This window comes from Tachypleus tridentatus, chromosome 10 (genome assembly GCF_004210375.1).
Source record: "Tachypleus tridentatus isolate NWPU-2018 chromosome 10, ASM421037v1, whole genome shotgun sequence".
In the NCBI taxonomy this organism is placed as follows: Eukaryota; Metazoa; Arthropoda; class Merostomata; order Xiphosura; family Limulidae; genus Tachypleus; species Tachypleus tridentatus.
In genome coordinates, this window is record NC_134834.1 from 75,513,878 (window position 1) to 75,658,056 (window position 144,179).

Below are 144,179 nucleotides of genomic sequence, written 5' to 3' on the forward strand. Positions count from 1 at the left end.
ACACTCATAAAATTGTTGCTATTAATGTGAAAGATGTCATGTCAGTCGATAGAAATTCTCATGACTTAACTTCTTTTCAAAAAGTGAGTTGAACTATAGAATTAATTATTTGTAAATGTGTATAACTTTATACAGATTTTATGTTTATTTGTCCACACATTTACCGCTGACCTATGACCTAGCGTGAAGAGATAACCATAATAAGCTCCAGACACTCAGTTATTTTTAGTGTACGATAAAACTGGACACATGGAAAAAATAAAAGAAAATAAACGTAATAAACTCTCGTCCCCCACTAGTACACCGGTAAGTGTTGGGATTTACAACCCTAAAATCAAGGGTTCGATGCCCCTCGGTGGACACGGCAGGTGGCTTTGCTATGAGAAAAACGCACACACAGTAATAAACTGTTATAAAATTAGGGATTTTTTTTTATTGGACGACTTTTCTGCAGATAGAAAAGATAAATGTTTTGAAACGTCATCATATCATAACAGCCAAGGAGGATGTTATAACCCAATCAATGCCTTTCATATCGCAGAAGATGTTTTCAGCTAAAACGTAAAACACAGAAAAACTTATAGAAAAGAAATTTCATAAATTAATCCTTGGTATTTTTATGTTCTGCAAAATCTACGAATAAATATTTATAAATACAATAATAAAGTAAGGGGCAACACCATGAAACAAAACTGGGGATCGTAAAGTGACATTACAAAGCACAATATCGTTACTGGTATAATGTCTTGAAACTCAGTGAAAGACTTTAAAGTTGAATATATTTTTGTGTGGCCCAGCATGGCCAGGTGGTTAAGGCACTCGATTCGTAACCCCAGGGTTGCGGGTTCGAATTCCCGTCACACTAAATATGCTCGCCCTTTCAGCGGTGGGGACGTTATAATCTTACGGTTAATACCCCTATTCGTGGGTAAAAGAGTAGCCCAAGAGTTGGCGGCGGGTGGTGATGACTAGTTGCCTTACCCCTAGTCTTATACTGAAAAACTCGCAAATAGCCCTCGTGTAGCTTTGCGCAAAATTCAAAACAATATATATATATTTATAAATTGGTTGATTACTTACCACATGTGTAAACATTTTTACTTGACTTATTCGGCCACAGGTAGTTATCATAATAATTTCAAATCAAAGTAAGCTAACTACACAGATCAGAACTAAAACGTTATCAACAGATAATCTCATACATCAATACAAAGAAAAACTAAAACCTATAAAAGTAATGATCACAAAATATTTAATCATCAGTTAGGTATCATTGCTATTTATTATAATTTCAATTTTTTGCAACTTATAAAGCGTGTAAAAAACATTATTACATTTAGTGATCAGAGGCATCAGAACCTGAAGTGCTATAGCACCTTCACTATTATGCACTTATATAGCAACCGTAAATTATATTTCTTATGTTAATAATTTTCTGAGGAGAATCCCCTCTCCCTCAGACTTATCTGCTCCTTATACTTTCATTGTAAAATCTGCACGTCTGTCCCATTTTGGAACTCCTTCCTACACAACTGGTAAATACATTTTTTTCCAAAGACAAGGCACAGATTACAGTATGTAACAAAATGTTTACTTGTTCTTGTTCCTGAGCAGAAAATGTTATTTCCTAATCGCTTATGCGTAAAGTAAATGGAAAAGACCTATTTTTTTCTTCAAACTTTTCTTTTGTGACCTAAAAACATGATAGAAGACTATATTTGGGGGCTGATACGTGGAAGTGATTTACAGTACAGTCGCAAATCTCGAAAAACTACTCACTTCTAAACATCTTTGAATAACTTTAGTATAAATACATGTAAATCTTGATTCATATGTTGTTCTATATAGATCTTATGTAAATGAAAATTTGCAAATTTGCCCGTTTTTACACAGAAAATAGGTTAATTTTTAAATTTCATTTTCCAGGCCACAAAAGCAAAGTTTGAATGGAATAATGGCCATTTTCTGTACTTTTACAACATAAGCAATTAAGAAATAACACATACTATCCATGAACAAAATTTGTGTTACATAGTGTTATGTGTATACAAACACCGTTAATCGGAAAAAATTCAACAACAAAACTTGAAATTATTGTAAGACATATCAAAAGTTTGATAGCATTATCGCTTGTTATTTTGTTTTAAATTTGAGCATTTGTTGTTCAGTTTCCAGGTAAATCTCTACTTTAGATTATTTCACTCATGGTATTTAATTTAACTGAATCGATAATATTTAGTAGAAAGTTATAACCAGGCCAGTAAGTTGGTGGGTGAGTGGCAGGGTTGGGTAACATTTCCCTGAAATAACTTTAGTCACTTCCCCAACCTTGGCTTTTACAACAATATTTATTTATTTATGACGAAAGTAATTGGGATGAGAAATGGATGAACAAAAAAAAAAACAACAAAAACAAATAAATTCGCTCCCCCTGTGAATTTGCATTTTGACTTGGTAGGGCTCTTATCATGGAGTCTGAACGTTTGATTATAACATTTGCATGGTCATTGATACTCGCGTTTCTTTACTCACGCTTGCATTCATTATCTAATATTTACTAAGTCATTTCACCCTCTCCTCATAATTAGCCAAAGTTAATTCGATACATCTCTTTCAAATTTAAACCATTTTTTTTAATCAGTTCTCATTGTAGTGAATTAGAAGGCGAAATTAAAATTCGGACCCCTCTCCTCAGTTTTTACAGACCGCTCCTATTTTCACTATTTCTGTACCAGACTTGTTCATACATAACCCAACACAGAAACCTCAGTTCGACAACACATGTAGTAAATCAGCGCCCCCGCTGCCGAGAGGCAGATCTGAGGTTTTTAACCCTAAAAATCGAATTTTGACACTCGTAGTGTATACAGCACAGGTTAACAATTATGTGTTGCTCTGCGCTTAATAATCATTTAATAAACCAACTGGCGGCACCAGGCAAAAAATTCATATATATCTTGCAATGTAAATTTTTACTAGTCAAGAGTGCCTCTATATGTCTATTACCGTAGGCTCACTAGATTAATGTGCCGCTTTAAAAGTAGGATTTAAAGTAACTAATTCCTATCAAAACTTTAACCCACGACTCTCAACTTAATAATTTGAAGCTTTGTGAACTGATATACAAGAGTGTGTCCGAATTTTTTTAGACTTATCCTGAAATATTATACGATGTAATTTTTGGAAGTGTTTGGCTGATATACTCATTTCAGCTGTAATGCTTATAAACTTTCACTTCATTCAGAGCTTTCTTTACTGAGACAATTTATATAAGATCCTGTATTGAGAACAAAAAAAAAAAAAAAAACGAACTTATGAAAAACGAGTATCTGCAGGCCTACACTCATCTGATCGAAAAGAAAGATTTGACCATCATTTATAAAATGCACTCACGCCCCGAAAATGTGGAGGGCGATGTTATGGCAACGGTACATGAATTCTCCCTCTCCCTCTCTGGTATTTGGGTATATTTATGTGTATACCAAGGAGGATCAGGTACATTTGACCTCTTCTTCCTTCCATGACTTTGTCGGAATGGCCAGATTAATATATTTCGATTTAAATACAGAATGGCTGGAGTGATATCATAAATTTAGTCTGGTCCTTTTCAAAGCAATGTCCATTTCTATTGTTCTTTGATTTATTATTATTATTTTTATTAATAAGTCTAGAATGTAGGTGGCCTGTTTTATTTTATCTCTATTCTAATATTACTGTTATTATTATTATTTTAAATTATTTTAATCTTAATGATCTAATGTATAGATTTAACTGGGAGAGGTGTTTAGGTCTCTCTTCATCACATATACAATACCTGTCTAGTTCGCATAACAACTCATTTTTTTTCGCCAATTTTTATTAAAATATTTTATTGTACTCTGTAGAAGTCTATCTGGTATTGTTTGTGTGTTTGAGTAATTATGCATGAACTTCGATGAATTGGTTTTAGGTACTCTGTATGCTAATATAATTAGTGTATTCTGTAATGTTTGGAGTTTGGTTCGAATTTGTTTTACACTTACATTGATCCATGCAGGAGCTGCATGAATTTAAAATCTTCGTTTCAAAGTTTGAGCTGAGCATGCTAACCACTAGACCACGCCTAGCCTGTTGGTTTTCGATGATAAATGTTCTACGTCACCGTTCCTAGCAATTTGCTGTCACTGCCTGCCCTACCCTCAAAAACGAGCCAATGATAGAGCTAGCTAGTTTGACGTCAGGCTGTAAGAGAGTTTCGAGGAAAAGCCACTAAGCCTAGCTTTATGAAGTGGACTGTATAGAGTTTGCTGTCTGAAAGTGTTTACGTTTATTGAATATTGCGAAAAAAACTGTCGTTGTTTCGGATTGTTAGCGCTTTTGTGTTTGTAATTGTGTTAATTCATTTTATCGATAGTTCTGCTTATTTTTCTGAATTCTTAGTTCTAAAATCAGGTCAGGGACTTATTCGAAATCGAAAAATGGCTTTAATGCCTGGAGTGCATAAAGAGAAACGCAGGTAAGCTATTACCATCACTGGTAGTATTACCACTGTTCTTATTACTATTAGTGTTATTAATTGCATTGGTATTGATAGGACATCAACATAGCGTTTACTTGGCTACGCTGGGATTTAAGTTGTATAGATCTAACTTACAAAAGAATACACATTTGGAGAAAACTTTGAGCGTTTGAAAATTATTAAGAAAAGCATAACGTGTGTAGGGTGATAAATATGTAGCAATAGTATATTATTTGTAACAGACGTATTACGCAATCATGTATTGTTTTGGCCACCGTAGTCTGTGCAAGTTAATATTGTGGTTGATGTATAGGCGAAGTTAGGTTAAAAAAAAATGTAAAGAGTACGCTTATAAAAATTGAAGTTAACACCAATTTAATTTGTAAAGTACTGCCTATATGAAATATTCCTATAATTTTATTTGTGAATAAGTACGTAAACTAGTAGTAATTTATTAAAGTATAGAAAAGGTTACTTTTTCGAGTTATTGGTATTTTTTTAAGTTTTGTCTTTGGTTCAGGTTACTGAAGATGAGTAACACTGACAGATTCATAGTGTTTACATGCTCTATTGAGGGTGATATTGTTTAGCAGTTACAGTAATTTCTCAGTATTTCTTCATAAACTTATTTTAGTGTTTGCATATAAAATTGATTCAATGAATTATTTAAATTTAGTTAAAAAGAAGAAATTGACTATGATATGGTTCAAAATATTTCCATTATGAACACACAAAATTAGAAATTGATAATTTTGATTGTAAGTTTAAGAATTACCAATTTGATGTAATGAATAAACTGGAATTTCATTTTTGTTTTAGCAAGTATGATAGTAATTGCTATGATCATTTAACTGATTATTCTTCATATAATACAGACAGTAAACTGAAATTAATGCATTTTCTTTTTCATGTTTGTAAATTAAAAGTATGTTGTAAGTTTTCTTGCATACAGTGGACCAATAATTAAAAGTGGTATTAAATATGTATGGTTCTATGTTATCTTCATAACAAAACTTGACCAAAAATAAAGTAATAATTTATTATGATGGTCCTTTAGGCTTTTCATTACATTTACTGTTACATAAATAATGTTTTGTTGATGGTATATAACCTGTATGAACTATTTTGTAATGCATCAATTTTTATTTTTTCAAACTATTTAATGAGTGTTTTTTCCTGCTGAAACCACAGAAAAATTAACATTGTATATTAGTGTGAGGAGGTACTTTTTTAATTTATATCATTGTATCATGATTTATAACTACACAGTTTCATAAATTAGTTTTGTTTTACTTTCCTTACCACAAATGTTGTATGTAATAAGTTGAGAAGCGTAATACTGTTTGTCATATCACAGATAACTGAGAAGATGCACATATTTACATGCATATGTATGTTTATAACAAACTTTTTTGCAAATGGTCATGCTGAATGCATCTATGTAGGAAATGTGAAACAAGTAATGTATTGTGATTTTTGATTTGGTTTTATTCTAAAACCACAACTTGAATAAAAGTACTTGATTAAATTCATTCAACCATTATAGTTTTGTGTATGTGAAGCATAATTTACATTGAGAAGTGAAACTTGTATGATTATTCTAACTTGAATCAATATGCATCACATGTATGAAAAGAGCTTCATAGTGTTTACTCTATTTAGGTTGTACAATATGGTTTTTAATCAATTAATTTTTTATTTGCTAAATAATTGCAAACTGTTGATCAGTTTGTGCTGTATTTATTTGATGTTTGCTTTAATATTAAACCATTTGTGAAGTATTAGTATAAAAGTAGAATTTCTGTGTCTTTGTGTTTATTAACAGTTGTAAAAAATGATATTAATTTATTTCCTTGTTTAAACAAGTTTTGTAAAGTGATGTATGAATAGAAAACAAATGATCTGCAATAAGGGACCATGCTTGATATCTTTATGGTTATTGTGAAGTACATAATTTTAGTGTTTATTTATGGTATAATTAAATTATAATATTTTTCAAACATGAGATTGAAAAATTTTGTTTAAAGAGAAAACTTTAAAGTAAACATATTTTGTTAGCAATTATATGGTAATTTTAATTAGTAGAATGTGCTGGTGAGAATTAAAATTTGGAAGCAAATAAACAAAACTGAAAGAAATTGACAGTTAACAAAAGTTTTTAGTCACTTTAAAAGTAATATGGAACATACTTGCTCATATTAATTGGATAATAAATTCCAGCTCACAACTTTAGTGCTTGTTAATGAAGAATTAGACTGATAATAGAATGTTCAAAAACAAAATTTTGTGCCTTTATGTTTGAAAGGTAATGACTGAGGCTATGTGAAATTAGCTTTTAGCAAAATTTGACACTTGAGTTTTCTTTTATTTATAATAGTATAAATTTTGAAATGGAATGTATTTAATAATATTGGATAACATATTTCTTACTATAACCATCTGTAGGACTTTCACACTGAGGGGTATGTTACCCAAAAAGTTTTTTACATTGTATAGGAGACATCTTGGTATGAATTTTACTTATACTTTAAATATGTCAGTTATCTTGCAAAAATATTTTTTTTCAAAATTTACTGCACCAATGCATAGCATGTCGGTCTTTGAGCTGCAAGTGGCTAGGCTGTTTTAGCTCAAAATTAAGATTACTGTGTGTTAATGTTATGGAATATTTAGTGCTATATTGTATAGATGTAGATCTTTGATGTATAGATTTCATATAAAGCTATGCAAGACACATAAGAGCCTTTATATTGATGTAATGTAAAAGGTGCTAGGTTAGAAATGTTGAACTTAGTTATAACTACATATTATTCATAATTCAGTGCCACTTACAGCTACAACTTGGTTAACAAAATACAGACTAATAATACAATCATTCTTTAACCCCAGTTTTCTCCTAAAATATGTGAAAGAACATGTTTTCTTTATGAACACATTTCATATTAAGTGATATTCACATGTAAATTCAAAGTGGAAATTAATGTAAAGATATACAAATTAATCTTGATAATTATCTGGTCATTAGACTAATTCTTTAGTGTAGCTAAATTTACAATTATTGTTATATTGTATGTTTATTATTTTAAGTATAATTAATGTACATGTATATACTCAGTTATCTTTGAGTCAGTTTTTTTTACTGACATTAGAGATACTCAAAGATAATTTTTTATACTGTACTTGTATCACTTTGAATTTCATGTCGTATTTTGATGCCTTTCACTATGCTATTTCATGTAAAATTACTGATAGACTGAATAGCTGCTGTACAGTGTATCACTAAAATTTGAAATTCATAATCATCATATTATAGTGCTCATAAATATCTTCTGTAGAAAGTGTTTAGTGTAATATGTTTTCTCGATTTTGTACCTTTTGTGAACCTTTTGGAACATGTTTGTGTGCATACTGTATACTTGCTGACTTTTAAAAGTATATGAAACAAATACAATAGAACTTGTAGTGGAAATGGGGTGAATACACAATATGTGAAGTACAGACTGTGTAATCTTATACATCTTCAACAGTTAAGGTATTTGAGATGCATTTTTAAGGGATAAATGTATACGAGTGTTACAACCATTTGAGGAGAAGGACAGTAGAAAAGACAATAAAAATTCTCAAAAGCATACATTTCTCAATCTCACTGACTGACTGACAGACATTGTTGAATGCTTCTTGCTGTGTAACAAACATACTTACCATAGTTATATGTGCATCAAATAGAACAATAGCACAGGAACTGTGTGCTAGTGCTAATATTTTTCTGTACTAAATATTAAACAAAAAGAAGAGCTATTTGACATACATTAGGTAAAACCTTGAGCAGGAACCCCGTTTTGAAATACATATATTTTTTTGGTCACTCCATATATTGAGTAGGTATGTTAAAGCAGTGGGGGGTTTCATTTTCTTGATCTACGGCACTCTGCGATAAGATCTGGAAACTGTGAGCAGTGTGAGGTATGCCTGCATCGGGTAAGGCTTGTGAGAAGCTTCACTATCTTGGCTGGAAAACAAGCCATGCTCTTTTGCAAAGAATTTATAATACTTACTGTAAATTAAGTCAAGTTGCATTTATGATGAATTTAATGTGTAATGTAATATTATGGTGCACGCCCACACTTATGATATATATACAGCATTTCAATGCAAATGAATGAATGAATTATGCATAAGATCATGTCATCTAATATGCAAGAAGTGCATAAACAAATGGGAAAAATATATTCGAACCAATGCTGCATTTAACATACTACATGACACACAAAAAAATTTGATACTTAAGTACGTTTTTTTAATACTTACCTTTTAAAATATAAAATTAAATAGTATATAATACTACAATTTGAATTATATTCTTCAATTTGATACCAAACTTATTAGCATAGGTTTATAAAATAGTGGTTGGATAATTTTTTTGAATATGAGTCAACAAACAAGATGACATGAACTATGTTGGTAGGCATAATAGCAATGATATTCACAACATTGCAAAATTATTATACATGTTGTTGTTTATAATTTGTACATTTTCATTTAGTATATTGAGATTATATGCATATATGTTATACAATATGAAAGTTTACAAAATTACCTTAAAAATAATACTTACAGGAAATAACTTGTTTGTAACCATTTGTTAACGAAGGTGGCTTTTACCATCTTTTATTCAGTGCTGTATATAAGCCTGATATGATGTCTAATTGAATGATGAAAAGCAAGCACATCTAGAGTAACATATTTATTGTTTTTATTGTAAAGAAGCATTTCATATGCTAAAAATATTATGTGGATTAAAGAGTGAATAATGTCAATTAGTATTTCTGTGTTGTTAGTTTGATTTGTAAAATTAAGTTTTTATGCAATAATATGCCATTATCATTCTATATATATATTTGTTATAAAGTTAGTTTGTAAAAAGAGATTCCAATATCCATACACATACATTCATATATATAATATGCTACATGTTTAATGAGTATGAATATTTTATTTTTCTAGATTTATTTGTTTTGATATTTTTATAATAATAGTACTAGGCTTAGAATAATATACAGATAATATTAAATCTAATTTTGAGAAGGATTTGTGAGACTGTAGTGGTATGAATGTTAATAGCTGTACAGAGTTTGTTCAAGTCAAATAATTATAAATAAATGACATGAAATAGTTACTACGTTAGTGTTCTAGCTAATAAACAAATACAACTTGAGCTTGGTGAGTTACACTACTGTAAGTTCAATTCACTGAATATGTTGTTAAGGGGTAATTTACTTCTATGTAAAGATACTGGTGTTTAATGTGTAATTTAAGTGGCATTTGTTATGGTATAATTCTTTATAATTTATTCTGTTGAATTATGGAACTTGCTGTGTTACAAGAGAGTTATTTTAATGTTATTATTTCTTTATCTTCAAGAACACCATCTCAGGTTTTTCTCTATTTGTAATTCTGTAAATGTTCTGATAATATTGTAGAAATCCAGAGCATAACACTTTGTGATTTCTAATTTAATTGAAAATGCACATATTGTGAGATATTGAAATTGGATATTACTAATATCATGTTTATAAAGAGAGGTATGTTTTTAAGATTTTGGAATTTCTATTATTTAAATCTTTTTATATTTTGTTATTTATTGATCTGGTATGTATGTTACAAGTGTATAACATAAAACATTGTACCATTATACAGTTTTTAGTATAAGTTAGTTTCTCCTTACAACTCCAACTTTAAGAACTTTGTAATATTCTTGACATTTGTTTTTTTTTCAGCATTTATAAACTTTTAATGTATTTGAATTAGAATATACTTTAACACATGCAACCTAAATGTAAAGTTAAAATTTGTTACCAAACTAGATACAGGAAATTTGATTGTAATATTTTAATGTTCATAGTTATATACTACACTGGAACTTCTCTGAAGCTGAATAAATATTGTTTGAAGAAGCCTTTCTGATTTGTCAGATAGTTTGTTTATTTTATTATTATTTTTAAAATTATTCAGGATGAATAAGTTGTCTATGTTAAGTAATATTATCTCTACTATCAACTTATTATACATGTAGAAAAAAAAATAAAATTTAAATCACACCCATCTTAGGGTTTTAAGTTCACATGTGTATATGTATGTTTATATAACAAAAAAATTATACCAACAAACCTTTAACTGCTTGATGTTAATTTAAATGTACATAAGAAAAGATACTTAGAATTTTTATATAGCCAACATTTTGGAAAGTTTACCAGTAGCAATTAAGAATATTAATTTACATTTATGTAATTATCTATTACAATGAAGTTCAAGACATTTAACTTATTAATAAGTCACATTAAAGCTGAATTAAATTATCAAATAGTTTTACCCTTAGCATTGTTATCTTTGTGTTTTAGATATGGATGAAACACCTGTCTCTAGACTCACCTTTTTTTAGTTTTCATTATAGGTTTTAGCTCTGGTCCCAATTTATCAGAAGCACATCCTGCATTGACATTATGTCTTAATAGGTTTTTCTTTAGATCATAGATAAGCCAATATTTGAAAATACAAAGTATTTGTATTTCTTTTCTCATGTCACTGCAGTGTTTGTGTATGCTATAATTTGTGAACTTCACCTAGCTTTTTTTCCATTCTATCCCAATATTTGTGATACTAATTGACATAGGAGACATCCAATAACAATCTTTTACTTAAAAGTGAGAGGAATATCAAGGGAAGTCATTTTTAAAATCTTTTGTCGTATCTGATAAATCTACTCATACAGTAGGTAATATAATGACAGTTATGTCTCTCTCTTTGTATACACAGTTTGTAATATGCAAATAAATATATTAGCATTATATTAAAATAGCACTATAATAAAATAAATTATATTAAATTTGAAATAGCACTGAGATAAGTAAAGTAGGTATGGAGTGTTTGTTAAATGAAAGTTTTTCATAGTCATAAGTTTAGATAAGAGCAACAATTAAACAGCAAGTTTTGGGAAAGTTAAGTTTCATGTAAAGTGTCTCTAAATGCTATTTTTAAATACCTCTTGCATTTTGATTTCTTGCTTTTAGTGCTCAGGTAACTATTTCTACACAACATAAGACTTTCCCATACATATATGTAAATATTAGTGAACTTATACAGAATATTAGTGCATTCTAACTTAATTTGTCTGAATGAATAAGATATGGAAATATATTTGTTTGTTGATGCATTATCTGATTTTAGCATTGTAGTAAATAAGTATTTGAAATATAGTATACCTATTAATATATTCAGCTAAGTTCAAAACCTTATTTTTCAGTGAATGGTGTTTCAATTATTTAGTTAATAGCCATAACAAAAAGCTCATTAGGATAAAATTTTATTTGGTACAATATGTAAATTTTTCTAATGAGAACATGCATTTTGTTAGTTATTTCATTGTTGATGCTTAAATGAATGTACATTATACAAATAAATGATGTATAATTTTAATTTAAAATATGATATGGGACCACTATTTAAAACCAGCATGAAACAAGAATAATTTTTGAAAATGTTTTATGTATCCTGGTTAGTATGCAGGTTTTGTTTCCTTAAATATACATCTCTGCTGGAGATCTGTGTGTCTTTTTATACAGTTTACAGTTTTAGTCTTGTTTTATTCAGATCTAAGAAATGCTCTTTAGAAATTTCATTATTGTCAATTTTGGAAATTCTATTAAATTATTTTTCATTGTTTCTAAACATTTTTGTGGTTTATCATCTTTTCTCAAATCTGAAAATTAAAATGCATTTCATTTAATCAGTATAGTTCATGCATTACACAAAATACTGTTAGACCCAGAGCAGTACAGTGAAAAAATAATCAATTCTATTGTCAAATTACGTGCTCTATAGTTCTGTTAGGAAAGTGGATATATATTATTAAACAACTTGAAATTAGTTAAGTGAAGGAGATATATCTTGTTATTTTTAGATATGTTTTAAGAAACATGCAACTTTATGTTTCACCCAGTGTTGACACTAGTAGTTTGCAGATTTTCCAATGGAAAGTTTATGTGTATGAACTGATCTGAACCTGTCTGGTTAAAAGTAAAGATTACATGAAGCATTAATTTGAAAGGCTAAAACATTAGAATTAATTCAGTGATCATATTACCAAATGTCTTGGAATTTTAGAACTATAAGAAAAATATTCATCAATCCCACTCACACAAACATGTTTGATATACAAAAAATTGGTTGTAGCATCTATATATGACTGTCAGAAACACTTGATGGCATGTGAAACTTAAGTCATGATTTGATGATGTAGATATGTGACACTGTTTTTCAAACTGTCTATACTGCTCACACATCAGTGCAAGTAAATCTTACCTCTAAAAACTGTACCTGAAGAGGTTTCTTTATAATACTTTTAATTTACCTGGAATATTAGAACAATAAAATTCATAATTAATTTCATGATCCATTGTCCTTTTGCCAAAGAAAGTGTATGAGGACATAATCATAGCATCCAGGGTGTTAGTGTATCGTATCTTGGTTAGTGTGAAAGGATCTTCAAAACCTTGTGCCTGTTAAATAAGGTAATGAGAAAACTTGTTGCAGTAGAGATGAGAATTGACATTTTTGCATAATAATACTAGTAACTTGAGTATTCATTAACCAAAATAATTAACATTTTAAATCTTTGTGAAAAGATAATATTTGGTAAAAAATAAATTTACTTTTGAAGTAATTTCTCTTATAATGTTAAGCAATTGATCTTGCATAGCTCTGTTTTTATAGTTGAAACAAGTATATATAATATGGATCCACAAATAAGTTACAAATAAAATATAATTTCGAGGAAAAGATTAATGTCATTTGCAAATACTAGTTAATATTACATGGACTTAAAGATTACACATCCAAAGTAAACTTATTTAAGCAAAAATATTGGACATAACTCAGAGTTGGATTTATTGTATGTGATGCTGTTTATACATTTAGTGTGTTAAATACACTTGGTAGGTATAATATGTAGAAATAGTAGAAAAAAAGCAACTGTCATGAAGGTTTTACATTTGCAAGTCTGTGTACACATTATTGAAAATGAAAAGGTAAATGTATTTATGTCAGAGAATAACAATGAATGCTCTACATCAAAGCAGACTTCAGACCTTCATTTTTTTACTTTGTTGACTTATGGAATGTTTTGATAAAAAATCAGAAAAACTAGTATAATATAAATGTAACCCCATTGTTGATATGTCATTGACCTTACCTGTTTGGCATCTGAAAGATGCTTGAATATAAGGATTCCTGAACATATAATCTTCTTGACCAAGGAATTGTAGTCCACAGATGACCATAATCTAAATTAGATTGACTATACTATGATCACCAGCATCTGAGATTTGGCAGAATATGTAAGAATTTTTACATAACAGCCTGTTTTCTTGCATCATATTCTATGTAGCATTTTAGTGCACAATCTCATGTTGTATGCTCATTGAAATTAAATTCACTCTTAGAGGTTTTGTGAGAATACTAATTTTTGAACATTTTTTAAACAAATATACTTAGAAATTAGGTTAAAATATTTGAATCTCTTGTGACTGCAGCAATAAAAAATTTTGTTACACTTTCATTTTGTCTTCAGATTTTTCACACCATTGGATCTGTAAACCAACAAATGGTCTTCTTTTAAAAAACAAAGAACCTTTTTGTGTGATACTTTGATTTTCAACAGAAAAAATATGGCTATCTGTAATAAACAACAAATTTAGAAAATGTTAGGCAGAGACTGCAATGAATGTGGCAGCAAAGTATAAAAAAGTAAACACAGGTGATTTAATAAAACAAAATCTTTATTTTGGGAAAAACATGTTTTATTTCAGTTGATTATAATATAGTAAGACATCTTTATACACAATTCATTGAGATGTAATTTATTCCATGTCATTCCTCAAGAAACTATGTTTATTTTTATGTTTTCAGTTTTTGGCCAATCTCGGAGATTTAATGCAACCTTAGAACCCCCTAGTTGCTCACTGTTTATGTCACCTCCACCTCCCATATGCTTTCTCCATATTATTCTGTTGGTCTCTACCAAGCTTAGACAATGGATAATGACATCATCTTTTGGTGGACATCTTATTTTTATATTAAATTATTCCTATCTTACAGTTATCTTCCATTTTTTAATTTTCTATGATAAAATCTGAAAAGTGATACCACTTAAAAGTTGAGTTCAGTTTTGGGCTTATAAAGTGGTTGAGCTGATGGACTAATAATAGTAAAAATAAAAATTGACTTTTTAAGATGTTGACTTTTATTTATGAGACAAGTTATGAGAGCACACTCCAGTGAATTAAGTATTTGGTAAAAGAAAAACAAAACAAAAAACAATCATTCTTTTGTGATGTGTGAATAAAATCAATGTTTTCCATATGTGTAGATATGTATCCTTCCTGTAAATAAGTTTTCTTAAGTGACTGTGCATTAAATTAGTATAAGTAATGGTACCGAGTCTCTCCATAATTCAAAGCAAACAGTGCAGTTATGTAATATTTCCTGTGAGCTGGTCACCATACTTAAAACTCTGCATAGTATTTAGACTATTATAATGATAGACTGTAGTATCACATTGCAGTTTTTTATAGCTCTATAAATTTTGTTTCAAAACATTAACAAGACCATTTTTATTTTTGCTGTTAGAACGTGGAATGTAAGAGTATGGGTCTTTTGGAGCAGTGTGTATAAGGAATTTATCAGTTTATAGTAGAATATAAATAATTTAGGTCACTTCAAAGCTAAATTTTGATTCTTTTAGGAAAAAGTTGGAAGAGTAGAGATATTCACATTAATCAACAACTATTAAAATGTGTGTGTATATTCACATTAATCAGTAACTATTAAAATGTGTGTATATTCACATTAATCAGTAACTATTAAAATGTGTGTGTATATTCACATTAATCAGTAACTATTAAAATGTGTGTGTATATTCACATTAATCAATAACTATTAAAATGTGTGTGTATATATTCACATTAATCAATAACTATTAAAATGTGTGTGTATCTTCACATTAATCAATAACTATTAAAATGTGTGTGTATATTCACATTAATCAATAACTATTAAAATGTGTGTGTGTGTATATTCACATCAATCAATAACTATTAAAATGTGTGTGTATATTCACATCAATCAATAACTATTAAAATGTGTGTGTATATTCACATCAATCAATAACTATTAAAATGTGTGTGTGTATATTCACATCAATCAATAACTATTAAAATGTGTGTGTATATTCACATCAATCAATAACTATTAAAATGTGTGTGTATATTCACATCAATCAATAACTATTAAAATGTGTGTGTGTATATTCACATCAATCAATAACTATTAAAATGTGTGTGTGTATATTCACATCAATCAATAACTATTAAAATGTGTGTGTATATTCACATCAATCAATAACTATTAAAATGTGTGTGTATATTCACATCAATCAATAACTATTAAAATGTGTGTGTATATTCACATCAATCAATAACTATTAAAATGTGTGTGTATATTCACATCAATCAATAACTATTAAAATGTGTGTGTATATTCACATCAATCAATAACTATTAAAATGTGTGTGTATATTCACATCAATCAATAACTATTAAAATGTGTGTGTATATTCACATCAATCAATAACTATTAAAATGTGTGTGTATATTCACATCAATCAATAACTATTAAAATGTGTGTGTATATTCACATCAATCAATAACTTAAAATGTGTGTGTGTATATTCACATCAATCAATAACTTAAAATGTGTGTGTGTTTATTCACATCAATCAATAACTATTAAAATGTGTGTGTGTATATTTACATCAATCAATAACTATTAAAATGTGTGTGTGTATATTTACATCAATCAATAACTATTAAAATGTGTGTGTGTATATTTACATCAATCAATAACTATTAAAATGTATGTGTATATTTACATCAATCAATAACTATTAAAATGTGTGTGTGTATATTTACATCAGTCAATAACTATTAAAATGTGTGTGTGTATATTCACATTAATCAATAACACACATACATATATATATATATATAAGATATAGGTCACTATAGTTGGTGAATATGCTTTTTTCCTTTCTATCATAATTATTACTTTATAATTCATTTCTAATAATTGATATAAAGAAACTGTTTGGTTAGAAAATCAGTAATTTCTTTATAAGTGACAACCATTTTAATTATATAATGATTACATATCTATCTAGAAAGTGGAAGCATAAAAGGTAGAGTAAATATAAAAACAGTTGAAGTTCAAGTTGTGCAAATTAAGTCCATTTGCAGTTGCTAAATTATCACATAGCTTTTTTTTTATTCTTTATGTTGCAGCATTATCTTTAGTATTACAGAGATTGTTGGTTTGTAATTTTGAAATATGGTTCCATTCAAGAGAAAATTACCTGAGAATGATATGATTACTCCATTTAGTATCTAAGTATTCACAAATATACATGCATATTTCTTAATGATGATAAAGTCATAAGTCTTTATTTGTAAATGAAATAGTAAAACACTTACAAATCAAACTTGTTTGAAGCCATTGAGCAGTATGGATAAACTTGCAAGGAATGTGTGGTGAAGCTACACTATATATATGTTAAGAAATGTGTCCACTAATAATGGAAACTTTAGCTTATTAGTTGTCTCATGTCATATAGTAAGATGTCTTCCGATTGGTATTTAGATACAAATAAACTAGATAGAGCTTGGATAATAATTTTATTTCATAGTACTAGCAACGTTAATAGCCATTTCAGGTCACATCAAAGATTCAGGCTTGTAGTTGTGAAGTATGTTTGCTAAAAATTGGTGAATTCCTTTATAAGCAGTACATGTTTGTTCATACCATTAATGTATACTCTGGATCTGAAAATAATTCTTTGATACAATACAGAATAATATAGTTTTGACAGAAAAGTTCAGCGTACAATGCTGCACTGTTTGAATTCATTAGATATATATAGTTCATGACTGTTATAACATTTCAGGTATATCAAACACATAATGTGTACTTGTTAGAACAGTCAGCTTGAAATGTATATTTCACTCATGAGACTTAATGCTGTGTGTAATCCATTAGCTGTCCACTACAGCACATTTGCATCTGAATATAGCATTATGCTTGTGAAAATGTTATAACACCATTTGTTTTGTTGCTTGAATGTTATTGGTTCTCATTTAGTTACTGATTTCAAGCTGTAAAATGTACATTTAAAATGGCTTATCTTACACTGTTGACTGAAATGGAGAATTTTACCAGTATATGGTGTTATGATAGTATATCTTTGCTGATACAATTCTTCTATTTTTCTGTGGATTGGAAATTGTTAGAATTGTACAATTTCTTGTTTTGCCTAATTTCTTTTATCTTGCTCGTTTTTAATGTGTTCATTTCACCTTGGGAATATGTATTTCAGTGTTTTAAGATATTCATGGAATGGATATTTGTTTGGCAGAGTTTACTGATGAGATTGGCCAAACCATAAGTGTGCTCATCATGCCAAATTGTATGCTTCCAGTCATTGATGTTCACACTTTGCAGTGTTGAAGTACCAGTGAAGCCATACTTTCCTTATTGTATTTGAAATAACTAAATTTCAGACTGGTTTTCAAGCGTGATATGACAGTTTTGTAAGTGTTCTTTACATTACAAGATTGGAAGATGATATCCTGATTAGTGCTAGTGGAATTTACTTTGTACACAGTCTGAAAGCTGTTGCACTTAAGGAATCACAGCAGGACCACTTTCCAACAATACAGTAACTTGTCAAATTAAAGAATTAGCTGCAAACATGACGACTGAGTTAGTATCTTGTCTACAGAATTGTACTTTTGCCTTACAAATTAACGAATATAGTCATTGTTTTATCTTATGGCTATTTAGTTACATATTCGTTTTGAATTATCACTGTTTCAAACTTGTCATAACTATATCTGTACGAATAGTCAAATACCTTTACTTTGAAATTAATGGAAACTGCTACTGAGCGTTCAGTTCAGTTTATTAGCAAATGTTATTTCGATGTTTTATAAATAACAGTTATATCTCTGGTCACTAGATGGCAGCATATATACATATATATTATATAACGACCCTTTGTGATTTTTTAATGTAGAACTTGGCATCTGATCGGACAGTATATACAACATTTTTTTATGTACTCCATTAGTATTCATTACATTTTATTGTTTTGTATAATACTTATTTAAAGTATTTCGTAGCTTACAAAAATGGCATGTTTGTCTGGCCGAAAAATATATTTTCTTAACTAAGAAATTGGTAGGTTGAGTCAACATACTTTTTTGTTTTGTTTTCGGCAATAATATTTCGTACAAGTATGCAGCCTTTTCACTGGATACTTGGGACAAGAGAAACACATTATTCGTCTTCATAAACACAACTTTATAGTCTATCAAAATATTAAAGTTTGTGCATAAATTTTAATTGATTTCGATTCATTAACTGATAGCTGTGTTTGCGTCGATAGAAGGTAATTGACTGATCAGGTTTTCTTACCAATATTTAATATAGTGTAAGTAAGAACTAACTTTCGATTACAAGTACATTTTCATTTCTTAAGCTGCCCTCATGGTTGGTCTGCAGTAGTTTATGAACTTACCTTTCTTAAGTCAGGGGTTCTATTTCCCGCAGTGTGCAGATAACTTGTAAGTAGCTCTGTAGTGAAAAACCAATAAACATCTTAAGCTATTTATAGTTAATATAAGAAGTAAAAAATGTTGACTTTTTATCATTTATCTGCAGCAGTTTCTGCTGAAACTGTTGAAACAGTTTAATGTCCGTCTTCCAGTGGCAAGTCTGTAGGTTTGTGATTTTCAAAATCAAGTTTCGATACCCCTGGCGGACTGAGAACAAATAGCCCATTATGTAGCTTAGTGCTCAACAAAAACCGACTAACCAACGAACCAGATATATGTTTACAGTAATTTGAATCATAAACATAGTTAATGAATACGTATATGCAGTGACACATTCTTTATTTCAATCACTGTTTGTTTTATTTTACGTTTACAGACGTTCTTCAATATTCTACAGTATTTTAAGTAAATGGAACATTAAGAAATAAATTAGAATAAGTAGTAGTTTTATTCTTGCGTTAAATTATATACTAGGTATATTTGTTGTTTTTGTGTTGTTTAGGCTTAATAATGTACTTTTATATAACAGTTTAGAATCTTTGCAATCGTCAACACTAGAAGAATTGTAATCAACCTTTCTGTTCTTAAGCCGTTAAGGTTGCAGCTGTAGCGGCGTCAGTCATATTATGCATTGACCTAAAAATTACGTAATTCAAGAGATGTGTGAATATGAAGCAACTTGAAGCATCAAAAAGAAAATCGGCTACCGTCTCTTAGAAAAAAAACCCTCAGTAATGTGAGAATTTTCAGTCATGATTGGAATGCGCACTTGTTTGATCTGACAGTGATGAAACAGTGCATCTCGAAAATATACTTGCTTAAACAGCAGTCATGCTTAGATATTTAATTTATTTCAAGTTATATGTTTGTTTAAGTTCCATATGGCTTCGTATATTATTAATTTCAGATTAGAATAAGCTATCAGCATACCCCCGCAGTTGCGGGTTGGGGATTGGGGGCGAACCAAAAGGGACCCGAATCGCTATTACAGTTATAGAGAAATAAGACTAGGTTGAGTCATCTTTTGTAGTTACGTCACTGCAAAATACTGAAGTCAAAACTGAAAGGTAACTTGGTAACTATCATAGTTAGTAAAGTATACTGGTCTTTAGTTTGTACTTATGTATTGTTTTGTCTATTAGATACCTTCGCTTTTAACAATATTTGCCTTTGTTATGTCTCAAAGGATCTGGTGTTGGAAACCGCTGTTGTGATTCTACAGTTTTAAATTTTGTTCCTATAGTTCAGTACTTTTAAGGAAAATTATACATCTTTTTATGACCCAGTTTTTTTGTTAGAACTCGAAATCTTCTGAGTTATATAGTTTCATTTTTTATTTTCATGTGCAATAGATCCATTGCAAATGGCTAAATGGGCTAGCTCTAGTGAGATCCGCAAACTTATTAATTGGGATAGTCCTCTTGTAATTAGTGGATGAAAGTGAACAGTGATCAAGTCTAAGGTAGAAAGTAGCTGTTTACCACTTGACCTTTAAAAAGTTGGTTAGGCAAATGAATTTATTATATAGAGCTCTCTTTCATAATAGTGTCACATGACTTTTTTTCTCTTGTCACCGTGTTGGCTGATTCAGTAGGTTGGTAAGATTTGTGTAGTAGATTTTTGACCTTGGTTGTCTACAAGGTTTTTATGAGTATTGCACTTAATTGAAAGAATACAAGGTGACTCTGGTGACTAGTTATACATACAGTAAATATATTATGTGATATAGCAAATAAATATTTCATGAGATGTATACTAGTAGTAAACATGATCGTTTGTGTGTGTGTCCTTAGGCAGATTTTGTTTTTCTGTCTTCAAACCTATAAAATATCTTGGTGAGTTACATCATAATATTGATTTTCGCATGTCTATATTAAATGGTAAAGGAATTTTTTGTGTGTGGAAATCTGCTATGGAATTAACATTGATAACAAATTGAATTTTATATTTTGTTCTTTTGTTTAAATGATATATACAGTGTGTAATAGTATCATTGTGTGATTATATTACATGTCTGGTGTTTATTCACATGTGAGGGTATTGTGCAATAAATGTGCTGTTGAATAGCGTTCTCAGTAGTTACTTGAAACAGCAAGTTTTTGTCATTATTCTTATTGCACAAAACCAGTATATGTTTATAAATGCATAAGTTTTCATTTGAAAGGCTACATTACAGAGATTGTATTAAATAGGTTTTGGAGCACCACCACGTAGTTACAGTTCATGTCGCTACGCCTTGTGATTCTCTGTGTTATGGCCGTGCATTTTGACAATAGCCCTGCAACACAGTCACCATTGCAAAAAGCAGTTTCCGTCGTAAGGCTGTTACGTTCAAAGCACATAGCTTCTTGCATCCTATAGTAACCTACAAAGTGTACGAGGACTTCGGTTTGCTGTGCATTGCCCTTACAAAAATCCATAGAAGATTTAAAAGATATGTTTTCATGTTGGATAACATAAACACTCACGTAATTATCCAGTTTTGTCGCTTTTGCAGACAGCGACATTTGAATATGTCACTTGGAGCACGTGGACAGCTTTTGTCACTGATCTTTGTATTTATTGATTCTCATTTGTTATAAAGTGCCATATTTTACTTTCCACGGCTTAAGAACAAATTGATGTAGTCTTTATTTTTGGAAAGTCGTGGTTCCTCAGGTTGATGCATATTTCTATGTTTTTCAGTGCCATTAAATACAAGAGATATCTAAATCCCGATCTCAGTACTTGTTTTTTAATGTGAGTATATGAATATTTTGCATCGTATAGGGCTATAACATATCTTTTCCACAAGTGATCAATTATCGATAGAATCACCTTACATATAAAACTCCAAACAATGTAAAATAGAGTTATGCGTACTATTCCACAGTGACTATATACTGGCTGTGACTTACTGAATTGTGTATTAATACGTTTTAGTATAACGTAGTAAGCCCTGCGTCTTAATATGTTTATATCTAGTGTTGTGAAGCATGGAATTTTTACTGTGGTTTGCTACAAAGTGTGAAGACCGTTGTGTTTCACAAATCATTGCTGTCTGTAAATATATATGTGTGTGTGTGTGGTTGAGAATTATTTCATCAATACAGCAAATATCATTTTTATTTTGGAGCCTGTAGTTTTGTACTTTCTGAAATTATACACTTGAAAATTGTAAAGCCGTCACTTATTCCTGCGAGATAAAATTAACAGGAAATTCGGGTTAACTATTATTTAATATTCTTAACTTTTATTAATTAAAAGGTTTGCCAGAAAAGCTGTATCCATTAACAATACATCTAAACAATATTAAAAACGATATCACATTGGGAAATCATTGAATAAAAATTAATACAAAATATTACTCTGCGTACTTTTCGTGTGCTACTTTTACATTTTTCTGAGGTTGGAGGGTATAATAGAAAAATAAATAAATGAAAATGGCTTTAGCTGTTGGTATTACAGAAAGATGGTGGGGGGTAAAACTAACTATATAAATATTTTTTATATTGTTGTGAGAAATGAAAAACTATGATACTCCTTTGGGGATACTTTGAGGTGCATTTCTTATGTATGTGAATTTTATTATTTCAGTTTCATATACACATTCACCATAATGTGCAGACAACAACCAATGTTTAAAACTGAAAATAGATTGCTTGTGTATCTTAAATATTGTTTTACGTTTATATCCAGTTTGAACAATTATAGTCCTAACATTTTAAAAAAGCTTTTCTAGGTATTGTATATCTTCTAAATCAGTAACATTGGTTTAGTTAAAGAACGTGAAACTATACATTATCTGTATTTTATAATGTTTAGTAAGGCCATCATCGTATAGGACGACGTGCTATATTATGTTTTGTAATTTTGTCGTGTTAAAAGTTGCAGCTTTTACAGTAAGTAAAATTTGTGTTTCGGACAGGTGCGACGTTTCGGTCACTGGTGTAATAATTTTACTGTACTCATACATCCAAATGTATTTGAAAATAATCGCACCAGTCATCGAAACGTCGTAATTGTTCTAAACACAAATCTTATTCACTGTAAAAGCTGTAACTTCTAATAATATATACCTAAACAGAAGTCAACTCGAAACGAACTAACGTTTTGTAGTTTTTAACAGTTAACATAGTGTGTAATCTCGCAGGTTTCGATTGTACTGGATATTGCTTCAGAAGAATCGAAAAATTTCTCTCGCCCATTTAAACTCATTAATACAGGCAGGTAAGGCTCTGATTCTTCTATCTTGAAAGGAGAATAGGAGTTTTTAGTGATTTATCTGAGCGTTAAAAAATCATAAGGTTATATGAAATTTTAAACGCTAAGGAGAGTGACCTTGAGTGGGCTAGAGTGAAATTTGGGGGGTGCAGTGCCCATCCCAACACCCCTAGTACCGATCCTGAGTAGCTGCTACTAAAGGATGTTACAAAACAAAATATTTTTCTAGTTTCCAGCCACGTAAAATAACCGTCATGAATAATTGGTGTTAAATAGATAAATAGTACTTTATAATTAATCCATACAGTCATTTTGACTTCTAAATGACATGAGTAAAAATGATGGTAATCATATGTCACTTAATTTAGTTCACACCATTATAATTATTGTTGTGCATGCAAATAATGATATAAAGATCTCCTAGACCTTTACTGTATTTGTGGTATTCCAGTATGAATCTTGGTATTAGTGAAAAGTTGGCATTGGTTGTGGCAAACTTTCGCTCATAAGCCCTTAATGTTACTTTTAGACGAACATTTAAAATTATTTGGTAGCTTTAATGGCTACTAAATTCAAATTTAATGGCCCGGCATGGCCAGGTTGTTTAAGGCGTTTGACTCGTAATCTGAGGGTCGCGGGTTCCAATCCCGTTCGCACCAAACACGCTAGCACTTTCAGCCGTGGGGGCGTTATAATGTGACTATTCGTTGGTAAAAGAGTAGCCCAAGTGTTGGCGGTGGTTGGTAATGATTAACTGCCCTCTAGTCTTACACTGCTAAATTAGGGACGGCTAGCGCAGATAGCCCTCATGTAGCTTTGCGTGAAATTCAGAAACAGACAAACACAAGCAACCAAAGCGTTATTATTAAAAACATTTCATCGCGAAAAATGACAAACGTTTATAACTGTCTGTTAATCTGGCTTGCTTATAGTTAATGAATGATTGTACAATTTATATCACTTTACGAGTTTCACGTATTTGCATTAAACTGCTTTAAAACTTGACACTTCAATTTAAGCGACCGTTTTGTTACCAACAGTAACAGAGCTTGCACTAATAATGTAGTTTTGTGTTTCACGGAATCGTGATTAATTATCCTTCATAAAAAGAGGTTTGATAAAACGTTTACATTGTTAACAACTCATTGCTGTAAAGGAATGTGGTGTGTGTATATATATACATACATACGTATGATGTTTTTTATTATTTTATGCAGTTTAAAATGTTGTATTTCAATGCATCATTTGCGGTTTAAATACATTTTGGGTGTCATAACCGTTCACTTGGTCATCTTGCCTTTGTGTTTTGTTTTCACCAAAGCAGCAATCAAATGCGGTCTCGAAAGCAAACGTATTCTCCAGGAGTGCTTCTCAAATGGGTGAATGGTTCACTTAGGGGTTAATTAGATCAAATCAGGATGTGTGAATGAGTGTTATCAATTATACAACAAATTAAAGAGCAAAAAAAGTAATTAATTGTTCATATTTATTATAATTGTAGTTGATTAATACATTTATTTTATGTTGTATTAATTTTAGTTGTAGTTTGACCTATATTTAAACCATAATAAAGAATTTACGTTTTAATTTAGTACTTGTCTTTTTTTTTCAAACTGGGGTGAGTTAGCTGTTGTGAAAAACCGATAGGGGTGAATGATATTGGAAAAGGGTAAGGAGCACTCATATAAAGCCATCATTTAATGTCAAGGGTGTGTTTAGTTTTTAATTCTTTAAGTTTTTTAAACTTTCCACGAATCCATAAATCATTTCTCACACCAATTTATGGGCCCAGTTTTCACGTAATTTATAACGTGGTTTTTCAAACTAGTTGGCCCTGCATGGCTAGGTGGGTTAAGGCGTTTGACTCGTAATACGAAGGTCGCAGGTTCGAATTCCGGTATCATCAAACATGTTCGCTCTTTCAGCCGTGGGGGGCGTTATAATGTTACGATTAATTCCACTATTCGTTGATAAAAGAGTAGCCCAAGAGTTGGCGGTGGATGGTGATGACTAGCTGCCTTCCCTCTAGTCTTACACTGCTAAATTAGAGACTGCTAGCGTAGATAGCCCTTGAGTAGGTTTGCGCGAAATTAAAAAAAAAAATCAAACTAGTCATCTGGGACTCCGCGAGGAAATTTTAGAATGTTAATATTTTTTTCCTAAAATTATATAATTGAATTAGAATACACTGTACAACAAAGTAAAATATATTTTTAATATAACATGTTTATCGCTTATCGGGCCTTTTAATATTTTATTCTGCCTAACACCAAACGATTTTATTTAGCTCAGGGGAAGTTCTCGCGGTGAGAGTGGTAATACAATCTCAGATAACTTCGACAGTGGCGCCACTGGTTGGTAGTAGATATGACACCACCTCAAGATCGCATGCGTCATTGGAGATACAAGTTAGCCTAGTAATTTTCGTATGAAACATCCGTCAGCTTTGGGTAGTGATACTAACTGTCATTTGAAAGACAGATCTAAATTAGCAGCTAAATCTCGAACCAAATGAAACATGACGTCATAGTTGAAACTTGTCCAAATTTGAAACATTGTGATGCAATTAGATGCAGTATTAATTGTTTCAATTTCAAGGTATATTTATATGAAGTATACTTATATTTATGACAATTATAATTGGTAATTGATAGGTTAGGTTAGATTCGTTGTCGTTTAATTAGACAAACTTGGTACCAATGAGCTCTATGACGTCATACGCCTGCATGACGTCATGTTTCATTTTGTTTGACATTTAGACGCACGTCAGATCTGGCTTAATATTTTGCTATTTGGCTCAAAATTTTCTGTTAAAAACAAACAAAATGTAGAAACAATAGATTACCATTTTCCTTCATAAAAGTATATTATCCTAGCGTCCAGCCTTTTTTCCACAAATCTTTATTTCTGACTTTGTGATGGTAACACTGATCTTAGGTCAGCATGTCATTGTATGATGACAAAACTCAAGTTTTTGAACGAGTTTTCATTAAGAAGCTGTTTTGTGTCCGTGAAAATACTTTGAAGTGTCAAAGATATAAGAATACGTTTTTAGACAAATTGATAATTACTTGTCACCCTTAAAATGGTTTAGTGGCTGAATAAATCTAATACGAGTAAAAATCTTCCTAGGCCTAATAAGAATTCATCGGGGTTATCGTCATGTGCAAGCACTTTAACGCAAGATGATGCAAAGAGTGCCGAAACAAGAAATAAAAGAAAGCATGGTGGAAGTTTTGTTGAATATGGTTTTACATGGACACTTAATGAGAATGGACCTTGTGGGTTGTGTGTTGAATGTGGAACAGTGTTGAGTAACAGTAGTTTGTATTCAGCAAAGTTAAAACGGCATCTAGAAACCAAATATACCAAAGTAAAAAAATCAACTCCCGAGTATTTAAAAAGAAAGTGTTTGCAGTTAAATGCAAGAAAAGCTGCATTTTGTTTGTTTGACCATCAGGACAACAAAGGTGCTATTATTGTTTCATATCGTGTTAGTTACTGTATTGCAAAAGCAAGTGAAACTCATACAATTGCAGATTTGATAAAACCATGTGCAAAAGATTTGATAAAGAGTACGATTGATGAGAAATTTCTTAACATTAGCTCTGTGTCCCTTTCTGACAACTCGGTTTCTCGAAGAATCAAGGACATGTCAGCAAATTGCTTAACGGAGTTAATTAGACGGGTAAAAGCGAGTCCACCTTTTTCACTTCAGATGGATAAATCAACAGATATCGCAGGTTATGCGATGTTGTTTGTGTTTGTTCGCTGTATTCACAAAACTAGTCTTGAAGAAGACATGCTACTTTGCAAACCTTTGCCTACTTAAACAACAGGCGAAGAAATGTGTAAACTGATCTATTTATTTATGGAAGAATATGAGATCCAATGACAGCTTTGTTCAAGTATTTGCACTGATGGAGCTGCCGCTATGATTGGAAAATTTTCAGACGCAGTGGCACGCATGAAAAATAAAAACCCGGACATCGAGAGTATCCACTGCTGTCTTTATGCACTTGCATTGAAACGAATGCAGGAGAAGAGTTTTGGTGATGTCATAAACATAGTTAATTTTATAAAATCAAGACTATGCGAGGATCTTCAGTTTACTCTGTGAGTATATGGGAAGTTTGTATAAAGATGTGCTGCTTCATACTGAAGTCCGATGGCTTTCTTGGGGAAAAGTGCTTTCTCGGTTTTACGAATTGCGTGAGGAGATAGGTTTTTTTTTTATCTTAATGCTTTTTTGAACTTTTATACAAATTAAGGGTTAAATGCTGAATACAGAAAGCGGTTTACCTTTCGGACGTATTTGCCTATCTAAGTGAAGTGAATGCTACAGTGCAGTGCAGGGTACCAAGGTAATGTTCTTCAAAGCTCAGAGTAAAATGCACTTATGGAAGAACTTGATTGCTTCGAAAATCTCGGTGGTTTTTTTTTTTTTGTTTTACTTATGAATGAAATTTCCTTAAGTGAAGATGCAAAGTTTCAGTCTTGCAGCACATATCTGATTTTTGTACAACTATTGGAGAGTACTTCTTTCCTCATTTATAAAAAATTACTGTGGATTGAAAATCCCTTTATTGATTCTGCAAATACCAACGATTTGCCTTTGAAATAGAAAGAACACCTTATAGAAATTTCAACTGATTACACCCAAAAAAAAATTTCAGAAGGAAGAAATTACACAATTTTGGATTCAGATAGCCATGGAATATCCTGAAATAAGTAACATAGCTTTGAAAATTTTGATGGGTTTTCCAACAACATATCTTTGTGAGCAAACATTTTCACTGTATAAAGCTACAAAAACCAAATTTAGAAACAGGCTAAATATTGAAGATGATTTGCGCTTACAGGTAATAACCATAACTCCAAATATCGAACTATTTTGTGAACAAAAGCAAGTCCATCCGAGCCACTAATAAATAAACAAGTACACTGTACTTTTACTGATATAAATTTTGCAAGCAGAAATTTTTGAACAAATAAGTGGAAGTAAAATTTTTCTGTTGATATTGGTATTTTTAATAAATTATGTATTCTAAAAGCCTGAAGTAAATTTTATCCGGTGCTTGTGACCGATTGTTTCTATTTTTAGTGTTTTTTTTTGTTTTTTTATTAAGGTCCCGGAATGATTTTTTTTCTGATGTCAAGATCCGCTTGTCTAAAATGTTTGGGAACCTCTTGTTTATAATTTGCTCGACCAAATGGTAATTAAACATTTTATTAATATAATATTGGTTGAGACAACAATTTGTTATTGATACTGGAACAACTCCTACAGTTGGGTGTAGAAACCCATTAACAAAATGTTAACCATTTTATATGAGGGAAACCATGAATTCGGTTACTGTTATGTTAATAAAACGAAGCCGACATCAGAACTGTTCTTATCCGTTTAAGTAAATAAAAAAAAAAATATCCAAAAACAGCACAATGTTTACAACAGGATTACCTCAAAACATTAAAAGTAAATAAATTGAAAAATATGAGGCTACCCAGAATTACAGTATAGGATGTTTTCCTGAACTGGTTGAAGTGTAAAACGGCATATTTTCCTAAAAGCTACAGTAAACTACTAGTAAATATGCAACAGCGCTGTAAAACCAGTAACAACCTTGAAACTTCTTTCGTCAAAACAAACCCATTTACAATCATATCACTTTACCTGACCTATCGAAAAACGGGCAACATAAACAGGCACAAATAACCAACCACTTTTCTTCAAACTTCACCAACCCGTGTGTTGTATTTCCTTACTTTAAACAGCATAAACGTACCCGCTTCCTTGCACGTAGTGAGATAAAAAAAAAAAAGTGAAACAAAAGGCTGTACAAATAAAATAAATAAAAACAAGGAAAATCACGTGACAAACAAAATATGGATAATCGTATATTTTCAAGAAATGGTGAATTTTTAGAGAATATAAACCTATGCTTTGGGACAGGCAGAAGGGTTAAAAAAACCAAAAACGTGTTGTCTGCAGACTAGGTATCTAGGAGATCCACCGAAATGAAAGTTGGAACATTTGTTTCGCTTTTCTGTGCGAATTATATCGGGTAGACGTTTACAAGATGACAAAATATCACTTCTAATATATTTTGCGTTAAAATGATTGAAATTGGCTTTGAAGTATTATATTTTGCTTAGATTTAAAATTTTAATATGCAGGTTGCAGTCCACTTGAAAAGAGCTTGTCAGTCCAAAACGAGGCTTTATTTTGTAAAACGTTACATGTAAATAACATCGCATGGAGAATAAAAAAACATACAAAGAAAACAATTACTCGAATTTTCAAAAGTAAAATATAAAATGCATTGGTTAATACTTTGCAGAGAATTTGTGACACAAATTAATGAATTTTTAAAATAAATTTCAAATGTCATAGGCACGATCTATACTGAACACAAATATTGTTTAAAAGATCTCAAATAAAAACGATAAACAAAGCAGAAAATGTCCTGAACCACAAATATTACAATGTACATCAAGTACAGTAATACTGTAAATAGGGCCTAGAATACATGTTAAACCGGACTTCAAAATTCACGAATAACTTACAATCTAATATAAACGCTGATGTAATGTGTAACGTGAAACTAATGTGAGTGGCACAAAATTTGCTTTAAAAATTCTGCATTTTCAGTTTTACCGCCAACTATCGTAAATAGTAACTTACAATTTACTTCAAGATTGTTTTTACAAGCAGCAAAATTTCTGAACACTGTTTCATATTTTGATGACCTGGCATGGCCAGGTGGTTAAAGGCACTCGACTCGTAATCTGAGGGTCGCGGGTTTGAATCCCCGTCACATGAAACATGCTCGCCCTCTCAGCCGTGGGGGGGGGGGGCGTTATAATGTACGATCAATCCCACTATTCATTGGTAAAAGAGTAGCCCAACAGTTGGCAGTGGGTAGTGATGACTAGCTGTCTTCCCTCTGGTCTTATACTGCTAAATTAGGGACGGCTAACACAGATAGCCCTCGTGTAGCTTTGCGCTATATGTAAAACAAACCAAACCCTCTCCAGAAAGGATTAATTGTCATATTACGTTATAATGTACGATCAATCGCACTATTCATTGGTAAAAGAGTAGCCCAACAGTTGGCAGTGGGTAGTGATGACAAGCTGTCTTCCCTCTGGTCTTATACTGCTAAATTAGGGACGGCTAACACAGATAGCCCTCGTGTAGCTTTGCGCTATATGTAAAACAAACCAAACCCTCTCCAGAAAGGATTAATTGTCATATTACATTTTTAAGTAAAACCAGGCACTTCATCGTCTTTAACTTGTAAGTTATGGTTTTATAATTGGATCATAAAATGATCTAGTTATTCAGCAATGACTAAGTCTGATAATCCATAATCATATCCAGTTAAACCAAACAAAAGAAGGTGAACATTAGATATGAGAATATCGGTAATTTGATATATCAGTCTAACTAAGAGTGTGCAAAATAAAATAACGAAAAAAACAACAGTACTAAAATTACAATAAATGATAAGTGGAAGCAAAGAAGACTATAAACATACGTCAATCATTCTGTATTTATTGTCTGATGAAGTTTTTGTCCAATGCAAGGACTCGTATAAAGTTTTCTGGCACAGGACAGTCATGGTAAGGATTTAAATATTGTAATTTAAAGTGTTTATTCATTATTTGGGTAATTTCGATTTTAATGTTACTTCAATAAATGAAACTTTTGCATATTGTATAAAACAAAGCCAGTTGTAACTGGTAAAATAAAGTGCGTGTTCGGCTAACTGTCGCTTCGTTAAAATAATATTTTTCGTCCAACATACTTCTGTAGGTTTTACTTTTAGTAGCTTTTCTATGATGCACAATCACAGCCCAACAAGCTAACAGATGTGACCTTAGTATCACACACATGTACATTTATTTAATAAACAGTATTATTATTGAGATGGAGAATCTTTATTCATTGATGTAAAAACAAAAGTGGGGTGAGGTTGGGATCTAGGCTTATCGCTTTTATGTAGAAGTACCGGAAATTATGATAAGTATGGTTTGGTTTGTTTTGAATTTCGCGCAAAACTGCACGGGGACTATCTGCGCTAGCCGCCCCTAATTTAGCAGTGTAAGACTAGAGGGAAGGCAGCTAGTCTTCACTACCCACTGTCAACTGTTGGGCTACTCTTTTACCAATGAATAGTGGGATTGATTGTCACATTATAACACTTCCACTGCTGAAAGGGCGAGCATTTTTGGTGTAACAGGGATTCGAGTTCACAGTCCTTGGATTATGAGTCGAGTGCCTTAACCACCTGCCCATGCTGGGCTACCATGATAAGTAAAACACATAAAAATATATAATAAAGATCATTTTAATTTAATAGTGTTGGAAACAAAACAGGATTTATTTACTCAAATTTACTCAAGAATTTTTTTTTTAATGCTGGTTTTATCAATTGCATTTTGTACGAGATCAGGTAATTCTTGACAGAAAATAGTTATTCTGTTTATTTTAAATCTGTTCAGGATTTAGTGACTTGTTGTTGCTCTGGAAATTTAGAGATTGAGTTATTGAAGACCTTTTTCTTGCTGTTGTTGCTGCTGTTCTATTGTTAGTTACTATTTAAAAAGGAAAAATGCAGTAAAGCTGAGGAACAGGTGGCATTTTTTGTAAATACATAGTTTTGTGTATTCTTTAATGTAGTGTTAATTCATAATGGGGGTGATCCAGCAATCGACTTCACTAAAAGTTTTCAGATTTCTAGAAATTTCATTAATTTTGTTACACCATGTTGTGTATATATATTCAACTGAGAGTAAAATTACCTCTTAGGTTTTCATAAAATCATAATGCAGTGAATTGTGAAGTGAGGTTTTATTTTTATGATGGTAGGGGTGAACTGTAATTGTAATTAATTCAGGGGTGTACCCTGCTCTATTGAATATGTATATTGTATGTGTGGTAGGGTCTTTTACCAAAATACTATGGAAATATTTTTATACAGAAAGAATTTAAGTGATTTACATGAATTTCAAGTGTTTATTTAAAAAAAAAAGTAGAAATAGTGAGTATTTTAGACTTTTTAGAATATTGGGGTTGTTGTTTGACATCTTTCTATGCTATGCCTCTGAGTTATGTTTAACGTAACATAATATTTAGAAAAAACAAAGGATTTGTTGGTCCAACTCAACTGTCCCATCCTCTAAAACTAAAACTGTTAAATAATAAAAATAATAATAATTAAAGCTAGCTCTTATCATTCATTTATCTATTAAGCTTTCTTTTAAACTCACTCAAATTTGTCTTCACAACAACTGAAGGCAACATATTCCATAGGCCAACCATTCTTTTCAAAAAATAAAGTTGTCTCAGCTGAAGATGGTTTCTACCTTGCCTAAGTATGTATTTGTAATCTTTAGTTCTATAATTCTCACTGTTAAGTATGAAAAATGTGGATGCATCAACATTATCAATTCCTTTTATAATCTTAAACACTTCTATCAAATTCTATTCAACTCTTCTTTTATCAAGAGAAACCAATTTTTAGGATGTTAATCTCTTCTCATATTATAACTTCTCCATTCCAGGTACCATTTTAACAATTCTCTGAACCCTTTCCAACAATTCAGTGTATTTCTCGAGTTAATGAGCCCAAGACTGAATACAGACTCAAACTGTAGTCTAACCAGTGACCTATACAATGAAATTATAATCTTTTTATACTCGTATTCAATATTTTTATAGATACAATCTAAAATCTTATTTGACCTACCACTAGCAACAGCACACAACTTGGATGACTTAAGAGAGTGATCAACCATCGCACCAAAATTGTTTTCTTTAGTGACATTCTTAAGATTATTCTTGTCCAAACTATATACTTATAATTCAAATTATGATAACCCACATGTGATATCTTGCATTTGTCATAATCAAAACTCGTGTTCCATTTATTTGCCCAACTTACTAAATGATCTAAAACCTTTTATAAAGCAGTAGCATTCTTTTCACAGTTAGCAACACCTAAGACTTTGATATTATCAGCAAATATAAGTAATTTATTGACTGTTCCTTCATCTGTATCATTAATGCAAATCAAGAACAGTAATGGTTCTAAGATGTAGCCCTGAGGTACACAATGTGGAACATTAATCTAGTTTGACTGAACTCCATTTATTACTACCCTCTGCTTTCTCCTGTCAAGTCACTCTTCTATCCAATTAGTTAATTTATTTTTTACACCTGAAGAGAGAAATTTCTTTACAAGCTTTTATGTGCCACTTTGTCAAATGCTTTCTGGAAATTTGGATACATCAAGTCTACACTCGTACTTTCACCTACATTACAATAACACTTACAAAGCATTTCAAAAGATTTATAAGGCAAGATTTTTCCTTAGAGAAACTTTGCAAGGTATCTTTTATCAGACTTTTCTAAACTTTTTCCACAACTTTTTCGAGACTGATAGCCCTACAGTTAATTACTGGGATAATTTCTGTTACCTCCCATGAAGATAGGAGTGACATTAGTTAATTCCCAATCTGTTAATACTTGTCTACTATTCAATAACTTACAAAAATTGTGGCAAGTGGTTCACATGTCCAATTCTTAATTTCCTTTAAAACCCTCAGGGAAACACTATTTGGCCCAGGAGCCCTATTATTATTTAAACTTCCCAACTTTATTTTAACAAGATCAGAATTTATGCATTTATTTTGTTCAACTTTGTTTTCATTTGTCAGTTGCTTAAGTACTGCTAAAGTCTTCATCAATAAAAAAAATGAAGAAAGAGCAGAATTTAATAACCAAGCAATTTCATGATCATCAGATACAAGACTTCTGTTTTCATTTTTCAAGGGTCTTGTCCCCATCTTAACATTGTTTACTCCTGATTTACTTCAAACACTTCTTGGTGTTTAATTTTTAAGTTTTTAGCCAAATTGCTTTCATACATTCGTTTGGTGTCCTGATTTATTGTTTGACCAACTTTCTTGATATTCTGTAATACCAGTCAGTTTATATTTCTTAAAATTGTGATGCTTTTCCTTAATTTTATCTCTTATACCCTTTGTAAGCCAACCTGATTTTTTTATTTCTAGCTACCATTTTCTTTTTGTAAGAGATATATTTATTTTGAATATTAAAAAATTTGCTCATTGCCTCCAAATAACTCAGCTGTCTGATTCAAAATAGATAAATCTTGTTTTATGTCCCTTCAAAAAAAAATTTTTTTTTTGAAATTTGGAATCAAAATATCATTATTTCTGATTTCCATATGCAGCAAGAAATAAAACTTAATACAGCAAGGATCACTTGTACCTAGATGTTCCATAATTTCTACCATCTCAACCATTTTTATTTTAGAAGTTAACAATTAGTCTAAAATAACATTATTTCTAGTAGGTTCTTCGATCATCTTGAATAGTATTTGGAAACTGTTCTCCCTCATAGTTTGACTCTAGCATTTCCTAATCAGTATGTCTGAAATTAAAATAATCCATAATTATGACTTCATTAACAGCTGAAATCTTCACCTCACTGCAAAGTTTCTCACAAATTTCATGAATTTCATCTGGTGATCTATAACAAATTCCTACTAAGGGCCTTTTTCCTTGATATCCAAAATAGATTTACTCTCCTTGCTCTTATCTTTAATATTCTCAAGTTCAACAGATTGTAACTTGCACTTTACTTGTATAGGCACTTCTTCCCCTCGCTTTATTATTCTGTCTATTAGGTAACCTGTAATCATGTATTTCAAAGAAATTTGCCATCAAAATCATCTACATTTAATCGTGTCTTAGATATTCCCATTATATAAGATCTATTCGTATCATTGCCCAGAAATCATCTACTTTACTTGTTATACTTCTAGCATTACAATAGTAATGGTTAAGCCTATTCTTATAACTACTTTTATACTGATTTCCTGTGCTAAACTTTTCTCTTTATATTAATTTTGTTTCATTTAGCTTGTTTTTGCCCTTACCACTATCTTTTCCTAGTTCAAATCTTCTTATGCAGCTGAGTTAATAACCCTTGCGAACAGTACAGACTCTTCCCTACTTCAATGTAGACCATCCATTACAAAACAAGTTCTTTTCTCCCTCTGAACTGATCCTGCAAGTGCAATCATCTAACTTTTTCACTCTTACATATTAATTTCAGCGTAACAGTTTGACAGTATTCCTGACACAATTATTATTTTATGGCCTTTATCTTTAAATACTTTTTATCAACTCCTTGTACCTCTTAATTATTTTCTCTGATTGACTCTTCATTATATCATTTGTCCCTACATGCACAACAAAAACTGCATTCTTGCCAATCCCCTTCATTATATCTTTAGCTTTTTCAGTTATGTCTTCCATCTGTGCTCCAGGGTAGCATAATCAAATCCTTTTTCTCTGAATTTACCCCACAGACTATAGGAATCACTTATAACTATAACCTTTTTAGATTTGTAATCCATAACTTTCTCTATTCCTTCTCAGTCCAATAATTCCTCATCTGCATAAGTCAAGGGCTGAAATCTGTTGCTCAGTAGAATAGGATCTTAACAATTAAGTTCACTTAATAGAAAATCATTAGTATTCTTACCATAAGTTGAGATGTTAAAATCCATTATATTAGTACAAATGACAAATAGAGCATTTATGATGTAATGATTTAACCACATTATTAAAGTATGTTCCATCAGTGAGCTATAATTAACTGAATTTTAGCACTACACTTAGTTATTTAATGATTTGTTTTAAAATATATTTTGTTTTACACCCATATATATAATTCTTCATTAACCTTAATAAAATTTTGTTTTATTATATTTTAAAGATTGCTAATCTTTTTGACCTGTAGTGAATGTATTTATGTTGTATATAAATAATCAAAAGGAGTTAAATTGTATTCCATTATTTTAGTTTTCATGTCTTTCAAATTCATTTGTGGGCTGCTGTTTATGTATTATTCTTATAAATTATATTACACATCTTTTTACTTATAACTTACAGAGTAAAAGTGAAACTAAAAAAAAACCAAGACATAATCCTTTAGAATTAGAAAGAACATAATATATATATCAGTTTCATGTTAGTGTGCAGTAGATCGATGGTTAAAGAAAGGATAGGTGTATATTTTTCTGTTGATTGAATGTTTCTCTGAACTTGTGTATATTTCAGAGGATGATGACTTCTTCTCTTGTTTTCAAATTTTCTGTATATGTTCTCATGTTCAAAAACCAAGTAAAATATTTCCCTAGAGCTTTTCTACATGACTGTATGTTTATGTAGGTAAAAATTTTACATTCTTCAATGGATGGAAACATATTGCTGTAAGCTGTATTTTCAGTAGTATAATTCAGTTGTTTGATAGAGGGAGATGCTTACCAGGATAATGATAGATCTAGAAAGTTCATAAAAGTATTCGTAGACTACCTAGAAAGTTCATGATGATTTAGTAATCTAGAATTTTTGTGGAATTTGAAGAAATGAGAATACATTATAAATACAAGTAACACAAGCAGGAATAGTTTTATTGTCTTGAAATTTTTGCACATTGTACAGTATTTCCTGTACACTGAATTCGAAACTGATGTCCATTTTCTCTATCATGTACAGATTTTTCACAAGATGTAAAATATACTTTGACATAAGTGAATCATTTTCATTGAAATAGGATTACACTTTGTTGTGATTAAAATTTTGACAAACACTGGCAACAGATTATTCTGGACCTGTCACAAAAAGAGAGTTATTGATCTTTCTAGAACTCATGAGAAACACTCTGCTAGTATATAAACAGTTAACAGGCTGAATGTTGTATCATTTCTGGATAGTTTTTGTTTGTGTATGCACTTTGACATTATTTTTTTCTTTTCAGTATTACTTGTTTGTTTTTATGGCAACAAGTGGTTGTGTAGATTACCCGGACATATTGTGTTATATTTGTGATAAATTTGTTGTAAAGAAACGAAGACAAACATGAGAGAATTTGTCAAAAAATCATATCACACATACATTGAAATAAAATTTGGGGAACAAGACAAATCATGAGCTCCACACAAAGTTCACACTGTTTGTGTTTAAAAGTTGAGACAATAGATTAAAGGTATGAAAAAAAGACTAGAAACTATAAATGTGACTGTTTTTTTTGCTCATGTAATGTGTAAAGCTACAACACTCAAAAATAAAAGGGAAATTTCTCATATGAACCTTCAGTTGCTATAAGACCTGTTTCTCATGGACCTGATGTACCTGTACCTATTTCACTGGAGATTCTTGATACAGTTTTATCTGATTCTAAATCTTGTATTAATAGAAATGATGAAATGGATTGTTTTCAACCTGAAACATCTGGTGGACTAAAACTTTTCACACAGGGTAAACTTAATGATTTGGTGAGAAATTATATAAAGTAATGTTATTTTTGAAATCTGTGTGTCTGAATTATGGAAAATTCAGTATTAAAACTATAACAATTTTTATTAAGTTTAAATTTGCAGGTCGGTGTAATTAGTGTGTATGAAGATTTAGTTAGAATTCATTGAAATGTCCAATGAGTTTTTTTGAGACATAAATACCACTAACAAGGAATTTGTGTTGAAATGTTTGTAAATTCAGGCCAACAACCTGTGTCAAAGGGAACATAACCTATAGTAGTTAAGCATTATGGAATGAATGATATGTTGTTAACTAGACTGGTTGCTTTATTTTTATCAAATTTCCAGAAGACCCAAAAATGACCCTCTGTACGATGTATGGTAAAGTTACACTGACATCAAAACCAGTATGTTTGTTCTTTTTTCATACATCTAGGCAAATTTAATGTAATTTTTGGAATTTATTGTATGTATAAAAATGCACTACAGTGTTTTAAGTCTTAATTAATCATATTGACTAAAATAATTAGTTTCTGGCCTTCACATTTAATAAGCATCATCACGGTGATTCTACTGATGCTCATAAACTCCTTTAAAATGGGTTTTGTGAGGGTTTATATGAGCCGCCTTTAAGTCTGTCATGATGTTTGGTGTTCATGTAATCATAAGCTGTTTGTTTATAAGACACAAGCTCACAGATAACTTCTTGTGATCCTTTTGGCTGCTACAACTCTGTTACTTTAATTGGCCTAGACTAATGATGTTACGCAGAGTGGGTGACAGATTAATTTAAAACCCATTTCCTTTCTAGTAATTTTCCCCTTTTAAACAACACTTTTCATGCTGAATCTTAACTTGGAATGTTTTGGTACCCTGGTTAATAGCCTCAGATGCTCTCCTGTTAATCCTTTTTCTCTTCACAGTAATACAATATTTTTAAACTATACAGTAACTGAGTAATTAAGTTGAAGTTGAACTTTCCAGATTAATTATTAGTGAATTTAGAACAGCATGAAGAATGTTAAGAAATTTGATTGTGACTTAAACTGTAAGGTGAAGGTTTTATTTTCTGCATGACTCGTAGCCACAAGAGGTGTCATACTGATCGCAGATTGTTATAGTTCAGTTCAGATTTCACTTTCAATTATAAGCATGTCTCATTGTAGTCAGCTGTTTTGTTGCCAGTATTTGCCCTATGGTATCTTGGCAGGTAAAATATATTTTATTTTTCAAAGGACACCTTAGGAATAGATATTGATACAAAATGGTTATTGCCAAAACAGTTCTTAATGCTACAGATTCTGTGATTTAATAAGGTGTATTTTACATTAAAACTCAAATCAGCATTTTATGCATTCATAAATTACAAGTTTTTTGGCCAGTACTTGATGATATGTACTTTGACTGATTTTACATATGTTATTTCTTACATTTGTGTCAAAGTAAGTATATACTAAGGAAATTAGAGAACTGATTTTGTGGCCTGTATTATATAATCAGTTTAAACATAATTAAGTGTTTATTTTAAGTACAGTATTATTTATTGATAGTCTTGTTTTTGTTTTTTATAAACTTGTAGGTCCACAGATATGTTGTTTTTGATAAACTTTTGTGTTATCAGTCACTTGGATTATCTTTTGTATAGATTCTACTGTACATTTATTTTATTTATTCAAACTTTGCTGTTTTTATTAAATTCTTTTATTGCAAAGACTTCCTGGCATCAGTAGTACTGCTAGTTTTGATCCTTCTACTTACAGCATCCTTCTTCAATCTTGAATAAATGTAGCTTTGCATGCACAAACTAAGGAAACACACAGAAAACTTCTTAAAACAGCTTGCTGTAGATGGGCAGCCTTTTTTTAGCATTTGGAACTTTAGTTCAAGTGGAAAAACAAAATAGGTTACAACTGATTGAAAATTTTGATAATGCCAGTATAGTTAAAGAATTTATTATTTTATTGCAGGGGTAAAATTCTCAAAAAAAAAAAAAAAAAAAGAGAAAACTATAGAGGTATTCAGCTGGGTGAAGTGGACCTGTTTTTGAGAAATAAAATAAAAATCTGAATGTAAATATACAAGTTGACAAAGCAGCTCAGTAAGTCCTGGTACCAATACTGTTTTAAAAACATAAATTCCAGTACTCAGTACCTTTGAGAACTGGAAGAATTTCTCCCCTACCAGAAGCCATTCCTGAGAAAGTGGCAGTGGTTTTATGTTCAGCAGTAGTTTTTGTAGAGCTTAGTCTTGGAAGCCAGACAAAAAAAATGGCACTAAAAAGAACTGATTTTCATTAGAATAGTCAAGCAATATATATTAGTTTATTTTTAGTTCCATATTGCCTTACAGGACATTACTAACTTTGGTTATGCAAATATAAGTAATCTAAAGAGAGAGTGTTGATGACATATTCAGAAGTGATGGAAAGGTTTCGATTCTAGCAAAGAAATACACTTGCCTGCTTGTGTCATCCACAACTGATACTGATATTGGAGCTTACAATGAGTAGCTAACAAAATTGCAAAATGGCAGTCACCTTTGTCTTCTAGGTATTCAATGCATTTCTCATAGAGTTCAATTGGCATTGAGAGATAGTATATTTAAATCATTTGCAAAAGTCAAAGACCACATGACAACAACTATGTATTACTTATTCAACTAATCTGGAAAGTTCAAAATGCACTTTGAGACAATTTCCAGTGGATTTGTTATGCAACATTTTAATTTTCTCTAAGTGCATGATGCATGGTTTGCTGCATACATAAATTGTGGAGTAAATCATTTACTGCAAAGTGGGTAATTTTTGCTGAAGCAAAAGATAATTTCTTTTCTAGTTTCAAAGAGAGAGTAGTATCTGCTAAATTTCATGGGCTATAAAAAAAAAAAGAGAGATGAAAGATTACTTTTCTGACAAAATATTGCTTGTACAGCAAAATTGTGCTGGATGCATATTTTCTTCTGTAAATTCAGCTTTAAAAATAAAACGTTTTATGTGCAAGATACTGCTTATGGTATAAAAAGCAAATGATGTTCTATAGGAATTCAGGGAAGAAATTTCAAGTACATAGTAGGAAAATATTTTGAAAAAGTTCAAACTTGAACTGGAAATGAAATCGGATTTCTGGCATCTCATGCACACTTTGTTTAAAGTAGGATACCAGAAAAAGAAAACAGGGAAAACACTATTGTTAAAAGTGAACAACAGTCCAATAAACAGTGTAGACTGTGCTGAGAAAACTGTAGACAAACAATCATTCCAAGTGTACAAGGATTGTCTTAAATCAAAATTGCCCTTATTTGAGAGTAAACTTTATGAAAGTAGGTTTTGGATAGATCCAGCAAACTGAGATAACACCACCTGGGAAATTGAATGTTTAAATTTACTTGAATAGCATTTTTATGATACATTAAAATGGATTATATTGATAAAACTGAAATAAGTGAACAGCATAAAGAATTTAAGAAAAATGTTTAAGAACTATATAATTGGAGTTAAAACTAAGGATCTCTGCGAGTGTATGCTACCATACGGAAGAGAGGAATTTAAGAATGTTTGTATGCTGAAGGAAATGGTGTTCTGACCAAGGTCCAGTAATAACATCATTGAGCCAGGGTTTAGTCACCTTTTCCAGATGTTTACTGACCAAAGCCTTAGTTTAAAACATGCAGTATTGGAGAGCCTTCTATTGATTAAAACAATTTTCTATGGAGACATAAAAAAAAAGGAATAAGTCGTGAACTTGCTTTTAATATTTAATTTTTTGAATAAATAATGAAAGTGATGTTTTATTTCCTTGTATAGAAAAAACTATCATTTTTCTCTTGTTTGTAACTTACATAATAGTAATTACCATATGGTTATAGTCATGATGCTGTATGCCAGATGTTAAGGAGATTGTAACATTATAATGTTTCCAATTTTATTGGATATAAACATTTTATTGATTGTTGCTTTGTTTACTCATCAGATTAATATACTAGATAATATTTGTGCTTTTTGCCCTTTCTTTGCCCTTGAAACATGACTATAGGTTCAGTTAATAGAAAAACAGTACAATTAAGTCAATGTAAATTAACTTTTATTGTCTAGTAATGTTAACAAGGAAAAGAAATATTGCATCATCTCACTAATGGCCCCTTTGTCCCCTCAGTGTGGATTTCTGTGCATGATGAAGGGACCTTCCAGAGAAAGTTCTGTTCTTTCAGTTAACCTCGTCTGGGATCTAAACATCCATCCATGTGTTTGCCATGTGTGGTGACCTGTGGAGGGGAGGAGAGGATCCTGGTGGTTGAGGGGTCCAACCCAAACACACCACTTTGGCCTTGAATTCCTATAGACAGGCAGCCTCCCTAGGATCAATCTGCTGGTCCCCTTGGGCTAGGGTCAGTCAAGTACCAGTGTTGCATGTTCTTAACAAGTGTTGTAGACATTGTATCTGATCCTGGTGTTTGGGTATAGTGCTCACGAAATCCTGGTATTGCTGCAGTGTCCTTGTTTGGCATTGTAGTGCATCCCTTCATAGGGCTTCATGGTGGGTTGGGTCAGTGGACACTGAAAAATTCTTCTTTTTATTATGAATCCTCCAAATAAAAACTTAAATAAAATAGTGAAAAACTGTCCATAGGTGAACAATCACATCTTGAAGATTCTGAGCAGCAATCTTCAACATCTGTAACACCTGTTGTACCTCATTTTCTTATGCTACGTTCTCTTTCAGACAAACCTTTAGGGCAAATGTTTCCCTTTTTCATTTAAAAAGGACCAGAAGGACTTTCTGGCTCTCCAAAGTCAGAAAGCTTCGATCTGGTAACATTGGTGGAAACATCCACATTTCAACACAGTGAACTCCTCTTGCATTTAAAAGCAAGTGGAGATATACCTGTTGAGGTTACACCTCATGCTACTTTGAATTTGTCATGAGGAGCTTTTGTTGAGAGGGATTTGAAGAACATTCCCAAGTGAGAGATTCTTGCTGGTTTCTTCACCAATAGAGTTTCTGCAGTGAGGCATATCTCCATTCACAAAGTTGGAATTATGATGCTGACCAGTGTCTTCATTTTAACATTTACATCACTGTATCTATCTGCCACCATCAAGGCAGGTTATCTTAATTGCAAGGTACAGCCATACATTCCAAACCCTCTCGGATGCTTCCAATGTCAGTGGTTCAATCACTCAAAGACATGTTGTGGTTCCTTGACATGTACTCGTTACGGTAGCAAGGACCACAATGTCTGTGAATGTGAAACAGACCCTCATTGTGTCAACTGCAATGGCTCTCACCCATTCTAATTTCATTCTTGCTCTAAATGGTTGGAAGAAAAAGAGGTGCAGCATTTGAAGACAATTCTAAACATTACTGACCCTGAGGCTCAAAAGTTGCTGTTCACCGCTTCATTTTGGACGTATGCTGTTGCACTTTGTTCCAGTACTACAGTGGGAGTGCAGACAGATCTCTCTGTGCCTCCAAAAGAATCACTCTTAAACCATACAAAAAAGTCTTTTGACCTCCATGGTTAAAAAAGTTGATGAATCAATGTCAACACCCATCTCTGTCCCAAACATTCATTCCAGCAAACCCTAAGATTCACTTCCTTTGGTTCCAGGTATGGGCATTTCCTTGGGTACAACTTCTTCTCCCATGCCAAGATGTAAAACGATCATTCATTCATATTTTCAGTCACTGGAATCCTCTTCCAACAACAAATACCTGCCCAATCAATCCAAGATAGGATCCATGGAGACCGACAGACCAATCTCAAATAAAGATAATAAAGAAAAAAGGCATGGTCATAAACACAAGGTTTCTCCACCCAATTTGCCTACACATAAATAAAAATGGCCATCTTGATACAATGGAACTTTCAAGGTTTACGTTCTAATCTGGATGACATCAAAGCAGTGATTGCTTCGTACCATCCTGTATGTCTTTTCTTACAGGAAATATTTCTGAAACCTGCTGATACAGTTACCTTTTGGCAGTTTTCTTTGTATAGAAATGACAGGCTGTGTAATAGACAAGTGCATGGAGGGGTGGCACTGTTGGTTGATCAGCATGTGCCGACCCTGTCTTTGTCTCTCAACACACCCTTGGAGGCTGAAGCCATCCATGTTTCCTTGGGTCATACCATCACTGTTTGTTCTCTCTACCTGTCCCCTGGAAAGACATATGATCAATCAGACCTTGATGCTCTCGTTGAACAGCTGCTGTCTCCCTTTATAATCCTGGGGGATTTTAATGGACATCACCCCCTCTGGGGAAGTGCTGATATTGATGGGAGAGGTTGCTCCATAGAGCGTATGCTCTTTGATCACAACCTTTCTCTTTTCAATGCTGATTCATATACTTATTTTAATGTGCCTAGTCAGTCCTTTATTGCTATTGATCTCTCAATTTGCTCCCCTTAACTATTCTCCCACTTTTCATAAAGAGTTGACAATAACCCATGAGGCAGTGATCATTTTCCTATAATTTTGAGAGAGACTGGTCGTGGTCAATGCAACCTGACCGGCATGCCCTGATGGAAGCTGGATCAAGCAAACTGGCCCTCTTTTACTGCTCTTCCAGAACTTGATCCTGTCATTATCTGTAAGCCATCAGTAGATGACTGAGTGGCAGCAGTAACTGACTGTATTATACAGGCAGCTGCTTAGGTCTATTTCTAAAATCTCGACACATTTTCCATGATATCCTTGTCCGTGGTGGAATCTGGAATCCTGCCTGCCACATGGCATGAAAAGCTCAAAAATGGGCCTGGGATATTTTTTTATAGGTATCCTACATTCTTTAACTGCATCACTTTGGAGCAGGCCTGTATACATGCTTTGTGGGTAAGACATCAAAGCCAGAAGGACTCTTGGATTAAGTTCACAACCAGCATATCTTCTGTCACCAGTTCCAAAGTCATATGGGACAAGATTCAAAAGGTCAGTGGGCAATATAATTCTGTCCCCATCTTGATCTTGCTCTCTGTTAGCCAAGAAGTAGCTAATACCTGGAGCATTACTGATACTCTAGGTGAAAGCTTTTGCCAGGTATCTAGCAATTCTGCTTTCTCCTCCACCTTCTTAGCCATCTATACTTGGGCAGAGCAATCACCTCTTTCCTTTCAAGCTGATCGTCTCTGTGACTATAATTATCACTTTACACTGGTGGAGTTCAAACTGCCCCTTCATCAGTCCGGTAGTATATTGTTCGGATCTAATGATGTACACTATGAAATGCTGCACCATATATCTCCTGCTTCTCTTGCTATTTTTCTGATTGTTTTTTAACCAGATCTGGCAGGAGAATGCTTTTCCTGATGTCTGACACCAGGCTATTGTCCTACCTTTCTCTAAACCTGGGAAAGATCCTAAGATTCCTTCAAACTGCCGTACAGTTACGGTAAGACCTTAGGGAGGTTGGTTAATGCTTGTGTTGTTTGGTTTCTTAAATCAAACAACCTCCTCTTGCCACCCCAGCATGGGTTCTGACTATAGTGCTTCACCATGGACCACTTTATTTGACTTGAATCAGAGAAGCCTTTCTCAAATGACAACATCTTGTATCAATATTCTTTGACATTGTGAAAGCTTATGATACAACATGGAGGAATGGCATTTTGCAAGACCTCCACTTATATGGGCTAGGTTGCCATTTGCCCATTTTTATTAAAAATGTTTTAATGGACAGGCGATTCCAAGTTCATGTGATTTTGATATTTTCTTATTCTTTTCTACAGGAACTTGGAGTCCTTCAGGGCTGTGTTTTGAGTGTCACACATTTTAGTATAAAGATTAATGCTATCACTGAACAACTCTCTCTTACTGTTGCAAACAGGCTGTATGTCAACGACCTTCATCAGTCGTCGAATATGAGGTATAACTTCTCTCTCTCTAAAACCGTTTGCATACACTTTTGCTGCCAATGGAGTATTCACTCTGATCCTGAACCTCCGTATCAGTGAAGTTGTGCTACCTGTGGTCCCTGAGACAATGTTCTTGGGGCTTATCTTTGACCATAAGCTGACCTTTATACCACACATCTAGCAGCTATGGGTCAGATAGATACAAGAGCTCTGAACATCCTCCATGCCCTCTCTTCCACCACTTGGGGAGTGGATCAGTGTTCTGTGCTAAAGATGTATCATGCTCTTTGATTGAAACTAAACTATGGGTCACTGGTCTATGGCTCAGTCAGAACCTCAGCTTTGAAGATGCTGGACCCCTTCATCATCAGGGACTTCAGTCCTTCACTGGGGCTTTCTGCACTTCAAAGCTTACATACAGAGTCTCATGAACCTCCTCCACACCTCTACCATTTGCAACTGTCTTTACCATATGCTCAAAACTTCGATCCTTACCACAGCATCCCACCTGGGGTTGTGTTTTCCTTCCTCAGTGGGCCATACTATTTTGGAACAGATGATCTGCCTTTGCTCCTTTCTGGCCTTCGTATCCAGATGTCGGTTGGATGAATTGGGTCTGTCTTTTGATAACATTGCTGTATCCGCTGGTCAGCCCATCCTACCATGATTTATTACAGTCCCCAAATGTGACTTTTCTTTAAGTCATCTGAGAAAGGCAGATACTCTGGATTGGAAATACTGTCTGTTATTTGCTGAACATTTTTCAAACCATTCTTCTATCCCTGTTTATACAGATGGTTTGAAATCAGGTGAGTCTGTGGGGTCTGCCATGGCTTGTTGTGGTTTAGGGGTTGTGTGCAGAATTCCCTCTACAGTTTCTTTGTTCACTGTTGAACTGTACACCATTTCTATTGCCCTGGATCACTAAGCAGTACTCAAATTGCACTATTTATACTGACTTACTTAATTCTCAACCTGTTTGCTCTGGCACTATCACTGCTGTACCTATTCCATACATGGATTATGGTCCTGTATTCAAGGCTTGGCTCCATGCCAGTTGGCAGTCAATTTGGAATGAGCAGTGTGAAAACAAGCTTTTCCAAATAAAACCCTCTGGACTTTGGCAGTCTTGCTTCCATAAGGATCAGAAAGAGGAAGTTGTCCTAACTAGACTACACATTGGTCACAGTTTTTTAACTCATCGTTTTCTTTTATCTTGGACTTATGTACCTTTGTATTGTCTGTGTAAAACTCGGTCACAATAAGCCACATTTTACTGTCTTAGCATTGTTATGACTCTCAATGATGGCACCATTTTAAGTGTTTTGTCCCAAGGTTTATCTGAACATTAGACTGTTATTGGCGATGGTGACACTGTCCACCTTAGAAATATTTTTAGTTTTTTAAAAGCCTTTACTCTTTTCAATGCTATTTAAGTTTTTTAATTTATACATTAGACCTTTTTTAATGTGATTCTCTTTAAAGAATCAAAGTATATCTAGTTTGATTTGAAATTAGAAAATGGCCGAAATGTCAAATAACTCAAAACCAGCACTGGAAAGTCCAACTTCAGGTGTCTAACGCTGACGTTTGAACTACCCATTAGACATCCTGGCGAGTTATAATAATTAAAATTTTGCTACAAGTCTTTTAAAACTTGTATTACTTTTCTTTCTGAAAATAACCATTATGTCAAATAACTCAAAACCAGTACTAGAATGTCCAACTTCAAGTGACTAAAGCTGATTTTTCAACTCGCCCGCTAGTCTTCCTGGCGAGTTATGATAATTACAGGAAGTCCTTTACAATTTGTATTACTGTAGTTTTTCTCTTAATACTGTAAACTAGATATAAAAATTAGATTTAATGCTATTTATGTTTTTAATTCAAAAATTAAACTTTGTTTTGTTTTACCTTAATTTCCTTTTATGAATTATAATACTTTAATTTTAACTTTTTACCAGTTATTTGGCACAGATAGCCTAGTTGCCTTGCACCATTAAACACCAAACCCAACCAACCAGCCTCTGTGTACTGTTTTACAGAAGCTGTTAACAGCCCTTGTGCGCATCTTTCAAACATCAGGGTGTATTATTTTGGTGTTATAAAATTTGACCAAGTTACAGATGTTTGGCAATAGCTGTTCTGAAAGAACAAGATAACTTCAGATAATATTTGGGGAAAATTAATTTTTTGTTCATGTACAGTAGTTTTTATTGCTGACATGTATATGTTATCTGTTTTCAATTTTAAGAAACATAAAAATGAAATATTATGCCCATTGTAGCAAGCGAACTAAACTCAACATTTTAAACTCTTGATTATCTAATTGCTTTTCTGTTGTCTTGGTTATGAAACAATAAACTGTAATTTCTCTGAAGTATATAAACTTTATAAGATAAGGGATTGCTTGTCTTATTTGTCCAGTACAATTCTAATCTTACTGTTTTTTTTTCAATACCATTTGCTTACTTCAGTATATGAAAGATGGATGTTAAAATCATTTTAGTGATATGATGATATTTTATATATATTTTAACTGTAGTACCTTGGTGTTTGCTTTTCAACAGCGCTATTTAAATTATTTTTTCAGAAACTCTGAAAAACGAAAAGAAAAGTCACGTGATGCTGCCCGTAGTCGACGAAGTAAAGAAACTGAAATTTACTCTCTGCTTGCAAGTCAGTTACCTTTTGCTTGCTCACAGTTAGATAAAGCTTCACTCATGCGGTTAACCATCAGCTACTTAAGAATCAGACAACTCCTTAACCCTGTTGCAGGTATTAACTTTAAAAAAAGTATTCAGCTATGCATGAACTAAATTGTACCACTAAACATCCTCAATATAAATTATATGCTTAAAATTTTATTTAATTACATCTATGTTGTATCATTTAAATCAATTGTGATGTATGTTAACAAATGTTCAAATTAAGAGGCAGGTGGTGTTTTTGCATGAATGTAAAAAGATAGGTTATGTTTTAAGCTCTGAACTTAAGTGTTAAGGACTTTTTAACTCTAACTTGTGACATTATACTTATGGTGTTTTCTTAAAATGATTTTAAAAGATTTTATTACAGTATAAAGAAAGAAATTTTACATTGTTCAAGTTGTTTTTTTACAGTTTGAATTCTGTTGTCACTATTGAGTGATAGAGGTCAAATGGTAGCTACAGTATAATTATGCCTCTTTAGGTGTCATGATACATCTTGCTTAATAATATTAGTTTGGTCCTCATTAGGTGATATATATATATACTCTTCAAAAAAAGAAATGCAAAAGGGATATTTTTGTTATTTTAAAGAGAAATATATGTAATAACGTTACAAGCTCAGAGTATGTGATGTTACACGTGTTAAGGCACTGATTGTCAGACCAAAATGACAATAAAAGTTGTGCACTTTGAAAACGGAGGAAAACATTGGATTTTTTGCCAAAACGCATGCGTGTCCAATAATTTTGTTTGAGAGATCTGCATGTTCTGCAAGTGCAAAATCCCTATAAAAGTGACAGGTTCTCGGTTTTCATAGCTCAGTGTTAAGCCACCGACACACAATACAGTTACGCCAAGACTGACTGAAGCACAACGCAACAACGCCATTGGTCGCTTGGAAGCAGGCGAATCTCGATCAGATGTTGCCATAGTTGTGAATGTCCACCCAAGCACCATCACAAGGCTATGAAATCGTCACCAACAACATGGATCAACTTGTGACCGTCCACGATCTGGTTACGTCACCTTCGGGATAGGACCACCACTGCGACGTCTACTGCCTCAACCATACCAGGGCTGCGTAGGATTTCCAATCAGACCGTACGCAACCGTGGACGAGATTCTTAGGCCCCATGTGCAACCCATCATGGTGAACGTCAACGACATTTTTCAACATGACAACGCCCGTCCTCACACAGCCCAATTCACCACTGTCTTCTTGAGACACCACAGCATCAACGTTTTTCCCTGGCCCTCCAGATCACCAGATTTAAACCCCATCGAACATCTTTGGGACGAGTTGGACCGACGTCTGAGACGGCGACAACCTCAACCGCAGACTCTACCTCAGCTTGCAGCAGCTTTGCAGGCTGAGTGGACAGCCATTCCACAGGATGTGGTTCGTCATCTCATCGCTTCCATGGGCAGGAGATGCCAAGCAGTTATTGATGCTCACGGGGGGCATACTCGTTAAAGACGTTGAGTGACGTTAAACTTCACCTAGTGAGCGTGAACTTCGCCTTTGCAGACTTTGGATGTTCAGCAGTGAATGTGCAAAGTTTCACACATGTCATATAGAACTACCCGGAATAAACTTGTTAACAATTTGTCTCATATTTTGCCTTTTGCGTTTCTTTTTTTGATGAGTATATATATAAAAGTACTTTCACAAATAAAAGTACAGTAAACTCTCGTTGTAACGAAGTCGTAGGGACCAAAGAGAATTGTTCGTTACAAAAGAAGTTCGTTAAAAAGGATTTTTTTTTTCATTCACTAGCCAAGTCTGGTAATGGTAGGCCCTATAACTGACGGCTGTTGCAGTACCGGTAATTGGATTAAAGACTCAGAAGTCACACGTGTGTAAACACTTAAAACACATTTAATGAAATTCAAAAGGACAATTAACAGCACTTGTAAAAAAAAAAAGTAAAAAAAATAACATTCATAATATAGATATATGTAATTATAATGTACAGGATACAAACACCAGCAAGAACGTCTTACTGGAGTCACTTGAAATATTGCACAAAGCTTTTTTGCGAACTGCTGTCCCTCAGGCACTTGGTCACAAAACGCTCCATCATGTTTAATTGAGAGATAAACTGTCCTGCGTTAGCCTGGTGTTCAAGATATCTCTGAAGTTGCAGGCACATCTCACGAGCTGCAGAATGTGTTGGGATGGGGGGTTCCTCATTGTCGTCATCTTCACTTTCACTGCCATTTTCTGGTGTCTGTTTATTTTGCACCATGGCCACAATATCACTGTCTGTCAGGGGCGCGCTAGTGATCAGATCATTATCAGCAGTCTCGTAGTTCTCTGCTGTGCCATCCACCGTAAACCCAGTGTCATTCAGCCGTGTCAAGAGCTGGGCCAATGGTATGTCATCCTCGGGGTCCTCACTGTTTTCTGCTGGCTCTGGAGAGGAGAAGCCACAAGTTCTGAAGCAATTGGCTATGGTTGATTGCTTTACCAATGACCAGGCAGAGCGTAGCAGTCGCATGGCTTCAAGCACAGTCACAGTGAAAACACTTTTATTGTCTATTGAATCAATAAGACGCTGTAGCAGTAGGGTGCAATAATGATGTTTTAGATTGGCGATGATGCCTTGGTCCATGGGCTGTGTCTTGCTTGTGGTATTGGGAGGCAGGAACACCAGCTTGATGGCCTTAAGTCCAGTGGGGTTGGAGTGGGCGGGGCAGTTGTCAATTATAATAAGGACCTTTCTTTTCTGCAGCACAAACTTTCGGTCAAGTTCTCTCAGCCACTCGGTGAATAGATCTAATGTCATCCAAGCTCGCTTGTTGGCTTTGTATAGTGTTGGCAGCGTTTTGACATCTTTGAAGCAACGCGGTTTTGCTGCCTTTCCTAAAAAAAAAAAAGAGAAAGAAAATGTACATGGTTAATGTCTTGAAATTAAAAATGAAACATTTACATGTCAATAATCTGAAGAAAATCATAAAATAACAACTTCTATAGAAAACACAGGAAAATATTTTTACCTGCTTTTGACACTCACCTATGACAAGTAAAGGAAGCTTCTCGGTGCCGTCCATATTGGCGCATACCAAAACAGACAGCCACTCCTTCGCTCGCTTCCCGCCATGACAGGAGTCTCCCTTGATAACAAGAGACTTGTCTGGCAGAAGTTTAAACAATAAGCCAGACTCATCTGCGTTGAAGACATACTGTGGGCTGTAGTTTTCTAGCAGGCGTGGCAGTGTTGTTGATGTCCACTGGTTTGTTTGCTCTGGTTCTACACTACCAGACTCGCCACAGATCGTACGAAATTGAATGTCGTGTCTTTTTTGAATCGCGTTAACCACCCATCACTCATGCAAAAGTCAGTGATTCCCATTTGATCAGCAAGTTTTTTTGCCTTTGCTTGCATAAGAGGCCCAGAGATAGGAACATTCTCTGATCTAGCATTTTTGAACCACAGAAGCAATGCCGCTTCTAGGTCAGAATATTTTGCAGTTCGCATGCGTTTTCTCTTGGGACAAAAGTTGTCTCGAGAAGACAATATGGCCTCTTTATTTTTCAACCATGTTGACAAAGTGTTCAGAGGCACATCAAATGCTTTTGCTATTTCTGTTTTGTTTTAACTTTTTTCAACTTCTTCTATTGCTGCAATTTTAGTTTCTATCGATACAAGCTTGCGCTTCGCCATGATCAATGATTAATGATCTGTTTAATTTGACTGTGATTAGCCTTTTATAGGCCACAGCATGCAGGCTGCCCAGGCATAATCTACTCAAGCCATAATCTGAAAATTTTATATCTAAGCTAATTTTTGCTTGGAGGGCGGGTGAGTTGGGGCGGGGAGGGGTTTAAAGTGTTATTGACCATAATTGTTGTAAAAACATTGCTAGGCTAATCTACTACCCCATCTGCAGTCCGCTATTTCTCAAGTGTAAGATTTTGATGGTGGCACCACACATTGTTGCGCGGAGACTGACTAATTGCACTTGCTAGCGGCGTAGCGGGTGGTCGGCAGCCGGCAGCGGTGACAATCAATTTAGGGAAGAAGAGAAAAATAAATATCTTCGTACCTGGTTCGATACAAAGGATGTAATATTGATGCTTTTCACACCCTAGGGACTATAATTACACATCGTTACAAGCCGACACTTTGATACATGCAGTTCGGTTCAAGGGGCTTTTGTTACTATGTATTTATATGGACAGTTGGCCGGACCAGTCAACAACTTCGATACAAGTGATATATTCGGTTCTAGCGACTTCGAAGCAATGAGAGTTTACTGTACTCTTTTGGAAGCCTAATTCTGTAAACAGATTATGTAAACAATCTTTGTAGAAAAGAGGAAAATCATTTTTGTATTTCTTTTTCACTAGTGTTCTTATTGGAGAGTATAACCAATATTCAACAACAAATCGTATTTTAGATTAAAATGTCTGATTTTATTTTTATTCAGATTATCTTGAAAGCCAGGAAAAAAGTTTCTTGTGTGATAAAAGTTGTTTAATTTTAGTCATTGTTTTGTATTTATGCTTGCAGTAAGTTTTTTTTTCAGTGAAATATATTTAGCTTGTTGCTATCATAAAATAATTTGATACTACATATGCTATTGTAAGCTATATTTTTAATATTGTAATTTTTATGTTAGTTAAAGGGTACATGATAGTAAGATAGACCTAAAATGCCTGAAAAATGATAATTTAAAGATTTTCTTATAAAAACAAAGGTAAACAGTACAAGATAGTTGGGAAATGTTCAGCACTGTTTTATGATAGAGAATTGAATCGGTCATTGTGTTTTCCTGCAAGTATTTGGATCTGGGTGTTAACTTGTTGAGTACCTCTGAATATAAAATCTGATTTTTATTTTAGTGTTGTTAAAAATGTTTGAATATTATTTGTAACATAGGCCTACAACAATGTTGAAGTGTACAGGCTTATAGAAATGTTAAAGAAAGAAATAATTTATGATAGGTGAATTGAATGTGTTGTCATCTTCACCAGATGATTTAAAAGAACCTGCCAGTGAAAAAAGAACAATGCACATATTGCAGCATCAGTTTTTCAAACTTCAGAAGAATAAGGATCTTTCTTATAATAAAAGATATTGATATCTAGTAAAACTAAATATAAGAAAACTAAAGGAGGAAATTGTAAATTTTCATCATGGTTAAATATCCTATATTAAAGTGAAATAAAGATATCAGCATGGTTCCAGTTACCTGGCCAATCCTCAAAAATTCATGCCAACTCAAGACATTTTATTGTTCCTTTCAAAATAAAATATAATAAGCAGACCCATGGCTATAAGAGGACAGGATTTGAAACTAAACGCAAAGGAAATCAAATAGCAAAATGAAAATATGTACATTAAAATTATTTTTGGTACCCTTTTTTCTAGTGTGTAATACTCTAAAGTCATTATTGTGTACTACCATATATCTTTAAATGTGTTTCTTTTTCAACACTTCTTGCAAAACTGGGAAGAAGTGTGCATGATGTTTTTGAGTTTCACCCCCTTTGATATAAAGCATTGCAAAGGTGACAATGGTAATTGGAAAAACAATTAAAAATGATCTAATGTTTCAAAAGTATGTATACACATACACATGAAGATTTTTGACAGATAAAAATATTTTATGAAAAGTGTAAACATGTTCAATGAATATTATCTCTGAAAGTCAGGTTGTCTGTTCCTTTGTGTAGCTGTTACACGCTGTTTAATGCTGTGCTTCAGGTCCTGTATATATAGAAACCTGTAGTAAGTTAGGGGGGGGGCTACTGTTACTAAGATTTCCTTCCCTTTGTGGAACATGAGAAAATTGTGAGGTTAAAGCCTCAAATGGTAAAGTTTGTTTTTATTAATTCACTGTCTGTGTTACTTTGTGTATTATCACAAGTTCTGCAGTTTGAAGTTATCAGTGTCGTTTTGTTATATTAACATATAAAAGTAACATTATTTTATTTGTATACCACTTTATTATTTACTGGTAAAGAGAAACTTTAGAAAAGGAAATAAATATAGGTATAGCTATCATCAGTACTTCAAAAACAATGATGCAAATAAGATAGTAGGGATGGCATTTGCATCATCCCTACATAATGGCACAGGCATACAGTGTAGTAGAATGTTAATAGACAAAAGTAGAATAAATTAAACTCAGTTGTGGTTGAATAGTTATTTATATATATATAAATATTGCTGTATATTAATTCTTGCCTGTGTTATTATTTAGAGATAACGCAAATGTCATCCCTACTGTCTCGTTTGTATTGTTTTTGAATGATTGATGTTATCTATCCCTACATTAACATCTGTTTCTGAAAAGTTTTTTTCTTTACTTGTTTCTTTGGGTTTTTTTAATGCAGTGTTTCAATAGACATAGAAAGGCTGTATTTCTAACCAAGAACCAAACTGTAAATACAGTGAAGTTCCATTTGTAACATCTAATGTTTAACTAGTATTTGCTAGTAATTCTTGTTTCACCCTGTACTTGTGCTTTTTAAAGAATGCCACATTTCTCTGAAAGAAAAAAAAAAGTAACTTTAGGAGGTAATGATAACATTCTTTACACTATAATTGTGGTTTTTAAAATTACCACTAGTTATTAAAAATACTTATAAAAATAGATACTCTGTTTGAAACTGTCACCTCAGTGAAATTGGCTGACAACATTGTTTTATTTGTTAAGTTATTGTGTAATAAAAAAGAACTAGAAGAAAGAACAAACAACTTGAGGTTTTTGCTGTGATATTTATATTTACAGACATTCCCAGAACTTGTGACCCAGTCATAATGTATATATTATTATAAAAGGAAACACTGTATAGTGTTGTGAAGTTCTTATGGGTTTATTGCTTGAGTATATATTTTTCCTACCAACCTCCCATACTCTGATAATTGGCTTGATGGCCTGATATTTATTTAACTTACATATTTAGTACCTTCATTTTTGGCTTGGCATGGTCAGGTGGTTAAGGCACTCCATTCATTATCTGAGGGTCATGGGTTTGAATCCACATCACACCAATCATGCTCATCCTTTCAGCCATGGGGGTGTTATGTGATGGTCAATCCCACTAGTCATTGGTAAAAGAGTAGCTCAAGAGTTGGTGCTGCATAGTGATGACTAGCTGCCTTCCCTCTAGTCTTGCACTACTAAATTAAAGATGGCTAGTGCAGATAGCCTTTGTGTAGTTTTTTGCAAAATTAAAAACAAACTAAACAAAACCTTCTTTAGGTTTCTTATATTTGGTGCTTTATCAAAATATTGGAGTTCAGTTTTCTCTGGTAAACAGAGCATATGGCTTTACATGAATAAAACAAAGATGTTCTTATTCATCTGTTATATTTTTCTATTATAATCCTTGTTGTTCAAGGTGAACAAGGTCCTTCTTTTAAATGTAGGCCTGGCATGGCCAGGTGGTTAAGGCATTCAACTCATCATTTGAGGGTCACAGATTTGAATCTCCATCACACCAAACATGCTTGCCCTTTCAGTTATGGGGGAGTTATAATGTCACAGTCACTCCCACTATTCGTTGGTGAAAAAGTAGCTCAAGAGTTGGTGGTGGGTAGTGATGACTAACTGCCTTTCCTCTAGTTTTTCACTGCCAAATTAGCTTTGTACAAAATTCAAACCAAACCAAACTTATCAATGTATGTGTTTGATTAATAAAAGAAGAAAGTGCAGCAGTAAAAAATAAAAATGAGTAATTTAACACACAGTTATTATTACTCAACTGCTATAGTTTCATTTCTTTTCCCATCAAAGCATTGGATTGATTTTTTCTTGTTTCTCCAGTTTTTATTTCCTACTTAACTGTACTGGATGATATCTGTCTTGTGACATTCTCCACTTCTTGAAAAAGCCTTCACTAACAGGTTTTTCTGTACTCTAATTGTTGGAAATACTTTGAGCACTGTTCGAATTATCTTTTTGTTTTTCATTAAAAAAAACGTTTATATGTGGCATGAGTTTCCAGCTTACTTTTTCTAGTATGGATATATCTAGCATCGCTCAACAGTCAGGAGTTGGATGCGAGTCACTTTCAGTTGAGGCTGTTTGTTACATTGTTCATAGTGAGATGGAGACCTGTATTCTGTCTGGTGGTGTTTCTCCTGGGAACTCTGAGGCTACATTTGTGGGCAATCCTGGATATTCTGGAGACATGTTAGGTCTGCCTTTTCTCTGACTCTTGGTACTTGCAAGCATTCCAGAGTTTGAATTGATATCACCTGTATGCATTCATCTCCATTTTTAATAGTTTCTCAGTTTTCTTTATTTTTTTTGCAAAGGTATCATAATTTTGCCTTTATTTGAATGTCTCACTCCCTGATGTCACCCCTCAGTCCATTGGTACGAAGAATATATTTTGTTCATATCCATAAGGTTGCTATGCTTGGCTGTAATGCCACAAGAGGTGATGGTACTATCATATGCCTTTGGGATCTGTCTGGACTTGAGTCTGAGAATTTCTGTATGTATGGAAAACCTTTACCATAGATCCATGGGTACTACAGGCCCTTGCATCAGAATTAGTTATTTATTCAGTTATTAAGTTCACATCTTCAACAACATTATCCAGTAAACCTATAGTGTTTCCTCCTCTTGCAGATCCTCAGATTTTGGAACTTTGTTTCAGAGCTATTAAAGATTTGTTTATTAAGGGGCATTGGAGGGAGTTGTGCCAGTTCTTCTAGGATTTCATTCCTGTTGGTTTGTTGTGCCCAAGAAGATAGGAAATTGGCATCATGTCATCAAACTTTTTCATATACATCAAATTCTAGATCATTTAAGATTCATAATGAAGTCATTCCTGACTTTGCATTGGTAGTTTTTACCAGGACTCTAGACAATTAATTTTGATGTTTCTGATGCTTATCTGCATGTTCTTCTAGTGGAGTTGTTCCACTGATATCTTTGTTTTGTGCACAAATTTCAGGTGCTGCAGTTCACAACTTTGTTCTTCAGACTAGCATCAGCATAATAGGTGTCTTGCTGAATTGTACAAAACATTTCTTATCACTTCCATTCTCTATGCCTGCATACACACACCATTACATGGACAACTGGTTATTACTGGTACCTTTTCATCACCTGTGGAATGTCACACCCAGATTTTGCTTTTCTCAGGCTAATTAAGGATCATCTTTGATCTTGAGTGGTGGTAAGATCAGCACAATACTAAAATGGTTTTTCCTATGCCACCATCATATCCAGAGATCCATCTCTTCTGGGACATCTCACTTCCAGGATAGGATGCATAACTTACTGGTCAAGAATTCCAGGGCATATGGATAGATAACACAGCTTTCCTGTGTGATGTTTTAGAACTTCTTGCTATTCAAAGGGTGATCTCTCTAGATCTGGAATTATTAAGAGGCAAGAATATGGCAAGCTAGTAAGATGACATGATGGAAGAAAGTCCAATAAATAAGATCCAAGGTTTGAAAACAAAGAGGCCTGGACAGATTGCCCTGTGAAGGGAAATGTGATACACACCACCTTGGAAATGTTAAAGTGAAGCATCACATTTCCTTTCACAGGGCAATTTGTCCAGGCCTCTTTGTTTTCAAACCTTGGATATTATTTATTGGACTTTCTGCCATCATGTCATCCTACTAAATTGCCATATTCTGGGGGTGATGAATTTGGTAGCTAATTACTTGTCTCAACCCAGCTATATTCTCCCAACAGAATAGATGCTGCAGCACAAGGTTTTCCATTATACTTGATCTAGGCTTGGGACAATTATGATCATTGCATTGCCTCAAATTGGAACACTCAACTACTGGCATTTTAGTCCCCAGTATTTCATCTTCAGCCATTGGCAATAGATGCCTTCAGTTAGGACTGCATGGGATTACACTTCTATGCCTTCCCACTGATACATATGTTTCCCAGAGTATTAGCTCTAATTTGTTTAACTTTTTGTCTAGTTATGTTGATAGCATCAGATTGGCTGGCTGAACCTTGGTTTCCACTAGTGCAGTACCTTCAGGTGTGCCCACCTGTTTGGCCATCTCTGTTGCACCAGCCACAATCTGACATTAAACATCCAGTTGTTTTGAACCCCAAGCTTCATGCATGGAAATTGTACAGTTCTTTGCATGGCATCAGGGTTTAACTTCTGAGGTTACCATGTGTCTATGTCAGTCTTTGCATAGGCCAGCAGTAAGCATTTATCAACAGAAGCAGCACATACATATATTGACAATTGTGTATTGTGAGGAGGTTGAACCCACTTCATTTTTTTGGTCTGTCTCTTTGATAAAGTTTTACATCTTTCACAGTTCCCTGAAATAAGTTGGCCTTGTTGATTATTATTAGATAATCAAGACAAACAGTACTCTTCAACCTCCTTGGTTCATTTCAGGTCCTTTGTCCCAGTGACCGTTTCACTTCCCTAACTGAGATAGTAACATGATATTACATGGTTTTTCTCGACATCTGTTCAAGCCCTTAGCCATATGTACCATGTATCACCTTTCTCTTAAGGTTTATTTTTGTTGCTGTTGGCATGTGGATGTTGCCAATCAGAGATGCTTCTAGTGCATATGCACAGGATGCTTTATCATTCTACCTGTGTCCTTCTTACCTAAAATACCTAGATCTTTTTCATCAATTTATTTGACTACTGTTTCTTGCTTCTATGACCATTTGCATCCCAATTTCTTGTTATATCCGATGAAGACCTTGAAGTGTTACATTGGGATTAGTTTGCAAAATTTTAGAGGTTAAGGGAACTGGCATCACCTATCTGCACTCTTTCCATAACATTGTTCTTCAGAACTCTCCAGTGTGCATTATTCCATCCCCTTCCATATACCCCCATACACCTAATATTCTGCTAGTGGAGCAAGAGAGTCTTCTTGAAGAAGATAGCAAAGTAGGAGCACTCCTACTCAGGAACCTGGATAGTTTTTTCCTCATTTCTTGGTAGAAGATACACCATCATACATGGAATGCTACTCATAATACTGGTTCAGATTTAATGTTTGATTATGGGATTGGTTTGAGCATTGACCTTCTTTTTTGTCACTGTTGGTTCAGTAAATTGTTCAAAGAAGAGTATGTTGTCTCCTCCTAACTCCAAACTCAAATTGGTCCCATTTCAGGTTCCAGGTTCTTGGTTAAGCATGGTTTGTTCCACATTGTCCTTGTAATTCCTGGGAAAAGTGGAATTTACCTTACCTATACATTTGGGAGTGAAGATGAGTGTTCATAATTCTAGACTGGATGAATTCTGTTTCATCAAGTTGAATAAAACACACACAGCTCCATCATCAGGACAGTGCTTAGAAAGGCCAAGGAAGGAAACTATAGCAGTTGAGTAATAGTTGTAGTATAATAGGAGATAAGTATCATAGGACATATATTTTCAGTTTAAGAAAATGTTAACTTTTGTACATTATCTTTGAAACAATTGTGAAACATTTATCATTTCTCAAAATCTGCATTACTTAATATTCTGTGCATATTTGTATCAGATTTAGAAATAACCACGGATTCTTAAAATGCAAATATAATATTTCATACACATTCATGATGCTAATGTGCTATGAACAAATACAAAACAACTTTAGCATCATGAATGTGTATATTTGTGACAAAACAAGTAGATAGTACAATATATTATGTAATATATGACAGAAGTTTTATATACATGTTAGCAAAGTTAGAATATAATTCAACCAGGGCTGGTTGTGGCCCAGTTTTTGGTATGCCCAAACTGTGAACATTCCCAGAACATGAGTTGTTACTGCACAACTTTCTGCAATTTTGAGCTATAGATGTGCTATAAGAGTGATGTTCAAATCCTGTTATTTGATCATACAAGATTAATCTAAGGATATCTATATAGATAGCTCTTTGTAGCTTTACACAAAAATTAGAAACAAGCAAATATCTCAAACACCAACTTTGTATCATTAAGTCTGTATGCTATAAAGTACAAATGGGCACCAGTCAAATGGTTTTGAAATTGTTATTCAATATGCTTTTATAGTGTTAGGTTTACTTTAGCATTCTTGGAACTTGTTTGTTTACGGAGAAGTAGTTACGCATAATTAAATATGTTACATATGCATGAACTTTATAAATTAGGTTAGACTAAATGTGTAATGAAATATTTTTCTGTCAGAGTAAAAGAATTTTATTATTTTATCCTTTATAATTGCTTGTATACAAAGAAAATTTATTTCTTTTTTTTTTAAATGTGCTTATGTCCTTATATTTCAAATTCACAATATTTTATCTCCCAATCCTTTAGTAATATTTTGCACTTTACTAAGGCTTTTCAGTTTATGGACTGTTTCAGAAAGATTTGAAACTTCAAACTCTCACACATATTAATGAAATAAAAATGTGTAATCTACTACATTTATTAATTAACTTGACTACCACATAGCTTGTTAGATATACAAAATGTTCCAATTCAGTGATGAGAAAAAACGATACAGTGTGGCCTAGTGGCTGTTGTGCTTACATTTAAAACCTGAGAATTCATAGTTTGTGTCTTGTTATCACAAAAAATCTGTTCTGCACTTTGGGGCCATTTGTGTTCTGTAAGATTAGTGGCCAAATTTTATTACTTGATCAAATAAAATATAGTAGCTCCCAAGCTGACAGTGGGTACTGTGTACTAGCTGTCATCCCTGTTAGTTCAAAAGTAGGTATAAAGAAATATTCTAAATAAAAATAATTTTCTACATTTGCAGTTAAGAAATACTAGAAAACTGTTCTAAAACAGGGGTGGGCAGTAATATTTTGCAGGGGGAGCTATTCCAAGAATTTTGGTAAGTTACTGTGGCCTTTTTTTTCTATTTCTTCCATATTAACTAAATTACCTCAATGTCAATTTTAAAAATACCCAATTATGTTCTTTCCACAATTGCCAGTATGATGGCAGGTGGGAAAGAAATGCAGAGACCTTTTTCAAAGCAACAAATATTGAATGGCAACTACTTTCAAATCAGTGCCATGTCTTCTGTGATGAAATACTTTTATTGTATTTTAGGTCTTGCTTGTAATACACTTTTCACATGGTATAATAGTAACTGAGAATTTTACCTTGATAACTGTAATGAAAACTTGATCAGATGTTAAAAGTGATGTTAGAATTGTGGAGGTGATTTTGAATAATAAGATATCAGATTTATGTTTGCAGTAAAGTGTGTGTGTGCTGTGCATTTTATTTTACTTTGGACTTGAAGAATTATCAGTGTTTAAAAAGGTATCTGTGGTGTGGTGTTTGCTATAGTTTATGTTCCTGTTAGATTACTTAATTTAACTTGAAATATAAATCACAGTGTACTCATCTGAAACAAATTTTTTTGTAAATAATTTCTATAATTAGTAGCATTTTTCATGGTGATGCCTAAAGTGTGCATGCAAATAGATGTATATCAACAAGCATTGTTTCTTTTGACTTTGAGAAGCTCATGTATTTTGTCATTGTGAAATCTGTGAATAACCAAACTTTTCTCCTCTCAAAGAGTGAGTTTTTGGTGATCAGATATCAATAATTATCATGACCAGTGGTCGATATGATAACTTAAGTGTAATTATTAATTAGTTATAGTTTTTTATTGCTAGGTAGTAATTACTACAACTTTGTCATGTTTCAGTTGCTAATCTGCTTCTGTGTTCCATGGCATATTTCTCTGATTATAACTAAATTCACCAATCTCATAATGGGTATTTAGAATACTGACTACAAAAGTAATAAAGTATTAATTGTTGGTTTATCCAGAAGTTATGAAACACTTTCCATCCAATGCTGCTAGAAATTGGGACTTGACTGTTTTGAAGGCTCTTGAAGGATTTCTTTTAATACTGTCTGAAGAAGGAGATTTAGTATATTTGTCTGAAAATGTCCATCAGTTCCTTGGCCTGAATCAGGTATGTTTGTGTTCATTTTTTAAAAAAGGCTCTGAGAGAATTATGTTTTGTTATATCAAGTGTCAACCTTCTTGTTAAGTCGTAATATTTATTTTGAAATAATAAATATGTTGCATATTTAGTTCTGTGTTTGTATGATTATGGTATGCAGGTGTACTGTGTATTTTGTATTTTTTTGTTTCAGTTTAGAGTTTTTCAAAATTTGTCAGCTATTTTAATATGCTGTATTTAGAAACACTTGCTCAATAAAGTTGTTTTTGTTCTAACTACCTTTGTTCTTTGTAATTCTCTTGACATATAAGAGTCTGTTTGTGTGTGTATATGGCTGTAAAGCTGCATCTTCTGCATGAATGTTAAAACATAATTTTCTCCAGTTGTAAATCTGGTGATATCTTGAGATTACAAACTCCTTTATTTCCAAACGGGAAAGAACAGTTGTGTTGATAGCTTATGTCACTTTTGGTAAATCTGACCATATTACCTTAATTAAGTTACATAAGCTGTTACAAATCTCGAGAAAGAGAAAGTGGTTTTAAGATCTAGACGAGTCCAATCAACTGTATGCACACACTTTGTTTGTGAATAATAAAGATTGTTCATTGTATTTTTGTATAGTTGTCTAGTTTTTCTATTTCTTTGTTATAAATTTGGTTACTCAGGACTAATTTGTAATAAAATCATGACCAAATCTTCTGGTATTCAGTAGTTTTGTCTAGTTGCTGGAAAGAAAATTAGTTTAAATACCACAGAATGGAATGTGGGTGCTGTGTTGCTCATTGTATTTTCTGTACATTGTGTCCAATCTCTATTGATTTATTTCAAAACTCAGTTACTCAGAGAATTCAGAGCTACTTTGTTGTAAAAATCCTCATCAAATCTCCTGTTATTCAGTGGACCCATCTTATCATTTTGCAGCAAGTCAATTCAACATGAAAATATCATAATATTTTTTCTGTGGAGAGCTATTTCTAAATTTTAATACTAAGTTTAGAAATAGAAGTATATTTTGAAAATTAGTTTTAAATATGGTTATTTACTATTTAAAAACATAAAATCATTAATTATGTTAAAAAAAGAATGCCTAATTTCATAATTTTAACACTCCCATGTAGATTTTGAAGAGAATTTTGAATACAGTGAAAAAGTTAGCTTAGTGAAGAAAGAATAGAATTGAGTAGCTTATAAATTTTAAAAGTAGAGTATTTTGCTCACACACCTAGGGGAAACTGATTTAGTATTTTTGAAAAAATATTTAAATTAATTTGATTAATTGTTCTTTGGTTAGTACTTGGTAAATAATGCCAGTGGTAGTTGCAATATACATGTACTCTCATGTTCATATTACTACTCCACATTTCCCGCTAATAATTCAAATTCATTAGACTTTTACACATTAATATGTGTTTTATTAATATTCTTAAAAATTAAGGGTGTAAATTTTATGTAGTGCAAATTAGGAAAGTGCATAAGTCATTTTTAATATAAACACATGATGTAAAATTACATCTGTATGCTTGATTTCCACATATGTAAGTAATTTTCACTCATTTTATTTTAGTGATTCCTAGTTTTTATACAAAGACATTTCATGAACCCATTGTTTTTTGGTTTTTTTTCATTTGTTGTATTATGTTATTTACATTTTAGCATTGGAAACTATTCCACAATCTTTGTTTTGTTTTTTTTGTTCTGTTTTTCTCCACTCCTACTGGATACCTGAGACTTTTAAAAGTTATTTTTAACACCTGCACTATATTACTTTTTTATTTGTTTTTTCCTATTTTGTTGAATTACTCCATGGATTTTTTAAAAACTGAATATAAATAATTAAAGACATTAAAATAATATCCTTGCAGTTTCCAGTGCTACAACATTACAAGTTGAGTAAAAAATTATGATTTTTTTATGCTTTTGTGAAGTAGTTATGGAACATCAAAAATGTGTTTATAAAGGGTTCTTTGTCATATCAGTGGCTATTTGCTAGCTGACATGACGTGTCCTGATATAAAGGTCAAATCAAGGTCATACACATTCATAAATTTCCATAATTTTATAATTCACCATTTTTTTTAGGTTTATGTGATTGAAATTTATGCAAAATACATAAGGAAAACTGTTATTAGAGTAATATTATAGTGTGCTATATCTTCTGTATTGGTACATTTTACCTCGTGCTGGTATAGGATTTGATTGACCTTTGTATTAGACCTTCATGTCTTGGGGTAAGTAGTCCTTAGTATGCCTAAACACCCAACATAAGCAGAGTTTTATATCCCACACCCTGTTCACAACACATTATAATAGTACTTTGTCTTATTCAGTGTTTTCTAATTTATTCCCTTTGTTTTATTAACCAGTTTTGCATCGTAATGAGTTCATTAGAATTTTATCTGGTATTATCTAATAATTTTACAGTTTTATAAGGTGCTTATCTTATTTTGCTTTATTATAGCTCATTAGTTCCCTCTAGTGTGTTTATTAACTTTAGGTAACATGGAAGTTGCAAAATTCAGAATGGTTAGCCATTTTGAAAATTAGGGTTGGATATACAAAATCTGGTTTAAATATGCAGTCTGGGGTAGGGTGACACTAGAAAATGAGATTACTAGAAAAGCCAGATGTCCGTTTGTTATCTGATGGAAGTGAAACATAAGTTACTTATATTTTCTTGGAATATTGTATTTATTTTGTTTCATGTATGCTGTTGATCATTGCATGTAAAAATTTCCATTGAAAGCTATGAAGTTACTTACTTCCTATCACATGTCTTACACAAACTTTCCTATTGAAAGTATTATCCAGGCTATTTGTGTTTCAGTACAATTTATCAGCTGGAAATAATGTATTTAATTAGATTATCCTTTTCAACCATGCATTAGAGCATAGTCTATATCGTCTTGCTTCCGACAGCTTTTGACCTTGGCCTGTTATGTGTCTTACTTATAGCATGTGCCTTGTTTTTACAAGAGCTATTTGGATCTTCAAACTTAAACATTTTCATCACCAGGTTCAGAGCTGTATTTTTCTTATGTTTATGCATTAGTTTTATGTATATGGGTATAGGCTATTTTTTTTCCATATATGTGTTTGACAGAAGTTGTTAGTTCTGTATTTTCGTACCTTGTTTTATGACTTTCTTTACCAAGACCTTTTGTGGTGTATTTAGGATTAATATGTTGATATAGAAGTCACATCTTGATATCAATTTCTTTGAGTACATTTTTAAAAACTTTGAGACTTTTGATGTATAATAATTTAGGAAAAATTTGAGGAACCTCTGTTTATTGTATTTCAAATCCTATATGTAATATATATATCCATGCATCTTTTGATCTAATTATTTGCTTTTTTTTTTTAAATGGTTTATTTCTAATTATATTTACCTGTGTTCTTGAATGAAATTTTAGGTTTTTATAGATCTTGACAAAATTCTCCATAAAATACCTTTGAAACAAGTTTTGCATGTTTGTATAAATGTGTGTATGAAACCAGTTTCTTCAGAATGTATACCACTTAGAGTACTAACAAAGAATCTTTGTTCCTGCTGCTTTGATTGAAAGTTTGGTTTACCAAAAAATTTAAGATGCATCATGTTACGTGTTATAAACAATTTTGAGTCAGAGTTAGAAGAATAAAAGTGAAGTTGTCTTGATTTAATTAAAAACCTTCTTGAGACTGACTGTTGAGCTCGCAAGGGTTCTGATCCTTAGAGGAAGTTGCATGTCAAGGTCTCAGAAGTGGTCCACCCTTTAGAATGTGAAAAGAAACAGGAGTGCTTATAGTCAATATAGGTTTAATATTTTGTAAAGCAAATGTACCACAGCATCTACAAATTGCATGGAATTAATGCCACCTGAAATTTGCACAACTACAAATAGTTAATTGTTGAAAAAGTCTGGGTAGTGTTATATATAGTTTTAGTACAGATAACATTGATTAGTTTATAAATGAATAGTTAAAACTAGCTATAGTTAATATTTTTCATTTAATGATTTTTTAATTTGGTTTTAATCCAAAACTTTTATCTTTTAATTATATTTTAAGAGCACTTAGTTTAGTTTCTAGCATGTTTCATAGTGTGAGTCAGTATGAGTTTTTATACATCTTAAATGCTGATATTCTATAAAATCATATAAAGTTTTAGAAATAATGCTAAACCCCTATTTCAAGGCAGATTGTATGTTTTTTCACATTTACCATCATTTGTTTTTTTGTATTTTTGTACATATTTAAAAGAATATTTTATTTGTGAATGCACCAAGGTCATTAATCTATAAGCGAGCATGAGGTATTTTGCTGAATTACTGAGAACAGTGGTTTTGAATAAATATAATTTTATCAGTAATCAGAATGGTGAATCAAAAAACATTTTAAAAACTTGTATTGAATTGTAGTTAATTTTGAGGTAAAATGCATTTTTAGGTTACCAACTATATAATCAGTTGTTATACTGATAAATGTAAAACTTGCCATACAATCAACACAATTAAGTTTTAAGAACACAGCATTAGAAATACTTAGTTTTTGGTAAGCATTTGCATACATGAATATATTTCTGGTCTTTATATGTTATATTTTATTGTATGTGTGAAATTTATTATTATTATTATTATTCAGTAATAACTTGTAGGGTTTATGACTTTGGAAGATTTAAATGAATGTTTATTTATGATAAAGTGCATAAGAGGTGTTGGATTATTTAAATGCATTCAGCCCTGTTTTGTTTCTATTAAAAATATCCCAGTTTCTGTTAGAAAACAAAATAAATAAAAATATGTCTCATGTCAGTACACATGGACACATACACACGCACACACAATTACATGATCATGATGATTACAATTTGTTACATCATGATACTGGTGTAATTGTCATATTTTAAAGAATTATAATTTTTGAAGTACAATAGAACAACACAGAATAAAAGTTACCAAGGAGCTGTTAACTTTTTGTTTATTTATTTGTAGCTTGACCTCATGGGACACAGTATATATGACTTCAGCCATCCTTGTGATCATGAAGAAATCAAAGAAATATTGTCTTTGAAAAGTAATGAAAATTGTAAGCTGCTTCAGCCCCAGTCATTCTTTCTTCGAATGAAGTGTACATTGACTAACAAGGGACGAAACGTCAATATTAAATCTGCCTCTTATAAGGCAAGGTGTACTTTCTTAGTTTGCAAAAATTAATTAAATCTCAGTCCTGTATTCAGGACATCATTGTATACAAGCTGTATTGTAAATCTCTACATTATTTATTAATGAAGTAATGCTTTGTTAACAATTTGATGTGTTGGAAATGCTTATCAGTACATTATAATTATTATAGTCATTGGAACTTGGAAGCTTAATACTGTTGTTAAACAGTTTTATCATACAATATGTGTATTCATCTAATGAAAAGGGAGAAATGTGTTCAGTTTTTAATTGTTGTGTCTATCAGTAATTCCTAAGTAAGGTATACTTTGATTTCACTCTTAAAACAGATTGAATGTGTACACAGCAGTGTCTCAAAACTTCTACAGTAGTGATATTTATTGTACTAATTTTTCAATGAACAATATAAAATTATTTTTTGTTAAATGAAACATTAGTGTCTATGTGTTTAGATGAAAGGAGAAGACTTTCTTTTTATCAGGAAATAGAGTAACCTAAAGTCAGTGTCCATTGGAGAAAGGTTACTTTTACAGAGCTTGAAGACTTTTAGCTGTGATTTCTTTTTATGGAGATTAATTAGAATCCTTTCTCAATTGTGTTTTTTAAACATAATTGACTGCAGTTTTGCACAAATAAAAAAACTAAAGTTACCAAATTGAAACTTCTGAAACTAATTAATTTCTAGGTCAGCAAGCATGAAATATATGTATAGATTTTATACAAATATGCAGAGAACTAAACTTATTGTACAAAGTAAACTCTTTTATGGTTTAGGTAACCTGAATTAAAAGTACAATTTTAGATTCTGTTAAAATAATTTAAAATATATTTTTTCTATGTTTTTAGTGATTAACAAATATTCTGTTAACTGTGACTTTTAACATTTGTTAAATGTTTATTTAAATTGTTTAGTTATACGAACAGTTACTTTTTATGTTGCATTGAATCAGTATCATTGTCATTGGAAAAACTGTGAATGGATGTTTGAGAATAGTAAACAACTACTCTTTCTGATCATATGTGTTTATTATACTTTTCAAGAAGATTTGAAAAACAAAAACTATAAGCATTTAAACATGTGAACTGCACAGTATATAGTATGATTTATTGTAAGTTTATTTAAGCCCTTCCTGCATGTAAGCTATATCTATTTTATTTTGATATGCATCTTTGTTAGCTAGTGTACAGTGGAGCACTGTTAAGCCTCGGTATTTGGGGGGTCAACCTGCTTAACCACGGCTTAAACCTTTGTGACTGAAAAGCCGAGGTCGCCAACAGCTCTGCCGAGGAGCCTCATCCGGGCCATTGCATGATCATTATATCAGATTATCGAATTAAAAATAATACTTTAATTATTGATCACTTTTTTTCACGGATTTACCGCGGATTAACTTTAATATATGGAGAGGTGTGATTCGGTAACAATGGCGGTCTCCATAAAGTTGACATAGAGAGCGGATAAGGTAGATTAACGGTCGATTTTTATTGTAATATATTTTATTTATTTTCCAAATTAAAACAAATCCTTTTTAAATATCCCCTTGAAGTTATAAAGCCAGGATTAAATTCAAAAGCTGTATTTTTACACGTTCTTAGATTAGCGGTGAGGCGCGATAATCCTCGCTCACATCGCTCACAAGACTTGCTATAGCAGCTTAAGCAATTTCGCGGTTTACCGGTCCGCGGCTTAATGGCGTTCCACTGTATATGTTTTACATCTAAACATTTTTTTTAAAGACCTGTATTTAATATGCTCTGCTATAAACTCCATATTGTAATATATTTATGTAAAGAAATGTAATGTCTACACTTAGACATGAAAGTATTAGAACAAAGAGACATAAATCCAACTTCAATTTATATTTGGTATTAAAAGTTATTACATTTAAAGATTCTCTCTCAGGGTTTTGATGACCCATTTAGTATTATAAAATGTTTCTTATGTTCAAACTTATCAGTAGTTTAGCTCTTCAAATGCAAATTCTCTGTAAATATTTTTTTCTCTTTGAGGAAGTGTTAAGTAAATGCCAAGTAGTATCCTTCACAATAGTTGAACAGTTCTACGGATATTTGTTTTGTTAAGCCTATCTGTTGTATTTGTTAGTGTCATAGTGGTATTAGTGCCACATAATATATTAAAGTAAATATGTAAGTTATATAAATAAAAGATGCAGTTGCTGATGTTTTGTAGACAAGAAAAACATACATAACTTACTTGAACTACTTCAGATAAGTTTTTTGGGAAGGTCAAAAATTACTACTAAAGTAAAAGTTTATCATTATAAAGATAATCTTTCAAAGACTATATGTATGAAAATGTTCATATTTTTGATTGTGTCTTCTTATGTCAAGCAAGAAAATTATCTGAAGTATTTCATTCACTTTAAGTTTCAACCAGAAATAAGATGATACTATAATGAGGAGAGTTTTCAGATGAACACTTCTTATCAGAGGTATTGCTAGGCACTGGCATCTGGAGTTTGTGCTTCAATTATATTTGACAGTGCCTCAAATTTTCAGTTGGTATTTTGAAAAATTAGAATATAAAATCATAATCAACATCATACTGAAACACCAAAACTTTCAGCACCTACGAGTCTAATCCATGAATCTTTTAATATCTAGCAATGCCTCTGCCTCTTGTTTAGCACAGAAGTACCTTGTGGTCTATATCTAGTTGTTTGCCTGCTGTGGAAGATAATGTTTTTAATGACTTTACTCAAGAGAAAAAAGAATTGGGGTGCTTACATAAATCATATAAGATACTAATATGCAATAGTTATATTAAAAAACTTTTTATTTAACATTGGATGAGTCTGATAGCTGACAAAGAACATTAAAGTTGTGAGAGTCCTACGTTTTTTAGGTTTGAATAAAATTTGAGCAGGAACTGAATAGTTTTCTATTTGAAATAATAAAACACAAATGTCTGAACTGTGGGTTAGTAAAGATTGTGTAATGCAGTTTTTGTTCTTTTCTGTAGTGTATACATTTAGAAACTTTTCCTGATTTCAGAATCTTTACCTGCAGGTAATTCACTGTACTGGATACATCACGAATAATATACCAGTTGTCAAAATGGAGACACACGCTTGTAAGGCTAACTTCACAGCATTAAATTACTTTGTGTCCCTTGCTGAACCCATTCCGCATCCTTCCAATATTGAAGTTACTTTGGACAAACAAACATTTTTAAGCCAACATTCTCTGAATATGAAATTTACCTATGTTGATGAAAGGTTAGATTATTTCAGTGTTATAAAGAAATTACTCTGAAGTGTAGAGTTTATAAAAAAGTAATTTTTTCTCATTGATTGTGTAATATTCAAGATCCAACAAGTTCTTAATAACATCCAAGAAGTATTTTTTTCTTAAAACATAATGCTGAAAACTATGTTGTGTTTTTATGAATACATGAAGAGCTTTTGTTGAATAATCAGTTTTGTTTTATTGAGAAACTTGAACATAGTCACTTTATTTTAAAAACAAGCAAACAGTGAAATGTACCCTTCATGTAATATTTTTATCTGTTAGTAATCTGATAGTTTTCACTATTTAGAGTGGAAAATAATGTTATTAATATCCAGAAATATTGAGTATTTTTTTTATTTAGTCTTAATTAATAAGAGCAGACAAAACCAGGTTATGTAGGTTAGGGAAGTCTCTACAAAGTTGTGATAGTCTGCATATTATTAGTTGCAACGTCATTGAATCCTGTATATTTTTGTGGCATGCTGACAGGTAGATTACCATGCTTATTAAGTAATTAATTTATGAAGCATCTGGTATCTGATTTACTGTATGAATCATCTGAAGTTAACATCAATACATTTATTTTTGTGTACTAATGTACAATCAAGATTTACTCTTGACATGTCTTATAAATTATGTAATTTATAAAGCTGTTGGTGCTGAAGGCAGTTTTAAGAGTAGTGGAAGGTTTGAAAATGTGAATAATAAATATTATACTGTAATTCTGGTTTATTAGTGTCATACATATATATGTGTGTGTGTGTGTGTACATATACATACACACGAAGTTTATTTAGTTAGTGGTCAAATTATTGCCAGAGTCATGTTTTTTTAAGAATTCATGTAGATTATAAAGATGTAGAAAATATTTTTAGGGTTAAATATATTACTTTTAGTACTTTTACAGATTTTAATATATACATTAGGTATTTTCTGTTCTGTTCTTATTCAATACCATCTGTATCCTCAAAGCCTGATTTCCATTTTAGTATCTTCTACATATATGCAACTTTTATGTAACAGTTTAAAGTGAAGTTAAACTGTTAGTAATACAGAACATTTTAATGTTATCTGACACACCATTACCTATTATGGATACTACTGATGTCCAAGTGTGGTTATTCAGGTTAAGTTTGTGCATCACAGTTTTGTGCATCAATTTTCTGTAATGGTCATCTCATTTAATTCATGAGGAAGCTGTGCTGATTTAAACCTAATTAAAACATTGCCTGGAAGAAGAAAGACAAGTTTTGGTTTTCAAATGTTGCTTGAATATACAATGACATGTTGCCTACACTTGCTAATAAAGGTCATAAATCAGTACCTTTGTACCCTGCAGAAATTACTTTACTTGTAGCCCTTGTTGGCCTGGAATAAGTTTCAGTACTGTATCAGGTTGCAAAGTCAATTTATAATCAAATGAAACCAACCACTCGTAGTTCTCAGTAAACAAAAGAAAAAAACATGAAAGCTTTGTCTGTTTTAAGTTTCAATTAAAAATATATGTTAATGAATAGTAAATAGTTTTATTTATCTAAATAATTCATCCCAAATTTTAATCTTTTTTTTTAATTACTTGTTTATAATAAAAATAATTTTCATGGACATTTGCGTTAGCTTTTAAAATATTCATGTGTAAAAAAAATAATATATATATATATATATTTTTAAAAGTTTGTTATACGACAACAAAGCAATCAACTATATGAAAATGAACATTTTTGTTTTTTTTTACAGGTCATCTGCTATTTTTTGTAAACATCTTGACTTTTAAAAAAAACAACTTAAATGGGTGCAGGAAAGCATGGATGAAATAATTATAATAATTTTACAGAATATGCTTTTATAAAAGTATAGTCTACATACAGTTACTTTTTAAATTATCATAATTTCTTATGCAAAGTACAGGATTTATATCAAACATTTTGTAAAAGTTTTGCAAAGTTTTCACTATTTATTCTGTTTTAGAGTAACTGCTGTATGCATTGGTTATTGGATTTTAATGGCAACATCTATTTAGGTTAAAGACACTGTATAGTAAGTGATTTTCTGAAGATTATTTGTTTTTATAGTAAAACTTCAGGCACACATATTTTGAAAATTACTATTGCTTGTATTTTGGGGGAATTTAATATGACTGTCTTCTGTGTAGCGAAAAAAAGAGAGATTTGATCTGTGCCATATACATGCATCTCTTTGTCTAATATTTGTTGTAGAAAATACTTTAAACTGAATTATGAAATCTACAGAACTTGCTATGTAAACCTTTATTTTTTATCTTCTAAAATATGGTGTTGTTGATATTATAGTTTAGTGTTAGCTAAACTGTTGCATGTTAATGTTACGATCAATGTATTACAATAATAATATTTTGGAGTTTGAAACATTAATAGTGGAATACTAGTATACAATAGAAACAGTCTCTACTGCTAATGAAATGTAGTTGCTATTTATAAGTTTTTTGTACTTAACCACTGACATAAGTATTATTTTAATACCAGGAATATGCTGCTAATAATGAGCTTTACAAGCTCATGGGCTTGAAGGAAGCTTATGTTGGAAGAAGGACAGAACAGTATGATAGTATCATGAGATGAATATTTATTTATTAATTATTACTTTTAATGAAAGCTTCTTTTTGTATTTAACCTTCTGGCATAATTCTTCTAACCATTATACCATATTACTGTATGATTGAAAACTCATTAAATTGCAAGGAATTTGACATTTGTTCTAAATTTCTTTCTTTTTGTATCACTGAGTTCTTGGGGTTAACTAATTTAGTTTAGTAATAAAACACTAACTAATTCTTGGGATGACTAAGTAACTTGGCTCAGTAATGGCTTAAATTTATACAATTTCTGGTGGAGCAGTCTTTAATTATTGCCTGATTGCTTGATTCTAGCTTACTATACTATTTCAGACTTGTTCCATTTCTTGATGTATGTTAAAACTTTTATAAAACATTTGTTTTGCTTATTGGAAATGCTATAACAAAAATGATTAGATAAGATCCTAGCCTTGGAGATGATTATTCATCTTTGACATGATTAATTGTCTTACCAAACCATCTTAAAACTTTCATAGCACTTATCCCATAAATCTGTCCTTTCATTTGAATAATCAAAGGTCAGAGTGTGAATCATTTCTTAGACAGCTTACTCCTTTATGTCGCTAGTTATATCATTCTGCCCTTTCACAGAAGATCTTAATATTTTCAACTGTTTTATTTCAACCATGCTTTGTAAATTTCAGATGATGAACAAATATTCACTGTCCCTGCCCAAGTTATTTTGTAAGAGTGTGTGTGCAGTGTTTTTCTAATTTGAAATTATTTATAGTGGCCAACTTCCTTTATTTTAATTTCATAGCAATATTTTGAACAGGTATGTTTTATAAGTCAGTTTAAAGAGAAATATTTTGAAAGTAAGGAAAAAGAAGCACTTGGTAAGAACAAATTAATAGTGCATTTGATCATTAAGCTTTTCTAAAATGACACAGTAGTGTGTTTTAAGAAATAACCAGTTTCCTAACATTTAAAATGTTTATTGCAAATTTTGAAGGAATAAGTTTAAACTAATTAAATTTGTATCATTGTAGATTTTAAATTTTAATGTTACTGATTTGTTGACCACCTTGTGGTGAAGATAAACACTTTCCAGTGTCTTTGAAAATGCCTAGATATGTGCATTAGCAAGATAGAAAAACAGTTTAACAATTGCAAGCAAATTCTAATTTTATACTTGATTTTTAACTTCATTATTATTATTGTTTTTTTTGTAGAACCAAAATTACACTGAATAGAGAAATATGGAAAAATTAAAATATTTTATATCTCCTTCTGTTATGTTTTTGTGATTCTTTTGAATATTTTAGTTTTAAAACTTTTCTTATACTAGATCTAGCAGGCAGTTTATAGAGTAATCTTTTAGATTATAGAAAAGGAAATGAATTTGAGTTGTAAATATTTTTTTAAAACAATCACACTTTTTATATTTTATTTGCTGAAGTACTAGAGAGCCATTCAGCAATGACATTCAATAAAGTAATACTTTCTCATGGTCTTGTTGTGTAATTAAACTGTCATATGCTGGCTGTTATTTTTTATCACTAATGGGAGGAAAGAGAAAATTGTTTTACCAGTGGACATTTGTAGCACTTGTGTAGCTTTGCACAAAATTCCAAACAAACAGAACTATGTTTTCTCTGGTCACACAAAATCAAAAAAGCTACTTCAGCAGTTAATAAAAGGAGGACCTAGATGGAATTGTTACAGATTGGTTATTGTGGGTTAACTTGATAGGAAAAGGATTAAGTTAACTCTTAGTTGTTTTTATAGTAAGATACAAATGTGTATTTTAAAACAGTTCTGTTTTGATTAACATTCATGATTTTATTATTATTTTTAATAAGAATTGAAGATTTTCTTGAGTACAAGCAAGAAGAATTGTTGGGAAAATCTGTTTTTCAATACCATCATGTTCTAGACACTCGAATAGTGGAGAAAACCTACAAAATAAGTGAGTACATGATTTTATTTAATTAATGATAGATCTGTTCACTTTTATGTAGTAACAGTGTTTCTTTCAATGTACAGAATACTATCATTTTGAACTAAGAAAACTTAAAACATAAGCATTTTATGATGAAAATTGTTCACCAGTAATCATTGTTGTGTACTTTTTTGTAACTTAAGAATGTATTATAGTTACTTTTGAAATTAATGAAATAATTACATGTAAACTACTATATGTATAAAACACTATTGCATGGGTTAAAGAATAATGGAGATATGTTTTTAATATTTTTATCCAGAAATCAACTCCATTTACATTTGGAATATTTGATTATAAAGCATTTTACTTTAATTTGACATTGCTTGATCCCTGTGATCACTGTAGAAACCTTTTACGTTAAAGTAAATAAAATTCTCAGTACTATTGGCCGTCTGTCTGATACTATGTTAGGTTATGTTAGGAAGTTGTTTGATATTTTGCTATCTTAATTCAAATGAAAAACATGCACTGTCTGACTGATACATTTACATTCATGCTTAGGGGAAGTTGAGGAGGTTATCAGTTTGTTTTGTCATAGCAGTGAAATGCATATAGTCAAATTTGTTAAAAAACATTTTAATTCCAAGAAGCTGTTGTTGTACATGTACATTCATTGAAGAAGAGGAGAACAGAAAATGAAATCCATATTGGTAGTTACTAGGTATAATTTTACAGAATTGGTGTTTTGTGTCTCTCTTCAAATCTCAGAAATTGAATGTAAAGACAAATGGGCTTAAATTTTGAATGTAAAATGACTACTTTGTTATCATTGTTAAACCAGGACTTTGTTAGGTTAACCATATTGAAAATATTCATATTGATTAAGTGATATTGAAGATTAGTTTTTGTCATAGAATATTTGTTACTTCTTAATTACTAAGCTATAGTTGTTTACATTTTTTGGGAAAATTATATATGCCTATCTCAGTTCAGTATTGGAGTAGTGAAGTAGTAATTTTAGTTGTGCCTTATATGATTACTCTTTGTCTAACTTTTACTGTATAATTTACTTTACTATGAATTGTGAAATTCATAAAACTTCCAATGCAGGTATGTCTTTTTTATATCTAAGGTACACTATTATTGATTTTGGGGTTTGTTGTTAGCTAAACTATTGCATGTTAACATTATAATCAGTGTATTACAATAATACTAGTGTTTTATTATTTTAAAAACAAATGTTGGTTAACAATAGAGACAATCATAAGGGAGAAATATTTCTTTGCTACATATAAAAGCAACAGTATGTTATTACTGTTTTGTAGTTTAGTGAGGGCCTGTTGGTAATATCTTTCATATACAAGATTGAAACTTGTTGCATTCTTAAAGTGCAGAAATCTGATGTAAAATCATTAGCTAGTAGACCTTAATCTATTATATTGATAATCTAATGTGTTTTTAAACTACTTAGAATTTAATGTGAATGGCTATTTGATTACATATTAAGTGCTTAATATCTTGATCAGTTTCAAAACACATATAATTAAATGTAAATAAATGGCAAGCAGGAACAAGTTTACAAGTTTGAAACCTGTAAAATCAAAATCAACTACTAGGTTTTACTTTTCAAAATTTGTTATGGCAAATTCCAAGCTTTTAAATAAAATATTATTGCAGTGTATCATACCTGCCAATAGTTCTAAAGCCCTGTGAAAATGTATAACAAATGAAGTTTTCTTGTTCAGTAATCAGTAACTCTTAACAGAATTTAATTATAAATAAGTAAGAATATTTGATAAGGATACTGCCCATAAAATCTTGTATTTGAGCATTATATCCATGGAAAAAATGGTTAAGATTTGTTGATTTGAATAATTTATTTTTGTTTAATGTGGACTTCCATAATATGTGGAAAACATTTTTCCATAATAACTGAAAGCGGTGTAGCACGTTATATGTTATTAAGAATTATGCAATTAAACTACATTAAAAAAAAAAAAAATTAGATACATAGAATCTTACATATATCTACAAATGCAAACAAGTAATTTACTTTTTATTAGAAGCTTTGATATTAGAAAAATTAGTTGTGACACATTTTTGTATTCTCTTTTTTTCTTCCATGATGAATTTGTTAAAACTACTATCTCCAATATCCAGACTTTTGACAGTTTTTTCCATTTATTCTGATTTTGTTTTCTCTAACTACCACACACAATAATGTGCACATTCATTATTATTACTTATGGTAATTTTATTCCCAGTATTTTATGATGACAGTTATGTTGCTGGTAATTACAGATTGTTATTATCGTATGTGATATACTGATAATATGTCATGGATAGGTAAATACTAAAATTGTTAAGTTATCTCAAACATTGTTTTTAGGAATATTAAAAGTACAGATCTGACAACTACAATATAGGGTAAATTTTTATTGAAGATCAAGAGATGTGTTACTTAATAATCACAGTTAACTCCTGTTAAAGTTTTTATAAATTGTAATTTTTTTTAACTGATGTACTTCTTTTGCAAAAACTAACTGAAATGATTTTTGCAGAACTTCTTGTATGTAATAGCTATGTGTAAAATAAACCTTTTTCTTTGTGTTTTTGATTATTATATCTTAACTATTATGACTTTCAATTTTCTAGTTATGTTATTAGCAAACCTTGAAGTTGTGAATATAGACTGGATTTTTCATCCATAACTATAATTAAAAGCAAGACATTCTTTCAGTTTGTATTTTTATTGAAATTTACAGAAAAGTTCAAAGTTGCACTTAAGTTGGGTATATTTTCATGTTTCAAATGATTTGTATAGCTTAACTTTGTAAGCATAATGCAATAAGCTTTCCAGTTCTAACTTTTCAAAATATTTTGTGCAGTTCCTGAATTCTTAGTTTTCATGACATTTTTCTATAATTAGAATGTTTATCTCGTATAATAGTTCTTGAGCTTCTGCTTGCCTCTTAATAAAATGGTTTTACAGTTAAAGGAAACAAAGATTCCTGTGTGCTTGTACGTTTTTTTGTTTTATGTTATGATATAATTTCTTCCTGGTTTGTTTCAGGTATTAACTGCTGATGTGTATCATATTAGTTGTAGTAATTTGATTCAATTTTTTTATAACTTTTAAGCAAAAATTTTATTTAAATAGAAACGTAATACAGTTGAGACCCTTGGAATAGTATAAATTACTTCAGTATGTTTATATAATATGTTAAATGTGTTTAGCTGTTACAAAAGTTTGTGTAAATTTCAAGGTAACTTAAAATGCCAATGTATCTGAGTTTTAAACTGAAGTTATTATATATTTTTTTATTTCTGATTGTATAATGATTGTGGTTTTGATCAAAGTAATGTAGTATCAATTATTTAAAGACATATTTTGATAAAACCACTAGAAAAATACTTTTAGATAAACTGAAATTAAGAGCTCTTTTTTAAAAAAAAATGAATCCCTTATTCTTTTTATTTTTATAAACATAAAACTCATTAATGAGATTTTTAAAGTAGTGCTATTGAGTGTTTTAAGAATAGAAGTTTCCCTTTGAAAAGGCTTCTGTGTGGCTTGGTGGTGATGGTACTTGACTTCTAATGTGCAAGTCACAGGTTTGAATTCCATCACCATATATGCTCACTCTTTCAGATTTTAGAGCATTATAATGTGAGAATCAATCCCATTTCTTGTTTGTAAAGAGTAATTCAAAAGATGGTAATGGGTGGTGTTGACTAGCTGCCTTGCCTCTAGTCTGTCACTTCTAAATTTGGGATGGCTAATGCTGATAGCTCTCAAGTAGCTTTGTGTAAAGTTCAAGAAAGAAACAAACAAACACACAGAAAAAAGAAACTTTCATTGCACGTAAAAGGAGATAAAGGAATTTCTGTAGTTTTATAAGGATGTTACCATTACTCATTATAAAAAGTAAAAATTAGTATTTCCTGTAATGTAACTGTCATAGAAAAGCTTTTGAATAACTTAATATAGTGTTGGGAATAGCATAATTTAATTGCAAATTTAAATCTAGTCTTCTTTATCCAAGCTGAAAATGAATAATCATTCCATGAACTTAATTACCATAAGAATGTATGTGACATTAGAAGGCTTGATAAGTACACAAAATAGGATTTTAAAATGTACTGAGAAACAAAAAAAATTTTTTTTTGTTTGATATTGTGTCATTAGATCTATTAATGTTATTATTAGAAATTTACATTTATTATTGAGAGTATTCTCTGGATTTTGGACTTTCATTTTGCATATTTTCTGATTTTGAAATTTAGTAAAAAGCTTGTGAACATTTGAAATATAAATATTTTTAATAAAGTTGATTTGGAGATTTTTTCTTGGTTTTTTAACTTTAAAGATGCTTATTTTTTGACTAAATTTAAAAAGTATTTTTAAATAATGCTATAAAAGCATTAAGTCTATCCTTTTAATTTTTTTTATAACTTCCTAACTATTTTTTTTTCAAGTTTCACACTGTGTAATAATAACATAAACTACCCACAGGAAAAGGGAAGTTATATTTATTTAATGTAAAGTTTTTCTCATGTTAAATGTTGTTGATTTATATTTTCTACTTTTATTTCTTGCATATCTCTAGTCTTAACATTACACTGAGTCTTCTGTTAAGGAAGTCTAATTGAAAGTACAGCATTTTCACTGTAATAATAAATTCAAATTGTGAAATTAAAGTTTTGTGCTGATTAAAGTTTATTTAGAAACAGAACACTCTCTTCTGTAAATATTAGATTCTACATTTTTTGTTCATATTACCAAACATATCTAATCTTGCAAAATGTTCCTGATTACTAGAGGAAATGACTCAGCACATGCATACCATCTTTAATTGGAATTTACTTTAAAATATTATTTCTTTGAAATGCTCATGCAAGTTGTTTTTATAGCTCACTGTAACTCGTTCAAATTTTCGAGTTACTTGTATGATCTGGTGTCGCAGATCATCCATTTGTAAGTACATATTTTGGCTTTGTTAACTAGCTTGTATCTCAGAACGGCTGGTATGGGTATTAACACTTTTTCTAATAAAGCGGAAAACAACATTTCAACCTTCCTAGGTTATATTCAGGTTCATTAGCTTGTATCATCAGTTGTTTGAGAAAAATTCTCAATAAAAAAAGGAGTTATTACGAATTGTGAAATACACAGTGTAATTATTTGACGAGATATAATTTAATAGAATTAGAGCAACTTAGTATGAATTAATATATTTAGAAAAGCACTGTTTCTTCTACTGATTTTCTTATGCTGATATCAAGATTTTTCACCTGCAGAATGAATCAAATCAATACTTACTGAAAATATTTATTTTCATTTTATATTTGTAGATTTTCATATGCATGTATCAACTAATCTGTACTCCTAACATGTAGATACTATCATTTCAATATTTAACAAATCAACTGACTCCTATATCTGTAAAACTTAATGTTTGTGTCTTCTGAATATTTGTCAAAACATTTTAAAGTATTTTTCAAATATTTTAAAATCATTAAAACAGTAAATATCAGTGCAGTAAAAATTGCACTCCAAGTGTTTTTGAGGCCAGTAGTCACTCTTTGTTGGTTCAAATTAAATATCAAATATTGAATGGTTTATACATGTAAATAAACACAAAATGTTCTATACAGTCACAATAGCATAAATTATTGGATGGATGCTAAAGATAAACATACACACACACACATATACATATATATACCACATATACAGAATATTGAAGAAAAAAATATTTTGATTTTAACATGTCTGCACAACTATAAATTTAAAGTCTAAGCATTGTTTTATGTAAGTTAGTGCCATAATTTTTAAGTTACACTAGTAAATTAAACTTGGCTGTCTTTCAGCATTATATGTTTTGCTACTGCAGACTTTGAAATATCTATTTCTGATGTTAAGATTGTGTTCAGCCAGTTTGTCACATGATTTGAGACAAATTATGAATAGGTATGGTGAAAAAATGTTTCAATGGATAACCCATAAACCATTCACACTGCATTATATAGTTCTACGTTATCCTTGTGATAAATGTATGTAGTTTGAATGACATTCATGTTAATTTTGTTTAAAATTATTTTTAATGGCTCAGAAATACCTTTGATATATGAAATAGCTTTGTTTTTTTTTTAAATTCCAATTCAGTATTTTTTTCAAACATTTCTGAGTTCGATAGCAGTAACTTTGCTCTGTTTCATAATGTTTACGCATGCTTGCAATCTTTCTTCTTAGAAGGATAAATGGGGAATAAGCCTAAAAAAATTATCTGAGCCATTAGACTTAAGATATACCTGAGTGAATAATAACCAGTTTTGTTCCTTTGAGACTAAAACATTCATGAAATGTAATTATCTGATATTCTCCAATTCAGTGGTACATTGTGTTTATAGTACGATTTATGGTAAAAGTCAGTGACCTCTAAACAGAATTTAGAAAGTTTACTGATTCTTTTCAGACAGTGCTTAATTATGGTTAATATCTTTGTTAAACAGCATTTTGACCACTTGTATAGCAAAGATATAACTAATGCCACTAGATCAAATGGCATTAACATCACAGTATTTTTCAATTTCAGTATGCATAACTGTAATAAAATGTTGTATTACCTGGTTACAACAAAAACGTTAGATAGTGGAACTAAATCATACCAGAAGATTTGGTAAAATAATGGAATATCAGTTACATCATGTTAATAGCAGTCAATACCAGACTTGTGTAATTTTGGGAAGCCTAAGAACAGGGTGTGTAAGCCAAACTATCATGTTTTAATAATAACTTCAACCTAGTTGTTTTTTTTTTTAAACTCATAATGTTGGTAAATTAATGTGTAGAATATTACACAGACTTTCTGTATGTTAAAGTATTAAGTGACCATCATTCTGCTTTAATGTGTTTGTGTAAGTCTGAATGTTCTAAACAATGATATAACTGTTTAATGCATTGCTGTGCAATGAAGGCTCTGGTAAGAGGGTTAAAAGCTTGCAAATAAAACCATTCTAACATAAAGTAAATCCATATATAATTATACAGATTCACCTCAGCATTTAATTGTTTTTCATTATAACCTGTAGGTAAGGTTTAACATTTTCAGTAAGTACTAGTGTTTGATAATAGTGATTTAATTTTCTCATGCTATTTTTCACAATATATAACAACATTTCATGTATGAGATCATGGCTGTTAACTTTTGAAAATCACTAAGCACTAAGTTTCTTGTGTGTATTTTTTATTTATTGTTATAAAATAACTAAAATATAGAAATGAGATAAATTTTAAGTTATTTTTAGTAAATAATAATAATTTTTCATGAGGTGCACTTGCAAGTGGATCATGCATTATATAATTCAGTAAGCTAATGTGAGCTTTAAATTTGCCAAGTGATTTACAATTTATGTGGCAGGATATTAGACACAGTTTAAAGAGCAATAAAACAATAAACTTTAGGTGTAAATAGTTGTATATTATGAGTTTAAAGTTATTTAAGATAAACAAATTTAGATTAATGTTATAATTCAAAGGCATTCTAGAAAGAAAAATAAACGTTTAATTTAGTTTTATTTTAGATTTTTCTTTTGGTAATTCAAATTGACCAACCTTGTAGATAAGATATAAAGCTTTACTTAAAAACATTAGAAATCACACAAATGGAATTTGAAATTTTTGAGATGAAAAAATATATTTGTTAATCTTAATGTGAAAATCACCTTAAACTCACAACAGTTGACACTTCAACTTCATATATTCATGGGGAAATTTGTGGTGAAAATTTTTTGGATAGTTTTGTTTACAAAAGACTGTTAATGATTACCAGATGCATGCAAAACTTAATGAAGATACAGAAAGCATATTAAAGTTGTGATATTGTAGTATGGAAACTGTAGAGGTCAATTTGGCCAGGTCTGGAGTAAGAGAGTTCAGAATATAAACCAATACCTACATGGTGTTTTATTTGAACCCATTGAAGAAGAAGACCATTAGCATTCAAAGTGTTTATGTATTTTTTATTATATAGATGTTAATCACTAGGTATTTAATAGAAATGTTTTAGAAGTTCATTATGCAATCTGGCAATGTTCAGTCCATTAATCGAGAAACTAAAATGCTGTTGTTAATTTTTATTTTAACTATTTGTTGAGGAAGTGTAACCAAAATATTGTTTTCATTCTGTTAAGTTAAATATGTTGTGCTGTACTAAATTTCAGTTTAAATAGAAGCAGATATGTTATGTTTATTTAGAATCATTTTCAGTTTAACAGTCACCATCTTGAATTTTTAATTACTGCTCATCCTTATCTCCATAATCATCAGAATTTCTCAGTAATGATAGTGATGTTACATATTGCTCAGCCATATTATGTGATGTTTGATGACTTCTTGGGGTTTTTTTAGGGGAATAATTAATTACATATATGAAGTAGTAGATCCTACATATTGTTTTGTAGATCGAGAAATGACAAATTTATAGGTTACAAATAACCTATTCTTAGGAAAGAAGCCCTTAAATATAGTAAATTTTATATTCTTAAAAGGGATTTTAAACATACATGTAATTAGTATCTCTGAAATTTCTAATGTTGTTTTCAGTGGAATCTGTAATTAGTGAAGAAAATGAAAAAGTATTTTTGATAGTTCCATAACTATTAATATTTGTTTCAAGTGTTTTCCAAAGGACAATGTGAGACAGGACCATATCGTTTTCTTGCTAAGCATGGAGGTTATGTGTGGTTGTTGACCCAAGGAACTGTCATCTATGAAAACAATTCAACAAAGCCACAGTGTATTGTTTGTGTCCACTATGTACTTAGGTAAGATTCTAGATATTCGCTACATGCATTAATTCTTATAAACAATATTATTTTTGCAAATCAGTATGTGTATAATAGCAAGGAATTTTTTGTAAACAAGAACTAAGTAATAAGTAAAAAGATGTAATTTAAGAGATAGTTTTTGATTCTGTAAATTGCTTATTATATATTAATGTTAAATCTGTGATTTATTTGAAGTAAATTGTTTTATTCAAATCAGATTGACTGACTTCTGAAACACAGTTAACATTTTTTTGTTGAATTTTCTATCATGTCAGCAGTTATATACCTGTAAGTTTCTCATGACCTTTTACATTATTTGAACAATTATCAGTTTTCTACTTTGCATGCAATGATTTGCCCCATTTCAGAATTTTTGTATTTAGTGCAATTATTAGCTATCTCATATTCTTGCTCTTCTGATTCCATAGCTAGGATAAAATTTTTATCTTTATAACCTTCTTAGCTATGACTTAGTGGTGTAATTTATACTTCTGCATGTCTTTTCAGTTCCTTTGGCTCTTTAGACTGTCAACTTGTTAGCTGGCTTTGAAAAAAAAAATGTTTTCTATTCTTCAAGAATTTGACTTGTACTCTTATAGTTACCCATTCAGGAAATGCATGTCAGTTGGAATTGAATAGTTTTAGCATTTTGACTTAGTTTTGGTAGATATTTTAGTGAAGACCAGCATATAATTTTCATTCTTTTCCCTTGTCTACTTCTTAGGCAACATCATGTATTTCTGCTCTCTCCTTTTTACCTTTACAAGTAGTCAAACAAACACAGATGTAAGCAAAATGGATCTACTTGACCTACTATTTGATTATCTTCTTACCAGACAAATCTCTCATTGGAACTATTTAAACAGTTGTCTAGGATGACTAGTTTATCTATGAGACTCTTGGGTTTGATAGCACTTTCAGTCTGATCTTAATGAGTTTTTTTTTCCTCTTCTTTCGAGTTCAGGTGCTTTTATATTCTAAATTAAGAAGCTTAAAATTTCCTTTAGAAAGGTATATTCAAAACCATTTATTATGCTCTTCCAGGTTTTCTTTCCATCTCATTAGGGTTCTGAAGAAAACAAGAGATTGGAGACCTCATAGACCTGTCTCAACTCAATTTTTACTTGAAAGTTTGAAATTGAAAACATGAGGTTAAAAAAAAGCTTCTTTGTTGTGGTCATTAAACAACAAAGATGGATATGATATATAATTTAATTATTTTAATATCCTTGTAGATTAGTCATCCCACCATTTTCTTTTTACCACTGGGGTGATAGTTTGTACCTTTTTTTTTTAAATCATATATTTTCCGTCATGAAATTAAAGTTTTTGCTAGCCTTCTTCATACACTTTACATTGACCTGTACTTTAACAGTTGGATTAGTTTACCCATTTAATCTACTCAGTCATTTATCATATTTAGTTGGCCTTCAGTTGGCTGAAGTTTTGTTTAAGGTACATTTCGTCTATCTCTTATGGTATTGCAAACCTTAGAACCATGTACATACTCTTTATGTCTTCTACACCTACCATCAGAGTCATCCTTTCTGCTTAAAGGACAATGTCTTCATTTCACAAAGTCATTCTCTTGAGATGTGCTGCTTATATGCAACTCTACTGGTGGGTCCTTGATTCTCAGTAGTACCTGATATCAGATTCATTGTCACACAACATGCCCATTTTTTCTATCTCTCTCAACTTTCTCCAGTTTTAATTGAACTGAGAATTTATGATGGTAGGACCTTCTTTTCTTGTCCTCACCCAACAGATGCTTCCCTCAGGTTAAGTTGCTGTGTTTGGGAACCAGCATTGTCCTGGTTTTTGGACTCCTCAGGAAACAACAGCTCACATCAGTATGTTAGAACTTTGGGCTGTTTTGTAGCTTCTGCCCCTTCTACACTACAATTCTGTTAGTTGTGGCTTATTTCTACAGTTTTGGGAGATGCTCATTCTTGCTACACTCATCCTACACACTTAAGTTCATTTTAAACTTATTCATTTTAAAGTCTATGACATTCCTGATGGATAAATTATTTTTCACAGACTTTCCTTAGTTTTTCAGTTTCTTCTCCAGGAGTAGACTCTCCACACTTTGGCTTTTCAGTGACTATGTGAACAACTGTTTATCCATTTATTTATGTCTTTGCTATGTCAGTTACCTGTCACTTTCCATTCTAATAGTCTCTAGTTCCAATAGGTCTGTTTTGTCATCAAACTTGAGGGCTCCCAAAACTGACTGACCATTCAGATTTGAGTCTTCATTGCAACTTTGTTCAAAGAACCTTACTTATCTTTTGTGGAGGAAAGAAGCTTGCATGCAAAGCAGATTTTAAACCGTTATATTTAAAATTGTTGGAGGTTCAGAAATACAGAAAGAACAAATGCATAGATGCAATTGAATATTACTATATTTATATATATGTATGTATGTATGTGTGTGTACACATAATTAAACTATGCAGTGTGTCTTTTTTTGACTATTATAGTGGAATAGAAAATCAAAATGAAGTGGTTTCAGATGAACAGGTAAAAAAGAAGATAGAGATTTATCTAGAACCCTTCACTTTGAAAAGTTCTACTAATAAACTTTTCTGTCATCGTACTGAAAATGTAACAAAAGGACTTACAATGTTTACTGAAGGAGAAAGTGGCTTGACTGGTAAGACTAAACATGTATTTTTTTGTTAAACTTTGAGAATTTGTATTCAGAAAAAGATACCTAAAACTGTTCCATGCTGCTTTATATGAATTTGTGTTGAAACTTCCAAACATTTGTGGAAGCTGCAATGTCTTGGTAATGGAGTCATTTTATACCTATATCTCAGCCTTCAGTTTTTTTACCCTTCATTGCTCAGACACTGTATATTTCTATTTTGAGAATCTGTGAAGAAATATGAGTGTATTTTTTTCATTCTGAGCTATCCTTCTTTTGAAATATTTAAGCAATACAACCTACTTAATAAATGTCCCAACAGTGAACTACAAGTAAAAAGTTATTTTATAGGACATATACTTTGACCCTTTTTAGTTAATACGAGGTCTGTTCATAAAATACGCGGACTGTTTGAATTGTGCGGCTCCAGTTGGTTCCAGGGGAATCCGCTTGGTGTCGCTAGGTTCGCACAGATCAGCTGATTACGATGCCATTTCCCGATTGCAAATATCTTCATTTGTGTATTAGCTACGCTGTTTTAAATGAAGTGCGATTTTTTCGTTTGGCGGATTTCAGAATTAATGACCTGAAGGAGCAACGACTTGCTGTGAAATTTTATGTTAAACTTGGAAAATCTGCGACTGAAACTTTTGCTATGCTTAACACAGCTTACGGTGATGTTGCTATGAAGCGTACGGCATGTTTCAAGTGACATGAACGTTTTAAGGATGGTCGACAGTCCATTGAAGATGATGAGCGTCCTGGACGTCCTTCCACGTCAACTGACGACCCACACGTCGACAAAATCAATACCCTGGTGCGGGCAAATCGACGTCTGACTGTTAGGGAGCTTGCTGAAGAGTTTGGGATATCAGTTGGATCTTGTTACGAGATTTTGACCGAAAAATTGAAGATGCACCACATTGCTGCAAAATTTGTGCCTCAGAACTCGTGAGTTTTTGGCCAAACACTCGATCACTGTTCTTCCCCACCCCCTACTCACCTGACCTTGCTCCTTGCGATTTTTTCTTGTTCCTCAAACTCAAAAGACCCTTGAAAGGAAGAAGATTTGAGACGATTCCCGAGATTAAGGCAAATGCGACGAAGGAGCTGGAGGACATTACAAAAGAAGCATACCAGGACTGTTTCAACAAGTGGAAACACCGTTGGGATAAGTGTGTGCGTTGGGGAGGAGAGTACTTTGAAGGGGTCCCAGGCCTGTAACTTCTAAATATAGTACATTTTGTTTTATGACGTCAGTTCGCGTATTTTTTGAACAGCCCTCGTATATGATTTGTTCAAACATATGTCTATTTTTCTTAGATTTGTTCACATCCCATTCATATGTCATTATTTTCTTTTTATTATTAATCCAAATTATGTTCTGTAAAACTTAGAGTTTCAAGTGTAACTTGAAATATAGCAATAAATTGAAAATGTTATGATTTATGATGTTAAAAGGAGAGAGTAAAATGAATAACATGAGGGTTTGTTTTCAACATGTTCAAGATTTGTCAACAATAATAGGCAACATAATTATGAAATATATAGACTGTAGTATAACATTCTCTCTGTGTTGTAAATTAAACAATTTTCTTACAGGTATAAAACTTAAAATAGGAAAAGTTAATAAGTGCAGGATTTATAAAATACCTTGTATCTGTGGTTAAACTTACATTGGCCAAAACTAAGGTAAATGATCTATATTTGCAGAACATATGGTAAGTACATTTCATGTTATAGACTGGAATAATGTTAAACTGATAAATAAAATCGAGTTGAAGTGTGAAGTGAATTTCAGAAAACAATGGAAATGGAAAAAAAAACAAACACAACAGATATTGCATTGAACAAAGAGGTTGGTCCTGGTTTAGAAGAAATGCATTAGTGGACATATGTTTATAAACTGTAGATGTTTTAAGTCTAGATGGTGCCAAAAGTATGCAGATTAATGTGTAGTTATATGGGTTTTGAACAAGTTTTCAACTTTTACTTTTAATATGGTGGCATAAGAACTCTGAAACAACTAGTCTTTTTAGGGCTGATTCCTGTTTTTAATACATTATTCACTGTGCAGCTATCTTAACTTTGTATTTCATGTAATTGTATATAACTTCTTTTTCTAACATGGTTATTATGTCAGTCATATAGTGTTAAGATAGAGTAAACAGCACATGAAATGTTTTACTGAGAAATGTTTATATTCATTTAAGAAGTTTCAAAGGCTATGTAAATGAAATATTGAAAATGTTAGATGAAAAATGTATCTTTAATCTTAACTAGAAAATCAATATGCACTTAGACTAGTCACATTGTGACTTGATAGATTCACAGAAAATTATTAAAATATTTAATAAAAATCTTATTTTTTGTGCAGAAAAAGACATTCAAATTTTACAAAGACTTTGCCAAATTTTATGAAGACATAGTACATGTAGTTTCTTGTTGCATGGTGATTAGAAGGTTAGTCAAAATGATTGGTACCATACACAGAGAGTTGATACTGTTTCATTGTGTGGTGTCATGTAATATTCTTATTTAAACCTTTGTTTTCAATGGTCAGAGCAATAACGTTTTTAATAAAGTAGATGTTGGTTAAAGTTGATTTTATATATGGACTTATTGGCAACTAAATTTTATCTTGAACTGAATTAGAAGTTTTATATATAAAATGCAAATGTGTTTTGTAATATCTGTGGAATGTTAAATATAAAAAGTAATTGAGATCTGATGAAATAGTGTTTGTACAAGTATTTATACAAAAAATATGCTTTTCTTTGAATACATATACATAAATTTTATTTCTTCAAATTGTTTATTCATTGTATGGTAGTGAAGTACATATTATGTACTTTATTTTCTTAATATGTAAGATCAATAATTTGTTAATTAATTATTTTGTAAAAACAGTTGTTTTTTATGCTAGATATATTTGGTGATATGATTCAAGACACCAAGATTTTACCAGGAAATAATTTAGTAACTGATGTACCATCTCCTTTAAGTGGATGTTGTAGTCCACTAAATTGTGATCCCTTTCTACAGTACAGAGAAGACTCTTTGTACTCACCACTTTCATCTGAAACTGTGAGTTCATCTCTTAGCAAGGTACTGCACTGAATTAGTATTTTTTATAATTTAAAAAAAAGCCAAAGTATTGAATAAAAGTCTTGTAAATTTTATCTCATTCGTGTACTCTTGTTGTATAATTAGTCATACAGATAAAGTATGGCATATTACATACATTATTTGTTTTTATATAATCAATATTTTGATTGGAGTAAGTAACCTGCTTAAAGCAAAACCAAAAATAAACGTAATAGTGAGTATAGCTAATGTCAGATGTTAAGGATTTTAAGGTTTTTACTAATATTTCTTTGTAGTATAAATATATACTGTGTTGTTGTTGTTGATTCTCTTAGGATTTTTCTACAAAAGGTGTATGTGAAATTATTGATGAACAAACAGCATGCTTTTCACTTATTTTAAAAATAATATATTTGTATATGTATTCAAACTAGTTAAATATGTATACAACAACTTCTTTATGCTATAGAGATTATAGGGACATCATAAACACTGTATAGTTTTCTTGTCAAAAATCCACTTAGGCCTATGCAATTACTTTAAGAGTCTCAGTTGACAAGCTGAGCAACCTTTCTCTATCTCTGTCCTGAATGTGTGTTTATTTTTTTATTGCAGAGCCTCACTGGGCTAACTACTGTGTCTACTATGGGGGAATTGAACCTCTGATTTTGACATTGTAAATCCAAATACGTAACAGCTATCCCACTGAAGGCATTTTCATCACTTTAGTATCTTATTCTATGTATAATTCACTTATAATTGTGCCAAGAGTTACTGTAGTCATATAATTGTTTGGTCTTCTTTTTTCAAAATATCTTCTGTTCTCTTAGTCAAAGTCCACTCAGGCTAATTATGTTACTTTATAACTACATTTTGATGGAAAAAAAGTTCTTCTTTTTTTTTCCTCCTTTTGTACTGTCAGTCATACTCTAACATATTAAACATTAGGCCTATCACTTCTACCACAGTTAATTTCACACCTTGGTTCTCACTTTATTCTCTCCTGCTGTTGTCTGTGTACTGTTTCTCATTGACCTCGTACTATTTATATGTTTATTGCTTTATGGATTCAAATCCCCATCACACCAATTATGCTCACCCTTTCAACTGTAAGGGCATTATAATGTGATGTTCAATCCTACTAATTTATGGTAAAAGTGTAGCCCAAGCATTTGCAATGGATGGTGATGACTAGCTGTCTTCCCTCTAGTGTTTCACTGCTAAATTATGCACAGCTAGTGGAGATAGCCCTTATGTAGCTTTGTGTGAAATCCAAAAACAAACAAACAAACATGTTTGTTACTAAATAGTCTACTGACTATATTTTTGACATCAGTGAGTTACAAACACAACTTTCAATAGTCATCTAGCTTTAACTCTCTTACAGTAAAGAAAATAATCATAAAATATCGATTTACAAAATAAACTAATTAATAATATCTACACTAAACAGTCTGTTATACCATGACATCTAATTACATATATTTCTTACATACTTTCTAATGAAGATTAGAATATTTTTTGTTCTTTCCATCGATTGGGTACCTTCATTGTTAATAATATTTGTACTATAAACCTAATAATATTTCAAGAGGTTTGGCCAGCTTAGAAAGTTAGGTTTGGATGATTTTTGAAAACACAACATTATAACTGAGTATAAGTAGAACCTTCCCTAGAAACATGTTGTAACCAGTGGAAACCCAGTAAAGAGCACCAACAGTATAATTTGAAGGAGTAGTGGCATCTGAGATAAAGTGCTATGACATGACATGATACCATTTAGATGGGGGCGGGGTTAAATGGTGGGATATTTCTAAGAGAACAACCAAGAGCAATGGTCATGAAAATATGAAAATTAATAAGAAACTAAATGAATACCTGAATCATGTGACTGTTTCTATATTTAAAATATAACAATGTTCAATGTAAGACAGAGAGAACAGTGTGTTAAACTTACAGTGAAGTGGATCTAAATTACCTATCACTTTACAGTGTGTTTATAATACTGAAGCCTACTAGATTACTGTTTTGAAATTAAATTGCAAATGAATAGGTATTTGATTTTTAAAGTTGTGTAGCAATAGTCACTGTTAACTCTAGTTTGATTCATGTTTACTTTGATGATTAGTATTACCAGGACGTTAGCCCAAAATACATTACCTCAGGTATTCCTGTTTATTAACTACAACTTTCATCTTGATTCTAGAGTGGAAGTAGTAGTATGTCAGATTTGAGAAGCAATAAATACAGCATTTCAATGGAAGATCTGCCAGCTTTAGAAAGCCCTATGGAACCTTTGTCAAACTGGGACTTGAAGTATGACTCATCTAAAGTCTTTGCAGATAAAGAATCAGAAATTCAGGTACATTTTTTTTTCAATTTAGAAAAAATTGTCTAGTTATCAGTGTAGTTTCCCAGTGCTGGATTAAGAGTTTAGGGGGCTTTAGGCCATTTAAATGTTTGTTTGTTGATAGAGAAAGGCCATTATTAGGCATGAGGAAAAGTCCAGAGTTCTGTAATAAAAATGTTTTATAACACTCTAAAAGATGCATGTCACTCTGAACTCTGTAAGTTAATGTAGTCATGCAAAAAATTGCTGCTTAGGAACTGTGTACTAACATGTCATGCACCTCAATTTCTCTCTGTGAATTCCATCTATCCTATGATTTGTTTATCTGGTTGATTATCTGTCTGCTCAACAATCTATTTGTCTGTTCAAATTCAGTTTTGAGAAATTAATAAAGGCTTCATCCTGAAACCGTAGTTGTGGATCCTGGCCTAGGTCATGGCCTATACCTTAATCTGGCCCTGTAATTCACATAGTCATGCTTGGTTAACAAATACTTTGCACTGTAGGTTGAGAGCATGGTTGTTCAGTTTTTGGCTAATGAAGGACCTGGTGATGATTGATATTTTCATATACAAAAAAAATTTTATATAAATATTTAAAATAATAAAGTATTGTGGCTATATTAATGTTGAAGCTAAGATTCAATTAGCTTGGTGGGCCCAAAAGTGGCCCAAGGACTTTCATATGGACAAACTTACAGGTAAACTTTCAAATGCTTAGAAACTGTGGTCCATCCTTTATTAATTGTCAAGAGTTCAGAAAGTTATAGCAAAATATCTAAATTTAAACTTGATTACAACAGTTATGAGTACTTAACAGATTTAAAACAAGAATGCATTACTAGTTGTTCTTTTAAATTACTTCTTATACAGTTTCATAACTCTTACTACTAACAAAGTGAAAAAAAACAAGCCTATAACCAAATGCTTTCGAAAGGTTAAACTATCTTCTTCAGGGACAAACAAGCATATAGAAAACTTTTAGAACTCATGCTTTCTGTTTCAAATCCAATTAAAACAAATTATATATATTTTTTATTTTCTTAAAATTTATAAAAGAAATATTATACCAAAAATTTGTTTTAGAAGTTTTTTATTTAATTTTTACAAACATTTTATTATTAAATAGAAAGTTATATATTCTGTATTACTGAGCTTTGATTGTGTATACTAATTGCAAAACTTCAAAAATATATAGGTATAATTTTTTGCTTAAAAGATAAATTTTAATATGTTAATTGTTATGTAAATTTTTAATTTGCCCACTGATGCATAAAAATATTCATCCTTTACTGAAAAACAAAATATCTTCTCTTAAATAGCAATGATATCCATGCTACAAAAATACTAAACTTTAAGTAAAGATTACTGGTCATTTCTGAAAACCAAAATTGTTTTGTTTTAATAACGTGTACACAATAGAAATATTTGAGGTAGAGATTAAATAAAACTATTGATTATGTAGGGAAAACTGATGATACCTTAACTTTAATAGCAGCTAAATATGTACTACAGAAATATTTAGGGTATAGTTTGAGTAAACTGTTGATAATTTAGGGAAGAACTTCAGTGTCTTAAATTTAATAAGATATGTGACATGAGTACTTTACATTGTAACCAAGTTAAGGAGAATATGTTACACAGAAGCATGTGTAATAAATAGTTTTAAAGAAGAATTTCTCCATTCAGTTTAATTGCAGGTTTGATTTTGAACAACTGATATTTGTATTTATGGCTGCTTTCCACCTGTAGAAATAGACATTTATTGTTATGATAGTTTTAATGTTACAGTTGGAGCTTGTTTGCTTCTGCTGTATTTCTTGTCATTCACCCATGTGGCTTTGAATTTCCTCCAAGTATTAATTTTTTCAGTGAAAATTATTTATGCATGAAGTAAAACTATACTTTTAACCACTAGTCTCTGTAAGGTTTTTGTTGTTCCTTTTTGTAGTTTAATTTTAGTAATAATAAGATATCAGATCATCCCTAAAGTAATGTCCAATTTAGGTTCAGAAAAAGAGAAAGGATTTCAAATGCTTTAATGTTATTTAATCAATAATGTATGTTCCATCATTATTATTAATTATTTCCTGTCAACAATTCACAAGCTTCTGAATGCCACTTCTATAAAATTCTTGGGGTTTGGAAGAGAAGAATGTAAAGATGGTAGTTTTGACATCTTCATGTGTTACAAGCTCTTTTCCATCAAGATAGTTCTGCAAACTTCAGAATAGGTGATAATCAGATGGGGCAAGGTCTGGAGAATAAGGAGGATGTGGAAGTTTTCCCAGTCTAGCTCTTCATTCTTTGCAGGATGTGATCCTTGCTGTATGGGACTGTGCATTATCTTAATGTAACATAACACCTTTATGATTGATCAAAGCAGACCTCTTTTCTCTCAGTGCAACATTCAAGCAACAACAGAAGTATGATGTAATTGTTACATTGAGTGGCAACAACTCTAAGTTGATCACACCAACAATATCCCACCAAACGCTTAACAAGACCTTCCTAGTGTGGAGGTCCATTTTGGGCTGTGCTTTAGCCAGTTTGCCTGCATCAAGCCATTGTCTGCAGCACTTAACATTTTTATAAGATATCCATTTTTGATCTCCAGTCACTAACCTGTCCAAAAAAAAGTGAGTTACAATTATGAGAATGTAGAGAAGTGTAAATGCCCACTCTTGCTTTAAGGTTTGCTTACGTCTAATCGTGGGAGACCCATTTTCCAAGTTTTGACATCTTTCCAAGCTGTTGAAGATGATGGTGAACTATTGAATATAGCTTCTGTGCTTATTCTTCAACTGTTACAGCACAATCTTCATCATGTGTAGCCAGCAGCAAGTCGTCATTAAATTCAACAAGACGACCTGAACATGGTGCATCACTTAAGCTGTAGTCACCTGATCTGCTGAACTTCTGAAACCACTTTTGATGTTTTCTTTCATTGAGAGACTCCACACCATAAACACTTTGAATGTTTTGTGTAGTTTCTGCTGCACTATTGCCTTTGTTAAATTCATAAAGCATTATATGTCTAATGTGCTTCTCAAACACATCCATCTTCGTAATGGTTTATTTGATTTGAAAAAAATGGACTTGGATTAGTTTCTTTCATTTGTCTGAACATTTTTATACACGTCCTACTACATATTTTAGTCATTAAAGCCTTCTACAAAGACAGAAATGATGATGTACTTTCTGTATTAAATGTTTGGACATTACTTATGGGATGACCTTTATGGGATAGATTACTTTAAAGATATACTCTCATTAGGTTAGAAACATTATAGAAACCAGATAAATGATATCGACTAAAGCAGTGAAGAAAGGGCTTAATGCATTTTACTTTTTATTTGTGTGATGAATTCCTAATGCTATGTTTGGTTTTTCGTGTATTTCTTAAAAGTTGTGTTTAAAAGCTTCAAAGTATTGGTAACAATTTAATTTTACTATAATTGTACTTTTTTATTGATTTTGTTGTCTCTTTGTTTTTCATTTATTCATTAAATTTTTATACAATTTTTTTACTTTTTGTTTTTTAATTTTTGTTCATTTTAGTCTTTCAAAGTAAACTTAATTACTATAGAGTTAAACATCCATTGTTGTGTTGTCAGTTTTTGTAGAACATGACAAGTTTTCTGTTGTTTCATCTTAGTTTTTAAACACTAAATATATTATCCTATAAAGTAAAATAATATACACATTCTAAAATTTAAAATGAACATAAAACTCGTAGTTTTCAATAATGGAAATAGTTAATGAGATGAATGTTTGCCTTTCTACTTTTAAAAATCGAATTGGGCCAAGTGACTACTTTTGTTGCATTATTCCAGCATTTTGGTGTGATTTTATTCCCACACATGAGGACTATCTGCACTAGCTGTTCATAATTTAACAGTGAAAATTACATGGAAGACAGTCAGTCATCCCTACCCAGTGTCAACTGTTGGGATACTATTTACCAAAGAACAAGGGGATTGATCATAACATTATAATGCCACAACAGCTGAAGGGTGAACGTGTTTGGTGGGATGGCAATCCAAACCCGTAAACTTCAGTTACCCAAGTTCCCTAACTGCCTTGTCGTGCCAGGCCACTTCAATATTTTGAAGTTTAAATCTTATGGTAACACAATGTGGAAGAGGGACTTATTTTTAGATTAAAGAGATAGAACAAAAAATAGATAATATATTATTGGATAAACTTATATAGAGTATAACTGACATGGTATTAATTTATCCAGAATAATAAAGAAGATGAGATTTTCATGTATGTTAAGACCAAATAACATCAATTAAAGATATCATAATTATTTTTACTAACTACAAAAAAGTTTAACATGTATTTATGGTTGATGATTTTACCAAACAACTAATAAAATTCATTCTAAAGGCTCAGCATGTTTTCAGTGTATTAATAATTCATCACTTTATTTTTTCACATTTAATTTAACTACAGAAAACCTGCACACTTTAGCCTTTGTGCATTATGTTTCAATAAAAGTAAATAGTGTATTTTTTAATTTGTTCTTATATCCAAATATGTTTCATCTCAACTATCTTTTGAGGACTTTTAAGTGTAGTGCTTTATATTTTACACAATGAAGTGTTACTGATTATTCAAAATAAATTTTAATCAGAGAAGATATTTAGTTTTGAGAATTTATATTGAAGAATTACAGAAACTTTAAAAAAAGTAAATCTAGGATTTTGGCAATTAAAATAAAGTTACTTGTACATGTATCTGTAAGATAAAAATTGACATTTTTTTAAAATGAAGCATTATTTTTACTTTCTTTGTAGGATAAAGAGTTTATTGGAAGGGCACCATATATTTCCATGACAACAGCAGATGATTATCCACTTTTCAGTTTTTCTGAGAGAGAAGTGTGGGAGTCCCAAGGACATCCTCGCCGGAGATCTTTAAGCCACAGGTATTTAAATTCCAACTAACTTAAACTGAATAATATCTGTTAGTAATGTAAACCAATGAAAAGAATTTAAAAAATTATTGCTTTCTGTTGGTTGAAAACTGTCTTAAAAAATGCTCCCTTTTAGAATTTGAACATATATAATATTATTATTCCAAGCACAGAGTATGTTTACTGAAAGATTGCAGACCAATGAGCTTATATAGGTCATACAAGAGAATTTTCTTATTTTGAAAGTAATACTAAACTTACTTTTGCTAGACAAATGTACCCAGGAAATCAAATGTATCTCTATTAATTTTTAGAAAATCATATTAAGTATTAACTGGGCTAGAAATGCATTCAAAAATCAAAGAATATTTAACAAATATTTAAGTGTGTCAGGTTTGTAGTGAGTTAATTTATAGAATTTGAAATAAAATTATTAACTGGTTGTGTGTTATATTTTCATTTGTCAGCATCTTCTTTTTCTGCAACTAATGATATCATACTTTCCAGAATAATGGTTTTTAGTTTTGAAACTGTTAAAAATATATTGATATTTAGATTGTAATGATTAGGAATTTCATTTTGTTTATAAATTTTGAATTGTTTTTGTGATCGCTTATGACATTGGTTCACTGTGTTTTATATGTTGCATGTGTCATAAGGGTAGTAATAACCCACTCCAATTTTTCATGTAAAGTTGTACTGATATTAAGTTTAAAATATTCCTAAATATTATTATCAACTTTACTCTTAAAAATATTATTTTGCATTATTAGTTTAGTATATAGATTCATGGAAAATGTCCAAGGTTGGCAGGACCATTTGAATTATTATGAGGGTTAACTGAAGTACTCAACTTCAGCGCTAGATATCAGCACCATATATGCATTTGACCTACTTACAAATTGCTTCACTTTCAATCCAAAATGGCATCACGAAGAAAAGTTACAAAATGAAGAAGCTTTAGAGTTGTATTTTGAACTTGGTTTGGAGTTGCCGTAGCAGCTGAAATACTTGGCAGTCAACAGGACTTGTCATGTTTTTCTTTAAGTAATAATCTTTTTATGTTTAGTATCATCTTTATATGTTGAAAAAGTCCTTTTTGGGCTTATGGTTGCATGTTATAATCTTTTCATACTGAAGTATGCATATATCTTTTCTTTTTTTTACCTTGTGTGTGCATCATTAATTAGCTTCTAAGAGTTTAAGGTGTAGTATCTAATATTACGGAAGACCTACATGATGCTAAAGGCTAAAAACAACTGTCACAAAACTTTCCAACCTTATTTTTGTAGTTATTTTATAGTAGCCTGTATTATAATTTGTTTTTCTATTGCTATTTTTTGTATTTTTTCTCAGGTAATTAGATTTGGTATTCAGAAGCTCCTGTCTTTAAATATGTTTTTTAAGTATTACTATGTTTGTCTCTAGTATACGATTTGTAGTTCTCAAAATATTTAATTTTGTAGATGTAGACCTCCAAAAGAATGTCACCTCCTAGTGATGTTAATTCAATTTCTCACATCTCTGAACATTAATTCTGTAATGATCAAAAAGAATTTTAATTAAACTCTTATTTGTCTTGTTCTTATCATGATTTTCTTATTATTTATATTGATGTGATATGTCACTTATTTCATTGTAGTCCTTCTCGGACTCCTATTAACATGAAAGAATTTGGCTCCTGCACAACACTTTCTCCAGCAGTCAGTAAATTCACTTTATCTCCATCGGTGCACATGGAAACAAGCTTTACACAAGATATCCGCAGCCGTAAAGATAGATCGATGCTACTCACGGACAGAAAACATAAACATTTACGAAATGTTACAAGTAGAAGTCTTTCTCCATCTGGAATTGATCATGGTGGAGGGAATAATAAGACTGATTTATCTGTTCACAAACACATGACCAATGGAGGAAAAGTAATTAACTTGGAAAGTTTGACAAAGTCACAGGCTGTAATGAGCACAGACAAGAGTTATATCAGAGAATATCCTGTCCAGTTTAATGTACCAAAAGTTTGTGTAACAGTAGCTGAAGAGAAATCTGTTCCAGCAGAGGCTACCCAAGTGGTCAGTTCATTACCTTATAAAAGAACCTGTGCTAACTTCCAACCAGCTCTGAACAGTTTGAAGCGAATGAAATTTGGAAATGAACATAATGAAAGTAAGTTTATGTTATTCTTACTGAATTTTGAAGAAGTATGCTAAGCTTCTCATTTATGAAATCTGTGGTGGTTTTTGACCAGCAAGTAAGAATTCAAATGGAATTTTACAAGTGTTTGGTTAAAACAATGGTCAGTATTTTTAATCACATTCTCCTATGATGCATCTTTATGTATCATCTTGCTTATTTTTATACTCTCAGGTAGAACTATTAAAATGCATTTATATTAAACTGGTCACATGTATTTTTATTTTGATGAATAAAATGTTTAGTGAACTAAAGCAATTCTAATGTATTGCAAAACAATTGTTCTTACCCAAAATAAACAAGTGTAACATTATGTAAACATTTTTATATTGCTGTATCTGCTGGCCTGGTAGTCTTCAGTTTCTACATTATGGTGATCTGTTGTATTTATTTTACTTTGATTAAAGTGTGTGTTTTTTTGTTTTTTTTACACAACACTCCTTAAAACCCATAATTTGACTAATCTAGCTTCTCTTTTTCAGTTTGTTTTTTAACCAACATTATTTTGGTATTTTATAGCCTTATAAATTCTTTTTTATTGCAATTATAACTTCCTAACATGAAACAGAACTGTTTCAGAAACTACACTTGTGGCTGATAAAAGTAAGATAATTTCTGCAATTTACTCTATAGAAAGATCTAACCTGTGTAAAAGTCTGTGTGTTATGTCACTATGATTTCTTGAAAAAGGATGAGTTGTAAAACCCAAAATGTTTTTATCCAGATAAAATAGTTTAACTACTGTCTGCAATTACAATTTTAGTGATGAAGGTACAGGGTGGGTGAGCTGTGAATCCTTATAAGTATAATGAGTGTCATTACAATAAGTAAAGTAAAGACATAGTGTGGGACCACCTAGCAGTATAAGTTTTAAACTTAAATCATTTATGAATTAAGCTGTTTTCTGTTATATCATCAATGTTTTTGATTAAAGAAAAAAGAAACCTGTTTAATCAACAGACTTTAAGTTAAGAAATGAACAAATAATTTTCCAGTTTTTTTGTTTATATTTCACTTTATACTTCCAGCACATAAACTAACATCAATATTAGATTGTATTTTTGTTGATAAGTGTTGGAATGTAATGTTATCAAAATGCACTGACTTTTCTGTATATTAGAAGTCATTAATGTAACTTATTTTTCCTATAATTATTCTTTGAATATACCATGAATTCATTTGATGAATAATCTTAATTTTGATTCACTCACAGAGGATTTTCACAATGCTTGACTGCCTTGACTGCACTTTTCTTTTCTCTTTGTTGGTCAAGCTCAATTTTACAAAATTTATATATTTCATTTAGCTATGAGATTAGGTTATACTCTGGGGTAGGAGTGATAGTACTTGTTTGTCATTTTGTACAAACTATATGCTAATGTTTTAATGGATTAGACCAGGGGTTCCCAACCGGTGGGTCACGACCCCACAGGGGGTCGCAAAGCCTTGGCAGGGGAGTCGCATAGCCTTGTTAGAAGTAGCTTGGGATAACATTAATTTTATTTCATCAATTACATTTTCATGTCACGAGTGCCAAAAGGTTGGGAACCCCTGGATTAGACTTTATTATTTGTCTAGCCTGGAAATGAATTTTCTCTCCTGAGTCTGCTGTGTGTTTGTATATGTATTCAAAAGGATGTGATATATAATATAGGCAGAATAGAACTTTCATTAGTTCTCCAAAGCACAGTGTAACAGAGTATTTAATATGAAAAAATACCTAGTGAAATACTCGACAATCGTCAACAATAAACATTGAAGATAGGGACAAACAACATATGACAAGGACACAATCAAAAGTATGGTATTAAACTTCAAAGCGACACCAAAGATGTGAGTGCATGGATCATTTTTAATAATTTAAAAAAAGTACCAGGAACTGTTTATACTTAAAAGTTACATTTTGCAGATTTTATGTTGAACTGTTTCTAAACTTTTTATGCACAAAATGCAGAATTGTTATCTTCAAGGAGTCTAGGAATTCTTATACATTATTTATCCATAGTTAGCTATGGAAGTTTGAGTAACTTAATAAATATATTCCTCACATGATATAGGATATTCATTTTGATGAAGAAGAGATAAAATGGTTACTTATACATCCTTATTGACAAAGGAAAACACAGTGGGCTTCAACTTGATGTTAAAGAATCCAAGACAGTGGTAATTTCATGATATGAAGAAGTTCCCAGAATGTATCTAAAGTAGAAGGTAGAGTTGTACATGGAAAAGAGTTTACTCATTTTTGGATGGCATGTGTGAAAAAGAGATACAGAGAAGGGTATATTAATGAAAAAACATTTTTCAGATCTCAGATAATTGCTTAGGAAAACTGTGAAAGTTGAACTGAAGAAGAGGTTACTAAAAATGTTACATGTGATGTGGTCTACTCTTAATTTTGGAGATGTGGACTCTGTCTGCTGGAACAGAACAACAGTTAGACATATCTGAAAGTAGTGGTTGTAGTTGAGTGATGAAGATCAGCTACACAGAAATAAAATTGATGAGGAAATATTGGAATGATGTCTAATGACTAAAAATTCATCTGTGGGATACACATCAAATGGAAGATGTTTTTCATTGTATTTTTGTTGTTTTTTTTGTAGGGGGGCATATAATTATATCTAAGATAAGATACAAAGAGATTCTGATAAGCAAAATTGAAGAAAGAAGAGTGAGAGGCAGACAAAGACTTTCATTTACCAAATGAAAAAAAACTGGTTATTTCCATTTGTAGAAAAGCAATTTGTTTAAATCATTTTGACACTGAAAAATTAAATTTGAAATATATCAGAAATATTTTATTTTTGTGATAATGACTTATTATAGAGGATGTGCCATAGGAAAATGTGCTTAAGAATACTGACCATGGTTTCAACCAAACACTTGGTAAATTCCATTTGAATTCCTTTTGCTGGTGACAAACCACCACTGACAAGACTTTTCAGTTAGTCAAAGTTAATCAGTTCTGATTGATTACAATATAAAGGGGGGGTTCACATGTATCTCATAATAATTTTTTCATTAAATCTGCATTCTTTATGTGTTATATTTATACATCTGTTTCTTAATAGAAGAAGGTCAGAGTACAAATGCTGGTGTTCTTTTGAATTTGTTGATGAATGAAAATATGAACCATGGCTACATGAATTGTGATTCCACATTTTACTCCAAAGTAAGTTACTTAGAAGAAATTTGATAAATTTAAGGATTAAACCCATGTATAGAGCCTAGTATTTGCTACTGATTTTATTTTGTAGCATTTATGTGATACTAAGTCTAGTAATTGAATATTGTAGTGTCATACTCAGATTAAAATTTTAAAAAAAGTGTTTGTATTTTTTTGTTGACTGATTTTTGATTTTTCTGAAATAGGCCTGCAAGATATTGAACTGGTCTTGATAAAAAAGTGAATGCTAAAACGTTAAGGCTAACAATTATATGTAAGCCTCACACAAGATGAGTTTGTTAAATTTGTATTATTATGTTCTGATAAGGTTCGAAAGTGCTGGTTTTCTTCAGCTTCAAACAAAGCTTATATCATTATTTTTGGAGATTCCCACAAAACTCAACATACCAATTTTTGTGTTTCACACAGATGTAATGTGAAAACATTTTCTTTATATAAATGTAATTCACAGTTGATACAGAACAAGTTTCATTTAGTTTCTAATCCAGTTCAGTCTGTATAGAAATCTCTAGTGTATGTTGTATTTGAGAATTTATGATTAGTGTTGCCTGGTTCATCAACTTCTTCTAGGGTTCAAATTATGAACCAGTAATATTAACTTTTAAAATTTGGTGTGGTAACACTTCAGTCTTATTATGCCTTGGTATTTGTTAAAAAGAAAAAAAATAGTAATTACCAAAATTGTACTACCTCCTTTCACTTATAGCTGTCTCAACCTTCCTTTGCTCTCTAGCCATTGGTAACCTATTTGAAAGCATAACAGGTTTTTATACCCATGTATTTCTTGTATCATTGCAGCAACATGTGCTGGTTCCAAGTAGCATCCTCTACCCTTGTGGCACAATGCTCACTTTCTTAGTTGACATTATTTTGTATAGATATGTGTTTTACATTCTTAAAATGATTGCACAAATTTTGATTGTGCTTGATCACCAATTGTTATTAGTTTTAAGTTTCTACTTATTTGTTTTTGAGATGTTTCTGTTTTCCAAATTCTGCATTTTATATATGAATTTGGGTTGCTTATGACAATTGGTAGTTTTCCTGCAATAAGCAAAGTCTCAATCACAGGTTTCATGATGTCTGCTGAGGAAGCACACACTTTCATTTGTGGGGAGTTCATGTCTTACATTAGCCAGTGATTGTTTTCTATTATGATAGGTATTGTTCTTTTTCCCAGATCTGTGGTAAGTTTATCAATCTGTGTTTCTCAGTCCTCATAAATATGCCTGTGTTTGGTTAGTTTGTGTGAATAGATCTAATATCCACACTTGATAATTTTATATTATTCACATCTTATCTAGTCAGTGTCATGTAAGTTCGAAATTTGTACTTCTTTTACCATCTAGGTTCCTTTAGTTTACAACTTGGTTTAATATTTTACATTTTTCCATTGTCAGTGTTATTTAATTATAAATTACTTTTTGTACCTTTACCCCTAGTCAAATCTAATTGAGATAAGTTTTTGTATTAAATTATGCTTTTGTTAACTAGATGCATTTTTATTCACATGTTCTTTAGGGTACATTTTTTTCACATCCTTTGTCTTACACTTTTTTTTTGTCAACTTCTATTATTTAAGGGCCATTTATCTTATCAGTCCCTTTAATTTTTTTTTTTACTTTAGATGTTACTTATTATTTTACATTTTAGATCAATTTTCTTAGGTTTGCAGATGTATTACTTTTAAGTTCTATTTGGACTACACTTTTCTAAGTTTTTGTTAGTTGATTAGGCCTGTATACTTTCTTCAACTTCTTTAGTTTATGTGTCATTTTTTGGTTACATTTCAAAACAGTTCCATTCTTTTTACAGGATTTGTATAAGAGTTTCTAACATTCTTTTTGTTCCCTCTCTACAAACTTCCCAGTTTCCCTTCTTCTCCTCAGAATCATACTTTGTCCAGTCATCTTGCTCAGTCTGTTTGTGTCCTTCTACACAATGGTGCTATCTGACATGTGGATCTCACTCAACCAGGAACTTACTCCCAACTTCTTTGTCTTCCTATGCACTGGAGTTCCTTTTTTGATCTATTCTGGCTATATACTTAACTGCAATCACCTCATTTCAACATGGAGTGTTGCTTTTTATGCCTCAGTGATACATTTCTTTTTTCAGTTCCTCTAAGTAAGTTTTGTCTTACTGTTTTGGGTGCTCACAGCCTGCCTGTCTTCAGCTCTGTGTGTGTTCTCTGGAGTAGTTTGCTTTTTCACTTTATCTTCACTCATTTGGTCTTCAGACTCACATTTCATGGATGATGGGCTTCTGCTTCACTCTTCCTATATCTGGTTAGTTATTAACACACACTTTCTTCTTTGAGAAGCTCTTCAGATGGATTTTGTTTTTTGGTTAAAGGTGCCCTTCACTACCCACCTCACTGTATCTTATTCATATGGGGGTTCTCTTCATTTATTTTTTTGGTCAAGTCTAACCTTCTCCAATTTGTCTCCAGGATATTGAGTGGACAGACATTTTTGCCATCCTTTCTCTTCTTCTCTATGTCTGTGAAGTTCTTTCTCTTTTGAAGTCTTATTTTTATTGGAAGTACTAATTCCCTTGGGTCAGATATGCATTTTCTTCTCATTGGATATTTCTTAACCAGTGAAACGTTTTTCATGGTTCCTTGGACAATCCCATTTTCCTCAGTTCCCCTGAGGTTTAAGGTCAGTGGTCAGTTGGGGAAATTACTTTCCATATCTACATCCTTGTACTTTAGCAGTTCATTGGGCTCTGTATCCTTTTTTATATTTCCTGCATGGAAGAATGGGTTTGGTTCTTTCTACAATTCTACTACCATCAGCTTTATTACCTAGATAGGGCAATGACATACCAACACCTGTCTGGTCAGACTTTGAATTTTGTGTATTGAGCTAATGGCATGGACATAGCTATTTTGGTGTGTCATGTTCCCTGAGATTTGATTCTTGTGGCTGATTTCTTATCACATCCCCACCAGCTTTTCCACAGAGTGGTCTCTCATTCACACATTTTTCTGTGGATGTGTTCTCAACAGGGAACACTGCACCTTTGTTTATGTTTCCATTCACTGGTTTGCCACACTTTCTTCCTTTTAGCCTTCATTTCCTCACTCTTCAACTGCAGAGTTAGATGCTTTCAGTCTTAATTGGAGGGGTCTTCACCCATATGCCAACCCCCAGATTGCTTTCTGATATCCAAACCAAACATTGTTTTATTCTGCTGGTTCTTCTGTATTAGTTCCCTCTACTCTGGTCCTCATTACAACAACAGACCTTATTCTTTTCTCTATCTCGTACACTCCTCAGTCATCTCTGATCTGATGTTTTTGATCCAGACATCTTCACACTCCTTCTTTCAGAGTGACTTTTGTCTTTGTCACGTACCTTCGCTCAGGAACTCGCCTCTTATGTCTTTTCTTTTATGACCTTAATACCCCCCTCTTCTGGCATGGGGTCTGTACTTTTCAATTTTTATAAAATTTTTTACCATTTCTATTATGTTTTTCTTTATCTGGATTGAGCATTTCTTCCCTAGACATCAGCTGCCTGAGTAGGTTGTTTTTCCTTTTCTTCTCTTTCCTATCCTTCCTTTTCCCACGTGTAGTCCCATTCATTTTCGTATCATCTCCTTTGTCTAGTTTGTTCCTTGCTTTATTGTTTAGCTTGTACTGTCTCATTTCATACTTCTTGTTCCTGTCTCTTTGTTCTGTGATATTCCTGTTTCCCCTGATTTTTTCCATATTGTGCTCACAGGTTGGGTACATCACCTACTACACCTGACATATCTGGATGGTCATCATCTAATATTTATTGTTTCTTTACATTTAATTCATCATCTAACTCTGTCTTTAACTGATCAACTTCTCCATTGTTTGGAGAAGTTTTGTCTCTCTTACTTTGCTGTCTTCCTCCTGGGGTGATTTTGCACACATCTGATTTTGTTTTTCTTTTATAGTTGCTTAAATATCATATTTCAGGATCCCACTTAATGGTGGATATTGCCTAGTCAGGTATGAATTTTATGTCTAAGCACTATATATTTATGCTTATGTAACACTCACTGTGAAGATGTGGTGTCTCTCTAAAACCACCAGATACTTTCTAGTTGTGTATCAATATATATATATATATCTGTATATATAATTGTGAACTTCCTGAGTAAAGTAGATAGTGATTTTTTTCCCATCCCTACTTGTGATTTTTGTGACCAAATGTAAGCATCTGTTGTTCTGTCTCTGGTGGCTTCTGGTTCCCAGTTGTTGGAGTGTGGTAGGTTCTAGAGGTTTCCTCACAAGTGGGTTTTGTACAATAAAACAATCTCATAGCCACATATACTCACTTGATGAGAAGAGAGCTGTCATTGTTATGCTGCATAACGCACACACAGTATGACACAAAATCTATCATGTAAAGTGCTTCCATTGGATGTTTCCTTCTCTAAAGAACTGCACTTCACATAATGCATTTTATACCAAGGTGCTTTTTGCCTGAGGTGGATCTCACTTGGTGATCTTGATATCAATCCAAGGCACTTCTCCTGACTATTTTGCCCAGGCATACTGCACTTGTTAATTTTATAAATATATGAAAGATGCTTCCATGTTGTTTTTGTCCTTGGACCACACTTAGCATTATATGTTGTATCCCAAGGGGTTGCCCCAGATGTTTTCTTCCTGGAGAGACTGCATTTCGCCTATTCGTATATGGTCCTGTAGCCCTAACCATGTATTCTGTTTGTTTCTACCCAGTGTGTTTTATCTTCTTAGCACACTTGCTCCAAAATTAGTGTTATGTCCCACAGGTGTGCTTTGTATTTTAATTGTAGTGATCACTCTTCACTTGATTATTTGTCTATGTGCCTTCACTGGCCCCTCTACCTTTCCAGTGTGAGATTCTAGCTATGGGGTAGTGGAGTTGGTGCCATTTAGGAAGTTAATTTTCTAACACTAATAGGTACTTATTTCTTCTCACTCTTCCTCCTCAATGGTTTGCCAGTGTTTTTGGGTATGTGTATGCCTATTCTCAAAAGTGAGGATTGTGCTACGAGAGTAGAGAGCACAGTGGAATTGGTGGAGGATGGTCACATGATCAGCACATATTGGTGTAATGACACAAAAATTATTAAGGTATGAAAGACTGGTGCACTTTTAAGAAGTTTATCACTGCTTAGAGAGCAAATGAAGGTTAAGATAACTATAGATGAGAGAAAATGTTAACTTTTGAATGATAATCTGTGTAGTAACAGAAAATATTGTAAGTGATTATATCTTGGAAGTGTGGAATTTGATTAATTCATATTCTTATATAATTCTAGTGAACTCTTTCCATTTATGTTATGGAATATCCATCAGTAAAAATTACCATTATTGAAAAATTACTGTATAATTGGTAACTAATAATCATGAGCACAATGTTGATTTATGATTGTGAATATAACCCAGGGGTTGCACTTACACAAAAAAGAACTTGTATGTGTAATACAAGATAATAAAGATAAATCTATGAGCTGATGAGAGTCTGTGCATTTAATGTGTACAGTTGTTTTCATTTTGTTCTCATTAATTTCATGTGATCATTATTTGCATTAAGCTTTCCTGATGTTTTGTCATAGAAGGAAATTTTGTAGCTTTGAAACTTGAAAATATTTACAGAAACAAAAAAGAACATCTGAAGAAACCATATGAAAATTCCCACATTTCTGGTTTGTTCCCAAGCCTTTTAAATTTCCCATTAAGTTTTTCTATTCACTCTGGATAAATCAGATCATAGACTTATCTGATAATATTAATTAAATGTTGCCTATAGGTATTTTCAAAGCTGAACTTTGCCAGTAGCTGTTCAGATTACATAATGCAACATTATAAGAATGTGGAAAGAAACCTTTAGTAATGAACTTACTAAGAGGGAAGATGAAGCATGTGAGAAACAAAACATATGATTCTCAAAAATGTGGTTAGTTAATATAAACCCAAACTTCTGGATGGGTAAAAAAATCAATACTTGAGTTTATTAATGAAGTGCTCCTTGTTGCACATAAATAACAGTTTTAATATTTTGTGTTTACAAATTTAAGTAAATATGATTTGTAAAATTACAAAATATTATTATAAACTTATTGTTGGGTTAAAATTTACTACAAATGATATTGCATGCTGTTAAAATATTATGCCTTTGGAACATGCAACTTTTAAAACATATAGCTTCAACTTGTTAAATAGGTGTCAAAAAAATTAGCTAATACTTTATGATTAATATTTTATATTTTTTGTTATTATTAAGTTAGTTTTTTTTCTTTTTGTGAAAGAAAATATTATTTCTTAAAACATTATTTTTCTCTTGTTTTTTGACAGTTCTCTCCACCATCCCCTTTAATATCGAGGTATGGATATCGAACATCTTTGCCAGGCCTTCTTGACCCTGAAGGTACAGCTATTCCAACTTTGGCTGATGTTACTCATCATGATGCAGAAGTAAATGCCCCAATTCATTCAAACCATCTGTTGCAAGGAGAGGACTTGCTGCATGCCCTTGATCATATATCTTCTCTTGTATAGCACTCTGACATGTTGGAAAGAGAAGACTTGTGTTACATCTTGCAGACTGTTTTTGGTTCATTCAGAGAAGTCTGGTGTCTGAGAACCAGGACTTTGATTGTGTGTTAAACCAAGAAATGTGATCAGATTTCTATGTTGTTGACAAAGTTGAGAAATTGCTGTTGAACATTCTCAGCTATTTTGTGTATTTTTTTGTTCACCATTTAATAGGTGATGTTAAAAATTTAATAACTGTGTCAAACAATTAAGTTAAGAAGAAACTGTATTTTTTTATGGAAAAGAGAAAAATTTTGAAGCTTACTTTTGGCAAAATTGATATTTAGTGAGAATCAAGAGGCAGAGTTATTCTGAATAGATTGATCATAATTTTTACTGATTAATCAAAGAAAACAAACAAGTAATTGTAAAGATTTTCCTGTCTCAAGAATACTCATCTACAGTTATAACCTTTTTTTTAAGGTCCTAGAGACTTGTATATTTTCATCCTTTATTGTGTATCCTGTTCAAAAAATTGCTAGTTTAAATAGTTTTAGTCAACAAGAGTGGGGACATTACTTTCAATAAACAAGACATTTCCCTCTACTGTGTATTTGAGCATATTGCTCAGCAAGAGCTGTGTAAGAAATCAGATTGTTCTTACATTTTAAGTAAAGACTTTTGGGTTTGAAATGTTATTTTCGTACAAAAGAAACCTGATGAAAACTCTTTTATCAAAAAAATATTTGAAGTGGGACCATTATCCTGCCATTTAGAGTAAATTTAACACACCAAGCAGATTTTGTTGAGAGTTATGTAAGATTTTTTTTTTAATGGTATAAATTTGATTTATTTTTGTACTTAAAATGTTTTATCTAAGCTAGTCATCAGTCCTGGCTGATGTTTCTGTAAAATAGATATGTATGCACAGCTAGTATTACAGTGGTGGATTTAGGGAAGATGGCTAGCAACCCACCTCCCCTAAATCTGCCACTGTATTATGTTGGGTTTGCATAAGTGAATACATTAATTGGCACTACCTTCTCCATAAAATATCATATATATAAGCATTGTATTTTATTAATGAAGTAATTTAAAATATGTATTTTAAATAGAATTTTATGAAACTGATTTGATTGATAAATGTTCTTCAAAATATAATTGATTTTACAATTTTATTATAATGGTGTTCAAAATTGAATGAATATTATCACAGAATTGTGAAGAATATTTCTAAAAGATTTGGTTAAGATGATTTGAATGAGATTTAATGTTCATAAAAGATTAGTTTAATGAGAGATAGAATACAAAAATAACTTCTCTAAGTCAAAAATGAAACTTTATCACATGAATGCCTATTAACATTGTGCATTTGTTTTTTAACTTACAAGTCTAGTGCATGAAATACTGGATAGTTATTTCTGATAACAACTTAAGTTTATGTATAGTGAATGTTTAACTGTCACAAATGTAGTAATGCTTAGTGATATTTCTCGTTATTTATTTCCCTTCTGATTTTTTTGGAGCTATTAATACATTCAATTAAAGATGTAACATACATAACCTCTGCATTTTAGCTTCAATCTCCATTTATTCTTATTTTATTTTTAATTAAGACAAAGTCATACATTTGATGTACTTGTAATAATTGGTGATATGTTGTTAAAAAACCATTTGATGGGCTAAAATGGAAAATGAATTTTTAAAGGATTTCATTGGTCAAGGTGCTAAGCTTTAGATATATTCATCTTAAAATGCTTAGAAATACTCAATGCAAAATATAGTTTATTTTTAGTACGATTTTTTCTGTGAATGTAACTTTTAGCTTTTTAATGGTAAAATACATGGAATGAACAGTTTTTTTAAAATGACTATGTGATCTTTAAAATTTTAGTAAGGAAGAGCATAATGTATTCATTTTATTGATATAAACAGTATTTTGTTATTTTCTTTCTTTGCAAGTACTTGTGCTGTAAGCAACTTGTGTATAAATAAGATTGAACTTCATGTATGTTATCTGTTTTGGTAATTTCATAGCTTCAAAAGCAAACAGAAGTCAAAGTGTATTGTGATTTGTGCAAGTGTAGTGTTTTAATTTGTATTGTGTATAGTTAGACACATTATCAAACATAAGTTGACTAAATGCCTTTAAGGCTCTTCATTACTCTACACAGCAACATTCATTGCTTCATCAAGGATCTTTCTGGAAATAATTTGTTTTGGTTTCAGTTTTCATATACTTGTGTTCATGTTGATATCTGTTTTGTGACTTAAAGTATTAGCATATAAAAGGTTACAGTGTCCACTTCTTGACATCTGTAGTATCTATAGGAAAATTAAATGAGGTAATTGTGAGTTTGTTGGTTTAGAATATATAAGGTATATTGTTATTGTTGAATTATGCTTTGTTGTTGAAATTATGTCATCATAAGGTTAAAAACCAGTTTGCAAATGGGATATTTATTTTTGTGTAAACAATGGTAGTGAAAGTAGTTGTAGAAAGTCATCAAATTACAGGATTTCTGTGTTACATTACTTCCGTAATAATAAAACTAGCAAATGACAGGATTTTGAATAGAACCTTTGTAGTTTCAAACCATGCATGGATGATGAAATCAAATTTTAAGTAACACAGGTTTATTTGCAGCTCTGTTAGAAATAGGTATGTGTACAGTAGAAGTGAATATGTGCCAAATGTATTGAACTACGTAAAATAATACATTTTGTACGTTGTGGTTGAAGTTTGTGAACCATCTTCGATTTTGAATTGATTTAAGTTCTTTCCCTCTGTTAATGAAATCAAATTATATTACAGATATTTGACGTTGGTATAAATCCTTTAAATGGTTATTAGTTAGTATCAAATAAAACTGTATACTAAGAAGATTTAGAAATATTAAAATATATTTATATATTTGCATGTTATACATTTAAATAAATGCCATTCATTGTAAAGAAAAAACACTGCAGTACGTTTGATTTGGATATCTTATAACTTCTGTCAAATGTGTTACATTAATACTTGTTAAAATGCGACTGTAAAATTAATGAACATTGTAAATGTGTGAGAAGAAAAAGGTAATTACATACTGGAGTAGATTGCAAGTGTTTTAGAAACATTTTGTTATTAAGCCAGTCTTGAATCATTCTTATTAGAAAGGTTTTAGTACAGAAATTCTACCTGGATCTTAAATTATTAAAGAAAAAAGTACTGGTTGTATACAAGAACTTATCAAGGAATAACTGGCCAGTAGTTAGTATACTGACTACTGAAAGTACTAGCTGAAATAAATTTATAAGTATATTCAAAGTATCATAAGAAAGTCACAAATAAAACAGGTCTGACTACATGCAAGGTGTTTGTTGTAAAAAATGTCACTAATAGAGCAAGCCTGACTAGATGTAAGGTATTTGTTATGAAAAAAGTTGTTAATTAGCTATTCTTGCTAGAGTAGTAATACTTTCAAGAAAGTTAGCTAAGGAAGTAGTGGATAAACATAACTATGGTTAGATGCTGCGAGGTGAACACATCTTGAATAGAAGTTTAATCATCCTAAAGGTTTTGTTTTATTGAAAAGCTTGGTTTGTTAAAGATGCTATAAATTTTTAACAGATTAGCATGGAGTGTTTTCAGTAAGTACTAGAAATGACTCATATGTTTTAATTATATAAATGCAGGTTTTGAACTCCAGCTTGTGTTTTAACGCTTACACTAGCAACACTAGGTTCTTATTGTTAGCCATAAAACATTTGTATTATTATTAACTTGGTAGTATATTATATATAAATATACCAATATAAAACTAGTAAGTTTTATCTTACGCTATTGTCTAAAAAGAAGTGAATATACTTGTAGATTAGAAAGTAATACTTCATAACAATGTTATTTCAGGCATGTGTCATACAGAATGTTTTGTATCATTCTTATAATTTAATCAGTTGTTAAGCTTTTTTTCTGCTTCAAAAACAGTTTAAATTTAGATCTTTCACTAATGGTTTGATATTTGAAATTGTTTTGTTCATGAAGAAATGACCAGTTCAAATCTGGAAGGTTTATACACCTACTAAGAAGTTTATAAGTTCTACTTGTCAGAGATAAAAAGTTGTGAAGTGGACTAACATGGTGATATTGTGAACATATCTACAACCATGTCTGTGTGTAATTATTTTTTAATGCTAACCCTATTTGCTTGCAACTATTCTGTAGTAGATGTCAATATATATTTTAGTATCAAATAAACATTTAACCACAAAATTTTCTTGTCTCAGATGGTGATTTGAGTATTTGAATTTTTTTTTTCTAATTAAGTATTCCCAAAAGAGAAGAGCAGAATTCTTTTTTCAAAAATAATGAAAGAAAATTTGCCGGAAAATAGTTACACCAAGTTTAAAATGTAACATTTGATGTTGAACGTCCTCCTAAATCTCAGTACTGAATTATTCTTGTGTTAACCCTTAACGCTATAGTTTACATATAATCAATGTAATATGATAATCACAAAATAAGAATGTATACAGACACCACTTTATTTTAGGATGCTGTGTATAACTATTTGGTTTAAATTGGATTATAGTTTTTAACTATATTGCGCAGTTTTGTTATACTTCAAAACGTAATTCCTGAGAACAAGTAACAGTTTATTAAGTAAGATACAGGCTTGTATTGTACTATCAAACGTGGCACGAAAATAAATAGTACACACGTTTGTAGGCCCTGCATGGCCAAGCGTGTTAAGGCGTGCGACTCGTAATCTGAGGGTCGCGGGTTCGCATCCTCGTCGCGCCAAACATGCTCGCCCTTTCAGCCGTGGGGGCGTTATAATGTAATAGTCAATTCCACTATTCGTTGGCAAAAGAGTAGCCCAAGAGTTGGCGGTGGGTGGTGATGTTTAGCTGCCTTCCCTCTAGTCTTACACTGCAAAATTAGGGACGGCTAGCACAGATAGCCCTCGAGTTGCTTTGTGCGAAACTCAAAAAACAAACAAACATACACACGTTTGTAGCACTTCCAACTTGACTCTTAGAATACAAAGTACCACATGATGGTAGAATTTTAAATAAACGAAAAGCATATCATTGAAATGATTTTTTAATGCTATGAGTAAATGAAAAGGTATTTTGTAAACACTGAAATTGCATTTTAGCGTTATTACAAGAAATCACATATTCACATGTTAATAATCACTCACGTACACGCGCACATAAAATACATGTGAAAAGTAATCTTAGTAATGACATATTATATGTATATTGGATGTTTGCTTCCTATTGCACTGGTAACTAACTGAATGTTACAAAGTAATTAAGTATATAATAATTTTTGTGATGATAAAACCCACTTGTAGAGAAAATTATGTATTTAAAAATATACAATTTTTAAATATATAATATAGTAATTTTACCTAACATAATCGTCGTAGTTTTACGAAAATTATATTCCATGTTACATAAAAGTGAAAAGTATTTTTTAGAATTTTTGACTTTTTTATTATGTATATAATATAATTTTATTAGAGATTTATTAGATTGAACGTAATGTTTCTAATTTCAGTTTTATGATATAATTGCTTTGTATTATACGTAAAGGAGAACATTACAAAATATATAAAGAAAAATATGTTTAATTCTAAGCATAAAGCTAGTCGATGAGATATTTGTACTTCTGATATTTTTAGTGTTATGAGCCTTCAAATATCTTACAGAGCCACGATATTGTTGTATATACCATTTCTTTCAAGTTATTAGAAAAATATTTGCAATTAATCTTAAATACTTTGTTTCTTAACATTTTATGTGAGAAATATTATAACTTGTTCGTTCTATATTAAATAATAGCATTAGTTGTTTTCTAGGTTTAAAGGTGGAACATTTACTTTAAATTTGGCTTGGCTGTTTCTAAGCGCAAAGTTACATAATGGGCTACCTGTGCTCTGCTCACCATAGGTTGATAAGGCAGATTTGTTTTAGCGTTTTAAGCTTACAGGCTTCTCGCTGAGCAACTGGGGAAAATATTAGGTTGAGGAATAATTCGTGAGCGTTTTTAAATAATTTCATTCAAGCATTACATGCAAGACTATACAATACTTCAATGTATGAACACATTACACCCAAAACATTTATTATGATACTTTATTTCATGTAATACCTAGGTATATAGTATGCATTGTTTTAAACGAAATTGCAAGAAATTAAATGCGAAAAGCAGATGGTGTCGAAAATGCTCGAATTTGTCCACTTGACATTCCATTTAATGAGCTGAAAATGAAAGCACAAATTAAAGACATATGAAAATCAAACACACCATCTATTAGAGCAAAAAATTATCTACCAAATGACATGAAATATTTTGCGAAAGCGTTTCATTTATGAATATATTTTGTTAACTTGAAAAAACGCTCACGAATTATTCCTCAACCAATACTTTAAAACTACAACAGTGTATATAATTTTTCACTTTGTGCTTCTATTGTCCTAATTATTCATCGTTTGATATTGAATTAACATCTTTATTATTTTTATATTATTATTTACTATATTTCTGATACTTGGAATAACAGTCAAGTATCTTTCATTGACAGTGGTTTCCCTAGTGACTCAACGGTAAAACTGAAGGCTTATTAGAACTCCCAAAATCGGTTTTAGATACGTGTGATGGTCACAGCAATTGATAGCTTATTGTGTAATTCAGCTCTTAACAACAACAACAAATCTCCACGGTACATCATAACCGAAAATATTGATATTACTATAAAAATACCACTTAAATTTAATTTAAGATTAGAAAGGGTAGCTATTAATTAGTTCAAATAAATGTTTTAACTTAATATTCATTTCGTTTTTACCTATACTCAGGCATCAGTTTTATTATAATGACTATCAAGAGATTTCTGTTGTTATTTTTCAGGTTTTTGAACACTTTAAAATGAGAAATATTTTAAACAATTTATTTATAATTGGTTATTCAGTGGCGCAAACACACACCTTAAAGTGACAATTATTGTTAGATTCTCATGTTAACGGTTTTTACCACATTCGACATGCACATTTCTACACTATTTTGATTTATTCGTTATTAGCTCGGCATGACCAGATGGTTAAGGCACTCAACTCGTAATATGAAGATCATGGGTTCGAATCCCCGTCGTACCAAACATGCTCGTCCTTTAGCCGTGAGGGCGTTATAAAGTGACGGTCAATCCCACTATTCGTTGGTAAAAGAGTAACCCAAGAATTGGCGGTGGGTGGTAAGGACTAATCTGCCTTCCCTTTATTTTTAGATTACGAAATTAGGGACGGCTATCGCTGATAGCCTTCGTGTAGCTTTGCGCGAAATTCACCCAACCCAACCAAACTGTGTTAGAATGAAAGAAATATCGTTCGTGCAAAAGCATCACAGTGGTCGTACTCTCAAGGCACACAGCCTTCTCAAAAGATGAAGTGTCAAAAGCTTTACCTGCAGTAAACGGCATGTGACAAACGGAAGTAAAATATGTCACACTAGGCGAAGTATGTGTCTAAAAACTCCTAAAGAATTCTTATCGTTCTAACAGCATCACAACTTTCAAATAATTGTTTTCTTTGTATGATTGTTGAGGTTCACACAAACGTCTAGCTATTTTCAAGTTGAAGCGGTACACTAAAGGAAAGGAGACAAATCAAACCATCCTCTGTTACCTTTTACCAGCATGAATGTTAAAATTTGACCGTCACTCTCACTAATACACCCACAGTCTTGAAGTGTGATATATGTGTATTTTTTTCCTTTACAGTAACAGGACACGGAACCATATGATCTCATCTCCAGAAATCTGCACAATAATAGGCCGTGTTCAGTCCTCGACAAAATGGTACAGGTAAAATGAGAAAGTTTGTTGTTTTTCTCCTAAAAGAATTATGAAAGTTTCAGTTTACACCAAGGTATGGGTTGATCCTGTGGAAGCGTGGTAAATTTCAGAGCTGTCGAACTGGTTTCGGATGCGTGAAATACCACAAAATATTCTCCGCACTTTAAATTGTGGGTGCGTTAGAAGAGTGACAATCAATCTCTTAATGCGTATGGCAGGTTGTAGATTGCTGTTAATTGAATGCTCTTCCTGTAATTAGTTCAGAATTAGGAACGATGGCAGATACTGTTATTAGTCTGCCATAAGAATAAAGTACAGCTCATATCAATAACGAAAGTCGAGAAAGATGCTGAGATGAACTTTGCTTGTTATCAAGCTTACGTGCTGATTGTTTATTTGTCGAATTTCATATAGTACTACTCGAGGCCTATCTGCGCTAACTGCCCCAAATTTTGAAATGATATACTAGAAACATACATTAATATTTTACAATTTTTTTCACTTTCAATTCAAGGAATATTTTGCTTGTTTGTTGAATTTCGCTCAAAGCTACTTGAGAGATATCTGCGCTAGACGTTCCTACCTTAGAAGTGATAGACTTGAGTGAATGTGGCCAGCCATTGTCACTCAATGCCAACTCTTGGGGTTTACCGTGACATTATAAAGCCCCCAAAGCTGAAAAATTCGACCAAGTTCGGGGTTGGGACAAGAGTCCTAGACCCACACATTGCGACTCGAATTGTCTAACAACCAGGCCATGTCATCCCTGACGTTCTGATGCCACATGTTCAAACATGTGAGTCCCTCTATGAGATGGAAGTACAAGTAAACCATTTACAAACATATCCTTTAAAGTTAAGTATTGCACATACCTTTTCTCGAAAGTTATCGTCATCACAAGCATGTAGGACTTTGCAAAGTGTGTAAAAAGGAAGAAAACTGCACTGACTTCAGTACATTCTGTTGAAGCTAATGACAATTGAAACTATACCAAGATTGTCACAAGAACACCATTGGTGACTAGAGGGTGAGTTGTTAAATCCAGACATTCATCCTTGTGTTGACGCCTTAGATTTGAAAAATCTTTCCATTACACATTTTCAAAAATATTATTTTCAAAGAATAGTGCTATAAAGTAACATTTATATATATATATTATTTGTTCATTAATTCCAAAAGCAATCTTGAACAACATAATGTTCTATATATTCCACCTAAAATTGTTCAAAGGCGACTCTTTTTCTGCTTGGGATGGCTTCATTATGATGAATCTGATGATAAAGTGTCAAAACATAAAATGAAGGTGGTTGATCTTGCATTTATATTTTCTGGGTACTGTAACTAGAAGATAAACATGTCGAATAATAAAGGTTTTAATAGACATGCCAACTCTGATTTCTACAAACAAGCAGTAGAACGCCTTTTCATTATCCCAGAGAGCAAAACTTTTAGTAGAAATACTATCAAATTTTGGTGAAATAGAACGTTAGTTAAATTGTAAAAAAGCCACTAAAAATATTGTCTGATATTTGTTCTTTAGCTCAACAAGGTTTGCCTGTTAGAGGCTATGGTGAGGAAGAAGAATCTGATAATGACTCAAACTTGATGTATTTGTTTCACTTAAGATCCGAAGACATGCTAGAGGTTACGAACTGGGTTAGAAAGCGTACTAACAAATCTACAAGTAACTTGATGCAAAATTCTAACTGTATCTGTTCACAGTTTTTTAACATTTTAGCTGAAGAAACAACAGATATTTCAAAGAAAGAACTTGTACTGTGTCTCAAATGTACAAACAGTGAAATAAATCCTCAAGAAGACTTCAGAGAAGAGAAACCTGATGCTGCAACAATAACAGATGTCATTAAATATGTTGTTATCCACTATATGATTTTATGAGGTAAATATTACGATGGCTGTAGTACCATGGCTGGTCAGAAGAATTGAGTTGCAGCCAATATAAAGAAAATTGGGCCAATAATCCGTGATGACGAGAAAACCCACTTGTAGAGAAAATTGTTTAAAAATGGCTCGTTTGGGTTGAAAAATTTTTATGTAGAGGAGCGAACAACGTTACGATCTTCTTCGGTCATCGTCAGAAACGTTGTTCGCTCCTCTACATAAACATTTTCTCAACCCAATCGAGCCGTTTTTACATATAAACTAAGATACTATTGATGATGCCCATTCAATCTCCACATAAAAGGTTTGGTTTGGTTTTGGTTTTGAATTTCGCGCAAAACTACACGAGGGCTATCCGCGCTAGCCATCCCTAATTTAGCAGTGTAAGACTAGAGTGAAGGCAGTTAGTCATTGCCACCCACCGCCAACTTTTGGGCTACTCTTTTACCCATGAATAGTGGGATTGACCGTTACATATACACGGCTGAAAGGGCGAGCATGTTTGGTGTGATAATGATTCGAACCCGAGACCCTCGGATTACGAGTCGAGTGCCTTAACCATTTGACCATGCCGGGCCCCACATAAGGACGTTGATCTAGTCATTCTTTCTGAACTCAGCTTCTCACAGTTTTTAACACTGAAACCGTTCTCTTTCAAAATTATATTAGTATCTGTCTCAGTTGTGTTTAGAACATAGACCAATATACAATGTTTTCCTACCACTATAGGTCGATTTTATTGTATCTTTTCTATCACTCTTTTAAATGCCACGAGTGAAACTACGTCGCTGATGTGATTGTTGTTGGGTCTTTTCTTTCTGTTTCGCACTTTCACAAATTCTCCTTCAGGTCGTCTTGAACTTCAGTGTCAATGGCATATTATGTAAGATTCTCATAATGAGTATTATCTTCGATACCAATTCGATTTATATTCTACTTGAGTACATTATTCGATATGTCAATTTGAACAGTACTAAGAGGTTGACTTTTTGTCTTAACAGCAACAGTATAAGACCCTAAACTAGGAACGAAATGCCAGCAAGAATCATTATAAAATACGAAAACATAAGCAACACCAGTCAATGCAGCCTTAACTCAGGAAATATAAAATATAACAGCTCGAGCTTCACTCACTTAGAACCGTCTTCCATCCAAGTCAGATGTGGTGACGTCAGTTTTGTTGCCTCTGCTGCTCCAGTTCTTCCTATGATTAATGCGAGAGGACGCGCTGTGTCGTCGAGATTTGGAGTGCACGTGTGTGTTTTGCTTATAGCAAAGCTACAACAGGCCATCTGCTGTGTCCGCGGAAGGGAATCGAATCTTTGATTTTAGTATCGTAAATACGAAGACTTACCGCTGTCCCAGCAGTGGACTTGAGACTCAGCAGACGAAAACTATTAATAATATACCATAAATTAAAACGTGTTAGGTGCACAACCTGTTCACCTAATAAACATTACACTCTTTATGTTTGGATTTGTTCGTTTTTCATATTAATTTCCGACATCCTTGGAACTTGATTTCTATTTTGAAATCGAGTTCTTGAATGTACTCAAAATTCCGTGTAAGAAGAATGGCTCACCAAAAAATATTGTTTCAAATCTGTACAGCGGAAAACAGGCTAATTAATAATTGTTTTATTTGGGAAACTTTTAACATGTCATTTGAAGTTCTACAACTTGAAGAGCTAATAATTACATGTATTTATTGTTAAGTGCAAAGCTACAAATTATACATTTAGTACTATACCCACTAGGGGTATCGAAACACGATTTATAGCGTTATAAACTTATGTAGCAACTTGCTCTATCATGGGAGCTAGAGAGCGTCGTTTGAGACGACAAGACATTAGTTACAATTGATTTATTAAAAACCCAGGTATGCAGTGGCGAAAGGGTACATAAGTCAACCAATCTCTTATTCGATTTGACAGTGAAACGTTAGTTGTGCCGAGAGTCTTGCATCAGAAACAAAAAATATGAATCACGTGTAATCAAATATAGAACCTATTGTCTCTGTAATTCTTCTCCATTGGTATTTTCTTCTGTTGCCTTTGGAAGGTAAAATATGGAGTGATACTGGACACATTTCGACCAACAACTGTGGCACCTTTGAGTCAATTGGTTATTTAGCTGAATCGTCCAAATAAAACAGTTGTCTATTCTGACAGATTTCACACTTAACCGTTTTTGGCACGATAAGGTGCAGTTTCCTCAATTTCTGAGATACCACAACATGAAACAGAAACATTGTTCCTTGCACTAGTTTTAATATATGTAGTTTCTTTTTAACTTGTTGCACTGTTAAGACTTGAGAAGCTGGCTCCTTTGTCTTCCCTTAAGGTACAATATATTCCATCAACCATGATTCTTGCTAGTTAATTGTTGGACTTTTTTTTTTCCAATTATCAGTTTTAAGTGACACGTTTTTAATTGTCCTCTACTTTTATAAACTCAAAAATAATTTTATAAGAATATTTTTACCCAGAAGAAGAGAACAACAAAACTTGTGTCTTTGTCGAACTTACGCCTCCCTTATATACGACTGTGGCCTAGATACCATAACATTTTACAAATTTGTCTCTTTAACTTTAACGAATATTTTGTGTGTTTGCTGAATTACACACACAGGTATTCAAGGTCTACCTGCGCTAGACATCTTTAATTTAGAAGTGACAGACTAGAGGGAAGGTGGCTGTTCAACAGAACCCACCGCCAACTCTTAAGCTACTCTTTACAAAGAAATGATGGGATTGGTAGACACATTATATCGTCCCCATGGAAGAAAGAGCAAGCATGTTCGGTAATGTGGTTTGAGCTTGCAAAACACAAGTTGGGGTTCGATCGTTGTAGCCAACAGAAAGATAGATTTGAACAAAATATGAAGAGAAACTGAACACTTCGCAATCTCACAATCCTATTAGCTACTCACAACAGATCTACGCATCTACGGATCAAATACCTGAACACTAACAGTAAGATAAACGTACATCGGCTTTAGCAAGTTAGCTCTTTTTTACCTATATGATAATGTTGGTCAAAGCAAATAAAAATAAATTGGTTTGAATTTTGCGCAAAGCTGCACGAGGGCTATCTGCGCTAGCCGTCCCTAATTTAGCAGTGTAAAACTAAAGGGAAGGCAACTAGTCATCACCACTCACCTCCAACTCTTTTACCAATGAAGAGTTTGACCGTTACATTATAACGCCCCCACGACTGAAAGGGCGAGCATGTTTGGTGTTATGGGGATTCGAACTCGCGACCCTCAGATTATGAGCCGAGTGCCTTAACCACCTGGTCATGCCGGACCCAAAAATAGATATAACTGAAGTTATTCAGAAAACCAAACAAAAGCACGTTAGTAAATTAAATTAATATTCATATGTTATCATATCGTGTATTTATTTATGAAGAAATGCTTGTGTGTTATATTTTCTTGGTTCGAATACAATATGTTTACATTTTCTTAAAATACAGTACTGATTTTTGTCATTATAATCAAGATCCTTCTACATATATATAATGTTATCAACACTATTTATCCATCAGAATACAGATGCACATTATTTAGATTTGGAAAGTAAAATAATTGATAAGAATATCAATATAAATATTTTTGATAAAAGAAAATATTTTGCCTTTCAAATTTATGGTTTACCCTATTTTAATATAGTAATGTACCATGCTCTTCTTTTATAAGCATTATAACTTCGTGATGATTCAGATACCGTGAAATTTGTAATAAATTGCAATATTTTATCATTAAAGCTGAAATACTGATATAAAAATTAATAGTTAATGTATATCATAAATAAACTTTAAATAAAAATATTAAATTGTTCTGTAACAAATATAAGAATGTATTAAATAAATATAAAGCAACAAAAACACTGCACAACAAAGTTTTTGCTTCTTGAACACTGTTGGGTGTTCCTTATAGGTTTTTGGCTGCTGCTCACGAAAATCACATCCAAATTTGCCCATCACGCACCGTTTCATCGAAATTTTTAGTTTCACCAGGACATTGCTACAATGGAAAAACAATATCAGGGCAACTGGAATCCGTCAATGGACTACTGTTGGACACTGCAACGTGATGCACCGGACGTTGAATACAAACGAAAATAGAAGCAAAACATTTTTAAATTATGTTGAACTTAATAGCGTATTAGAAACATAAACGCAATTAAATACGTTATTGTCGGTAAACAGTTAACTGTCTATTTCTCAGAGTTTCTACGTGATGAAGCAAAACCAAAACTATATTTGTGCATACCCACCAGGTACCTGTCACAATCAGCAAACACCTTTTCAAAAAATTGTTGTGCAGTGAAATTAGAGAAATTTTACTAAAAATTTATAATACTTAGTTTTAGTTATGAATAAGATCATTTACCAATTTAACACCACTTCATGTGGATGTACACCTTACCGCATATAAAGGCTTGTTTAGAGCATGATAGTTACAGTAGACTTAATAAATGGGTGGTGGTTGGGTGCTACACTAGTGTATTTAGATAACTGGATGGGGCTCTTCATACCAGTATAATTCGTTTACTGGGCTACCAGTTAGTGCCTTTCTACCACAATGGATGATGGAATGCTAACTTCAAAAGGTAAGTTTATTTAACTTACTTACCCCCAAATGGTAGTACCTTATTTCTCTTATTTTTTTACTTTTATTCTATAATTAATTTTTCTTCTTTACTTTAAAGAGCAATCACCTTCCCACAACTGTCTGCATGCAGTGAATGGTGCTATAGATGTGGGACGTTGTAGGCTTGAGCATCCACATCTCGCTCTCCTAGTTTCTATTTCGACATCTATTTCTACTTCTATATTTTATTTCTTCATGTGAGACCGGCGATTGGAGGTTAAGACTGATAGACGGTGTATCCCCACCGCAATGTGGGTCCTACTTCCTAGTCACCTCCAAAACCTAGGATACCTTTTATACTCCACTTTGTAGCTTGTACCGTGGGTTCTTCTTAATTAGGGGGCCCGGCATGGCCAAGCGTGTTAAGGCGTGCGACTCGTAATCTAAGGGTCGCGGGTTCGCATCCCCGTCGCGCCAAACATGCTTGCCCTTTCAGCCGTGGGGACGTTATAATGTGACGGTCAATCCCACTATTCCTTGGTAAAAGAGTAGCCCAAGAGCTGGCGGTGGGTGGTGATGACTAGCTGCCTTCCCTCTAGTCCTACACTGCTAAATTAGGGACAGCTAGTACAGATAACCCTCGTGTAGCTTTGTGCGAAATTCAAAACAAAGAATCTTGATTGGTAAAGCGTTTTTTATTCATTCTTTCTTAATTTATTTTGGCTTGTTTTTAGGTTATAATTGAAAAAAGCTTTTGCTTTAAAATAAACGTAAAATATTCTTGCCAAAGATATAAACTCCAACCGAAAATAATTGCACCATTCATCACATCACACAATTTACAGAAGAAAACAGAAGTTTTATATTATTTCAACGTGTATCATTTTATTATATGTTGCCTTAGTATTTCTTCAACGACAACATTTTTAAAAGACCAACATAAATTAGTTTTTAGAATTTTCGCGCCAAAATGTTTGCATTGTAAGCCCGTAAACTTATTGTTGTTCCATTGGAGGACCGCACCAAAATACACAAATTGCAGATTTGTGATTAAGTGCAAAGCTACACAATGGGCTGTCTGTGCTATGCCCACCCGAGTATCAATATCCGGTATTTGCGTTGTAAGACCACAGACTTAAAGTCTGAGCCAATGTGGGCAATACACAAGGAAAGTTTGTTTTTAGTTGTCCCTAATTTTGAACAGATAGACAGTACAAAATACAGCTTATTAACAGCATTCCTCGCGAAATTTTAGACTAATCTTGTTTGATAAATAATTAGATTTAACTATCGCTCTTACAACACAACATTTTGGGACAACATTGGGCCTGCTGGTCCATCTCGACTGATCCATACTCTAAACTAAATTATTTTTTAAAAAGTACAAACGTAAAGCAAGACTTCATCTTTCATATACTTATCAAGCTTTTTCTTAAAGTCGTTTAAATTTACTGTCTCTACAGCATGGGTGGGTAACCCTCTTCAAAGAACAACCACTCTGACAGAAAAATAAAACTATCTTAATTAAAGACGACTCCTACTCTACCAAAACTCGTACTGGTGTACCATAGTCCTGCTATTGTTACTGTTAAATATAAAATAAACTTATAATGCATCAACACAACCAATTCTCTTTACAATCTTAAACACCTCAATCAGATCCCCCTTAACTCTTGTTTTCTTGAAAAACAAACTGAAAGATTTTATCCTCTCCTCATATAACACCCCCTCCAATCCAGGCACCTTTCTAGTATTACTTCTCTGAATCCTTTCAAACAATCTGAAGTCTTTCCTAAAATAAGGAGCTCAAAACTGAACACTATATTATAGTACTCTCGGTACGGTACCTATTTTTGTGGCAACGAGATACGAACCATTAATCTTTGCGTTAACAGTGATGTTATTCTAATTACTAAGGTACATTCACGATTTTCCCACATAAATGAGCAAATAAATTTAATTCTAATGCATTATTCGAATACATATATATATAAAATTTAAAATATTAATTAATGATTTATTTAAATGAAAACATGCCCGTTTTCAACGTAAATTCCCTTTGTTAAAAATATACTATTTTCTTTTTAAAGAACATTAAATAACATCACGTACGATATATTAGCATTTATTTTCCACGAACGATATAAACAATTGTTATTTGTAGTAAAAATACCCTTTTGTTAGGGTCAAAAAGTTCTGGTCCAGTATAATTTTTGGTAATTTTCTCAAACTTTGAAGAGGAAGTAGGCCTAAGTTGTATGAATTCATTTTTTTAAGACTGGAAAAAATAGTAAGTCTGTTTCATAAATTAAAAAAACAAACTATTTATTGTTTCCTTTTATCTTTTACCTAATCTAACGCAATGTTAATGTTGAAACATGTTTGAAATTACATCTGTTGCTTGCATACAAGTATTTGGACTGTAACATACGTTTATATATTTTACAATAAATGTTTTGAATACTTTCATGATAAGATTGAGTACATGTAACTTTCCATTGTAACCGTTACTCTTTAGAGCATATGAATACTGATGCTTGATATTGTCTACTCCAAGATTTACAAAACAACAAACGTTTGGTGTCATTGGTATCATACTGTTTTTGTGGATCAGACGAGAAACAAAGGATAAAAACAGAAATATTTCATGTTTCTTGTCAAAACTAATGCTACGATTTACAAAAACGCAGGCAAATGTTTCTGTTCGAAGTTAAGCACAAAGCAACACAATGTGCTATCTGTACTCTGCCCGCCACGGGTGTTCAAAGCTGGATTTTAGCATTGTGAGTCCGCAGACATGCAGTGGCGGCGCCAGGATATTTTCGTTGGGGTTGCTGAGGTAAACTTTGGAGGGGCTTCCCAAAATGTCATCAATATGAAGTATAGATGGTAAATTATAATAATGTAAATACCAAGATACATTTCAGAAAGGTGTGCTGTTTTGAACTGTGTTTTCAATGCAGTTTTCATTGGAAACTCATACTCTGATTAATAATTCATTATTACAAATTAGAAATAATCTGTTTATGAAAATATGCGTATATGTAAAAGAGGAAGCTCACTTAAGTTCCACCCAAGGTAATACATAATAATAAAGAAAATCAAGATTAGCTTAGATTGAACATATACCATTAAGAGTAAAGCTACAAATCAAAAGAAATATAACATAAAGACATAGTTTACATAGCAGAAACGAATTATCCCATGTGAAGTTAATACACTCTGAGGAAAAGTAAGGTTAGTATCAGGCTAACTATCTTTCATCATGTTGTGTTTATAGTCAATATTACGTCAAAACAATGCGCCTGTTCTGGCTGATACACAATGCAAAATGATCTCACAGAGGACACAACACCGGCTAAATGCTTCATAGTTTTAACCTATGCACAATACACTTATACATGCATGCCATGTTTTACTTTTCAATAAAAGATAAATGAAATTAATGGGTAAATACCTATGAAACCTTTGGTTTATCAAGTAAAATCCCTGAAGATCTGTTGTAACTTGAAATCAACGTGGTTGTTTAATCTTCGTCAAAGCTCAAGATAGAATGGCATTACACAGGAAGTGGCAATACAGCGCATGAGTTTCAATGCGTTCAGTACGTTGCTATGGGATGCATGACGCATACTTCCGTCTTAATGAAGACGTTGAGTTCTACAGATCTATGTCTCTTTGATGTTAATTTTTAAGCAACAACGACGATTGTATTTTCCATATTTTATGAATATATGTAGGTAACAATGTTGGGGGACTAAGGGGCTTGGCTCATTTGGTGAGGCTCAAGCCACCCCAAACCCCCCTTGGCGGCGCCACTGCAGGCATGCCGCTGTGCCAAAGGGGGAAACATGTTGGTGTACGTTTCGAAATACAATATTCTTCATCTGAGTGTATTTTCTTAGAAAAATACCCTTTCTCCAAACGAAGTAAGAATATAATAAAACATATTTTTAGCTACCTTCACCTACAATTATCGGTTAAACTGACTTCATATTCTTGCGCTACAACAGTTTGAAGTAACACGTGACTCACACACAAGTTCAGTACAAACGGGAGTATTACACTCTTTGGATAAGAAAAAAAGAAAGAATTCAAATGCAACAAAAATAAAATAAACAAAGAAGTCGAAAAATATTTCATCAGATCCACTAACTGGTTATGCATAATATACTTCAACACGGAATTCAATTGTTGTTGTTTCCAGAATGACTAAAAATACCAGAAGAAATATGTTTACAATTAAAATGAAAGAAAGATCGTATAATAAAATAAAAGTGCTAGAAAACATAAATCAGCAAGTGTAGAAATATATTTAACTTACTAATATCGTAACACATTTCTTACTTGCAGACAAAATCAACGTCTTCATCAATAACTGGCCCGGCATGGCCAGGTGGTTAGGGCGTTCGATTCGTAAATCCTCGTCACAAAAAACGTGGTTGCCCTTTCAGCCATGGTAGTCTTATAAGGTTACGGTCAACCACACTATTCGTTGTTAAAGAATAGCCCAAGAGTAGGCGGTGGGTGGTGATGACTAGCTACCTTCCCTTTAGTCTTACACGTCTAAATTAGGGACGGCTAGGTCAGATAGCTCTCTTGTAGATTTGCGCGAAATTCAAAACAAACAAACAAAGCAGAGACTACGCTGCCATTTATCTTAACTTTTCGGAAACTTAACTTACCATTATAGCGTAAATCTCGTACATAACATTTTCCAACATGTTTAGTATTCTAGAAACGTTGCAACACCAACAAGATGATAACACATTGTAAGATATATTTAAATAAACTTACGTTGACTTACGTTTCGTTCAATGGGATGATATATTTCCATTTGTTGTAGCCAGTATTACTCTACAGTGGTGGGTCAATAAGTGTATATATTCAGCTATGTTCTTTAGGAGAATCTTGTAAGTACGACTCTTGAGTCACTTTTGTGAAACCTAAGTTAAAATTATCTCGTTGTACAGCTTAAAACGAGGATGAACACATTGTTATTGCTATTAACTGATGCATTACTTCCATAGACAAGAAATGTAAGTAATTTTACTACCTCTGCTGTGCTACCAGTAACCAGTCGTGGAGTAGCCTTATTTTACTGGATGGAATCATGCATTCTCTTGTTTTACCAAAAAATGTTAACTACAGATATCTTCTCCTTGAAATAAGTAAAATATCGTAACTGTCATGCTTTTACAATCATGGAATAGGAAAGCTGGCCCGGCATGGCCAGATGGTTAAGGCACTCGACTTGTAATCTGAGGACCCTTTCAGCCGTGGAGGCGTTATAATGTAAGGGTCAACCACACCATTCGTTGTTAAGGAAAAGCCAAGAGTAGGCGGTAATGACTAGTCTTACACTGCTAAATTAGGGACGGCTAGGGCATATAGCCCTCGAGTAGCTTTGCGCAAAATTCAAACAACAGGAACGCTTCGTGTCATAAAGTTCTATAAAGTACCCATGAGAGATCAATTTTATGCGTTGCCTGCCAAGTCACCATAGTTCAGCTGAATTGCAAAAGTTGTGAATATTTATGGTTGTAGTCGAAAGTCATAAGAATTTCCAGAGACAATTTATTAAGATATGCACATCATGAACAATTCTCTATATTCTCTAAAGAACTCTTTTTGATGTTGTTTATTTACATTAAACCAGTATTGTTAAAAAAATTTGGTGTCACTCAATAATAAAGAGGTTTAAGAAAGGATGGCTCGTAAAACTTTGGTAAGAAATTTAAACACAAAAACAAATATCAGATAAATTTATTTCATAAAAGATTCATATCTTGAACATAAGCATACACTAACATGAAAATTATATTTTAAAAACTTAAGAGTCTGAAGGTAAGTTATGTCAAAGTTCTGAACAATACGTTCTTTTATACGAGTTTACGGCCATCTGGTGGTAGATCTCACGTTTCTTCTCACAAGAGGGGTAAACGAATTTATAGGTGATAAACAGTTTTTATTGTTAGGTGTCAAGCCTTTAAAATGAAATAAATGCATTATTCTTAAAATAGGTTTAAACACTCATTGAATTTTAGTCTGTTTATAAATTTGTCCTGAGGTTAAAATTAACTTCTTTTTTATATAGTGTAACTGTTGTGGTAACAAAATTATTACTAGTTTTTTCGATACGTCAAATTTTAAAAGTTTAGGTGCGGTCAGCACACTTAACATTTACTGATGTTGCTATTAACGACATCACAATCAAACTAATGTATTCTCAAGTAATACTGATTTACACGCTAGCATTAAATATAGTTGCTTCACAACAGAAATATGTCAATAAAAGTAGGTAGAAAACACACAACATGCCTGCATACCATACGTGTTAAAAAAGTTGAGTGTCACTTATTTATTCATACACGATAGTATAACTGTTACAAAATAAACATAATATGTTCTTCTACAAAATTCAATTTATATGCCTTAGAAACAAAACAACTAAAGTGAAAACAAAACACCCGAAAAGTTCGTTTATAATATAAATTCCTTTCTATGAACATAGGTCTATAATTAGAAAGATAGTAAATGTTTCATTAACATATATACTCTAGAGTAAAGTGGCTTAAGTGTAAGGAACACCCTTGGAATTATTTTTCATCATAAAAACTTCAAAGTTTTGAGGATGTTAGTATTAATATTGTCTTAAATTATAGCTTTTAACTCAATTAATATTAAATAGATGAATATAAATTACAAAGACAGTTTGAGAATGAATTTTTTGTGTTTTTTAAGCGCTCTAATATAAATTTAAATTATGGTGTTTGCTTAGTTCAATCAGTAGTCAATGAGTAGATTTTTAATTAAGATGTAATTATAAATTATGATACTTAAACTTCATTGGTTATTAACCCGAACTTAGATGCCTCAGGTAATTAATTTTAAATTGATTATGATGTGTTTATGTAATGATTGTTAACTAGGATTGTAAAGTTAGTGATTGATGTAAATCTTGTTTGTTTTTACTTTTTCACAGATTTTAAGATTCCGTTTGGTTTTTTGCTAAGTTTCCTTTATAGTCTGGTTGAAGGTCACTTCACGTGTTCGTCTATAAAATTAAACTTGTAGAACATAGTTTAGTGACCTCTAACCATACTATAAAGGAAACTTAGCAAAAAACCAAACGGAATCTTAAAATCTGTGAAAAAGTAAAAACAAACAAGATTTACATCAATCACTAACTTTACAATCCTAGTTAACAATCATTACATAAACACATCATAATCAATTTAAAACACTAAATTATTTACCTAAAGCATCTAAGTTCGGGTTAATAACCAATAAAGTTTAAGTATCATAACTTATAATTAAATCTTAATTAAAAATCTACTCATTTACTACTGATTGAACTAAGCAAACACCATAATTTAAATTTATATTAGAGCGCTTAAAAAACACAAAAAATTCATTCTCAAACTGTCTTTGTAATTTATTTAAAAATTATAACCTTAAAAACTCTTTTAAGTACAGAATAGTTTTCGAGGTTATAATATTTTTAAATAATGTTTACTTGTAAAAGATAATCAATTTTTTTACTTAAATGTTTCACCCCCCAGTGACACAGCGGCATATCTGCGGACCTACAACGCTAAAATCCGGGATTCGATATTTGTGGTGGGAAGAGCACAGACAGCCCACTGTGTAGCTTTGTGCTAAATTATAAATAAACTTAAATGTTTCATCGCATACAATTCATAAGGGAGAAATTCAAATATCCAGGATTTGAAAGATATACTTTAATTTAGGATTGTATTTTGTTTCGCCTAATTTGGATATTAAAAAATAAAAGTAATTAATGGCGTATTTGTATCTTTCAAAGGTTTTTCTTTTATATTTACCTTTCTATAACACAAATAAATATTTAAATGAGACAATATGAAACTAAGTATCACACCGCCCCCTGGCAAAGAGGTATGTCTGCGGATTTACGATGCGTAAAACTGTATTTCGATATCCTTGATGGCAGAGCACAGATAGTCCATTGTGTAACTATTACATTTATATAGATATGCCAAGATTTTAAAAGTAACTCATTCTTTTAATACAAGAAGTAATTACTAACTCAATCAAATTTATACTTTTCTGATATGATTCTATGGAGAGAAAAAATGTTTGTCACGAAGCGCAAAACTACACAATGAGATATCTGTGTTGTGCTCACCGTAAATATCAAATTTCGACTTTTATGGCCCTAAGTCCAGAAACTTAACGGTGAGCCACCGCAGTGCTTAACTTCAAACAACAACAGAGTATTGAATTAGACTAAAACTTTGGAAATTTCATCTTCTCGCTAAAACTAATCACATTGGGGAAAGTTTTAGTCTAATAAAAACTTAACATTATAAACTTTTAACATTCTTCTAACGATTCCCAAGACGTTCCTCCATCTTCCTTCAAGTATCACGTAGTTAATCTACCAAATTAACAACATACTATCCGTAATGCATATACGGTGAACAGAAAAATTTGTAAGCATTTATATCTGCACCATTAGAAACGGTTTTTTTTATTATCGGCTGTAAGAGCATATTAATGCTTCCTGTTTATCAGAAGAAAACTGAACACTTTGAATTATGAAATAAATGTTCTTGGATTAACAGCAGTTGTTGATTAATAAAGGTATTTGCATTTTTTAATTTTATTAACAGCAGGATTATTAGGTGATTGTAGCAGAATAAAGTTATCAAATTTTTAATGTGGTAAACGTACATTTGACATTATGTAACGAAACGTTCGTAGATTATTACTTCACTGTTGTAGTTAATTATTATAAATAATTGGAGTGATGAAAGTAATAGCAAATAAACGCTGGAAACAGAAAAGTAGCTTCATTTTCTGTACTTGAACTTAATAAAACTTCAAGGCTATAACTAGTAGAAATTACAGTCATTGTCCTCATCTAATTTCCATTGAATTTAATTACCAAAATAAATTATTTTTTCTCTTTTCAATAGTTTTTTTTTTCACTTATGTACATTAAACCGGCATAGTAGAATACATAAACTTGATTATAAATAAATACAATGATATCCTTTCTAAGTAATCTTTTTGTAAACATAATGGTGTAGCAATATTAACAAAACCACATAGATTAATTACATTTCGGAACTATTCCAACGACATCACAACCTTATACCTACTTGTCATCTTCTCAAATGTTGTTAAGACACTTTAAAAGATTGTTCTGTCTCTCTTAATACTCAAGAGAATGTTGATACGGTAATAACTATATCAACAACCTGACTTTTTTTTTTTTACAACTGCAATTAAAGAAAAACGTACAGCATAGTGCAGGAAAAAAAAAGTCAAACTCTTATTTGTCGTGGAAAATGTGTGTATGTTTTCTTATAGCGAAGCCACGTTAAGCTATCTGCTATGTCCATCGAGGGAAATCGAACCACTGCTTTTAGCGGTGTAAATTCCTAATCTTACAGCTGTCCCAGCAGGGAGAGTAGAAAGTCGTGAGCACTTGGTTATTACAAATGGAGATGAATGATCGTTGTTTGTTAGTAAGCACAAAGCTACACAAAAGACTATCTCTGCTTTGCTCACCACATGTATCGAAACGTGGTTTCTAGCCGTATAAGTCCAGAGATATACCACTGTTCCACTGGGGAGTCGAGACGAAGTACATAAGCAACTCTGAGTAAAGAAGATTTACATTAACAAAGTCAACAATATGTTAATTATAGTAAAATATTTTTGAAATCTTAAAAACAAAACACTTAGAAAGAAAAAAGTGCAAAAATATGTTTTTGCAGTTAAAAATAGATTAATGGCATTGTAACTGAAAATATGCATTAGACCATATGGATCTCACGCTGGAATAACGTATGGATAGCGAAGATTCACAAGTTGTATGTTTCATTAGTTGGTACTTACGATAATAAATTACCCGTTTTTATTGAATTTTCTTCGCAAGTATAGAATCAAATAATTTATTATTAAAAAAGCTTTAAGTTTACAGTTTACGTGTAGGTTTTAAACTTTATCCAAAATGCGTACCTAGCCAATTTTGATGTGAACTTTCTTTATGCTAACATTCCGCGACAAGAAACTAATGATCTAGTTTTGCTTCTACAGATAAAATAAAAAAGATTTTTTTAGGCGATTCTTTTTTAAAGTTTAGGTCCCTTACAACCACAATATATGATTTCATGTTTAATATGGCAAATTCTGGTCAAGTTTATAGAGTCAGGCAGGAATCTAAGCTTCAAGCTGCTACGGCTAATTTATATTTGAATTTTCCTGAAATGGAATGGAAGGAAAGTATCTTATTGGATTTAAGCCGCTTTACTAATCAACAGGGTAGTTTTGAAGTAGATTTGCATATCATATATCTTTTCACAGTTTTGTTTCTAGGGTATTTAAAGTGAATTTGGGTAACATGTTTATTAGTCGTTCTTTAGGATGGCAAGCAGTTATTTTGTGTTGTGTGATAAGTCGCATTAAACCATTTTCAAATGTGATGAGTTTGACAGTGATTTCACTGACAGCAATATCAGAAAAATATTAAATGTGTTTGACTAATCCCAACTTGTGAAGTTTGATGCATCATAATATTATCATATTTAGGAAAATAGTCACACTATAGAAGAACGAAGTTAATTTTAACTATAGTCAGAGTTTATCTACCAGTTGAAATTCTGTGTATTTAAGTACATTGTAAGAATAAAAATCTTTCGTTCAAAAGATGTGGCACCTAATAATAGAAACTTCGCGCATCACCTATAAATTTGCATGACTTTTTATGAACAAATACGAGATATACCAAAATATACTTGTACAGTTTCGGTCTAAACCAGTTTTCAAAATAATGAAAATACCACTTTTGCATATCTCGAACAAACACTAACCTGGACATGATTGACCACTATTTAGATACTCTCGCGTGTACATCAACAATATCATTGTCTAAAAATACTTCAATAACTCACCAATGCTTAACTGTATCAACAATAAAGTAGAAATATGGAACTTGGATGGGGAAGAGAAATTACTTAACAAGTGCGTTAAAGCGACAATCCAAGAAACAAAGTACAGTCAAAACAATTTAACGTACCATTCTTGAGCGGGAAAAAGTTGATCCTGTGAAGAGCAGAATAGTAGGTGTACCTCATTAGTTGTCTCACTATTATACAGTGTAGACTTCCCTTCCTCTCAACTGAGTTAGGATGTTTTTGTTATAAAATTGCCTTTATATAATATTTCGTTATTTTGGAGATCGAATTTTTGTCACCGTCAGTTTTGGTAACATCTAGGGTCATATAAATTTCGACGTCTTTTCGTGACAAGGTAAAATGATTGCCACGCCCAACGTTTATAGATACACCTAATTGTGGATTGTTAGCCTCAATTTAAAATTTTCCCGGAGAAATCCATTTTTTCGTATGGTCTTTTACTCCTCACTGTAGTTCTTCTACCTGTTTATAATTATCCTATGATACTATTTTTATCTCTCTTTGCACATTGTTCCATTTAACCAAGGAACTACTCTTTAACTATTTTCTAAGCAGGGGTCTGTCTCTCACTTTATATAAGTAGTTGTTAAAATACAAACAGCGGTCAAACAATATAAAAAAACAATAATATTTATGAGTTGTCACTAATGATACTACTTATATTATGGCATATAACCTTTATATGCCAAAATAAATATTAATAACATATCTTTTACAAGTCCATCGCATCTTAATTACCAAGATTAAGATGCGATGGAGCTCATTAGAACAACAAGTATCAAATAAAACGAGCTATAAAACAATATCACATATTAGTTAAAAGATCTTGTGGGTTATTCCTTATCAGTCGCCCCAAGAAAGTTCAGTATAAGTCCGAATATTGCATAATATGATAAAAATAGAATTTTGGTACTCACGATGGGAAGAACAAACGTAACCTATTGTACAGTTCTTTTTAATACTAACATAGAAACAGCCCTTACAAGTTTGTTCTTTTGTACAGTTAATAATTGTATACATTACTACATTTTATTAATTTTATATAACTTATCTTACATTTCTAGATGTTTAATATTTCATTTGTTTAAGTTGAAAATAATTTTTCTGTCTTATTGCAAAATATTCCTTTACACATGCAGTTACTTATTGTCTGAAGTATCATGTTAGCAGTGAAACGTGTGCCATCTATTGGAGAATAATGTAAAATATTATTTACATGTCACATTTCTTTAAACGTCAAAATGCTCAGTGTGTGTGCGTATAACACTCACGTATAAATACAAACAAAAACACAATAATATATCAATAGCACAAACATAAATTTGAACTTTTTTATCTGTATTTAGACTGACCAAAAATACACGGTTTTATCTTAGAGAGTAAAAACGATTCTAGCCTCTCAGAAAAATGTATTTTTAAATATTTCCAACAATAAAATAAAAGTCCTTTCTCCACAGCACACTCATTATTTAAGATCCCATGTTATTAAGCCTTTCTTTCACTTTAAATTGGTATGGGCCCGACATAACCAGGTGGTTAGGGCGCTCGACTCCAAATCTGAGGATCGCGGGTTCGCATCCCGGCCGCACCAAACATGCTTGTCCTTTCAGCCGTGGGAGCGTTATAATGTGATGGTCAAACCCACTATTCCTTGGTAAAAGAGTAGCCAAAGAGACGGGCGTTGGTGGTAATAGCTAGTTGCCTACCCTCTAGTCTTACACTACCTAAATTAGGGACGGCTAGCGCACATAGCTCTCGTGTAGCTTTGCGCGAAATTCAAAACACATTAAACTGGTATGACTCAGTAAAAGAGTCTAAATATAAAATTATCCAGATCAGAAATATTTAATACCAAGTGTTTAGTGTGCAAACAGATTGTTGGGTTGTTTGTGGAATGTTAACCAATGATACGCGAGAACTATCTGTGCTAGCCGTTCCTAATTTGGAAACGACACGCTAAAAGGAAGAAAGCTAGTACACCCCACTAATCGCCAACCGTTAGACTACTGTTTCACGAACAACAAACAGGATTCACTGACAGCTGAAAGGACGTGCTGAAGGAAGAGAAATATTTATTACTCAAAAGTTCACAAACTGTAAACCAAAAAGTATGAACAATCGAAAAATAAAATATTAAAGTCCAACTACATAGTAAAGCTCAAAGTTAGTCTCTGAACAATAAAAGTGTACAATTTGTAAACAAAGAGAACAAAATTCTATCTACTGGTAATTCGTCTTACTCCAGGAAGATATACGAAGCCGCAAATGAAAAACACAATACTTTATCTTGAGGTGCACACACCATCCACGTAACTGAGGACTACTTTCATCTCAAATCAACAAAAGATGTCAAGACTTTACGGTATAATCGTCTTTATTATGAAAAACGGTCTCTGTTATTGTCACTAACATGCTTCACACCACAGCAATCAGGCCCGGTATGGCCAAGCGCGTTAAGGCGTGCGACTCGTAATCTGAGGGTCGCAGGTTCGCATCCGCGTCGCGCCAAACATGCTGGCCCTCCCAGCCGAGGGGTGTTATAATGTGACGGTCAATCCCACTATTCGTTGGTAAAAGAGTAACCCAAGAGTTGGCGGTGGGTGGTGATGACTAGCTGCCTTTCCTCTAGTCTTACACTGCTAAATTAGGGACGGATAGCCCTGGAGTAGCTTTGTGCGAAATTCCAAAAAAACGAACAAACAAACTACAGCAGTTTTTGCGGATGGGAGCATATGTGACGTTGTTGTTGACGCACTCAATCTCTCAAATACCTAAAGTGAGAAAAACAGTGGCTATCTTGACTCATACTTTATAGTAACATCAACAAAAATGATAATTTTAAATATTCACCTAGTAACACACAGAAACTTTGTGTACGTCATTTCTCCTCACCATCTTTACATTCACGCCAACAACAGTTCTGAAAATTACAAAATTAATTACACTGCGTATCTGTTGGAAACCGTATAACTTGTCCTCACCTCTAGTATATCAATAAGTAAAACGAAGAACTATAAATACCAAGAAAATCAAAAGTTACTAATTAAACATAACAAAATAAAATTCCTTAGTAGTAGTCACCTATACCCTTAAAAAAGCAATAGCTAACAATAATACATACAATAGAAAATAAACCTTTTAGCAGAAATAATAATACAAAATAAATTCATTTTAACTATAATAAACATATTAAAACAAAGAAAAACATCAATGCTAAATCAAAGCATAAAACAATTTTTAGTAAAAGCATACACATGCATTACAAAAATAAATACTTTAATGCAGACCAAAGATGATGTACAAAAATAAAATCTTGTATCATAATTAATACACAAAATGAACTCTTTATTATTGCAATACACAGTGAAATTAGTACTTTGCTATCAAATAAAAAATACAATATAAAACAGCCCTTCTTTACTCAAAGCTTACATTAAAATACAGGATACAATGTAAACTTGCAATTCTTAGCGTTTATCTGGCCCTTCTATTAAGAAATAAATAATAATTTTAGTCATAAGACTTCACGTTGGCCCGGCATGGCCAGGTGGGATAAGGCGTTCGACTCGTAATCTGAGGGTCGTGGGTTCGAATCCCAGTCGCACCAAACATGCTCGCCCTTTCAGCTGTGGGGGCGTTATAATGTCACAATCAATCCCACTATTCGTTGATAAAAGAATAGCCCAAGAGTTGGCGGTGGGTGGTGACGACTAGTTGCCTTCCCTCTAGTCTTACGCTGCTAAATTCGGGGACGGCTAGCGCAGATAGCCCTCGAGTAGCTTTGCGCGAAATTCAAAAACAGAAAAAACAAAAACTTTACCTTTCTTAGAGAAAAAAAAAACTGAACTATGACATTATACAAACACACGTTAATATACATAACTTGATTTTGTTTAATGTCTCTGTGACAATAATACTGAAATAATATAAAACAAAAACAGTATACAACCTGCACCAATAATTCTTCTTTAGTCCGGTTTGACTAAAGAAACTGAGAGGCTTGTTGATACAATCATCCATGTTACCAAGTCCTCATGCCACAAGGAAATTCTTTGGCAGCATGATATTAAAACCGTGATAGAAGGCAATAGTGGCTAGATATTCCTTCTCAATGTCCTCTGTTTCATTATACTTAATCCTGGTTTTATCTCGTTTTAGTGCAGATAACGGGTTTTGTTACAATTTAAATAATAGTAGTTCAAAACTGGTAGTTGAAACCTAAGATATTCATACGGGTTATAAACTGTGATCTTAAAAAGCAAATATCAGAACTGGAAATATAAAATTAAACAATTTTCGATTGGCTAGAAAAACTTTACAACAATTGCGAAGTAATGTTGTAATGATCTGATTACAGTGATTCTCTGTCCCAAAATTTCCTTTAAGGGCAAAGTGTGAAAGTTATTACCATTGTGAAGTGACATGTATAGTCACATGTATCCTGCCTGTAAAACATGTATCTCACTATCTATGGACAGTTTGGTCCAAACAGGTATCCTGTAGCCATTTGTATTCCCCAACATAACAAGGACTCAAAACTGTTCTGGAACTCTAGTCATATAATTTATGCTACCACCTAGCTGTTACATCAAATAGAGTTGGGTCTGGCAGGATAAAAATGGTGGTGTGAGACTACACAGTTGGGTAACTACGTTATTAATCAAAATAGTTTGACCACCACTGGGCGCCAACCTAGATTTTCTAACAGTGCAAACACAAGTAATGCCAATATCTCGTTTCATTTTTTTTCATTTTTGTTAGATACAAGTTTATCACAGAAAAACAAGTGCAAAGCCACAGCAGTAGATGATGCTTCTGGCCACTGGCTATACATGCAGAGCCTTTATTACAACCACATCTTGTACTGAAATAACTTTAAAATAATATTCCAAAACTGTGTTTAGGGATGTTTCGTTTGAAATTATTGAAAACATTTAAATATAACCAAGTGACATTTGGTACACCAAGCTTCATTTGGTATGATACTAATTATTTTTTGTAAGTTTTATTCAATACAGACAATTTCACTTACATTTCAATTCAGCCCAATTCAAATGTTGATAAATAACGTTTGCAAAACAACAGATCAAACTGAACTTAGCCATTATTCTGAATTTCCCATAAAATTCACTTTCTGCCAAATTTTTCAATGTAAAAACTCAAACATGACCCAATGAACAAAAAAAAAAAACGTGGCATGGCTAACTAATGAACGAATATTTACTGTATAATTCTTATCAATTTTGTAAGTGCAACTACCAGTTTGGCTGCCAATGTTGACCACATTTCTTAATGCCGCACGCTGAATCCTTTCTGGCCACCCCTCTTTTCACACCTGAGGTGTTTTGGATTAGATCACAATAAACTTCATGTTATAATTTCATTACATCCAGACAAATTTCAGTTGTACTGCTAGCATTTGACTCATTAATGTGGCACAATGTTCATGGATGACTGTGTAAAGTTTCATACTCCTGAACAAAAACACACAGATAGGAGTATTTAGATACTGCCATATACCTATATTTCGACATTTACTGGCATATACTACTAGCTGTTGTCAGATTGCTTCTGCTTTGTGCACCATTACCACGATAAATAACTCGGATTACACCCGTGAACTATACATCGATAGTTATGGTGTTGTAATGTGTTACCCTCTGTGAAAAGTGTAACTCAACAGGTCTTGTTTGCAACACAAATTTATTAATCACCGACAGAATTCATCCAAACCAGGGATTTTTAACTACAATTCTAGTAGTCATTACGTTGCAAGTCAATACACACTTAAGTCTAGCTTGATTAAATAAAATAGTCCACAGCAAAATGATTTAACTGCTCTTGACAGCCACCAAAAACAGAATGTCAAGACGATGTGTATTACCTTACACACGCCAATCAACTCACTTCGGTTGGCATAACAGATAAATATGCACAGGTAAGTCCAGTGAATTATAATGTAACCTGTTTAATTTAGATTCACGGTTACCCAATTTAAATTGTATGCTGAGAAAGAACATAACTCCTTCATCAATCTTGGAGAAGTTATACTGAGTAGTCTTTTGAGTACTACTTGGTAAATTCCAAAAAAAGCTACTGTTAACGTCCAGGTTGGGTGAACGGTTTTTGTAAAACACCAGACCATTATTTTACTACCAAAATTATTCGGAATGCAAGGAACACTGCTTCCTTTCAACCAAATGACCATTCTTACTTCCATTTTAATACAACCTAATGATCAGGAGGTCATCTTGACATTTCAGTCGATTATCTCAGCTGTAATGCTTTCTCACTTATTCAACGACTTGACTGAGTCAAGCACTTCACTATATTTAATTAGCATCGTGCATAACACTGCCCATTCTCGAATACGTTTATTCTTTCTAGACAGAGATTTGTTTAAAATGTTTAAAGAAGTGGTACGGACATTCTTTGGTAGTAACCTTTAAAACCAGAGGAAATAAATGATATACCTCTACCATATTTACATTGTTTTGACATATGCCTCTCACTTCTTTTCTCAACAGCCTCTCTGTCGATGTTCGACTGAACCCTTCTATAAATCAAGAGAATGGTAAACTGTTGTCAAAACTGCTACGCTTGCATAAGTATTAGAACCCTACCAATGGTTTGCAGAATTGTAAGTCATCAGAGGTAGCTCGTCCATTGGTTATTATCGTCTTCAACTTGCCTGTGGTCCGTAGTGGTCCTGGCAGTATACCTCTAATCATAGAAAGGATCAACACTATCTCAAAGATCATCACTTTAACATTTGGCATCCACCATTTCACCTGCTGCTAAAATAGTCCCTGCTGGCAGACTCCATCTCTCAAACTTTATCAGCTGTGAGTGGTATCGATCAAAATCAGAGCGCTACTGCACTGACTGACAAATGCTAGACATCCTGCCTAAACCGCCCCATTCAATCTTGGACGCGCGAGACCACGTACAACCAAAAGGACTTTCTGACACCCATTTTGCTGAGTTTCAACGTTAGGAGACCTTCTTTAACTATTCTGGGTGCGCCATATAAAAATATATTCTCCCCTGGGTCTGTGGCAGCAGTTAGATTGTTACCACGATCCTCTGCAGAATCGGCAAAACTCCAATGTCTAGAACAAGACTTCTCCTAAATTGGACCATTATTTCTAACAAATGCCACATCTCAGTGCCTAACTCTTCTTCCAGGTTATTTTATTCAAGTTCAAAAACCTTGGCTCACTTACTAAGGGTCAGAAGAGCACGGACATTCACTTATTTAAAAAAATAATAAAAGGTGTTTGAAGTTAAGCACAAAGCTACACAATGGGCTATCTGTGCTCTGCCCACCACGGGTATCGAAACCCGGTTTCTACCAGTGCAAGTCTACAGAGTTAACCCTGTGCCATTGGTGGGCAAAAAAAAAAAGACAACAAATTAACAAACAAAAACTCAGAATTAACAGTTTTCTCCTTCTTACCTGCTCAACAATATTTTAAGATTCACACATTTACCCTCAGAATAAACGGATAGAAAGCTACAAGATAAAAATAGGTTGAATGAAACTGTATCACGTAGTAAATTAAACTTTGTTATTCATGTCGAAAATACTTATAAATATCTAGAAACATTCAGGGTGGTTTATCTCACACTAGACCGATAAAACCCAGGTCAATTTGATATACTTCTTTTAGAAACATTCAGGGTGGTTTATCTCACACTAGAAAAGAGTAGCCGATAAAACCCAGGTCACATTTGATAGCACAGATAGCCCTCGAGTAGCTTTCTTTTACAATGATTCGACTTATCTGTCATATACACATACGGAAAAACATATTCAAAATGTGTTAACTGTAGTACAGCAGACATACTCAAAATTCTACTAAGTTATAAGTTTTAACTACTCTAACTAAAACGCTGGCTGTATATTTTATTACTATTAGGTTGAGGAATAATTCGTGAGCGTTTTTAAATAATTTCATTCAAGCATTACATGCAAGACTATACAATACTTCAATGCATGAACACATTACACCCAAAACATTTATTATGATACTTTATTTCATATAATACCTAGGTATATAGTATGCATTGTTTTAAACGAAATTGCAAGAAATTAAATGCGAAAAGCAGATGGTGTCGAAAATGCTAGAATTTGTCCACTTGACATTCCATTTAATGAGCTGAAAATGAAAGCAAAAATTAAAGACATATGAAAATCAAACACACCATCTATTAGAGGAAAAATTATCTACCAAATGACATGAAATATTTTGCGAAAGCGTTTCATTTATGAATATATATTTGTAACTTGAAAAAAACGCTCAGGAATTATTCCTTATTGTTTGATTGTTTGTTTGTTTGTTTTGGAATTTCGCACAAAGCAACTCGAGGGCTATCTGTGCTAGCCGTCCCTAATTTAGCAGTGTAAGACTAGAGGGAAGGCAGCTAGTCATCACCACCCACCGCCAACTCTTGGGATAGTCTTTTACCAACGAATAGTGGGATTGACCGTCACATTATAACGCCCCCACGGCTGGGAGGGCGAGCATGTTTTGGCGTGACTCGGGCGCGAACCCGCGACCCTCAGATTACGAAGCGCACGCCTTAACGCGCTAGGCCATGCCAGGCCCCAATTATTCCTCAATCCAATAGTTTGTTTTGTTGTTTTTGAATTTTGCGCAAAGCTACACGAAGGCTATCTGCGCTAGCCGTCCCTAGCTTAGCTGTGTAAGACTAGAGGGAAAGCAACTTATCATCACCATCCACCGCCAACTCTTAGGTTACTCTTTTATAAACGAATAGTGGGATTGACCGACACATTATAACACCCCCGCGGAGGAAAGGGCGACCATGTTTGGTGTGACGGGGGATTCGTACCCGCGACCCTCAGATTACGAGTCAAGCTTCCTAACCCACCTGGCCATGCCGGAGCTTTATTACTCGTGTTGTTATTGCTTTTGCCAAGTTTCTCGTCATTCTTCACTGCTGGTTATCCTGCATTACATTATTAATTTAAAAATACGGATAACTACAATAAATAAGGAAAACTATGTTTCTAAATGTGTAACGTTATGAATCTATTATTCATTCTCTTTTCAAGATTTTAGTTCACAGTATTTGGGGATTTCTGTTATTATTTTAATCAAACTAAAAAACAAAGTGATTATTATTTAGAATTAAATACAAAGCTACACAATGAGCTGTCTGTGTTCTGCTCACCACGAGTTTCGAAAGCATGTTTTTAGTGGTGTGAGTTCCTAGACATACCGCTGTGCCACCGGGAGGCAAAGCGAAATGGAAAAACAAAACAAAACAAATCTTCTCGATACTTGCTTATTGTTTTTTTTTAATTTCGCACAAAGCTACTCGAGGGCTATCTGTGCTAGCCGTCCCTAATTTAGCAGTGTAAGACTAGAGGGAAGACAGCTAGTCATCACCACCCACCGCCAACTCTTGGGCTACTCTTTTACCAACGAATAGTGGGATTCACCGTACATTATAACGCGCCTACGCCTGCGAGGGCGAACATGTTTGGCGCGACGCGGGCGCGAACCCGCGAATTACGAATCGCACGCCTTAACACGCTTGGCCATGCCGGGCCGTCGATACTTGCTCTACACAGCAACATGTTGTAGGCGTCTTTACACATGTTTAAGATTTAATTTTCATACTGTATATATTTATAAACATTTAACGCTTAGTGCATTAGACCTCTTAAACATACTGATCCAGCTTAAACCGGTTTTAGAAAACCGTTATGGTGTACACCCAATTTTTTAAGTTGGCAAAACACGATTATAATTAATTTACTTGGATAAGGCAAACATAGTGTGACTGAAATACCATTAGTATACAGTATTTTAATTCTTGAAAATCCTTGAGGAACTAGATATAAAATGCAATACCGAAAATGTAGTAGGCTTAATTAACATGTGATGACAAATAAATTGGTCCGGTAGGATAAGCAGTTTCAGCGCTCGATTCGTAATTTAAGGGTCGCGGGTTCGTATCCCCGTCA

General features: G+C 32.2%; 1 protein-coding gene across 2 annotated transcripts; it reads left to right on the forward strand.

Moving 5' to 3' along the window:
* Positions 1–4,229: 4,229 nt before the first annotated feature.
* On the forward strand, positions 4,230–113,122 carry LOC143229605 (uncharacterized). Of its 2 annotated transcripts, XM_076462167.1 has the most exons (14): positions 4,230–4,495; positions 48,226–48,410; positions 62,079–62,227; positions 67,195–67,383; positions 70,414–70,622; positions 75,049–75,155; positions 83,813–83,960; positions 86,450–86,622; positions 89,543–89,724; positions 91,910–92,065; positions 96,858–96,988; positions 98,619–99,142; positions 102,244–102,344; positions 108,688–113,122. In XM_076462167.1, exons 1-14 carry the CDS (start codon positions 4,458–4,460, stop codon positions 108,889–108,891), a joined length of 2,496 nt encoding a protein of 831 aa, XP_076318282.1. In that variant the 5' UTR covers positions 4,230–4,457; the 3' UTR covers positions 108,892–113,122. The 2 variants fall into 2 exon arrangements, with proteins under 2 accessions (XP_076318282.1, XP_076318284.1); XM_076462169.1 differs by lacking the exon at positions 48,226–48,410 and having other exon boundaries at positions 4,263–4,495.
* Positions 113,123–144,179: the final 31,057 nt, after the last annotated feature.

Bases quoted from the DNA above. Each gene is read 5' to 3' on its own strand.
- LOC143229605 (XM_076462167.1), top strand. From the start codon at position 4,458: ATGGCTTTAATGCCTGGAGTGCATAAAGAGAAACGCAG. The intron at 75,156-83,812 runs GTGAGTACATGA...ATTTGTTTCAAG, and splicing joins GGAGAAAACCTACAAAATAA to TGTTTTCCAAAGGACAATGT. The intron at 96,989-98,618 runs GTATTTAAATTC...ATTTCATTGTAG, and splicing joins CGGAGATCTTTAAGCCACAG to TCCTTCTCGGACTCCTATTA.